At 44.5% G+C, this 144,179-nt stretch overlaps 1 protein-coding gene across 7 annotated transcripts; it reads right to left on the minus strand.

The window, feature by feature from the left end:
* Nucleotides 1-23,714: 23,714 nt before the first annotated feature.
* On the minus strand, nucleotides 23,715-117,980 carry LOC134949265 (cytochrome P450 2A13-like). 7 transcript variants are annotated; one of them, XM_063937754.1, is made up of 12 exons: nucleotides 117,937-117,980; nucleotides 117,545-117,617; nucleotides 117,392-117,463; nucleotides 117,192-117,292; nucleotides 79,346-79,508; nucleotides 56,104-56,253; nucleotides 53,904-54,064; nucleotides 51,393-51,569; nucleotides 38,550-38,691; nucleotides 35,129-35,316; nucleotides 25,905-26,046; nucleotides 23,715-24,394 (listed from the first exon to the last, which is right to left on the minus strand). In XM_063937754.1, exons 5-12 carry the CDS (start codon nucleotides 79,506-79,508, stop codon nucleotides 24,213-24,215), a joined length of 1,305 nt encoding a protein of 434 aa, XP_063793824.1. In that variant the 5' UTR covers nucleotides 117,192-117,292; nucleotides 117,392-117,463; nucleotides 117,545-117,617; nucleotides 117,937-117,980; the 3' UTR covers nucleotides 23,715-24,212. The 7 variants fall into 7 exon arrangements, with proteins under 7 accessions (XP_063793824.1, XP_063793829.1, XP_063793825.1 ...); XM_063937759.1 differs by lacking the exon at nucleotides 79,346-79,508; XM_063937755.1 differs by lacking the exon at nucleotides 117,545-117,617 and having other exon boundaries at nucleotides 117,937-117,965.
* Between the last annotated feature and the right edge of the window lie 26,199 nt (nucleotides 117,981-144,179).

The raw sequence follows: 144,179 nt of genomic DNA on the forward strand, positions 1-144,179 counted from the left end.
GAAGGGAAGCCCTTCAACGGCCTTTTTTAGAAAGGGGCAGGAATGTTTGGCCACCCAGATAAACTACAAAACCAAAAGAGGTAAAAGAGGAGGAGTTAAAAAACATCAGAAAAAAATTAAGAAACATAAAGATAAGATCATTGGAATTACAAATAAGGAAATTGAAAAAGGAACCGCTAACTAGAATATGCAAAAACAAATTTTTTTAATTTAAGCACACATTTACTTACTCAGCATGAGAGATCAGTGCTAGAAAAGGGCTTAAAGTACACACCTTCTGTAAAAATAGATGATTTTGATTTTTACATTGATGTACAGAAGTACATAAGGAAATTGACCATTAAGAAATTCTTCTTGAATAAAGATGAAAATGGAGAATCAGTCATAATGGAGGAGGTGTCCACCACCCCATTTAGATCAAAGTCAGTTTTTTTCCCCTCCCATGTTAAAGGCAGTTTTTTAGAAACTTTTTCAGCACAGATACTAGAAGATATTAAGGAAATTAGTAAGAAAAAGATTAAATTCAACCTTACAGCGAAGGAAAGAATAGCTTTGAAAGAGTAAAAAAGAATGATACCATCATTATAAAACCCACAGACAAGGGGGGAGGGGTTGTACTCATGGATGTGGAGAAGTATGAACAGGAAGTAATGAGACAGTTAAATGACACGACAGTTTATAGAAAATTAAAGAAGGACCCCACAGATACTTTTCAAACACAACTTAGAACTATTGTAGACATGTACCGTTCAAATGGGACCATAAGTGAGAAAGAGGCGAAAATTCATTATTGTTGAAAAACCACAGGTACCGGTAATATATGTCTTACCTAAAGTTCATAAGGACCCTGTGTGTCCACCAGGGAGGCCGATAGTCACTGGAGTGGACTCTATAACTGCAAAAATTTGTCCCAATTAATTGATTATCATCTCCAACCTTTGGTACTCACCAATAGGTCCCATTTAAAAGATACGAGAGACATTCTGAACTTGTTAAATTCTATCTCATGGGAAGAAGGTTATTTTCTGGTGAGCGCAGATGTTAGGTCGCTTTACACTATTATTTCACATTCTCATGGGATTGAGGCAATAAAAACTTTTGGATCATAACTATTTTCTCTTTAAGGGAATTTTTTACATTCAGAGTACAGGTACGGCCATGGGCACCAGGTTTGCCCCCAGTTATGCAAACATATTTATGGGACTCTGGGAAGAGACATATGTTTGGCAGAATGAGAGCCTGGGGGCGAACCTGGTGTCATGGTCACGGTACATAGATGACATATTGTTCATTTGGAGAGGTACTAGGGAAAGTCTGGAGACTTTCTGTTCATATTTAAATACTAATACTCAAAATATTAAACTTACTTTTGACATTAGTGACTCTTGTCTAAATTTCCTAGATATCACTATTTTTATCAAAGAAGGTAAATTGGAAACAAAAACATATCACAAGCCCACTGACTCTGCTACATATATTCATATGGACAGTTGTCATCACAAGAGTTGGCTTGACTCAATCCCTAGCGGGCAATTTAAGTGCCTGTGATGGAATTGCACGAATTATATCATATTTAAAGATCAAGCACAAAATATGAAAGTCTTTTTTGGCCTGTGGTTATGATCAAGAAAAAATAGAATATAGTATCATAAAAGCACAGAACACAGACAGGAGGGACCTTTTACAGAATACAGGAAGTATGAATAAGGAGGATAAATATCAATGGGCGTTCATCACTGATTTTAATTCACAACATAGGGACATAGAGAGAGTTTTTAGGAAAAATTGGTGCATTTTGCGAAGGGATCCAGTAATAGTAAAATTGCTTCCAGACAGACCAGTACATATATACAGAAAAGCAAGAAATATTAAGACCCAATTAGTGAGAAGTATATACCCGAAGAAAGAGGAACGCATCAGCTACAACAGGTCAAAGGGTTTTTATAGATGTAGTTCTTGTATCAGTTGTAGATATATCAACGGAACAACCACTTCTAAAATTGATAAAATTGTTATAAATGGTTTTGAACATAGAATAGACGAGTTCATAACATGCAATACAGCAAATGTGGTTTATGCAATGGAATGCACATGTGACAGATTTTACATTGGTCGTACTACAAGACCACTAAAAGTACGAATAGCTGAACATTGCAGAAATATTAAAAAAGGCCTTGACACTCATGCCTTGTCGAATCATTTTAAAGAAAAAAACATAAATGTTCTTTACATGAGGTGAAAAATTTTTATGGTTTGAAATTAGTTAAAACGACAGAGAGATCAAAAGATATCATGAGCACTTTAGCTAAAATGGAGATGACCTATATCTATAAGTATAAAACTTTGTTACCTTTGGGCCTGAACAGCGACTTTGAGATGCAGTGGTTTTTATGAAATATGAATTTCACAAAATATCAGTTTTCTTAAGTTAAGACATTTTTTCATTTTGTATTATTTTTCTGGTTCAGGTGGATTTTAATAGGACCATTTTTATTATAAAACTAACTAGGTCAGAAAGTCTATGAATATGCATTGTGTTTTTAAATGTATTCTTTAGCGTTTTGCAAAGATTACATGTATGTTACTTTTTCTCTGCACTTAAGGCACTTTAAAGATTACGGTCACAGAGGTTACTATGGCAACGTGTAACAGGAAGTCCCCACAAGAATATATGAACTCTGGAAAACGTACATCGTGTGGAACTAGAGGTCCGGACTGAAGGGGGTGAGAGATCGTGGGACGCACTTCCGGTGGGAACGGAACTGTCGTCATCCATAGACACACTGTGGAGCAACATACATAAAGACACAGGGGACTGTGCGATATGCCGCCGGCGGAAGTGGGGCAGGCGCCATATTGGAGAAGACGGAAGTGACCCGATGGCCATATTGGGATGGGAAATGTATGGGTTTGAGACCGGGACTATGTATTTTTCATAGAACTACAACTAATGGAAGTATAATTTATTATAGATATACAGAGGGAAGGGTGGGATTGCCAATTCTGCACACCTGTACCGCATTACTTATTGCACTGGGTATAAATTGCACATGACACAGGTTACCCCATACACCTTGACAAAGATCCCTAGAGGATTGAAACGCGTAGGTGGGGGTACCTGTGCCAACGGAAGGGACGTTAGCTGGCGAGGAGAGGATTCTGGGATTGCTTAGACGGGGCCCCGTTTCTATGCATGTACCATCATATTCCTGGACAATTCTCCAATCCGGGTACGCTCTCTAAAGTTTTTAAATATTTCTTTTAAATAAAAAGTGTTTTTATGCTGTCCAAAACCGGTATATTATTTCACTTTACCTTAAAGATTTATCCTGGAAGCTGAATGTGAATTTCAAAAGATAATAAAGACTCACCTGTTCTGCATTATATACAAGGTTTAGTCTGTGAGTGTTTTGGTGAAGGGGGCATTCCCTGCCTCTATTTTTCTTTGTGATGGAGTCATGAGAATGAATTGGTTTACACGCCTCACACAAGTTATTATTTTGTGAGTTTACTGCTGAAGGGGGTATCCCCTGAGATCTATGGTGACGGTTCCTTTACCAATGAAGGATTATTTATGCCTTTCTCTTTCCTCACTATTGTGAGTGGTTGGATTTAGGGGGGTTAAAACCCCGACACATATTTATATATCATTATTGGTGTGGTGACATATTGTCCATCTTTGAATGTGCAATTATACCTAAACAGTATTACACAAGGACCTTTTAGTTTCTTTTTCTTCCCTTTTATGTTCAAACGTCGCTCTCGAAGAAAAATGAAATTTTGAAGAGAAGTGTGTTAATCCAGGGGAGTACATCTTATTCACATTATTTGTCATATTTTTATTTGGGCGCACATATAAACTAGAGATAAATTGTTGTTTTTGTGGATTATTGTTGGGGATCTTGGGTGTGATCTCATATCTTCTAGTTCATTAGAGCTGCCCATTTGTGCACAAGAATAAAACAGCACCAATATTCACTTGTTTGGAATCTAGATGGGATTTGATACCGGAGACACAATACCTCCATCAATTGTTGTTATGCACACCAGTGCCTGCAGGAATGTACTGGTGTCAGAACTGTTATGCACTCCAGTGCCTGCAGGAATGTACTGGTGTTTGAACTGTTATGCACACCAGTGCCTGCAGGAATGTACTGGTGTCTGAACGGATAGGTATGCAAAGCAAATGAACTCACAGACAGACACAGAAGGTGACAAAATACACACAAAGTGAACAGAGAAGCCCAGAGGCTAAGGAACTGGGTGTCTCCCTAGTATTAGTAATGCTCAGATGGGAAAAGCAAGATGTTGTGTTTTAATACGTAGAGAACCCGAAATGCTGTTGCTAAGGGCAACATCAAAACCCTAAAGGGTTACCAACGGGTGTGGCAGTAAACTCCTTAGTCAGAGATGGAATGATAGACACAAGGAGAGTCTCCACAATCCTAATTCTCACTTGCAGTGCACAGGTTCAGCTTACTGCCACTAAACTGACACCTGACACCTTGCACAGTGAGACAGGATTTAGGCAGGCAAGTCTTAGAATACAGCCGCAAACTTGCTAAGTTCACAGAGTAGTAAAAGAACCCCAGCAAGCTAAACGACTGACTCCAGTCTTACTGCTAGGTCTGGATTGGCAGAGTGTAGTACCAAATCCCCAGGCCTATTTGCAGTAAGCAACAACAAATACAAAGCTACACAGTAACTGACTAACCAACAAAGATTCAGCAGCATCTGCTTAACCTGAGAAGAGGCCTTATAAAGCAGGTGCTGTCCACGCCCCACTCAGACCTCACAGACTGTGGGCACAAAAACCAGCACCGGATCCCCTGCCGTGCACAGAGCCTGTAACCACTGCACAGCAAAAGACCCGAACCGGAGTATCAGCTGCGCTCAGGTTACTCCGCTAGCACTTGTCTCCCGGTTGCCATGACGACGTGGCAGCACAGGGCAGGAGACCCTAACAGTACCCCCCCTCTGACGAGGGGTCAAAGAACCCCTACCACCGGGTTTATCGGGGAACTGCGAGAAGAAAGAGCGTATCAGTCTGGGGGCATGAAGATCACAACTGCGCACCCACGACCGCTCCTCCGGGCCATACCCCTTCCAGTGCACCAAAAATGACAGCCGACCCCGAACCATCTTGGAGTCAAGAATCCTTTCAACAACAAACTCCCTCTGGCCACGTATCAGAAGAGGGGAAGGTCTTCCACTGGAAGAAGGATTACTAATCGCCCGTTTTAAAAGGGAACAATGAAATGTTTTATTGATACCCAAAGAACGGGGCAAATCTAACTGAAATGCCACCGGATTGATAAACCTGGTGATCTTATAAGGGCCGATGAACCGGGGGCCTAACTTATGAGATGGCTGTCTCAACTTCAAATTCTTGGTAGACAACCAGACGAAGTCTCCTAATTTGAAGCTGCAGGGTCTTTTCCGCTTATCAAAAACCCTTTTGGTCACTAATGACACAGACACAAGGGCTTTCTTCACTTTCCGCCAAATACCTCTAAGGACCGAAACCACAGAGGAACCACCAGGCGTGGAGTCCAGGGGGTCAAAAGAATTGGCCTTAGGATGATGCCCATACACACAAAGGAAGGGAGAGATCCCTGTAGCAGAGTGAGCCGCGTTGTTATAGGCAAACTCCGCCATGGACAGATGAGCAACCCAGTCAGTCTGACACTTGGAGACATAACACCTGAGGAACTGCTCCAAGGACTGGTTCACCCTTTCAGTCTGCCCATTAGACTGCGGATGGTAGCCTGACGACAAGCTGACAGAAATCTGGAGATCGGAACAAAATGCCCTCCAGAATTTGGCCACAAACTGGGATCCGCGGTCAGAGACCACATCAAGTGGCAACCCGTGGAGACGCACAACATGCAGCATAAATAATTCAGACAGGCGTCTGGCCGATGGCAGCCCAACCAGTGGAACGAAGTGCGCCATCTTCGAAAACCTGTCAACGACAACCCAGATGGCTGTCATCCCCGAGGATTTGGGCAAGTCCACCACAAAATCCATTGAAATGTGGGTCCATGGCTTAGATGGGATAGAGAGTGGATGTAATGGGCCAACAGGAACCCCTCTAGGAGTCTTATTTCGGGCACAGATGTCACATGCCCGAACCCACTGATCCACATCCTTAGCCACCGAGGGCCACCACACCGCCCTAGATAGCAACTCCCGAGTTCTGGCAATACCCGGGTGACCTGCCAACTTCTTGGCATGGAATTCCAGGAACACTCGCTGTCTTAACCTAGGAGGCACAAACAAAAGACCTACCGGAAGGTCTGGAGGAGCCTGCTCCTGTGCTCTAAGGACTAATGATAAGAGGTCCTGGGTAATGCCCACTTTAATACATGATGGGGACACAATGGGCAACGGCTCCTCGGTGGTCTCCTGGATTGGAGCAAAACTCAGCGAGAGCGCATCAGCCTTGATGTTTTTTGACCCAGGGCGATATGTTATCAAAAAATTAAAGCGAGCAAAAAACAAAGCCCATCGTGCCTGCCTGGCATTGAGACGCTTCGCTGACTCTAAATATGCCAGATTCTTATGGTCGGTGAGAATTGAGACCACAAACTTAGCCCCCTCAAGCCAGTGTCTCCACTCCTCGAGTGCATCCTTAATAGCCAACAATTCCCGGTTACCCACGTCATAATTCATCTTGGCAGGCGAAAATTTACGGGAAAAGTAAGCACAGGGATGAAGGCGATTATCAGACACTCCCATCTGAGAAAGCACTGCCCCAATACCCATCTCAGAGGCATCCACCTCCACCACAAAAGGACGCTCTGGATCTGGGTGTCGCAGCACCTTGGCCGATACAAATGCCCTTTTGAGACGGGCAAAAGCCGCTTTAGCCTCACAAGACCAGTGAGCAACATCCGCCCCTTTCTTAGTGAGTGCCACCAAAGGCACCACTATAGACGAAAATCCAGCGATAAATCGTCTATAAAAATTCGCAAAGCCCAGGAAACGCTGAAGCGCCTTCAAACTAGTGGGCTGCACCCAATCCAGGACTGCCTGTACCTTGGAACCCTTCATTTGGAAACCTTCTGGGGAGATAATATATCCTAGAAATGCGATTTGCTGAACTTCAAATTCGCACTTCTACAGCTTCGCCCCAAGCCGGTGGTCTCTGAGTTTCTGGAGGACTAAGCGTACATGCTTCCGATGTTCCTCCAGGGAATGGGAGAAGATTAGGATGTCATCTAAGTATACAACTAAGAATCTATCCAAATATTCCCTGAGCACATCATTCATGAAATCCTGGAAGACTGCCGGGGCATTACAGAGCCCAAAAGGCATCACCAAATATTCATAATGCCCTGAGTGGGTATTAAAGGCAGTCTTCCATTCATCCCCCTCTCTTATTCGGATTAGATTGTACGCACCGCGTAGGTCAATCTTAGAAAAAATGGTGGCAGTACGAAGCTGGTCAAACAAGACCGAAATGAGAGGCAGTGGGTATGAGTTTTTAATCGTGATACGGTTCAATTCCCTGAAGTCGATGCAGGGTCGCAACGAACCGTCCTTTTTACCCACGAAGAAGAACCCCGACCCAACTGGAGACTGTGAAGGTCTGATTAATCCCTTAGCCAAGTTCTCCTGAATGTACTCTGCCATAGCCTGAGTCTCAGGACGTGACAGGGAGTACAACCTGCTCTTGGGAAGCTTAGCATTTGGCAACAAATCAATGGCACAGTCATAGGGGCGATGGGGAGGTAGTACCTCTGCAACTTTTTTGGAGAACACGTCCGCAAAATCTGCATAACACCCTGGCAATCCTGGCAAACTTAGCTGCGAGAGCCTGACTGGAAGGCTCAAGCAACTCCTGAAACAATCAGTACCCCAACTAAGAATCTCCCCAGAGACCCAGTCAAATTGAGGATTGTGGGCCCTTAACCAGGGTAACCCCAACACCAATGGGGCAAAGTACAGACAGTCACATAAAAGGACAATTTTTCAGAGTGTGTGGCTCCAATAAACAAAGAAATCTGGCTAGTGCTAGAGGTAATTTTACCTTGGGACAATGGTTCCCCGTTTAACCCACAAATCTCAATTTCCGATGCCAAGGGTACTAAGGGAACAGAGTGTTTCAGGGCGAATTGGCGGGTCATAAAAACCCCGTCGGCCCCACTGTCCACAAAGGCCTCAGTCTTGACAGTTTGACCGAGGATCTTAAGGGTCACCGGAATGATAAAAGTCTTCTTGGGAAATTCTGACTTCTGGCCTGACAGGATATTTACCATCACCCTCAGGCCCTGAAGTTTTCCGGCTTTTCTGGGCATGATACTACCACATGACCTTTATTCCCACAGTACAAACACAACCCCTGCTGTCTCCTCCGCGTCTTCTCACGCGAGGAGAGGCGGGTAGCCCCAATCTGCATAGGCTCCTCGGAAAATTCCTCAGAGTCTGAGGTTCCCTTGGGAAAGAAGGAAACCTCAGTCTCCCTTTCAAGCCTACGCTCTCTCAGCCGTCTATCCACCCGGATGGATAACTGCATGAGATGATCCAAGCTATCAGGCAAGGGATATTGTACCAGTTGGTCCTTTATCTGGTTAGAAAGACCTCTTCGGTACTGGTGTCTCAGGGCTGGGTCATTCCACTGGGTATCATGGGCCAACCTCCGAAACTCCGTACAGTAAACCTCAACTGGCCTTCGCCCTTGCTTAAGGATCGAAATCTGAGCCTCGGCTGCGGCCGTCTTGTCAGGGTCATCATACAACATGCCCAGTGCCGTAAAAAAAGCATCAACACTTTTAAGCGACGGACAGTCAGGCTGCAACCCATATGCCCAGACCTGTGGGTCTCCTTGTAGCAAGAAAATCACTATGCCCACCCGCTGAATCTCCGACCCAGAAGACTGAGGCCTAAGCCAGAAGTATAGCTTGCAGCTCTCCTTGAAACAAAAGAACTGCGAGCGATCTCCAGAAAAACGATCCGGGAGATTTACTTTCGGCTCCTTAACCCCTGAAGGTGCTGCTGCTGCGGGAGCTCCGCCAGTGGCCTGGGAGGTGTGCATTTTAATGGACAAATCATTAAATTGTCGAGTCAGGACCTGCACCTGATCGACCACCTGTTGCAACGTATTTTGAGGGGTATGCTCCATATTCCCACAAAATTTCAACAGGAGTATTAGGCTGCTGAATATGTTATGCACACCAGTGCCTGCAGGAATGTACTGGTGTCAGAACTGTTATGCACTCCAGTGCCTGCCGGAATGTACTGGTGTTTGAACTGTTATGCACACCAGTGCCTGCAGGAATGTACTGGTGTCTGAACAGATAGGTATGCAAAGCAAATGAACTCACAGACAGACACAGAAGGTGACAAAATACACACAAAGTGAACAGAGAAGCCCAGAGGCTAAGGAACTGGGTGTCTCCCTAGTATTAGTAATGCTCAGATGGGAAAAGCAAGATGTTGTGTTTTAATACGTAGAGAACCCGAAATGCTGTTGCTAAGGGCAACAGCAAAACCCTAAAGGGTTACCAACGGGTGTGGCAGTAAACTCCTTGGTCAGAGATGGAATGATAGACACAAGGAGAGTCTCCACAATCCTAATTCTCACTTGCAGTGCACAGGTTCAGCTTACTGCCACTAAACTGACACCTGACACCTTGCACAGTGAGACAGGATTTAGGCAGGCAAGTCTTAGAATACAGCCGCAAACTTGCTAAGTTCACAGAGTAGTAAAAGAACCCCAGCAAGCTAAACGACCGACTCCAGTCTTACTGCTAGGTCTGGATTGGCAGAGTGTAGTACCAAATCCCCAGGCCTATTTGCAGTAAGCAACAACAAATACAAAGCTACACAGTACTGGCTAACTTTCAGGAACTGACTAACCAACAAAGATTCAGCAGCATCTGCTTAACCTGAGAAGAGGCCTTATAAAGCAGGTGCTGTCCACGCCCCACTCAGACCTCACAGACTGTGGGCACAAAAACCAGCACCGGATCCCCTGCCGTGCACAGAGCCTGTAACCACTGCACAGCAAAAGACCCGAACCGGAGTATCAGCTGCGCTCAGGTTACTCCGCAAGCACTTGTCTCCCGGTTGCCATGACGACGTGGCAGCACAGGGCAGGAGACCCTAACAATTGTCTAATCTCACTGCACTAATGGCGGATACCAGATGCACTTCTAACACTAACATAAGTTTCAAAGCCTCAGTTATGAGGGCTTCCATCATCATGGGAAGCTGAACCACTAGTCATGAACATAGGCCAAGGCCTCAGCCGTTCCTTGCCACTCCTTGTTGTAAATGGCACATTGGCAAGTTTATGTTTCTCCTCAGACGATTTAAATTTCTTTTTTGGTTCTTTTTACTGAACTTTGGCTTTTTGGATTTTACATGCCCTCTACTATCACATTGGGCATCGGCCTTGGCAGACGACGTTGATGGCGTTTCATCTTCTATGTCATGGCTAGTGGAAGCAGCTCCAGCACTAGGAAGAAGTGGTTCTTCTTGATCTTTCCCTATTTTATCCTCAAAATTTTTGTTCTCCATTCTATTTTGGGAGTTATATGAGACAATATGCGTCACAGGTATGACTGGAATTACTGATGACCCAGGACACTACCACTGGTTTGATGCAGCACAACAGGTTGTTGTTGTTATAATTGTTATGTCACAACTGAGGGCTGGGGCTGACGAGAGGAAGCCTCAGTTGTAGGGGCTGAGATGTATTTAAACTTAGAGGGTTGGATCAGACCCTTAGACATGCAGGTGGGATGCAGTACAAAAGCCGAAGGCGTGACCATGACCACTGAAGTAAAAGTCTATGATCTTTATTAAGCACAGTTCTTATTAAACAACAGCAGTACTTTTCAGGAATGATTTGAGCAAGAGAAACAGTAACAGTTCCTTATAAAGCTGCAGAATAGCGGATGCCTCAGGGTACCGGTAATAACAGGTACAGTTCTTATTGACCAGGAGTTAAAATGTCCTTAACCAGAAACCCGTATGCAGAGTATTGGAATAAAGATGAGGAACTGGCCAGCAGGTGTTCACTGGAAGCTGGCAATACTGTACAATATGGTAGACTACTGAGTATGCCAGATGGAATGGCCAGGTGATGAACCATAGAATACTGTGCTTGAATGATGCTAGAGTTCGATGAATATGGAGATCGATGGTTTGTAAATAATCGATTGCGTAGCACCGATAATGCCTAGAAGCAGAACACCACTGGAAGCTAGGAGCAGCTGGTATAATAATAGCCAGGAGTAAGATGTAATCACAGAGCACTGTGGAGTCAGGCTGCACCGCGAGGTGGTAGGCTGGTGTGGGTCTCTAGTGGAGTTTGGAAGCAGGAGCTGGAAACCTGATTCAGAAACGACCACAGGAAGGAGAGACTGGTAACACAAGGTTTGACAAGCAAAGCACTGAAAATTTCCTGGTACAGGCACAGGATATTTAGACCTGCATGGAGGCAGGTATTGGCCAAGCAATTAAGCAGATTCCAGTGGCGCAGCGTATTGGTATAAACTAAGACATGTGATTGAAACCAACATGGCTGCGCCCATGTAGTACTTGGAGGAAAAGTTAGTTTGAGAAAACCATGTAGGAATTCAGTAGTAATGGCAGCGGATGCCGCAGAGGACAGGAGACGCCACACAGACAACTTGCACACTGGAAACACATAAATGACATCAGAAGCCGCAGCAGGCAGGAGACGTTACTCTGAAGAATCTGTGAACTGGAAACATAGGAGCAACGACGGAGGCCGCGGCGGGCCGGAGATGCCAATCTGAGGTTAACATGAGGCCGCTGTAACAGCGCTGCTGGATGACAGGAGGGAAATGTAGTGTGTGGATCTCAGCAACACCGCTGAGATCCAGCCCTGGAACGCTGATCCAGCCTCAGGAGACATCTGGATGGTAAGTAATGGTGTCCAGTTACCCAGATCGTGACATGTTATACTGCAGCAGTGGACATATAGCAGCAGCGTATATCGTCACTGGAATTACTGATGACATAGGACACTACCACTGGTCTGATGCAGCCCAACAGGTTGTTATAATTGTTATACTGCAGCAGTGGATATATAGCAGCAGCGTATATCGTCACTAGCATTACTGATGACACAGGACACTACAACTGGTCTGATGCAGTCCAACGGGTTGTTATAATTGTTATACAACAGCAGTGGATATATAAAGCAGCAGCATATATCGTCACTGGAATTACTGATGACACAGGACACTACCACTGCTCTGATGCAGGCCTACAGGTTGTTATAATTGTTATACTGCAGCAGTGGATATATAGCAGCAGCGTATATATCGTCACCGGAATTACTGATGAGACAGGACACTACCACTGCTCTAATGCAGCCCAACAGGTTGTTATAATTGTTATACAGCAGCTGTGGATATATAAAGCAGAAGCGTATATCATCACTGGAATTACTGATGACACAGGACACTACCACTGCTCTGATGCAGCCCAACAGGTTGTTATAATTGTTATACTGCAGCAGTGGATATATATAGCAGCAGCGTATATATCGTCACTGGAATTACTGATGACACAGTACACTACCACTGCTCTGATGCAGCCCAATAGGTTGTTCTAATTGTTATACTGCATCAGTGGATATATACAGCAGCAGCGTATATCATCACTGGAATTACTGATGACACAGGACACTACCACTGCTCTGATGCATAACAACAGGTTGTTCTAATTTTTATACTGCATATATAGCAGCAGCGTATATATCGTCACTGGAATTACTGATGACACAGGACACTACCACTGCTCTAATGCAGCCCAACAGGTTGTTATAATTGTTATACGGCAGCAGTGGATATATACAGCAGCAGCGTATATCGTCACTGGAATTACTGATGACACAGGACAATACCACTGGTCTGATGCAGCCCAACAGGTTGTTATAATTGTTATACTGCAGCAGTGGATATATAGCAGCAGCGTATATCATCACTGAAATTACTGATGACTAGTGATGAGCGGGTTCGGTTCATCGGGATCCAAACCCCCTCAAACTTCACCCATTTTACACGGTTCCGAGGCAGCCTCGGACCTTCCCACCTTGCTCGGTTAACCCAAGCGCGCCCGAACGTCATCATCCCGCTGTCGGATTCTCGCGAGATTCGTATTCTATATAAGGAGCCGCGCGTCACCGCCATTTTCACTCGTGCTTTGGAGATGATAGCGAGAGGATGTGGCTGCGTTCTATCAGTTTCTGTGCTCAGTGTGCTGCAAATATCTGTGCTCAGTGTGCTTGCAAATATCTGTGCTCTGTGTGCTGAAAATATCTACATTATCTGCCTGAAAAACGCTCCATATCTGTGCTGCATTGTAGAATATAGTAGGAGGACAGTGCAGAATTTTGCTGTGACCACCAATATATATATAGCAGTACGGTACAGTAGTCCACTGCTCTACCTCTGTGTCATCAAGTATACTATGCATCCATACCTGTGCTGCATTTTAGTTGTACACAGTTTATAGTAGGAGGACAGTGCAGAATTTTGCTGACCACCAGTATATATATAGCAGTACGGTACAGTAGTCCACTGCTCTACCTCTGTGTCGTCAAGTATACTATGCATCCATACCTGTGCAGCATTTTAGTTGTGCGCAGTATATAGTAGGAGGACAGTGCAGAATTTTGCTGACCAGCAGTATATATATATATATATAGCAGTACGGTACAGTAGTCCACTGCTCTACCTCTGTATCGTCAAGTATACTATGCATCCATACCTATGCTGCATTTTAGTTGTGCGCAGTACATAGGAGGACAGTGCAGAATTTTGCTGACCAACAGAATATATATATATATATATATATATAGACGACAGGTGGGGATCCGGCACAACCACTGAAGGTAAATATAAGACTGGGTGCCCTCACAAAAAATTGTATACACGTGGGGACGGTGCGGCACTCCAATAAATCAGACGTGAAACCTCCGTAAATATCAACGTTTCAATGCCGTTTATTCCATAGGCATTTTCATCAGGATCCTGATGAAAATGCCTATGGAATAAACGGCATTGAAACGTTGATATTTACGGAGGTTTCACGTCTGATTTATTGGAGTGCCGCACCGTCCCCACGTGTATATATATATATATATATATATATATATAGCAGTACGGTACAGTAGTCCACTGCTCTACCTCTGTGTCGTCAAGTATACTATGCATTCATACCTGTGCTGCATTTTAGTTGTGCGCAGTATATAGTAGGAGGACAGTGCAGAATTTTGCTGACCACCAGTATATATATAGCAGTACGGTACAGAAGTCCATTGCTCTACCTCTGTGTCGTCAAGTATACTATGCATCCATACAGTACCTGTGCTGCATTTTAGTTGTGCACAGTATATAGTAGGAGGACAGTGCAGAATTTTGCTGACCACCAGCATATATATATATAGCAGTACGGTACAGTAGTCCACTGCTCTACCTCTGTGTCGTCAAGTATACTATGCATCCATACCTGTGCTGCATTTTAGTTGTGCGCAATATATAGTAGGAGGAGAGTGCAGAATTTTGCTGACCACCAGTATATATATATATATATATATATATATATACATAGCAGTACGGTACAGTAGTCCACTGCTCTACCTCTGTGTCGTCAAGTATACTATCATCCATACCTGTGCTGCATTTTAGTTGTGCGCAGTATATAGTATGAGGACAGTGCAGATTTTTTCTGACCACCAGTATATATTAAGCAGTACGGTACAGTAGTCCACTGCTCTACCTCTGTGTCGTCAAGTATACTATGCATTCATACCTGTGCTGCATTTTAGTTGTGCGCAGTATATAGTAGGAGGACAGTGCAGAATTTTGCTGACCACCAGTATATATATAGCAGTACGGTACAGAAGTCCATTGCTCTACCTCTGTGTCGTCAAGTATACTATGCATCCATACAGTACCTGTGCTGCATTTTAGTTGTGCACAGTATATAGTAGGAGGACAGTGCAGAATTTTGCTGACCACCAGCATATATATATATAGCAGTACGGTACAGTAGTCCACTGCTCTACCTCTGTGTCGTCAAGTATACAATGCATCCATACCTGTGCTGCATTTTAGTTGTGCGCAATATATAGTAGGAGGACAATGCAGAATTTTGCTGACCACCAGTATATATATATATATATATATATATATATATAGCAGTACGGTACAGTAGTCCACTGCTCTAACTCTGTGTCGTCAAGTATACTATCATCCATACCTGTGCTGCATTTTAGTTGTGCACAGTATATAGTATGAGGACAGTGCAGAATTTTTCTGACCACCAGTATATATTAAGCAGTACGGTACAGTAGTCCACTGCTCTACCTCTGTGTCGTCAAGTATACTATGCATTCATACCTGTGCTGCATTTTAGTTGTGCGCAGTATATAGTAGGTGAACAGTGCAGAATTTTGCTGACCACCAGCATATATATATATATATATATATGTATATATATATATATATATAGCAGTACGGTACAGTAGTCCACTGCTCTACCTCTGTGTCGTCAAATATACAATGCATCCATACCTGTGCTGCATTTTAGTTGTGAGCAATATATAGTAGGAGGACAGTGCAGAATTTTGCTGACCACTAGTGTATATATATATATATATATATATAGCAGTACAGTACAGTAGTCCACTGCTCTACCTCTGTGTCGTCAAGTATACTATCATCCATACCTGTGCTGCATTTTAGTTGTGCGCAGTATATAGTATGAGGACAGTGCAGAATTTTTCTGACCACCAGTATATATTAAGCAGTACGGTACAGTAGTCCACTGCTCTACCTCTGTGTCGTCAAGTATACAATGCATCCATACCTGTGCTGCATTTTAGTTGTGAGCAATATATAGTAGGAGGACAGTGCAGAATTTTGCTGACCACTAGTGTATATATATATATATATATATATATATATAGCAGTACAGTACAGTAGTCCACTGCTCTACCTCTGTGTCGTCAAGTATACTATCATCCATACCTGTGCTGCATTTTAGTTGTGTGCAGTATATAGTATGAGGACAGTGCAGAATTTTTCTGACCACCAGTATATATTAAGCAGTACGGTACAGTAGTCCACTGCTCTACCTCTGTGTCGTCAAGTATACTATGCATTCATACCTGTGCTGCATTTTAGTTGTGAGCAGTATATAGTAGGAGGACAGTGCAGAATTTTGCTGACCACCAGTATATATATAGCAGTACGGTACAGAAGTCCATTGCTCTACCTCTGTGTCGTCAAGTATACTATGCATCCATACAGTACCTGTGCTGCATTTTAGTTGTGCACAGTATATAGTAGGAGGACAGTGCAGAATTTTGCTGACCACCAGCATATATATATAGCAGTACGATACAGTAGTCCACTGCTCTACCTCTGTATTGTCAAGTATACAATGCATCCATACCTGTGCTGCATTTTAGTTGTGCGCAATATATAGTAGGAGGACAGTGCAGAATTTTGCTGACCACCAGTAAATATATATATATATATATATATATATAGCAGTACGGTACAGTAGTCCACTGCTCTACCTCTGTGTCGTCAAGTATACTATCATCCATACCTGTGCTGCATTTTAGTTGTGCGCAGTATATAGTATGAGGACAGTGCAGAATTTTGCTGACCACCAGTATATATTAAGCAGTACGGTACAGTAGTCCACTGCTCTACCTCTGTGTCATCAAGTATACTATGCATTTATACCTGTGCTGCATTTTAGTTGTGCGCAGTATATTGTAGGAGGACAGTGCAGAATTTTGCTGACCACCAGTATATATATAGAAGTACGGTACAGTAGTCCACTGCTCTACCTCTGTGTCGTCAAATATACTATGCATCCATACCTGTGCTGCATATTAGTTGTGCGCAGTATATAGTAGGAGGACAGTGCAGAATTTTGCTGACCACCAGTATATATATATATATAGCAGTACGGTAAAGTAGTCCACTGCTCTACTTCTGTGTCGTCAAGTATACTATGCATCCATACCTGTGCTGCATTTTAGTTGTGCGCAGTATATAGTAGGAGGACAGTGCAGAATTTTGCTGACCACCAGTATATATATATAGCAGTAAGGTACAGTAGTCCACTGCTCTACCTCTGTGTCGTCAAGTATACTACAAAAGTTCAGTAAAATGACCCAAAAATCAAAATTAAAAGTGTCTGATGCGAAGCGTAAACTTGCCAATATGCCATTTACGACAAGGAGTGGCAAGGAATGGCTGAGGCCCTGGCCTATGTTCATGGCTAGTGGTTCAGATTCACATGAGGATGGAAGCACTCATCCTCTCGCTAGAAAACTGCAGTGCCACTCCTAGATGGGCCAGGTGTTTGTGTCGGCCACTTGGGTCGCTTAGCTTAGTCACACAGCTACCTCATTGCACCTCTTTTTTTCTCTGCATCATGTGCTGTTTGGGGACTATTTTTTAAATCTGCCATCCTGTTTGACACTGCAGTGCCACTACTAGATGGGCCAGGTGTTTGTGTCGCCCACTTGGGTCGCTTAGCTTAGCCATCCAGCAACCTCGGTGCAAATTTTAGGACTAAAAATAATATTGTGAGGTGTGAGGTGTTCAGAATAGACTGGAAATGAGTGGAAATGATGGTTATTGAGGTTAATAATACTATGGGATCAAAATGACCCCCAAATTCTATGATTCAAGCTGTTTTTTAGTGTTTTTTGTAAAAAAACACCCGAATCCGACAATAAAATTTCAGGGAGGATTTACCAAAACGCGTCCAAATCCAAAACACAGCCGCGGAACCGAATCCAAAACCAAAACACAAAACCCGAAAAATTTCCAGTGCACATCACTACTGATGACACAAGACACCACCACTGGTCTACACAACACAGCACCACTTCATACAGCTACACTGGATATATGGCAGCAGAGAACACCAACACTGTGAATGGCTGGACTGACACAGCACAATACACTGACTACATGGACTGGTCTGCACAACACAGCACCACTTTACAGCTACACTGGATATATCTGCCTTGACTGATACAGTACAATACACTGACTACACTGGACTGGTCTGCACAACACAGCACCACTTTACAGCTACACTGGATATATGGACTGGACTGAGCAGCACAACACTTGCCACCCCACTTTCCCGCCCCAATAAACAGACACTGAGCACACTGAATACACGTTCTCTCCCTCTCCTAGACCTAAGTGAAAATGGCCGCGACGTGCGGCTCCTTATATGGAATCCAAATCCCGCGAGAATCTGACAGCTGGATGATGACGTTTTGCCACGTTCGGGTTTCTGAGGCAGGAGGGAAAATCCGAGCCTGGCTCGGATCCGGACTCGGAAAGGCAAAGTTCAGGGGGGTTCGCTTCTCTGAGAACCGAACCAGCTCATCTCTACTATGGAGCCTATGTGAAACGGATTTGAGTAAATCCGACCTGTGCTCCTTGCCCTGGTTGATATAGCGGGGTCCCTGCACGGCCACAGTGTCCACGCCAGCGGCGCGGTCTGTCTCCGGAGACCGCATCCAGATTGCGATTTCGTTGGGTCCCGCCTGGGGGACCCTCTTAAGTCCTCCCTAGATGTGCGGCCATGCGATCCAGGAGAGCAGCAGAGGTATGTGTGTGCCTGATGAAACCGGAGCGTAAGTACCCAGCAACCAGGGAGCAGGAGTATACAGCGCTGCTTGGGGAGGTTAGGGAGCCGCAGCATGATGTGTCAGCATGACATATAGCAAACAGTGCCTGTGCTGCGGCCCTTGAAGTCTTCTTTCTTCTCAGAAAAGCTCTTTTTAGGGCTGCTTAGAGCAGCCCATCCTGTTAGCTGCCTGCACTGCAGGCACCAACTTGCAAACTGAGCCCCAGTGCCAGGATATAGAGGAGGCGGTGCAGTGCATCCTGGGAACAGTCAAAGCTTTAGCCTGTTGGTGCCTCAGATTAAGATCCAACTCTACACCTCAATGTTATTCCCTGTGGACTACCAGTGTACCCCGCTGCAGAAAATAGTAAGCTACTATGGACCTAAATCAGTCCTGATCGCTCCTCTGCATTTTTGCAGTGGTCTGCAATCAGATAGCAGCTGACCATAGAGTGAAAACCAGGGATGAGCAGGTTCGGGGGTGATCCAAGCCACAGCACAGATTTCCAATCGAGCCAAAACCTCAGGATCCCATTGTCGGATCCTGAGGTTTTGCCTTGGACAATAGTCTTCATAGTAACCTTTGGAAGACCACTGATTGGTTGAGAGAGCAGTCTGTCACGGCTCTCAGCCAATCAGCCTGTACCCACAGGTTATAATGGCCAAGACGGTTCCCCCCACAGCGCTATTAGTGCCGCCGCCCAACCTGCCGAAAACCTCCTCCCGCGCTGCCGACTCCGCCGCCTGCACAGCCGACACTCCTTCACTGCCTGCACAACGACCCTGGGGACACTGCCAGCACTCCTCCACTGAGGACACCTTCCACACTGACGACACTGCCGGCACCCCTGCACTGAGGACACTTCCGGCACTACCACATTGCCGACACCCCTGCACTGAGTACACCTCCAGAACTCCCGCACTGCTGACACCTCTGCACTGAGGGCATTGCCGGCACTCCTACACTGAGGACACCTTCTACACTGCCAGCACCCCATGCAATGAGGACACTTTCGTCACTCCCACACTGCTGGCACTTCTGCACTGAGTTCACCTCCAGAACTCCCGCAATTGCCGACCCTGCAGGCACCCCTGCACTGCCAACAATGCTGGCACCACCGCAGTGAGGACACTGCTGGCACCACTGCACTGCCGAGACTACCGCACTGAGGACACTGCTGGCACCCTTGCAATGCTGACACTGTCGGCACCACCGCACTGAGGACACTGCAGGCACCCTTGCCCTGCTGACACTATCAGCACCACAGCACTTAGGACAACGCTGGCACCCTGCACTGCCAACGCTACTGCACTGAGGACACCGCTGTCACCCCTGCACTGCCAACACTACCGCTTTAATTATATTACTGGCACCACCACACTAAAGACACCGCTGACAACCCTGCACTTAGGACCCTCTGTCACAGTAAGTGAACTATTGGTGTATCTAACCTGCACTGTATCTGACCTGCAATGTAACCCGTGCTGTAGCCGACCCACATTTTTTTTGACCTGCATTGAAACTCTGGGCTGTATCCGCTTTGTATTTGACCCACACTGTATCCAACCCACGCTGTGTCCAACCTACGCTGTATTCAACCCACAGTGTATTTGTTCGGCACTGTACAGTAGCCCGCACTTTATCCGGCAGATGCTGTATCTGACCCACAATATATACAACTCACAGTGTATGCGACCCGTACTGTATCTTACCTGCACTGTATATGACGGGCACTGTATCTGACCTTGCACTGTAGCCAACCCTCACTGTATGCGACACGCACTGTATCCAACCTGCCTTGTAGACTACACTGTATCCAACCAACACTCTGACCTGCACTGTATCCGACCCGAATTGTATCCCACATTGTATCCGACCTTGCGCAGTAGCCATCACACACTATATCCTACCCACACTTTATCTGACTTGCACTGTGTGCGATCTCCACTATATACAACCCGCAATAAATTCCACCTACACTGTATCCGACCTGCGTTCTATCCATCTGCACTGTATCTGACCCACACTGTACCCTGCATTGTATCCAACCCGCTTTGTATCCATCTTGCACTGTAACTCGCACTGTGTCTGACCCACATTTTTCTGCGGCCAAAATATTTTGCACTGTACTACGCAGATACAGAATGCTGTTTTTTTGTGATTGGGGAGAATTTGGGGAGCTGCTCAACAAAATGGCTTATTGATCGGGGCTTTACATGGGCACAGAGTGCCAGTCATCAGTGACCCAGGGCCCCCAGAAGGGAGATACAGACTGGGCACTGAGAATAGGCTTGTACTGGGGACATGTGCACTTTTGTAGGGGGCATCAATGTCTGTTGTTGCTATTTTACACATGGTTTTGTTTTGTTTTGTTCTTTGCTGTTTCGTAACTACTTTAGAGCAATGATATTGTACACACGATTCGCAGGAAATTTCTGTGTTGGATTGTTTTCTATTAATAGTACATATGAGTTGGTGTGATTGGTTATTGCTAATACAGAACTAATTTGTAAAACATTTTTAAAGATAAATAACTGCCGTGTGTTTGTGCTGCTGCTCTGTTGCTTAGTTTAGCCAGCCAGGCTTTGGCCAATGTTGGTGAACAATATTGTGAGGTGGTCAAAATTGACTGGAAATGAGTGGATATGAATGTTATTGAGGTTAAAAATACTGTAGGAACAAAAATACCCTCAAATTCTGTTATTTTAGCTGTTTGATGATTTTTTCGAAAAAATCCAGATCCAAAACCGAAAGAGTGGTTTTGGCAAAACCAATACAGATCCAAAACACGAAAGTAGATCCAGATACAAAACCAAAACTCAAAATCCGAAAAGTGTCCGGTGCACATCTGTAAGAAAACCCGCCCCTTGCAAAGTGTACGAATGCATGCCGTGAGAAAACTTAGCCAGACAGCGGACATCTGCAAATCCATTCACAACTCACTCACCAACAAATTATTTTTCCAGTCTGTGTGTAGCCGAGGACTTACTTCTACAGTGCAAAAGAAACAGGCTGATCGGGGCCAGAGTTGACATCATACACTTGACCTGAAAATGCCTGCGTTTATTATGACACTCCCAGAAATCGCCCAGTTACCACCCCCAAACTCCTGCTTCCTGTCAATAAGCCTGCGTTCGCCTAGCAATAAAAAAATTCAGAATTTTTTTTGCTGTTTGGCGTCACGCTTGCACATTACGATCTGTACGCATGCACAGTCATTCAATAAGGACTACTGTGCAAAATCGCAAAACAATGATCACGTCTGAATTAGGCCCTATGTACCTTTCCAAAAACATGTCGTTCTGCCGGTGGGGGTGATTTCAAATATGTTGACAGATTTAGATTTTAAATGTGTGTGTCCAAAATCATATCTAAATTACAGTGTAAAAATCTAGTTGGCGATTATTTGTGGGCTTCATACGAAATTAGGGGTGTACTACGTTATGCCGGCTGTCTGGATCCCGGCGCCAGGATCCCGACAATAGAGCCCCGCGCAGGCACAGTGGCGCGCTACGCTATTTATTCTCCCTCCAGGGAGGTAGAATCGTTGTCGGTATGCCGGCTGTGGGGATCCTGGCCCCGGTATGCGGAGTGCCGGGATCCTGACAGCCGGCATATTGAATGCCTCCCCAAAATTAGCCAGTATTTACACTGCTTGCAAAAAAAGAGAAAAAAAGAAAAATGGATTTGCACCTCTTGCATTGCATTGTCTAAGTGCATAATTACTTAGCTTTATTACCACCTCAAAATTAGGGATGGTCATCGGTGTGTTCGCCATCGATGGTGAAACTGTGAGTGGCCATTGATGGTCACTAACTATGCTATGGGAGACCATCGATGGTTTCACTCATCGATGGCCATCCCTGTTATTTCTGTGAATGACCCACGGGCCAATCTCAGACCAGGGTGGGGCTTCACAGGTGCTGGGGGCGGAGCTATGCTCAATGTCCCAGCATCTTTAAAAATAATAAATAAATAGTAGTTTAGGCTAAGCCATCGATGGAGAGAAACCATCTGGTTCTCTCCCATCGTTGGCAAAACTATTTGACATTAGGAATCATCAATGGTCGATGGCCATCCCTAATCAAAATTACTCCCATAGTCGGACAAGGGCCCTTATTCTGAGTTGATTGCTCACTAGCTACTTTTAGCATCTGTGAAAATGCATAGTCACCGCCCATGGGGGAGTGTATTTTTGCTTTGCAAGTGTGCGATCGCATGTGCAGCAGAGCGGTACAAAAACATTTTGTGCAAAACAAAAACAGCCCTGTAGTTACTTATCCTGTGCGATGATTCTAGCGTCGGTGGTCCCGAAATTGACATCAGATACCCGCCCTGCAACTGCCTGGTCACACCAGCGTTTTCCCTACCACTCCCATAAATCGGTCAGTTGACACCCATAAACGCGCTCTTCCTGTCAATCTCCTTGCGATCGGATGTGCGAATGGAATCGTCGCTAGAAGCATTGCACAGCAACTATGCCATTTGTACCCGTACGACGCGCGTGCGCATTGCGGTGCATACACATGCACAGTTTTGCCATTTTTTTACCTGATCGCTGCGAAAATCGGCAGCGTACGATCAACTCGGACTGACCCCCAATGAGCAATGAAATGTCAATTGTAGAGCATATACTGTATCTTGTCTTGCTCTGGATGTATTTGCTGTCCAAATCTTGATGAGAAGAAGAAAATTCATTGTCTATGTGAAATAGGTATGCAGTCAATTAACCGGCTGTTGGGATCTTGGCGTTCCACCCGGGTGTTTGTGGAGGAGCTGAGCAAGGCTGGGCCCTAGCTACTGTAGCAATAGGAAAATAATAGGCAGAAAGGGGCTGCTCACCACGGCGAGCAGGGGGTGGGGTGTCAGAGTGGCTGGTCACCATGGATGGTGAATGCATATACACTGCATTTATGTCTTCAGATTTATTTGGACATCACAACCACCAACACTGCCGATAATTTCCCCCCTCCCCTGGCTAGAGGATGAGTAGGGGCCCCAGTGCATTGCTGTGCCCAGGGGCCTACACTGCTATTGAGATGGCCCTGCATGCAGAAAAAGGTAATTTTTATTTTACAAGCTACAATAATAATATTTTATCATAGGGAGAAACATATACAGTAAGAAAGGCACACCCTACTGGAAACATGGGGTATTACACAGCTTTAAATAAAAACAAAAAACTAACATAAAATTATATTTCTGATGCATTGTGTATATGAGTGCTACAGTACAGGCATGTAAAAGTGATTGTGTATAGGGAACTATCGAGTAAATAATTAAGTGGGTGTGCATAGGTTCTAGTATAATGTATTTCCCAACTCTTGTTTTGGAAACAAGATAATATTAGATTAAGGCTGTTCAAACTTCAATGTCAAAAATTACAAAAACAATTATTAAAGGGTAACTTAAGTTTCTTACAGTATACGGGTCAGGCAACATATGACTGGTACAAAGTACTGATACAGTCATTTGCTTCACCCAATCAATTACTGTAAAACTAGTTTATAATAAATGTCTGACATCTCATTTTCTTGATGCTTTTTATTCAGCGTGGGATGAAGCTGATCTGGTAAGGCCGTGGAACATTAGAGAAGCCAACCATTTGTGGTGTGATGTCCAAGTCTTTGAGATCTATGGGGGACTTTATATCAAAATTCTGCAAAAGTTTGGTAAGGAAGATGAACATTTCAAGTCGGGCCATTCCTTCGCCAATGCAGACTCGCTTTCCTGTTAAAAAAAGAACAGAAATAAAATTCTATAAACTTTACTTTCAGCATTATCCTTTTTTCTTACAGATGATCATTTTACAAAAAGTAAGGACAAGTTTGCCACAAACCCATCAGCTAGTTGGGCATCTTAAACCAAAGTGTATCTACACAATATGTTGTTTGGCACCAAAACCATAGCTCTAACCACTGGCGGATTTTACCTATGGGCTGCATGACTGCAGCCCTGCCCCCCAACCAGTTAAAATCCACCACTTCAGCTCAGAATCAGTGTGCCAGATGCAGGCTGTGAAACTACACTGGCTTCATTGTGACTGCCAGTGACTTCCTATTGGAAGCCTTACCTGCCAGTCAGAGACACTACAGGCAGTCCCATTGGGAGGAGTTTCCTCCCTCTGGGATTGCCAGTCCAGGCTGCGAATAGCAGAGAGCTGGCGTCCTGTAGTGGATGTCACTCTCTGCCTTCAGGCAGCCAAAGCCAGCTTCTATGGGCTGTGGCAGTCCATAGAACCCGGGGGTTTGCGGATGCCCAGTACTTTCACCACTACTGCTGTGAACAACATTGTACAGATGCTGGGACCTGGTTGGCAGCGGAGACAAGGGAATAAAGGACCCGGCAGCAGGGAGATGGGGCACAGCATCATGGCCAGTGGCAGCCCCCCTCCTCCACCGAGGTAGGAGCTGCCCTGGTTCTAACTGATCATATATTAGCTCTATTTGTTCAGGATGTCCTTTTACAACTATAATGTGTGGGGTCTGGTACAATCTGCAGTACCCAATGACCTGCTGGAAAACCAATCTGTAGTGAAGTCAGCCATAGATCTGGTAAGATCATGGTTTTTTATGGCATTAACTAGAGGTTCTCAAACGTGGTCCTCAAGGCACCTCCATGGTCCAAGTTTTACGTTTTTCCATGTTTGAATAAAATAACAGGGTCAATAGTGCATTGCTTCCTTTACAGGTCAAATAAAATACAGGTTGAGTATCCCTTATCCAAAATGCTTGGGACCAGAGGTATTTTGGATATGGGATTTTTCCGTATTTTGGAATAATTGCATACCACCATGAGATATCATGAAGATGGGACCTAAATCTAAGCACAGGATGCATTTATGTTACATATACACCATATACACACAGCCTGAAGGTCATTTTGCCCAATATTTTTAATAACTTTGTGCATTAAACAAAGTGTGTGTACATTCACACAATTCATTTATGTTTCATATACACCTTATACACACAGCCTGAAGGTCATATAATACAATATTTTTAATAACTTTGTGTATTAAACAAAGTTTGTGTATATTGAGCCATCAAAAAACAAAGGTTTCACTATCTCACTCTCCCTCAAAAAAGTCCGTATTTCGGAATATTCCGTATTTCGGAATATTTGGATATGGGATACTCAACCTGTATCTTCCCTTTCTTCAAGATCCTGAGGCAGTTACATACAACTGTCATTAATCCACAAGCTGTTGCACATAATGAAATGTAGGTTCAGTTTGTACCTGCAGAAAATACCAGGAAGGCATCATTCTTCTTAAAACGTCCATTTTGATCTAAGAACCGATCAGGGTTAAAGGTAAATGGATCAGGAAAGTATTTTGGATCTTGGAGAACAAATGCCAGGATAGGGAATACATCTGTACCCTATGAAACAGAGGGGACAAGAGGAGACAATATTAATAAACAGTATACAAGGCAGAGTTATTGAACTGATATTCCTGTTATAGCTACAGTAGATCTTTTAGAGTCGCAAAATGTTCTGTATATGTTTAAATGCAGCCACATTTAGCAAACCATGCAAGTTCTGTAGAGAACATTAGCATCTTTCTTTATCTTCAGGCGATTCCCTGTTGGATGTATAGTGGCATTTATTAATGCCGTATGAAATGTGCAATTGTGATTAAAAATGCCAATTTCAGCAAGCCTCGCTGTGGTGGGGGGTTGAATAAATCCCGCCATTGGTATGATAAATGTTTCTCAGGGTTCCAGCCTTTTTTAATATGAATAGAGATTGGTCATTTATTCATTGTTTGATTGTTGCCTATATTTAAGGATGACCTTGAACTGGAAAAGAAGATTGAAAGTTAACGGTAGGGAAAGATAAAATATTTAAATAAAAGATTAGATGCATTAATCAGAAAGGGAACCCTCATCAATCCATTTTAAATATAAAATAAACTGAAAAACAACTAACTGGGTTTCTAACTTTTCCGAATTATGACGCTACACCTTGCTCCACCCAGGTAGGAGATTATGATGTACAGTATAAACACTTTCACTAAGTGCAGATGTTATGATAGGACTTCTGACTACATTTGAAGACTCATTAATACCCCTTTCACACCGCACAAATAACCCGGTATCAACCTGGTATATTTCCGGGTCGACACGGGTCGCTGTGCGGTGTGAAAGGGTCAGTCCTGAATTCCCAGGTCACCTGACCCTGTAATTCAACCTGGGAATAAAGAAGCTAAACAAGGGGCGTGGCTTGGACGCTGGCCTGAACAGTCACGCTGGGCTGGAGCTCCTGAATATAAATCCCTAAAACAGCCAAAATCTCCCTATATTAGCCTCTGCTGGCTCCTGATCCCCCCCAGTGAGCTGCTACCTGCTGAGGGCTGCCCGGAGTGACCTCCGGTAACGTTGGGAGCTGAATTCTGCAGTTCCGAGATCGGGGCCTACACATCCTCCAGAAGCCGGGGCCTCGATTTTGGAGACAGCCCGGCGCCGAGCTCCGGGACCCGTTCGCGGCCGCGGCGGGACCCGGCGGACCTCTTGTGGGCTCACAACACCCAGCCTGAGCGGCGGAGACCCTCCCCAGACCCTCAGGTACCTTCCAAATACCGTTGGCTCCCTCCCTGTGCACGTTGGAGCCAGGGGTGGTGAGGTCTCTGGCCTGTTGATTCTGGCGGCGGCCATCTTGGATTTCTCCTAACAGCTCCTGAGATCACAGGCAGTACAACACAGAGGTATACATAGCTGCTCTGTGACATCCTCTGAGCCCACTTATCCTGCATGCTGTATAGCTGTATTCAACTCTACCTATTGAAGACATATAATAAGCTGCTGATTGCAGCCTCTGCAATACGCTCTGCAAATTAATTGTGCCTTACCATACTAATCTGTCACTACTCTCAGCCCTGCCTGGAGACTTTCTACCATCATTACCGAGCTTGAAGCAACCCTCGTCTCTATACTCAGACAGCCCGGCAAGATGTGACCCCTAATATGCGCTACCTCCGCCCAGAGTCTTACCGTTTAACATGGGAATACGTCTGAAAAACAGCATCATGTCTACTTTATAACACATCAACCTAGAGGGACCCAGCTGCTGTATTATCCTCAGAACACTTATTTTTCTCAATTATTTTTTCCTTTTCCCTTTATCTCACTATGGCACCTAAAAAAGCAAAGGGTACGCTACCTCCTAAGGTATCTCTCCCGATTCGGAAACAGCATCAGGCGTCCCCGCCACCTCGAAGAGTGTCGGCCCCCTCCACGAAAAGTCCGAACACATCCGAACTGCCCAGTTCGCTCTCAATGTCGGGAGTAGACCCGAGCTCTGACGCTCCCCTTACCGTGAAGACCCTTTGCCAAGTCCTGTCGGCCTTCAAATCGGACTTAACTCGCGACCTCACAGCTGCCATACGGGAAGTTAAGGAGGAGCTGACAGCCATTGGTGATAGAACCGACACTCTAGAACGTAAACTGGAAGAATTGGTGACGTCACATAATGAGCTCATAACAGCTCACGACCAACAACAAAACGAGCTGGACATGGTTAAAAACAAAATGGCAGATATGGAAGACCGTTCCAGACGGAACAATATTAAAATACGTGGAATACCCGATTCGGTAGATAACTCAGACCTGACGAAATACGCGATGGCCCTGTTCCGTAAACTACTACCTGAAGCATCTGATGCGGAGCTGCTTATTGACAGAATTCATCGCCTTCCTAGGCCTCGGTTTCTCTCCAGCTCCTTACCTAGAGATACACTACTCCGGGTGCACTTCTTTACCGTTAAGGAACGTATTCTCCAAGCTACCCGAGATGCAGAGAACTCTGATACCCTAGGAGGCTTGCAACTGTTTCCGGATTTTTCCGCAATCACCCTTTCTAAAAGACGCAGTCTAGCCCCGATTACCACCGCCCTCCGAGCCCAAGATATCCGTTATCGGTGGGGCTTCCCAGTGAAGCTGATTGTATTTTATGACAGCTCTACGTTTGTTATATCAGAACTGGAAGCCGGAGTGAAGCTGCTTGAAGACTGGGACATCTCGGTGAAACTACCAGCCTCACATGAGAGACGTCCTCCTCCTCGCTCAGAATGGTCCACTGAGTGACCACATTACGTAATTAATGTATTGTTCTAACATGCCTTGTCGTATTTCGTTAGACTTACCGTCTAGATTATATTCTGTCTATTGTAGCCCTTAAGGCTCTCGAACCCCTCTAGGTGAGATACACCATGTTCCCACTAATTCATATAGCGCATACTCTTCTACTTAAATGTGGTCGCTCAACTCTCGCCCCAGTTTACTTGTTTACCTGTTTTCTGGCCTATCTTTCTAGTATTCGCTAAATGTAGCAGACGGCGGTCTTCCCGCTGGCAAGATACGCCAGTACACTTGTGCTATATTTGTGTTTTTCTGATATGTAGTTATACCCCTCGTACCACATGTGTTTAGATGAAGATGTGCAGTTATTCCCCTTATATATTAGCTGTTTGATCTCTTAATGACTCTGGGCGGATTGAAGAGTCCGCCTACCCCTCGTTTTTCTACTGCATTCATTTTCCCCCTGCAGTAGCTATGCAGACCCGATATACTGGGTCGATTTACTTTTCTTCCCCTTTTGCTTTCCTATATCTATGCATATCGCCCCGTTTCCTTGATTTTTGTATCCCCCCCCTCCCCCCCCCATCCGGATGGGATGCCGTCACTTGCATGATATTTTAACTGAATAAGTATGGTTGGTATTCTCTCATTGAACGTTAAGGGCTTAAACTCCCCTAATAAACGTAGATTAGCTTTATCCTCCTTCCATAAGTATAAAGCCGATATAGTCGCCCTACAAGAAACTCACTTTTCCTCACATAACCCCCCTGTATTGAAGGATCATAGGTTCACTACTGGTTTCTTCGCTAATGGACCCTTTAAAAGAAATGGAGTAGCTCTGTTGTTTAGAGAGGGTGTCCCCTTTACTCTCCACTCACAAATTGCAGACAAAGCAGGCCGGTACTTAATTCTCACGGGTATTTTGGAGGGTAGATCCGTCACAATAGTATCTCTGTATGCACCGAACTCGAATCAAGTGGCCTTTATTCGGAAGCTATGCTTACTTATCCAGAAGGTCCGGGTCGGCTCCCTAATCCTCCTAGGAGACTTTAACTTAGTACCAGACCCCAAACTAGATAAATCGTCCCAGCCCTCTTCAACAACACCTAAAACCCGCTCTGGCCCCTCACTAGCGCTGCGCAATGTGATAGCGGAATTTGACCTATATGACATTTGGCGAATCAGCAACCCCTCAGGCAGAGACTACACGTTCTTTTCACCAGTTCACAATTCATACTCACGAATTGACCTCGTGTTATGCGATAAGTGGACCTTGCAGGAATCTGGTGGGGTGGATATCCTACCTATTACCTGGTCCGACCATGCTCCGTTATTTTGGAAGTGGCACATTGGACCTGCCCCCGCCCCCCCCAGACCATGGCGACTATCTCCCCATTTGTTGCATGACGCGTTGGCCAAAAAGATTATCTCAGACAGCCTATCCCTATATACAGATACCAATTCCCCTTCGGACACATCATTACCAAATTACTGGTGTGCGCTAAAAGCGGTTGTCCGTGGCTCTGCTATTCAGGCTGGAGCAACGCTTAAAAAGCAAGCCAAAAGACTCCAACTAGACTTGGAACAAATACTTAAAATAGCTGAAGACAAGAATAAGTTACGCCCCTCTCGTCTTTTACGTAAGGAACTAGCTGACATCCGCAGCCAATTACAAAAACTCTTGGTTTTTAGAACCCAAATAGCTCTCAATAGACTACGGCAGAAATTCTATTTAGTAGGTAACAGACCCGGTAAAATGCTAGCACGCAGACTTCGTGCCCAACAAGCTCGTAACAGAATTAAATTCATCCTTTCCCCTACAGGCGCTAAGCTTGCTAACCCATTAGATATCGCTAACCAATTTGCAGACTATTATACTAAACTGTATAACTTACATTCTGACCCCCTTACATCCCAACCTACCCCCGACACTATTCAAACGTTCCTTTCTTCTATCAATCTCCCTACCCTAACCCATGACCAACTAGACGCCTTAAATGCTCCTTGGACCGTAACGGAGGTCGAATCCACTATTAAAGCTCTCCCTAAGAATAAAGCCCCAGGCCCCGATGGGTTTATTAACGACTTCTACGCTTCCTTTGCAGACCGCCTCTCCCCCACTTTGACCGCTCTGTTTAATGAGATAACTAATACTGCTACATTCCCTAAAGAAATGCTGGAGGCCCAGGTAGTAGCTATCCCCAAGCCTGGGAAAGACCCTGCCCACTGTCAAAACTACAGACCAATCGCATTACTTAATAGTGATGTTAAGATATATGCTAAATTGATAGCATCCCGACTTAGTGTTTATCTACCGCTATTGATCCACCCGATCAAGCTGGGTTTATGCCTGGCAGACAGGCCTCTGACAATACCCGCAGAGTTTTTAATCTGATAGATAGGGCCCCTGGCACAGAGGGATTTTTATTACTCTCATTGGATGCTGAGAAGGCGTTCGACAGACTGAATTGGCTATATATGCGTACTATTTTGGTTAAATTTGGTTTCTCGGCCCAGATTCTGGCGTCAATCTTAGCATTATATACCCTACCGTCAGCTAGAGTCTTTAGTAATGGATTTCTGTCGGACGCCTTCCCAATCACTAATGGTACCCGCCAGGGCTGCCCTCTCTCACCGTTGATATATGCTCTGGGTATTGAACCCCTGGCAGCTAAAATTAGAGCAGATGCTGCATTCCCAGGCCTGACCCATGGCGGACTCTCCCATAAATTGTGCCTCTTTGCCGACGACGTTCTCCTCTTTGTATCTCATCCCTCCTCCTCTCTCCCGAAATTACATTCCATACTACACGACTTCAGTGAGGCATCATACTACAAACTGAATACAACAAAAACCGAAGCATTGCCGGTCCAATTACCCGATACACTCACGGCCACTTTACGATCTCAATATCCATACAATTGGAAACTCAACTCACTTACATACCTCGGGATTCATATCCCTCCTACCTCCTCGGCTGTGTTCGATTTAAATCTCCCCCCCTGATACTCACTCTCCAGATCCTGACATCCTCATGGTTGCTGTATGAGATATCCTGGCTGGGACGTTTATCCGCCTTTAAAATGTCCTTACTACCCAAACTCATGTATTTATTTCGCACTATACCTTACTCTTTTCCCAAACCGTACCTCGATAAATGCAAAATAGTTCTGACGAAATACCTATGGAAATCGCACCCCCCAAAACTGGCACACGCTAGAATGATTCTTCCCCGACATAGAGGAGGCCTCGCATTGCCTGACCTAAGTATGTACCAGGAAGCATGTGTGCTTGCCCAATTGAAATCTTGGAACATATCCAATCCCGCTCCCCTCTGGGCCCACATTGAGAAGGTCGGGTGCATAGGATACCCCTTAGCAGATTTGCTATGGACCCCTAAGGTCCTCCGTCCAAATGGTTTGAATGTTCTTCCCTCTACGGCTTCTTCCTTACGAATATGGGATAATTTGATGAGTAAGCTTCCTAGCATTACTACCCCCCACACAACCCTTTCACTTAAAGCAGTGAGTAAGTTAATTCCCAACTTACATATCTCTACGTGGACTGCTTGTAATATTCATACCCTTGGAGACTTGTTGGACGGGTCTGCCCTCCTTACATTTGCCCAATTGCACGATAAATTCTCCCTCCAAAGTGCTGAACTGTTTCACTACTTCCAGATCAGACACTGGTTTCAAAGCCTACCTACAGTACAAACTCCCCCCAGCTCTTTGGCTCAGTCTATCCGATCCCGCATAGTATTATCTTCATCAACTAAAGATATAACTTATTGGTACAACACACTCATCTCATTAGTCCCATACCAAAAGTCTAACGCTCAGAGGCGCTGGGAGGGAGACTTGGGTATTCCCATAGCAGAGGCACAATGGGAGAAATTATACCGTTTAACATTTTGCATGTCTCGCTGTTTAAATCATTCGGAAATGCATGTTAAACTACTGAATAGATTATATCTGACCCCAGACAGACTGCACACCTTTTGGCCCTCCTGCTCACCACTATGCTGGAGAAATTGCGGAGAGATAGGGCATGTATACCATATTTTCTGGTCATGTCCCCTTCTCCAAACTTTCTGGGCAGAAGTATTTACGCTAATAAATAAAGTTCTAGGCCTATCTTTAAGCCCATCCCCAGATCTGGCTCTCCTACATATGTATCCCCTGGAGGTATCATCCTCTCAGAGGTACTTGTTGGGACACATCTGTATCGCAGCAAGGGCAACCCTGGCCCAAGCCTGGAAGCAGGTGGCGGTCCCACCTGTTATAAAGGTGTTCCATAAAGTTAATTTTCATTATTCTATGGAAACCGAATGTATGCCTTACTCCTCCTCTGCTTCCTCTCCCATGGTGAAATGGTTCCATTGGCATGAATTTGTCACGGAGGGGGAGGGCTCCACCTACATATCACACCCGGGGCAGTCGTCCCCTATACAATTCAGTCTGAATGAGGAACCTTCTACTTCCTGAGTGCTCTTTCTCCCATACTTTCCCCTCTGGTCCTTCTTACTAGACACTACATTTATGATGTTATCAACCGATGCCCACCGGTTTCTAGAGTTGGAGTAGAGAATCCATATTGAAACACCTATGCGCATTTCAAACTGTTAACATGTCTAGGATACCTGTATACCTACTTAGTGTTATGCTATCTGTTTTATATGTCAGTTGCATTTTATTGACGTGTACATCCCTCCCCACCCTGGTTTTTTTCTGTACCCCCCCTCCCTTTTTTTTCTTTATCCCCTTTTTGCTTTTTGCATTCAATATAAAATTCAATAAAAACTATTGATGTTAAAAGAAGCTAAACAAAAAAAAGAATGTAAGGCGCTGACTAATTAGGGAGAATCCCCCAAATAAATGTCCCACTCTATTCTGGGTGTACTGCAGCTTCAAAACAAAGGAGATCACTGATTCTCCCAAAAAGTACCACCAAACAAGAAATGATTGAAGCGCTGTACAACCAGAGTAAAGTTTTTATAAATTTAATATCACAATACAGACAAAACACATAAAACATACAACACTAAACACACAGCCGGTGTGAAATTTTAAAATACCAAGCAACCTCAGAAATTCATTAGTACTAGACAACCTAACTATTGGAAATACATCATATAATCCTCTCAATTCTCTAGAGAATTCCGGAATGATCAGTCCTTAATTTATAATTGTTAGATGCAAAGTTGGCAATTAATTAATCACAGTTCTTAATGATTATCAGATTTGTCTTACTGGTCATCCGTTCATTAAAGCCACAGTCCAGATAAAACGTGCAAACAGTCAGTAATGATTTATGTTAAACTCTGTCCACAGCTGTTAGTTGAATTATTACTGCATGCATAGCTATATATTAGCCTTTAGCAAAGCCCAAAGCAGAATTGAAATTAATTAATAGATGAGTGGACAAACATCCGTAGCAGAAGTGTAAAGCCACAATTGATGAGTTTCACAATTAGTGCAATTCGATCACTCAAGATTGTTAGTAGTTAGCAAGCACTCATAACTTGATGCACACCCCGTAACAATGGGTTAACACATGGACACTGGTCTCTTGGTCGGCTTACTGTGCAATGATCGCCCCCAGCGACTGCAGAAGATGCTGGAAGACGATATCCCCCTGCAACTGCAGAAAGTGCTGTGTGCAGATATAACTTGTCCGGGGTCCCGCCGCATCAAGTCCGTTTAAAATTTCACACCGGCCGTGTGTTTAGTGTTGTATGTTTAATGCGTTTTGTCTGTATTGTGATATTAAATTGATAAAATCTATACTCTGGTTGTACAGCACTTCAATCATTTCTTGTTTGGTAATAAAGAAGGGTTATTACTGGGTTATTATCGGGTCAGATGCAGTGTGAACGGGTTTCCCGGGTCGATGCGACCCAGTACCCATTCACAGCATAGGGAGAAGCAGCGCAGAGATGATCTCATCTCCTAGCACCACCTCCGCACCCACCCCCGATGATGCCGCAGTCCCCGCCCCCAATGGCAACCCGACCCTGCAATATGCTGGGTGGGGAAGCCCATTCTCAGGGTCCAATGCTGGGTCGCACCCAGAAACGACCCGTTTCCAATTCCTGGGTGCAACCCGGCATTAGCGATCTGAAAGTGGTATCAGTAAGTTATTTGTCACTATACTCATTGGGGGAATATTTATTTAGTGGCAATGGTTATAAGGTGATGAGGTTCTGGCCATTTCTGCAGCACATTGCGACACAATACATAGTGACGAGTAGGGAAATCTGCAATGTTGGATGTCATAATAGTGGTGAAGCATACAGCTTCACATCACTGCTTATTAAATTGCGCACGTTAAATAGTTAAAATAATTATAAGGACATGCATAATCACCGGTGCAAATTATGTACCTGAGGAAGGGTAAATCCACGGAATTTAAAATCCCTAGAGACTGCATGTGGAAGGTTCATGGGCAGCACATTGGCATAACGTTGGATCTCATGGATGACGGCAACTGTGTATGGCATAGACTCACGATCTTCCTGCTCAGGGGCTCGCTGCCTGCCAATCACTTGGTCAATTTCCTTTTGTACTTTAACTTTCAAGAAGAATTCATAGTAAAATTGTTATGATCATGAAATATTTCGTCTTCCAACGAACAAAGAAAGAATTGTCATTGAGAATATGTCCAGGCTTTATAATTGCAATGGTGGCAGATGGAGGTGTACACATTTCATGGATAATAATTGGAAATATTCAAAATATTTGACAAAATGCCACCAAAATTTTGGACTTGAAAAAATAGACATTGTGATCGGATTGCAGACATATCTCCACTTACTCTACAGGAAATCTCATGTTAAGGAAAGATTGGATACAAGCCACACAAGTATAAGAGCACAGGGACACTGAATGGAATGTCACATCACCCACATCTCAATCATGGGAGTATTTTTATTAACTGTCAGTATTGTGTATGGGGTAGATTTTCCGTCTGTTTTACAAACTGACCAAAACTGCAGATTTACTAAAGTCAAATCGAACTAGAATCTAAAAAAAAAAAGATGGACTTTAGCACACTTTAGAACACCGGACAAACAATTGATACCATTATATAGATAATGTAGATTTACTGATAATCAGTTTTAAAACCGACCTACAACCGACAGGAAAACAACACCAATCCCACCCAAACAATAGATCTACCCGTGACAGGCGAGTTTTAGATAAGGTTTCATTAAGTTAGAAAATTAAGAAAGTGTAAAAGTTGAGAAAATAATGGCATGGGGTCCCCCCATTTCAGTAACCAGCCCTGGATCTTTCAGCCTGGTCTGGTACTGGGAAATCGGGGTGAAAACCAGAATAGGGTCCCCCAAGGGTGACACACATCGTGGGGTTCCCTTGCCATACCATAATCTAGCACCAAACTGGTCAACCCAGGCCTGGAATTTTTTGTAAAGTGAGGACTCCCCCCAAAAAAGGGTTCCCCTTCCCAAGGAACTCCCAGGCCTACTCTTACAACCCATGGCTAATCCCTGCACCACTGGTGACAATGGGTGTGGGGTTATTGGTGTAAAAAATAGATTGTAATATTGTTCTTACAGTGGGAATACAGATCCTAGCAAGCCTGCCCTGGAATGCCTCTCCACTTTCATGTCTCTCCACTTTATCTGTCTTCAAACCTTAATATATTTCTCCCCCTACATTTTTTTTTTTAGACACTAACATGATGGCGATAATCGTCGATGTTGGTTGGTTTGGTTTAGAACCAAATCTGACCTTTAATAAATTTACTCCATGGTCTCACTTACTGGTCTGCAAGTCTATCTCATTCTCACTCACAAGAAGAGCACAAGGAGGCAGAGGGTTGTATTAGGTGGGCGCACAAACTAATTAATAAAACTTCACTTTTTTTGTTATTATACTTGTAAAATATTTGTTGGGTACAAGACAGTGAAAAATAGAGGTTAAAATTAATGACAGGTGGATGCATACATATAAATTGTGATAGAAAAATAAAGTGAATTCACATTATTGTAATGTAGCTGTTATATTAAATTGAATAAATATCCAGCTTCAACTTGTATAATTAATTATGATGGGGTGTTGGAAGTACAGATATCATATCTTGCTCATCAATAAATGAAATCATAGATAAGCATTGACAATGGAAGTAAAGCCTCCTGTGCTTGGGCTATAGGGTCATATATTTATACTATTAGCAGCCTTAGGGCCTGATTCTGCATGCATCGTAGATATGCAAAAAATTGCACAGCTACAATCCATTAACCTGACATGCAGGGGGACGCCCAGCACAGGGCAACTCCGCCCCGCACACTGGATCCCCCCCCCCCCCCCCACAAACACACACATACGAAAGCATTGCATGGTGGTGATGCTCTCGCATGTTTAGGGTATCCCTCTGCCTACGCAGTGTAGCTACGAAGGCAGGCAAGCTACTAAGCTACTTGCCATGTTTCGGATTGCAGCAGCTGCGTGTGATGTCACGCAGCCACCGCGGCCTGCCCTGCAAATGGTCCGGACATGCCTGCATTGTCTGGACCACGCCCCCCCCCCCCAACACCGCCATGATGCCCACTGCTGCCCCAAGAACAGCTCTGCCTGTTAATCAGTCAGTTGGCTTAGGGGTGCTGTGAATTTTTTTTTGATACTGTAGGGCGCCATGATTTAAAAAAAGTGTGGGTTATATAGTGTAATTCTTAATGGTGGTGATATGCAAATGTGTTATTATAATTTTCCCAACAGTCGCAGAGCATGACAATGTTTGTTCTAGCTCCCGTCTTTAATAGGGCATTTCAATAACAGTCTACTAAAGGATATTATGGCTCAATCAGCAGCACATTGTATTGATGATTAATTTATTTAAAGAATTAAGATGAACAAGCTGCCTAATTCTAATAGTAGTGATTGACAAGTGCAATGCTACTAATCACTGCGTCACTTTAAAATAGATTTCATACTGAATATTTATTCATTAGATAAAAATCCTTCAACTATGCATCAGTGTATTAATGGTGAATCTATTAAGAACACAGAACATATGCGCAGTTTAAATGTGCTGCAGATAAAATGCCGGCTGTCAGAATTCCGGCGTTCATTATACTGATGCCGAAATCCTAACAGCTGTAATCCCAGCGCACCAAGGCTATTCCCACTCGTGGGGATCCACAACACCCATAGAGTGAGAATAGATCCTGCAAGGGGACTCTTAGTGCTTGCCACGCTGCAGGCATTTTGACGGGTGGGATGCCGCTGTTTGGCTATTGACAGCCGGCATCCCATCTGCCGGTAAAACATATGCAATCTGTTTAAACAAATGTTTTTATTCATAGTGGCTAACAATTCCACACACTGACAGAGCATTTGTATTAACACACAGTTACAGGTATCAGTGTGTGTAATACAAAATCTTGTCAGCTATTAATTCAGCTGTTATATAATTTGTGGTATAGCAATTGTTTAATGAAATTACTAACAGCAGTAATCATATATGGTGTAATTCTTAATGATAATGAGATGCAGGTACTGTATTACGGTTTCCCACAACAATTGCCAAGCATGGCTGTATTTGATCCAGCTCCATCCTAAATAGAACACTTCCTAGCAATCTATTAAAGGATAGTTCAGATTGATTAGCAGCACATTAATTAATAATACATTTGTTTGAAACCTAAGGTAGACACGGTGCCAACGCACGTTTCTCTGTAAAACCAGCTTTCTCAAGGCTGACCCTTCATTCTCACTCACACCAGGCAAACCAATAATTGGCAACATCTGTAAAATGTCACATCCTTAGACTCCATATCTTACTTCTGATGTTGGGGTACTTCAGTAGCAGTAGAAATGCATGTCTCAGCGTTGTACTTATTGTTTCTGTCCCAGCAATAAACAAAACTGTAGTGTTTGTATAAAAATTCTTCATGTTGAATTGTGTAGATGGATTTTGCTTTTCCTGGAAATACATAAAACAAGAGAGAGAGAGAGAGAGAGTTAGAGGGAGAGGGGATGAAATAGTGAACTGCTTTAAGCGTTCATACAAAAGACAATGTAGTGCTTGTTTATGATAAACCATATTGGAAAGGTAAGGAACATACATTTCCTCACTGATCCAGATGGGATAAAATGTAGCAATGTGAAAATCAGAGTTACATTTTTGTTAGTCAATATCAATATTAATTTCATACATATTCACCTGTTCATATCCAGTTTAAAAGTGGGCAAAAATCCATCAATCTGTACACAGTACAATTAGAATTTTCACATCAGTAATATGATTATGTACAGGAAGTGTAAACTGCATTGCATGTAACAGTGTAAAGCTGGCCATACACTAGGTTGATATCATGTACGAATACACAATATCGACCCAACATTCGACCCATCACATGTTTTGGGCAGGAATATGATGAAATGTGCGGCCCTGGGGGTTGTACATCGCATCAACTGATCATAGGTGCTGCACATATGATCAGTCGATCCCGGCCGCCAGCAGTTGCAGTGGTATGATAGATCATAAGGTGCTAAAGCACCGTACAATCTATCACACGCCGCTTAGCTGGCGGGGTAGGGTGGTTCTAGGGCAGCCCGCATCTAATGTGAGACATCCTAATGTACAGTATGGCCGACATTAGAAGGAGAATAGAGTCAAGTATACAGCATTATTCAGTATGCTCAATGCAGCAAGATACTGTACACCAGCCACAATAATAGTAAAACATACTTCTGTTTGGAATGAAAATCATATATCTGACTTATTAGCCATGTCTTTCCCATATATTTTGAACTTGTGAAGTGTTTGGCTTGGTTGTACAGATTGTCTTTTTGGTCATTCTGGCACACCAAATAAAATGTTGTTAAAATGGCCACAAAAATTATTTTTATTGAAACTTCGAGGTTACAGTTAGGCAGTGGACATTATTCTACATGTACTGTTGCTAGCATTTGCATAGAGTGCTACCTAGGACATAGAGTATTTTTATACCAATTTTAATACAATGCACTTTGCACCCTCCCCCATACTGTACCCCAACTTTTTGAAACAGGCACTAGAAGGGGGTGTGGACTCACTACTTGGGGCATGGCCTTACGGGAAAAAGTGCCTGCGAGCTACATGCTCCATTTCATCACCCTCATTTCATCCAGTGGCACCGAGAGGGGGGGGAGTGGGTACAAATTACCCAGGCCTAGGCAGCTAACCCCCCCTTCCCAAGTATACCTGTACTGTGGCCGTCCGGTGGCTGCGATATCTTCCCAGTGATATCTTCAGGACGATGGAACCTCATATAGAAAGCAAAGACTCTGGCACTGTGCTTTATACTGGCCCACATCATCTTCCCAAATATCTGGGAAGAAGGCTCTGGCTGGGGAGGATTGTCCTGCTTCTGGATCAAGTAAGGTAGGAAGCAGATGCCCTCCCTCTTGCCTCCCCAATCTCCCTATGTTAAAACAACACCCCCCCTTGTGGAGCATGAGGGGCCGCAGCAATTATTTTAATATTGTTTTTAAGATGTACATATTTGACAGGGGTCAGAGACTTTTTATAATAATTCTGCTGTTGAAAGAAGAGAGAGCTAGTGCCCAGACTCCAGTCTTACTGTCCTCCTGGGAGACTTAATGCCCTATCCCAAGATGGCCACAAGATCATTAATGCAAGTGCAGGGGCCATCTTTTTCATTACTGTTTTTATAGCATCAAAAAGGCACATAACTGTACCTGTACCACACATGAGACTTATCTACAAGCTACAAGAAACAGGGCTAGGAAGCACAATATGCACTTGGGTCAAAAACTGGTTAGATAATAGGGAGCAGCGCATTGTGGTTAATGGATCTTTTTCAACTTGGACTGAAGTGCTAAGTGGTGTGCCGCAAGGCTCAGTATTAGGACCGATATTGTTCAATATTTTCATTAACGACCTAACAGAAAGTCTAGAGAGCATGGTGTCAATTTTTGCAGATGATACCAAATTGTGTAAAGTTATAAATGCGGAGGGGGATGCTGAGTCGCTTCAGAATGACTTAGTTAAATTAGAAGCTTGGGCAGCGAAATGGAGAATGCGCTTCAATACAGACAAGTGTAAGGTAATGCACTGTGGTAACAAGAACAAAAATAACACCTACCTACTAAATGGGGTAAGATTAAGGGATTCTGTACTGGAAAAGGACTTAGGTGTCATCATAGATAGCAAACTAAGCAGTAGTACCCAAAGTAGACTGCAGCAAAGAAGGCTAATAAGATATTAGCATGCATAAAATGGGGAATTGATGCTAGGGACAAGAGTATTATACTCCCGTTATATAAATCACTTGTGAGGCCACACCTTGAATACTGTGTACAATTCTGGGCACCTTACTACAAAAAGGATATCCTGGAGCTAGAAAAGGTTCAAAGGCGGGCGACCAAACTAATTAAGGGTATGGAGACGCTGGAGTACGAGGAAAGGCTTGCAAGACTAGGCATGTTTACACTGGAAAAGAGGAGATTAAGAGGGGACATGATCAACATTTACAAATATATAAGGGGACAATATACAGATCTTGCACAGGACCTGTTTTTGGTTAGATCAACACAGAGAACTCGTGGACACTCGCTCTGGTTAGAGGAGAGGAGATTCCGCACAATACGGCGTAAAGGCTTTTTTACGGTAAGGACGATACGTGTTTGGAATTCCCTGCCTGAGGGAGTTGTAATGGCCGACTCAGCCAACACCTTTAAGAATGGGTTAGATAAATTCCTAATGGATAAGGATATCAAGGGTTACGGGGCATAGTCACGCACTATGGTTATTATAAAAAAGAGGGGTGAAACGTAACGGCAGTCATCAACTTCAGTCAAAATTTTATACAAAATAATCGTGCATAGGAGACCTCAAATAGGTTGAACTCGATGGACAATTGTCTTTTTTCAACCTTAGATACTATGTTACTATGTTACTATATCTCCATTTGTGTATCTCCAAAGAGACATACAATTATCTGCAATCCACAATGATTCAAGTCTTCCTTGGGGTCCCATTTTATTAGTTTTTACCAAAATGCATTGGAAATTCTTTGGCACTGAACTTGCATATAAACTGTGTCTGCATTTAGAGCTTAGCACAGTGGTTCCCAAAGGTGGTCCCCAACAGTCTAGGTTTTAGGGATATCCCTGCTTGTGCACAGATGTACTCAAGCTGACTGAGGTACTATTAAGTCACCTGTGCCTGAGCATGGATATCCTTAGAACCTGGACTGCTAGGGTGCCTTGTGGACAGCGTTTGGAAACCACTGGTTTAGCATATTGTATATTTACTTGTGGAGGTGGGTATGGGCTTAGAGTCAACCAATTGTGTCTTACACCTGTCAAATACAGGTGGTCTCACATACTGTATGTACAGTAATGTACCTGAAAATAAACATGCATTTACATATATTTTCTGTTTGTTAGTTTAACTTTATGAGATCATAATGATAACATACACCCATGAGATGGTTGTTAATGCATAATCTTGTGATAAATGTCTACTTCATATATGTCCAGACTTCTAATGAAAAATAAACTGGTATCTGTATTGAATACGCTCAGCATCCCAACAGTGTAACTGCCAGTGGTCAGGTGACCAACGCCAGAATCCCAACACTACTTCAGAATGCCAGCGCCGGAACACCCACCACCAGCATACGAAACGAAAGTATTGGGGTGAGGGTTAGGACCCAGGGGGGAAGTAAGGGTTAGGTACTATGGGGAGGGGGAAGTAGCTGTACCCCATACCCTCCCCGAGTCTTAGCCATAGCCGCCACCTCCTGTGAATAGCCATAGCCCCCCCACTATGTTAGCCCTAGCCGCCACCCCAGGCGGGTTTTAATTATGGTCAGGAGGGGGCTAAATTACCTATCACACCCATCTGTATTGCACTGTAGTAATTATCCTGTATTTTCTAACACTTCACCCAGTGGTGTAACTAGAAATTTTTCTCCCCCAAGCCAAAAACTTCTCTGGCGCCCCCCCCCACTCCCATAATTGGCACTAGTAAAGCAATGAATCTGCATGAGCCGCAAAAGGGGCATGGCCTTGCTGAAATGGGCATGGCTTTGCATAAAGGGGCATGGTTTTGCAGGAAAAGACTACCTTATACCACAGTTTTGCAACCTGCACGCCCAGACGTTGGCCACCACAGGAAAGAAAAATAATCCTGATTCATGCCCCTTACATTATTTGTCATTTTTCCTCCGTATAGTAATGCCCAGTATACATTATGCCACATACTACAATGGCCCTTAGACATTATGCCACACACAATAATGCCCATGACATTATATGCCACACACCATAATGCCCCTGACACATTATGCCACACCGTAATGCCTGTGACACATTATAACAGGCATCGTAATGCCCATTATTCATTATACTACACACTGCAATGCCCCTGATACATTATAGCACATACAATGCCTGTGACACATTATGACACACACTGCAATGTCCGTGATACATTATGCCACACACTGCAATGATCCTGAGACTTTATATCACATACCACAGTGCCCGTGATATAGTATACCACACACCGTAATGCCTGTGACACATACTGCAATGCCCATTATAGCCTATGCCACATACCGCAATGCCCGTTAAACATTATGCCACACACTGCAATGCCCCTGAGACATTATACCACGTACCACAATGCCCGTGATATAGTATACCACACACACCGTAATGCCTGTGACACATAAAGCAATGCCCGTTACACCCTATGCCACACACCGCAATGCCCATTATACATTATGCCACACACTGCAATGCCCCTGATACATTATACCCCATACCACAATGCCTGTGATATAGTATACCAGACACACCGTAATGCCTGTGACAGATACCGCAATGCCCGTTATACCCTATGCCACACACCACAATGCCTGTTATACATTATGCCACATACTGCAATGTCCCTGAGACATTATACCACAATGCCCGTGATATAGTATGCCACACACCGTAATGCCTGTGACACATTATGACACACACCGTAATGTCCGTGATACATTATGCCACACACCGCAATGCCCATTACACATTGAGTCCTACAGTAAGGTTTCTAATTACTTTTAAATTACCTGCTCGTTGCCAGCGGTTTCATGCGGTAGGTGTTATGCTTGTTGCCAGAGGTATCATGTGCTGGGTTTCAAGCTTGTTGCCAGTTGGTAATATTCGTTGCCAGAGCACTGGGTGTCATGCTCATTGCTAGGGGGTAATGCTTGCTGCCAGGGATTTCATGAGTTGGGTGTTGTGCTTGTAACCAGGGGGTAATGCTTGTTGCTAGGGCTGTGCTCCCAGTGTCAGATATTCGCCCAAAGTGCCAGGTACACATATTCCTGCAGTGCCAAATATGCCCCCCAGGGCCAAATATGCTCCCCCAGGGCAAAACATACCCCCCAAGTGCCAAATATGTTCTCCCAGTGCCAAATATGCCCCCAAGTGCCAAATATGTTCCCCCAGTGCCAAATATGCCCCCCCCCAGTGCCAAACATGCTCCCCCAGTGCCAAACATGCCCCAAGTGCCAAATATGTTCCCCCAGTGCCAAATATGCCCCCCGTGCCAAATATGCTCCCCCAGTGCCAATCATACCCCCCCAAGTGCCAAATATGTTCCCCCAGTGCCAAATATGCCCCCCCCCCTTGCCAAATATGCTCCCCCAGTGCCAGGTACACCCTCCCCCCACCCCCATGCTCCCCCGCTGCTGTGCTGTTTTAGGAAGGAGGGACACGGAGGGCACAGCGCACGCCTCTCCTGTGTGTCCTTCCTGTGTCTCCGGCGGCAGCGTGTCTATCAAATAAAGTGTCGGTTCCTGAGCCAATCAGAGCTCACGAATGGACACTTCATTAAACAGACACGCTGCTGCCGCCAGAGACCCAGGAGGGACACACAGGAGAGGCTTGCGCTGTGCCCTCCGTGTCCCTCCTTCCCAAAACAGAATCAGTGGCGGTGGCTAGGGCGCCCCGCGGCCCTGCGTGCCTCCAAGTGCTCGCAGTGGCTGCGGACCCCTAGTTACGCCACTGACTTCACCTTAAAGTGAATGCTATTTTAAACAAAACTTAAGTAATTCTTCCTTTGTGATTTAAATTAATTTGTAGCCTTGGTATTGCACCCAAGCAATTAAAACTTTCGGAAGCATGCACAGTATACTAGTTATTTGTGTCTTTAACTGTTTCAGTCCATTAAAAATCTTGGTAATAGAGTCAAATGAAGTAAAACTCCTCTGATCTTATCCCGTGTATACATCAGGCAATATATCTAACAAATTATCTTTCTGAGCCATATCAAAATGATATATCGTCCATATCGTCTAATGTGTCCAATCTGATGTGCTGCACATAAGATGGAATGACCCTGCTGACGATGGCATACAGCTGAAACGGGGATGAAAGGATATATCACATGGCCGTACACCAGATCGTGCAGTGTGCAATCACCCGATATAGCCTTCGATCAGACGTTGGACCGGCTCAGATACACACTGGGGATGATGTATTAACCTGGAGAAGGCATAAGGAAGTGATAAACCAGTGATATGTGCAAGGTGATAAACGAACCAGCCAATCAGCTCCAATATGTACATTAACAGTTAGGAGCTGATTGTCTGGTGCATTTATCACCTTGCACATATCACTGGTTTATCACTTCTTTATGCCTTCTCTAGGTTAATACATCTGCCCCATTGTTCTTATGTGAACAAGGCCTTACATTGGCAAGCAGATACAAATAAAGGGATCCTGGCCTATTACATTTTAATTTAATGATTGAGCTTATAATAATTGTATGGACATATTAAAAATAATAAATTACAATATCCGCTGATTGTGGTAGAGCAAGTTACCTAAACAGAGGAGATTAACAGGAAGTCTTTGATGGAATCCTGGAATATGCCATTTTCTTCTTCAAAAATTTGATCCAAAGCACAGTTACTGACATTTCAATCTTCTGGTCTTCTTTAAGGCAGTGAAGAATTGGTGTAATGCCTCACCCCAGTTTTTCATCCCACTGAATAATCATTAATTGACTAAATAGACCCACGTAATTCTTATTCTACTCAAGGGGGGTATGCAATTAAGTCCGTTTTTTTCACCTAGGCGGAAAAACTGAACTTTTAGCCATGTTTAGGGCGAATGGGGACTTGCCCTATTCAATAGCAGGGCCGTTTTTTTCGCCTAGACAAAAAATTCAGCAGGAGCAAGAAACGTGGATTGGCGAATCCACGTGCTCTCATCTGCGCTGGCGAAAACACCTGCCGTTTTTGCAGATTTTGAGACATTTTTCACCCATTTTTCACTGGGAAAAAAAAAAAGGTGAAAAGGCATTGGTGTGAAAATTTCCCTAAAAAACGGGTGAAAACGTCCTCAATTGAATGTGCAGTGGGGTGAAATCAATAGCTTCGAGGTTACCAGAGCAAACTGCATACCCCCCTAAATCTTTATTATAACATTCTATAATAAATCCATTTCATATTCCATAATATTCCTGCTTAGTGAACCCAACTGTAGAATATTTTCTATACCAAACTGTCGATTTATTACAAGTTAAAAGCTATGGCCAGCATGTGATTCACCTGCGCCCTGTAGAGGAACTCACACCAGCAGGGGATGAGGTATTCTTTTTAGTATATCACTGACATTTTAATAATTTAAAATCATTAATTTTTCCCCAATTGTCTCTGTGAAATCAATATCTGAGGAGAGGTGATCCAAGGGCCTAATTCAGACCTGTGCTGCAAATTACACTGTCCTGTGATCAGATAGTCGCTGCCCGGAGGGGGTGAAAATTTGCCCCGTGCAGGTGTGCGATTGCATGTGTACGCTGTACGAAAATTCCCCTCAGTTAGCGGACAGCTGCAAATACGTTCGCATCACACTCACCATCTAATGTTTTTCCCATTCTGTGCAGTGTGTGCAGTCTGTGTGTAGCTAAATACTTACTCCTCCAGTGCAAAGCAATCAGGCTGATTAGGTCCGGAGCTCACATCACATGCCCTGAAAACAGGAACTCCTGCATTTTTCCAGACACTACCAGAAAACGGCCAGTTATACCACCCACAAACAGCAAAATTGCAGTGCACAGAGACAGCATAAATCAATTTAAAAAAAGTTTAATTTATTAAAACAGTTTATTATAACGTTTAAGCAGATGTGTAAAAATTAAAACACATCACCAACTGATGATATTTTTTGCACTAAACAATCCAACAAATTTAATGCTGTAGTCTACAACCAGACATGTACTAAACTTCTGTAGAAGCCGCTGAGACCATAAGGAGGCGGAGAAACACGTAAAGTTTTACCCTACTGCTTCACATCACCCGATTAGACTGCAGTTGTCTTTTGCACTTGGAGACCATTCCATGCTTGGATCATTCAACCCCAGCCTCCCGGAAAAGACTGCCACGTAAGGTTAATAGCACCAAGCAGCCGGGGAGGAGGCGGTTTTGGCACATGATGTGTGGAAAGTGTGCATTTTAGTCCACCAGAAAAGACTGCCATAAAAAGGTATGGCACCAGCAGCCGGGGAAGACTTTTGCATGTTTTACAGCTTATAACTGCATCAGGGATATACAAAATAGCTGGCCAGCTTACTAAATACAATTGTACAATTGTGCACAATGGACTTTTAAATACAGGAGTTAAATATTCATAACAATATAACTCCTTGGTCGTTACCAGCTTTATCAGGAGGAAGTCCATTAACCAATTGGTTTTTATTTATATACCTGAATGTAGTTCTTTTGATCCTTGTGGAGTGTTGGAATTAGCTCTATAAATGCAACATTGTTGATACATTATTAGATAAGTTACAAGGTAACATTAAATGTATAAAAAGAGCTTTTCTTTTTAGTACATGTCTGGCTGTAGACTACAGCATTAAATTTGTTGGATTGTTTAGTGCAAAAAATATCATCAGTTGGTGATGTGTTTTAATTTTTACACATATCTGCTTAAAGGTTATAATAAACTGTTTTAATAAATTAAACTTTTTTTAAATTGATTTATGCTGTCTCTGTGCGCTGCAATTTTGCTGTTTTTCTTTTAGATTTCTTTTATGCAGGGTTGAGTGACCCCTGCTTTTTGTCAGCTGCACAGAAATCGCAACTGATTAGCGCTGGGTCAACCCTTTTTTTATTTATTCAGTTTTTTTTACCACCCACAAACGTCCTCTCCCTGTCAATCACCTTGCGAACAGCCATGCGATCGAAATTTTTCGCACCATTGTGTTGCTGTTTGGCGACGTGTGTGCGCAGTGCGGTGCATACGCCTGCGCAGTAGTTCGATAATCATCCGTTGTGCGAAAATGCACAGTAGCAATCACGTCTGACTTGGGCCCCAAGTGAATCCATATTCAAAATATTTTGTAAGTGAGACAATGTGAGATCTGGAAAACCAGTATATATAGATTACCCAAAGTCTGCAAGTAAATGCAATAACAAGTTGGGTTAATTAATTTTCACATGTAACCAGGATTAATTTTCACATGTACTAAGCCTTGAAAAGTGATAAAGTGGAGGGAGATAAAGAGTGTGAATCAGAAAGTGAGAGATTTTGAACAGTTTTCCTGTTTTTTTTAAAAGTGGCAATCATCTACCTGACAAAACCAGGTTGATTTTGCCAGAGTATCCCCCCATAGTATCAGCCAATCAGCTCCCAACTCCCATGTTACATGCTGTGTTTATTAAAATTACAGTTTGGAGCTGACTGGATGGCAGTTTCTCTCTCTTCACTTTATCACTGTCCAAAGCTTAGTACACTGCCCCTTAGTCTTAAGGCCCGTATTCACGGGCAGATGTGGGAGAGATAGGTGCTGAGTGAAGCACAGCGAGATATGTGCTGAGCGTGCGGGTGGGTGGGGATGGGGGGGCTGCTCATTTCACCCAGCGGGTGAAGTGAGCGACCTGCTAGATTGAGCCTGCATGCAGGTCAATCTAGCACCAGCGATAGCGATGCGTGGGCCGTGCATTGCTATCGCTGTGGGGGGGTACACACGGAGCGATCATGCTTAAAATCTAAGCATTCTAGTCAGATTGCTTAGATTATCGCTCCGTAATTACCCCCCTTTAGGTTTAAAGAATTTTGGGTTTTGCTCATAAACATTGAAAAGCTGTGTTAACTTTATGCTTAAGACTTACAAAATACATGATAATTACTAATTTAGCATATACTGTACAGTGGGGATTGAAAGTTTGGGCACCACAGGCAAAAATTCATTTTAATGTGCAAACAGAAGCCAAGGAAAGATGGAAAAATCTCCAAAAGGCATCAAATTACAGATTAGACATTCTTGTAACATGTCAAAAAAAGTTTGATTTTATTTCCATCATCTACACTTTCAAAAGAACAGAAAACAAAAAATGGCGTCTTCAAAAGTTTGGCCACCCTCACAGCTTGTAAATGCTTTTTGTAGCCAGCCAAGAGTCTTTCAATTCTTCTTTGAGGTATCTTCGCCCATTCTTCCTTACAAAAGTCTTCCAGTTCTTTGAGATTCCTGGGCTGTCTGTGACGCACTGCTCTTTTAAGGTCTATCCATAGATTTTCAATTATGTTGAGGTCAGGAGATTGTGAAGGCCATGCAAAACCTTCAGTTTACGCCTCTTGATGTAATCCACCGTGGATTTTGAGGTGTGTTTAGGATCATTATCCATTTGTAGAAGCCAGCCTCTCTTTAACTTCAGCTTTTTCACAGATGGCATCAAGTTAGTGTCCAAAATTTGCTGGAATCTTATTGAATCCATTTTTCCTTCTACTCGTGAAATGTTCCCTGTGCCACTGGCTGCAATACAACCCCAAAGCATGATTGATCCACCCCCATGCTTAACAGTTGGACAGAGGTTCTTTTCATTAAATTCTGTGCACTTCCTTCTCCAAACGTACCTTTGCTCATTCCGGCCAAAAAGTTCGATTTTAACCTCATCGGTCCACAGAACTTTATTCCAAAAAGCATCAGGATTGTCTATATGTTCATTTGCAAACTTCAAACACTGATTTTTGTGGTGAGGACGTAGAAGAGGTTTTCTTCTGATGACTCTTCCATGAAGACCATATTTGTACAAGTATCTCTTTATAGTGGAATAGTGTACCACAACTCCAGTGTCTGCCAGATCTTCCTGGAGGGATTGTGCAGTCAAACGTGGATTTTGAATTGCTTTTCTCACAATCCTGCGAGCTGTTCTGTCTGATATTTTTCTTGGTCTTCCAGATCTTGCTTTAACTTCCACTGTTCCTGATGACTGCCATTTCTTAATTACATTCCGAACAGAGGATATGGGCATCTGATAACGCTTTGCTATCTTCTTATAGCCTTCTCCTGCTTTGTGAGCGTCAATTATTCTCAGTTTCAGTGTTCTACACAACTGCTTAGAGGAACCCATGGTGCTGATTGTTGGAGCAAGGTGAGATGAGTCTGTGCTTTTAAAACCTTTGAGATTGACATCACCTGGTCTTTCCAGATGATGATTGAGAACAATCCATGACACTGCCAGGTCTCAGCTGTCCAAAGGGGGCAGTAAAATGTATTTACTCTGCAGGGTGCCCAAACTTTTGCAGACGCCATTTTTTGTTTTCTGTTCTTTTGAAAGTGTAAATGATGGAAATAAAATTAAACTTTTTTTGACATATAAGAATGTCTAATCTGTTTAATTTAATTTAATTTAATCTAATTTAATGAAAAGAACCTCTGTCCAACTGTTAAGCATGGGGGTGGATCAATCATGCTTTGGGGTTGTATTGCAGCCAGTGGCACAGGGAACATTTCACGAGTAGAAGGAAAAATGGATTCAATAAGATTCCAGCAAATTTTGGACACTAACTTGATGCCATCTGTGAAAAAGCTGAAGTTAAAGAGAGGCTGGCTTCTACAAATGGATAATGATCCTAAACACACCTCAAAATCCACGGTGGATTACATCAAGAGGCGTAAACTGAAGGTTTTGCATGGCCTTCACAATCTCCTGACCTCAACATAATTGAAAATCTATGGATAGACCTTAAAAGAGCAGTCTGTCACAGACAGCCCAGGAATCTCAAAGAACTGGAAGACTTTTGTAAGGAAGAATGGGCGAAGATACCTCAAAGAAGAATTGAAAGACTCTTGGCTGGCTACAAAAAGCATTTACAAGCTGTGAGGGTGGCCAAACTTTTGAAGACGCCATTTTTTGTTTTCTGTTCTTTTGAAAGTGTAGATGATGGAAATAAAATCAAACTTTTTTTGACATGTTACAAGAATGTCTAATCTGTAATATGATGCCTTTTGGAGATTTTTCCATCTTTCCTTGGCTTTTTTTTGCACATTAAAATGAATTTTTGCCTGGGGTGCCCAAACTTTCAATCCCCACTGTACATGCAAAGCGCTATTTACTTGCCTAGTTTTTTAATTTTCATTTTTTTTGCAATATTAATTGCATATTTTTAAACACCGTGCAATGGATTAAAAAAAAAAAAAAAAGTGTTTTCAATCCCATAGCATAACTGCAAAAAACTGCCTTTTGGTAAATAGAGTCTTCCCATATTCATTAAACTGTACTGGGGGGGGGGGAAAGTTAAAAATAAATGTATATATTTTATGTGTATAACAAAATAACAGACTGCTAAAACCTTTCACATCAGTGTAATGAAGAATAATGACCGTACCTCTTCCATTCTGATAAGAAAACTATCGATTAAGTGTCGTGGACTACTTGGATCCAATGTCTTTCGATCAATCTCCATCCTCACTTTGACGAACTCATCCAGTTGGTATATATACTTAGTTATTTTGTGATGGGGTCCTGGTATATGCCTCATCAGCATGTCAAACATATCATACAGCTACAGTACATGGCAGAAAAGAAGTGCATTAACAGAATGGAAATCCAAGATTTCTAAGATTTTATCTCGCTATTCAGTAGAGGTGCCATTGTTCCACTTCTTTTCTCTATTTCTCACAGCCTCATGTATCAATCTTAAATTCTGTACACACGGTGAGATGATTGCAAGGCCTGATTTTGACTATGTGATTTCCATAGAACTCCCGCAGAGCCCAGATAGCACAGATAGTTCAGATTTTGACTATCTGTGCTTGAGATTTTCTCTATGTATGACTTTGACTAAGTGCCACTTTTGACTATACTTTGTACTAGATAAGCAGTGGCCAACCAACGGCACTCGAGCCGCATGCGCCTCGATCCGCTCTCGGACACTGCTGCCCGACACAGCGCACTCCCAACAGGTCTCCAGCAGCGGTGTCTATCTAAAATTTGGCATCAAATTTGGGAGCCAATCAGAGCTCGCGGACCGGCAGCTAAGGCTCCTGATTGGCTGCCGGACCACGAGCTCCGATTTGCTCACTGGCCGGCGCCGGATTGAAGATAGATACCGCCGCCAGAGACTGAGGAGTAGGAGAGGCGCATGCTGCGCTCTCCTTCCCCTCACAGCAGCACTTTTTTTTTGGGGGGGGGGGGAGTTAGGCACTGTGGGGGCATGTGTATCAGCACTGGGGGCATATTTGGCACTGTTGTAGGCATTGTGGGGGCATGTGTATCAGCACTGGGGGCATATCTGGCACTGTGTGAGGCACTGTGGGGGCATGTGTATCAGCACTGGGGGCATATCTGGCACTGTGTGAGACACTTTGGGGGCATGTGTATCAGCACTGGGGGCATATCTGGCACTGTTGTCGACATTGTGGGGGCATGTGTATCAGCACTGGGGGCATATCTGGCACTGTGTGAGACACTGTGGGGGCATGTGTATCAGCACTGGGGGCATATATTTATCTGGCACTGTGGTGGCACCCATTTTTTGCCATTTTTATATGTATGTGGGACTGTACAACATGACTAAACGGGGTTATGACATAAGATCACACTCCTACAAACGTCATACCAAAAGGTGTGTGCACAAACATGGGGCATGGCTTTGTGACAACTAGGCCACACACCCATTTTTGCGCGCGCGCCTTCGCCGCGCGCATGATAGTAGCTCTTGCCCTTGCCTATGGATCTTTTCTGGCTCTTTGCCTCTGACTGGTTGGCCACCCCTGTACTAGATAGTCAAGATTGACTTGCGTGCACAGTCTATCTAGCCTTACGATACCGACCCCACAAGAACGTGCATCGGGATCGAAATGGTATCGCAAGCTGCCTAACACCTTCAGATATGCACTAACTTTCCTTAAGATTTTGACTATATAGTCAAAATATTACAGATTTATTTCACTGTGTGTACACACCTTTACTGAGATAAGATATTTATCTCATACTACAACCAATTGATGTAGCTTGTGTGCCAGTGCTACTGTAGGCATGATTACATGTTACGGTACTAGTGATGCGATAGATACTTTATGCCTTTATTACACTGTTCATTCCGGTTTACATTTCCATCTCCAGAGAAGAGGCGGTTTATAAAAATCACTGCACTGTAAATATAGCCCATGGTTTCTTTAACCAGTTAACTAACTAGTATTTTTTCCAAAAACCGCTCAGAAATTGTAATTTTTTTGTAGGATTGAATAGGTTAAAAACATTAAAAGTATGTCCAATATAATTCTTTTAAAAACACACATTTTAAAAAAGAAAAAAGCATGCAAGCATGCACTGGGTGGGGTTGAAGGGGAAACAGAATGCAGAGTGATCTCCAGGAAGCGGAGGGACCTCCAGGAAGTGGAGGGACCTCCAGGAAGCGGAGGGATCTCCAGGAAGCGGAGGGATCTCCAGGAAGCGGAGGGACCTCCAGGAAGCGGAGGGACCTCCAGGAAGTGTAGGGACCTCCAGCTGAGAGTGGCAGCTGCAGGAAGATTCTCCAAGTGCTGCATCTGAGGACGTAGCACCAGATCATCACCGCAATCATCAGTCACGATTTATGATGGTTTTAGGCACAGATCAGTCGACATAAGATGAAGATTACCCTGGTGGCTAAATACAGTGTTCTGCAGAAATTACTAATTCTCCGTTCTGCAGAAATTATTCATTAACCCCAAAAAATTAACCAATAAATCAATTAAAATAGTGTATACAGACGCGAGCGACCGTGTAAAACAAAGGTTCTTATGACGTTAGGGTCTGGGGTTTCATAATTCCCGTAGAATGTTTCTGTGTGATGTGTAATTTTGATTATTGTTTGGTTTATATGAAAATCTATTGAGCAATGTTTCATAAATACCTGGCCCCAGAATGAGGTCATGGCCCGAAATATGTCATCGATGATGTGCATGAGCCTGCGGAACTCAGGATCTCCATAGCTGTACCTGTTCCCAAATATTATGGAGCAGATAACGTTGGCAGCCACCTGACTAAAGTAGTAAGTTGGGTTGAAGGGAGTTCCTAAAGATGAAGGCAAAAAATACTACATGTCTGCCAAGAAAAATGCTAAACAAATAAATTATACTTATACTATTGAATATCCTAAAACATAAACCTAGCTGTATAACATAATATTAGAAGAACATTGAATTCATATTTCTACTTAATACACATTAACGGCATCATATAGCATATGTCTGTTTTATTTACATATAATATACATATTGCATAAAACTATTTAGGTTGTAACCTAAAAGATCTCATACTTATGACAATTACTGTATATTATGGTAATGTTTGGACAGCCTGTGCATATGTACATGTGACCTCACTTACTGGTTGTCCATATGCCATATGACGTAAAACCCCCCATGTGACAGATGTTCCGAGGTCTTCATTCAGCATGGATTGCAGTTGCGACTGAATGCACACTGATTGTGATTGCAATCACAAATCTGCGAAGACCTCTAACCAAACCCACAATCTCATCTGAGATTATGCAACCCCATTGCAAATATATCCCACTGCCATTGCACGCATAGCTACAAACGCAACATTGCGTACAGTCCCTCAAAGTGACAAGTAAAAATGCAGCTCTTATACATCAATGTCAGCACAAAACTGGGATGGTTTGTTTCTCGGGAATTCAGTCGGGATCCCGGCAGTCAGAATACCGACACTGTTCACAATGCCGACACCAGCATTCCGAATAGAGGATGACATATTTGCTGTAAATCGACTACTCTGTCAATGGGATGTAATGCGATTCGAGATTGCCATAGTGTGGGATGCCGTACGGCCTTGAACTTTTGTTTTTAAAGGGGCAATTACTGACAAGGCATGGCATCCCGCACCTCTGGTGATCTTAGACTCCATTACATCCCGCCACTTAGTGGAAATTTCCACAATAATCTTAGTTTTAATCCCTCATAATGTTTTGAATATGGAAAATATAATAGAGAAATCACCCTGGGCATAGAGAAAGTGGTATGTAAAGGATAGGGCATACGGTGCACATAGGTTACAGCTATGGACTGAATGTTTCAGCTGCGAACTGAAAAACAGTGGGCAGTGTGACCATATGAAGGCGATGGTCCGATACTAGCATAAATGGCTGTATTCTCGCATTAGCAAAGGCAACAAATATGGCTGCCTTGGAAGCCCACACTTGCATCCAAGCCCGAAACAGAACCATGATTTGTACATATGAACAAAATCCTGTTTAGGTGGGCTACAGAGGACCCAATCTGAAATGTACCCTCAACCTATATGCACCATATGCACCCTTTAACCCTCCTGCCTTTTATTCATTTCCATGTCACTTTCTCTATGCCCAGGGTGATTTCTCTAAACCCTACTTTCAGAATGTTCCCACTCTTAATTATACCACTCAACAATTAGATGGTGCTAAATATTCTCTCCATTAATGTAATCAGGTTGAATTCATCCTAGAAAACCTTACCACCAGACTAAGTGCATGCAGAAGAGAGAAAGGAAATGTTATCACCTACTGTAGCTGGTAATCATTTATAACTGCAGGTTAAACTATTATCTCAAACGGGTTGGGCACTGGATGCCGGCGGTCAGTACTGTAAGTATCCCTAATCCTAACCCTCCCTCCCTGCAGCCTAAACCCCAACCTCCCCCAGCCCCCTGATACTAACCCTCCCCCTGTAGCCTAATCCTAACTTCCCTGGTATACTTGCGCTCGGAATTCCAGCTGTCAGGATTCAGGCATCAGCATTCTAACAGTTGTCGGGATTCTGTCACCAGTATTGTGACTGCTGGGATCCCTAAATGCAGGGATCCCAACTACATCCCATCTTAATCCTTGTTCTCCTAAGACTGTGATAAATGAGGACTGGTCATTCTTTTTCCAAGCAACGGCCCCTTCTACCGTTATTTGCTTAAACATTGATGCAAAGTGCTGATTTAGATATATGATGTAAGGTCTGATAGGTGTGAGATCCATTTTAAAGGCTATCTTCACTTTTCAGTCTATAGAGCAGTGGAACTTCTATCCACTTATAATATATTTTGATACATTAGGGACTACATACCATTCATCTCTTTCAATTTTTCCACAAGGCAATGAGCCTCCTCTTTTATCCTTTCTTCAATGCCCCTTTTCCCCATGCCAAAATTCCGGAGGGTCGTAATTGAGAAGCGACGGAGCTGTTTCCAGCACTCTCCATTGCTGAATATCACTCCTGAGGAATACACACATGTACTATTAAGGGGTAAGAAAGATGCATCACTCAACACCAAGTCTTGGCAAAGAAGGTAACAAACATATATTCATGTACAGTGGGCAATATCTAAGACTGAAGAAGAGACTCAGTGCAGCACTGTTTTGGAGACACTGAGGTAAATTTACTAAAGCTTCTATAACAGAGAATTGGTGATGTTGGCTATAGCAACCAATCAGATGCGGTCTGTCATTTCTCTATTGCCTTTTGAAAAAGGATAGACAGCATCTCCGTTTTAGAAGCTCACTGAGTGTAACACACATGACTTGAGTAAGGATATATATACTCAGTATCTACATCTATAAGTATGTTGACAATAAAGAAAGCATCCTGAAAGTTGCAGTTTTGATCCAGAGCCATAACTAGACATTTTGGTGCCCCGTGCCAGAATCAACACTGGTGCTCTTCATAAGAATAGGAATAGTCTGCACTGGGGTTGCATGTGCAAAAAAAAGGGCATGGTCTCGCGGGGAAGGGGCATGGTCACACAACAGAACCCCCAATTCAAATTACAAACACAGTAGTGCAACCTTATTACCATTCCACCACACAGTAGAGCCCCTTATACATATTACGCCACACGGTACCCATTATACACATTGTGCCACACACTAGGGCCCCTTATTCACATTATACTGCACTTTTACCCCTTATACACATTACGCCACAAAGTACTACCCCTTATCCATATTACACCACACAGTACTACAATCACCTGTATTAGCACTTCAATCACACTTTGCAGCAGTACGCCTCCATAAATTTAGTGCAGAGCGGACAGGCGCTCTCTCGGAGTATGAGAACTAACAAACCACTGTGAATCACTGGATTAAAAAGAGGGTGTACTGGCACTTCAGGATTTCACTTGCCACCCCATATGCGAGTAATGCCTTGCCGACAAAAGCTCTCACACTGAAGTATAGCAATTACAGCTCCTGTAAAGCCAGTGCATCACAGCGTTCTCTGTCAGGCTTCACTATCTTATGAGTCCTGAACAGAGAGTGGGAAGTGCTTTCTGAGCTACTGGACATAAAGCAGAGATATAGGGCTGTATTCAATTCTTTTCAGCCCCTTCCACACCTGTTTCTGCTGACGGGCATTGTATCATCATTAGAGATGAGCGGGTTCGGTTTCTCTGAATCCGAACCCGCACGAACTTCATGTTTTTTTTCACGGGTCCGAGCGACTCGGATCTTCCCGCCTTGCTCGGTTAACCCGAGCGCGCCCGAACGTCATCATGACGCTGTCGGATTCTCACGAGGCTCGGATTCTATCGCGAGACTCGGATTCTATATAAGGAGCCGCGCGTCGCCGCCATTTTCACACGTGCATTGAGATTGATAGGGAGAGGACGTGGCTGGCGTCCTCTCCATTTAGATTAGAAGAGAGAGAGAGATTGACCTGATTTACTGGAGATTAGGAGTACTGTAGAACTGTGTAGAGAGTGCAGAGTTTACTAGTGACTGACCACAGTGACCACCAGACAGTGCAGTTTTATTTAATATATCCGTTCTCTGCCTGAAAAAAACGATACACAGTGACTCAGTCACATACCATATCTGTGTGCACTGCTCAGCCCAGTGTGCTGCATCATCTATGTATATATCTGACTGTGCTCAGCTCACACATCTTATAATTGTGGGGGAGACTGGGGAGCACTGCAGTGCCAGTTATAGGTTATAGCAGGAGCCAGGAGTACATATTATTATTAAAATTAAACAGTGCACACTTTTGCTGCAGGAGTGCCACTGCCAGTGTGACTGACCAGTGACCTGACCACACTGACCACCAGTATAGTTAGTAGTATAGTATACTATATTGTGATTGCCTGAAAAAGTTAAACACTCGTATCTGACTGTGCTCAGCTCACACATCTTATAATTGTGGGGGAGACTGGGGAGCACTGCAGTGCCAGTTATAGGTTATAGCAGGAGCCAGGAGTACATATTATTATTAAAATTAAACAGTGCACACTTTTGCTGCAGGAGTGCCACTGCCAGTGTGACTGACCAGTGACCTGACCACACTGACCACCAGTATAGTTAGTAGTATAGTATACTATATTGTGATTGCCTGAAAAAGTTAAACACTCGTCGTGTGACTTCACTTGTGTGGTGTTTTTTTTTTATTCTATAAAAAACTCATTCTGCTGACAGACAGTGTCCAGCAGGTCCGTCATTATATAATATATACCTGTCCGGCTGCAGTAGTGATATATATATATTTTTTATATCATTATTTATCATCCAGTCGCAGCAGACACAGTACGGTAGTTCACGGCTGTAGCTACCTCTGTGTCGGCACTCGGCAGTCCGTCCATAATTGTATACCACCTACCCGTGGTTTTTTTTTTCTTTCTTCTTTATACATACATACTACTACTACTACTACATCTCTTTATCAACCAGTCTATATTAGCAGCAGACACAGTACAGTACGGTAGTCCACGGCTGTAGCTACCTCTGTGTCGGCACTGGGCAGTCCGTCCATAATTGTATACCACCTACCCGTGGTTTTTTTTTCTTTCTTCTTTATACATGCATACTACTACTACTACATCTCTTTATCAACCAGTCTATATTAGCAGCAGACACAGTACAGTACGGTAGTCCACGGCTGTAGCTACCTCTGTGTCGGCACTGGGCAGTCCGTCCATAATTGTATACCACCTACCCGTGGTTTTTTTTTCTTTCTTCTTTATACATACATACTACTACTACTACTACATCTCTTTATCAACCAGTCTATATTAGCAGCAGACACAGTACAGTACGGTAGTCCACGGCTGTAGCTACCTCTGTGTCGGCACTGGGCAGTCCGTCCATAATTGTATACCACCTACCCGTGGTTTTTTTTTCTTTCTTCTTTATACATACATACTACTACTACTACATCTCTTTATCAACCAGTCTATATTAGCAGCAGACACAGTACAGTACGGTAGTCCACGGCTGTAGCTACCTCTGTGTTGGCACTGGGCAGTCCGTCCATAATTGTATACCACCTACCCGTGGTTTTTTTTTCTTTCTTCTTTATACATACATACTACTACTACTACATCTCTTTATCAACCAGTCTATATTAGCAGCAGACACAGTACAGTACGGTAGTCCACGGCTGTAGCTACCTCTGTGTCGGCACTCAGCAGTCCATCCATAATTGTATACTAGTATCCATCCATCTCCATTGTTTACCTGAGGTGCCTTTTAGTTGTGCCTATTAAAATATGGAGAACAAAAATGTTGAGGTTCCAAAATTAGGGAAAGATCAAGATCCACTTCCACCTCGTGCTGAAGCTGCTGCCACTAGTCATGGCCGAGACGATGAAATGCCAGCAACGTCGTCTGCCAAGGCCGATGCCCAATGTCATAGTACAGAGCATGTCAAATCCAAAACACCAAATATCAGTAAAAAAAGGACTCCAAAACCTAAAATAAAATTGTCGGAGGAGAAGCGTAAACTTGCCAATATGCCATTTACCACACGGAGTGGCAAGGAACGGCTGAGGCCCTGGCCTATGTTCATGGCTAGTGGTTCAGCTTCACATGAGGATGGAGGCACTCAGCCTCTCGCTAGAAAAATGAAAAGACTCAAGCTGGCAAAAGCAGTAGCACCGCAAAGAACTGTGCGTTCTTCGAAATCCCAAATCCACAAGGAGAGTCCAATTGTGTCGGTTGCGATGCCTGATCTTCCCAACACTGGACGTGAAGAGCATGCGCCTTCCACCATTTGCACGCCCCCTGCAAGTGCTGGAAGGAGCACCCGCAGTCCAGTTCCTGATAGTCAGATTGAAGATGTCAGTGTTGAAGTACACCAGGATGAGGAGGATATGGGTGTTGCTGGCGCTGGGGAGGAAATTGACCAGGAGGATTCTGATGGTGAGGTGGTTTGTTTAAGTCAGGCACCCGGGGAGACACCTGTTGTCCGTGGGAGGAATAGGGCCGTTGACATGCCTGGTGAAAATACCAAAAAAATCAGCTCTTCGGTGTGGAAGTATTTCACCAGAAATGCGGACAACAGGTGTCAAGCCGTGTGTTCCCTTTGTCAAGCTGTAATAAGTAGGGGTAAGGACGTTAACCACCTCGGAACATCCTCCCTTATACGTCACCTGCAGCGCATTCATAATAAGTCAGTGACAAGTTCAAAAACTTGGGCCGACAGCGGAAGCAGTCCACTGACCAGTAAATCCCTTCCTCTTGTAACCAAGCTCACGCAAACCACCCCACCAACTCCCTCAGTGTCAATTTCCTCCTTCCCCAGGAATGCCAATAGTCCTGCAGGCCATGTCACTGGCAATTCTGACGAGTCCTCTCCTGCCTGGGATTCCTCCGATGCATCCTTGCGTGTAACGCCTACTGCTGCTGGCGCTGCTGTTGTTGCTGCTGGGAGTCGATGGTCATCCCAGAGGGGAAGTCGTAAGCCCACTTGTACTACTTCCAGTAAGCAATTGACTGTCCAACAGTCCTTTGCGAGGAAGATGAAATATCACAGCAGTCATCCTGTTGCAAAGCGGATAACTGAGTCCTTGACAACTATGTTGGTGTTAGACGTGCGTCCGGTATCCGCCGTTAGTTCACAGGGAACTAGACAATTTATTGAGGCAGTGTGCCCCCGTTACCAAATACCATCTAGGTTCCACTTCTGTAGGCAGGCGATACCGAGAATGTACACGGACGTCAGAAAAAGACTCACCAGTGTCCTAAAAAATGCAGTTGTACCCAATGTCCACTTAACCACGGACATGTGGACAAGTGGAGCAGGGCAGGGTCAGGACTATATGACTGTGACAGCCCACTGGGTAGATGTATGGACTCCCGCCGCAAGAACAGCAGCGGCGGCACCAGTAGCAGCATCTCGCAAACGCCAACTCTTTCCTAGGCAGGCTACGCTTTGTATCACCGCTTTCCAGAATACGCACACAGCTGAAAACCTCTTACGGCAACTGAGGAAGATCATCGCAGAATGGCTTACCCCAATTGGACTCTCCTGTGGATTTGTGGCATCGGACAACGCCAGCAATATTGTGTGTGCATTAAATATGGGCAAATTCCAGCACGTCCCATGTTTTGCACATACCTTGAATTTGGTGGTGCAGAATTTTTTAAAAAACGACAGGGGCGTGCAAGAGATGCTGTCGGTGGCCAGAAGAATTGCGGGACACTTTCGGCATACAGGCACCACGTACAGAAGACTGGAGCACCACCAAAAACTACTGAACCTGCCCTGCCATCATCTGAAGCAAGAAGTGGTAACGAGGTGGAATTCAACCCTCTATATGCTTCAGAGGTTGGAGGAGCAGCAAAAGGCCATTCAAGCCTATACAATTGAGCACGATATAGGAGGTGGAATGCACCTGTCTCAAGTGCAGTGGAGAATGATTTCAACGTTGTGCAAGGTTCTGATGCCCTTTGAACTTGCCACACGTGAAGTCAGTTCAGACACTGCCAGCCTGAGTCAGGTCATTCCCCTCATCAGGCTTTTGCAGAAGAAGCTGGAGACATTGAAGGAGGAGCTAACACGGAGCGATTCCGCTAGGCATGTGGGACTTGTGGATGGAGCCCTTAATTCGCTTAACAAGGATTCACGGGTGGTCAATCTGTTGAAATCAGAGCACTACATTTTGGCCACCGTGCTCGATCCTAGATTTAAAACCTACCTTGGATCTCTCTTTCCGGCAGACACAAGTCTGCTGGGGTTGAAAGACCTGCTGGTGAGAAAATTGTCAAGTCAAGCGGAACGCGACCTGTCAACATCTCCTCCTTCACATTCTCCCGCAACTGGGGGTGCGAGGAAAAGGCTCAGAATTCCGAGCCCACCCGCTGGCGGTGATGCAGGGCAGTCTGGAGCGACTGCTGATGCTGACATCTGGTCCGGACTGAAGGACCTGACAACGATTACGGACATGTCGTCTACTGTCACTGCATATGATTCTCTCAACATTGAAAGAATGGTGGAGGATTATATGAGTGACCGCATCCAAGTAGGCACGTCACACAGTCCGTACTTATACTGGCAGGAAAAAAAGGCAATTTGGAGGCCCTTGCACAAACTGGCTTTATTCTACCTAAGTTGCCCTCCCACAAGTGTGTACTCCGAAAGAGTGTTTAGTGCCGCCGCTCACCTTGTCAGCAATCGGCGTACGAGGTTACATCCAGAAAATGTGGAGAAGATGATGTTCATTAAAATGAATTATAATCAATTCCTCCGCGGAGACATTGACCAGCAGCAATTGCCTCCACAAAGTAGTACACAGGGAGCTGAGATGGTGGATTCCAGTGGGGACGAATTGATAATCTGTGAGGAGGGGGATGTACACGGTGATATATCAGAGGATGATGATGAGGTGGACATCTTGCCTCTGTAGAGCCAGTTTGTGCAAGGAGAGATTAATTGCTTCTTTTTTGGGGGGGGTCCAAACCAACCCGTCATATCAGTCACAGTCGTGTGGCAGACCCTGTCACTGAAATGATGTGTTGGTTAAAGTGTGCATGTCCTGTTTTGTTTATACAACATAAGGGTGGGTGGGAGGGCCCAAGGACAATTCCATCTTGCACCTCTTTTTTCTTTTATTTTTCTTTGCGTCATGTGCTGTTTGGGGAGGGTTTTTTGGAAGGGACATCCTGCGTGACACTGCAGTGCCACTCCTAAATGGGCCCGGTGTTTGTGTCGGCCACTAGGGTCGCTTATCTTACTCACACAGTCAGCTACCTCATTGCGCCTCTTTTTTTCTTTGCGTCATGTGCTGTTTGGGGAGGGTTTTTTGGAAGGGACATCCTGCGTGACACTGCAGTGCCACTCCTAAATGGGCCCGGTGTTTGTGTCGGCCACTAGGGTCGCTAATCTTACTCACACAGCTACCTCATTGCGCCTCTTTTTTTCTTTGCGTCATGTGCTGTTTGGGGAGGGTTTTTTGGAAGGGACATCCTGCGTGACACTGCAGTGCCACTCCTAAATGGGCCCGGTGTTTGTGTCAGCCACTAGGGTCGCTTATCTTACTCACACAGTCAGCTACCTCATTGCGCCTCTTTTTTTCTTTGCGTCATGTGCTGTTTGGGGAGTGTTTTTTGGAAGGGCCATCCTGCGTGACACTGCAGTGCCACTCCTAGATGGGCCCGGTGTTTGTGTCGGCCACTAGGGTCGCTAATCTTACTCACACAGCTACCTCATTGCGCCTCTTTTTTTCTTTGCGTCATGTGCTGTTTGGGGAGGGTTTTTTGGAAGGGACATCCTGCGTGACACTGCAGTGCCACTCCTAAATGGGCCCGGTGTTTGTGTCGGCCACTAGGGTCGCTTAGCTTAGTCATCCAGCGACCTCGGTGCAAATTTTAGGACTAAAAATAATATTGTGAGGTGTGAGGTATTCAGAACAGACTGAAAATGAGTGGAAATTATGGTTTTTGAGGTTAATAATAATATGGGATCAAAATGACCCCCAAATTCTATGATTTAAGCTGTTTTTTAGGGTTTTTTGAAAAAAACACCCGAATCCAAAACACACCCGAATCCGACAAAAAAAATTCGGTGAGGTTTTGCCAAAACGCGGTCGAACCCAAAACACGGCCGCGGAACCGAACCCAAAACCAAAACACAAAACCCGAAAAATTTCAGGCGCTCATCTCTAATCATCATTTCAGCTCACTACCCCCACTGGGGTAGCGAGGCGCCCACCCCTTTATGCAGCTAAACCTGATTGCTATCGGCGCGATATGCACAATGATGGGGATCACTTTACAAATTAGATTGGCCGTGATATATAATTTGAATACCACCCATAACATAGCATTATCATCCCTAGTCAGTAGGGGTAGTGGAATAGATGAACCAAACTTTTAAGATGTGATTGAGCAATGCATTGCTTGGGAAGGCTCTTCATGGGTACCTACCCTACAAGCAATATATACATCATGGGTGATTGGCCGACAGAAGCATCTAATGCAGAAATCACTTCATTTGATGAAGTCAATTTTCATGTGGAAGAACAAAATATCAGGACTAAGAAATTACTAAAGATTAACTATTAGGGGAAGTAGGAGACATGGAATAGTGTAGGTTATCTACTGTATATATCTATCTATACTCCAGACATACAGAAGGAGCCTTGCTCATCTATGCTGTCTATGGCATTAGTCACGATCACTAGTCGTAGGGAGGTGCACAGTGCTTAGCATGGCATTTGGGGTTACCGGTGAGTGTAATACCTGCGATCATCCACCAGATGTCATTTTTAAAATCACCATTGCGCATGCATGTGGTCTCCATTGAAATACAGTACTGTACAATACAGCGCAAGAACTACTTTACTGAAGCGTCTCATTACGCTACAGTATTTCAAATACTCTGCGGCACTGAGGTCCCATAGACAGGGCCTAATTCAGAGATTTAAGCTAACCTGACTTTTTTTTGAAGTTGAGAGATTATTGGCAGTCAATAAAGTTATGATGAGTAAAGAATATTTCGGGACTTGATAATCTTAATAATATTACTTGTAAGAACATATTAGGCAGAAAATTAAAATAGTAAGTTTATGAAAGTTTTTGCCTTTAATACTTCTGAGCCTGGATTGCAGCTACTGTACACAGAGGAAGAGGCAGAAGTATATCAATGGGGTGTGCCAACCCTTGTTTCAGGGCAGGTTCCATTTACTGTTGTCAGATGGAACCACTGCATTTCTATAATGTGTGCCGTGCACACGGGCCACTGGGTTCAGAGGGGCCCACATCGCACACACTGCTCCTATGTTTTAATACTTAACCTTTCAGAGTCCCACGTCGGGCCCTGCAGCCGCAGCAATAATCACCTCCAAAATGGCCACTTGCACATGTGCAGCAATAATTAGTCTCTGGGACATGGTGGGTACCATGTTTTTGGAAACCTGCGCATGAGCAGTAGAGTCCGGCCTACTGCGCCTCCACTGTTAAAAACGCCCCTGGCTGGAATGTTGACCGTTTGTGTATCTTTACTGCAGTCAGCAGGACACATGACCATACAGTGTACACAAAGTATTGGCATGATAAACATAAACAACCAGATGGCAAAACCTGTTCAACACGCATACTTGGAGTGCTAATTATGTTGAAAAGCCTCACCCTTCTACGTATCAGCAGTGTAACTGATTGCAGAAAGTACATGCAGTAATTATTGAGGCCATAGCTCACACTTTATCATTATAAATTTATTTTTGTCACCAAAGATAACAAATAAAACAAAGTATCACGGGGTCATACAGATGCTGAAAAACCATCAACAAATATTAGGGGTCAAGCAGATTGAGGTGTAGAAACAGGGCTGGTGCAACACGCTCAGCAGTCTGCAAAGCAGGGAGGCAGCAGGATGGAGATGTGCTCTCCCCGCTCTGCTATCCGGATGCTGTCCACTGTTGCTGCCGGCTGCCGCTATGCCTGTCATACTGTATGATAGGCAGCAGTGTTGGCAGCATGAAGATGGCCGCACATGTGCATTAGGACTCCTGGGTTATAAACCTGGTAGTTAATTCTTCACTGGGACAGCTCTGTATTAGAAGAGCTGTTCAGGCAGGTAAGTATGCATACAAATAGAGCACTTATGCATCACAATGTATTTTCAATACATGATACAGCCCAATCCAAGAACACATGTTCAAAGAATACTGTATGTGTGGGATATCAGGTGTTTTGTACCCACAAACATTAAGGATTTCTGAATGTATCTAAGAGGGAAAGTAGCAGATATCAGATATCTGCTCTAACCCCCCTGTTTTTGATCTCAAATGCAGCCCCCACAAGTTTATGCAAATCATTCTGGAGCTTGGCCCTGGTAGCTAACACTATTTTATTTTATTTATTAACAGTTACTTATAGGGAAAAAAACAGTAGCAAAACAAGACAAACATAAAGGTAGGAGGGTCCTGCTCACAAGCTTACAATCTATAGGGAAATAGGCAGTGATACACAATGATGAGTGCTACCTACTGCAAATTAGTCCAGCCAGACTGCAAAGGATCTTGGTGTGCTGTATGATCTAGTCACACTGGAATTTTAACTTAGGGTCAGGATGCAGTGGCAGCTCCAGAGGTGGGGCTTCAGGTAAGTTCAAATTTCAAGTAGGGGAGATAGCCACACCCAATATCACCAACTGCCATTTCAAACTGAGCTGCAACCCAACCTCAGGAGCCGTCCCTGGTCAGGAGGATGTGAAAATGAAGAAAGAGAAAATATGTAAAGTTATGTGTGGACTGTACAGAGAGGATGTTATTGGGAAGGATATGTGGGTAATTGTGGAAATTGATAAACTGCCTGAAGAGGTGAGTTTTCAGGACACGCTTGCAAGTTTGAAGATTAGAGGAAAGTCTTATGTGTGAGAAGGCATTCCACAGAGTTTCTCTATCCCAAAGAAAGTCCTGTAACTGTGCACGGGAGCAGGTATTGTGTGTGAATGACAGATGCAGATTTTCAGAAAAACAGAGGACGAGTTGGGAGAAATTTTTAAATAAGTGACAAAATTTATGTTAGTGTAAATTGGCTAATAGCCTTATGTGTAAGTATTTTATACTGAATACAGCAGAATACAGGTAACCAAAGGAGGAACTGACAGAGCAGAGCATCAGACAAACATTTTGATAGGAAGATCAGCCTCACAGCTGTATTTAGAATGGATTGTCGTGATGAGTTTGTTTTGGGGGAAGTCCAGCAAGGAGACTACTACAATAATCAATGTGGGAGATAATAAGTGCATAGATTAGAGTTCATGCAGTGTCTTAATGTGTTTTCAGTACCGGTTCAGGCACTGTACTTAAAAAAATAAAAATAATGTTCAGTACAGGTGCCACCAATACTTACTGTACTGTTTAATAAAATTAAAAATGGATCAGTCGATAGAAGAGCAGGAGCAGCAACTCAGTACTAGTGCTATGACTGCTGCCAGGTACGATAGTATTTCAACATTTACTAAAGGTGGTCCAGGTGGCAGAAATTTTAATAAAGTGCACGTGAAATCTAAACAATATTTCATAATGTTAATGAAACATCAACTCTAAAAGGGAAAATCTATTTTGAAAAAACTTAAAATTGACAACATGCTATATACCACATGCGGTGGCAAGATATGGCTCAGGCCATGGTCTTTATTCATGTGTGGTAGTTCTGCTAGTGCTACTGCTGTTTCTTGCTCTAGAATGTCTATTTCGGAAGCTGGGGCCAAACATGGGGTAATTCAGATCAGATTGCTTGGCTGCATTTTTTGCTGTCCTGATCAGATAGTCACCACCTACAGGGGGAGTGTATTTTCCCTGGGCAAGTGTGTGTTCCTATGTGTTATCAGAGCTGCTAAAAAAATCAGTTTGTCTCTGCGCAGCCCAGGACTTACTCTTCCAGTGTGATTGAATCCTGCTGATCGGGGCCGGAGCGGATGTCCAACACCCTCCTTCAAAACGCTTGGGCACGCCTGCGTTTTTACAGACACTTTCTGTAAACGGTCAGTTGCCACCCACAAATTGCATCTTCCTGTCAATCACCTTGCGAATGTCCATGCAAATGGATCCTTTGCACCATCCCGTCTCTGACCGGCATTGCCCAAAGTAGTTGTCCGACGCGCCTGCGCATTGCGGTGCATACGCATGCGAATTTTGGACCTGATCGCCTGCTGTGCGAAAATGCACAGCAGCGTTCAGATCTGAATTTCCATCACAGTCAGGAATTTTCTTCTGTAACCTCATATGAGGATGATGTTGCTGCAACACCTTCTTGCTCTGTGTCTACTAAACATGTCACCTTTAACACTAAAAAATGAGTGGGGGAAAAAAGTATATTAAGGCTAAAGAACAAACTGAGGAGAGTCTACGGATGTCCATGTTAAGTATGTGTGAGCATGATATTTCTGAGTCTGTATTTGTAGAGAAGCCTACTTCCACCATCTCTGCACCCTCTGTGGGAAGAAGCAGTACAAGTAAAGATGGTACCACAAAAATTGAGGAAGCTAGTGTGGAAGTGCAACAGGATAATGGGGGATATTTGTGCATTGATGCTAATGAGGATGTTGATGATGAGGATGTAGTTTGTGTAAGTCAGCCACCAGTGGCAGCAGTTCTTGCTCATGATAAAAAGAAGGCCATTGCCATGCATGGTAGTGACGGATTACCAAATAGGCAGAGTGGGCTCTGGCCTATGGGCCCCGCACCTTTTAGGGGCCCATACTTTTCTTAAATTGTTTCCGAAAGATAAAAAAAATGAATCAACTCAAAGAAATTTAAACTTTACATTAAAGTCTCCGTAAAGAAAATACTGTATTAATTTAATGTACCCATTAACAACTTAAAGTACATAAGTCATTATTATTATTATCATCATCCTTTATTTTTTATGGTGCCACAAGGGACCCACAGTGCCTAATTATAGAGTACATACAGTAAATGAAGATCAAAACAGGACAATAGTGAATTACAGTTGAATATAGGACAACTACAGAGTAAATAAACACTGACCTAAGTATCAGGGTGGCAGAAAACCGTGGCATTAGGTTCCGTTGAGGATGGGTTAAGTAAAAGAAGGATAAGCACATGATGGTTGAGGGCTCTGCTTGTGAGAACTTACATTCTACAGGGGAGGGTCAGACAGACAGGGCCGACACAAATGGGGCAGACATCAGAATCATATTACAGTTTCTAGCTCCTAGACTGTTGGTTGGTAAAATGTAAAATGTATTAGGGGATAATTTATGAGGGTGTCCTGAGGTTTTGACTGCTTAGGGGCCTCCATAGTGTTTAATCCGGCACTGATGCCTGGGCACACGATCAAAAATGCCACTTCTTGTGTGTGGAGTTATTTTTACCCAAATCCTGACAACATATGTGAAGGCTCCCGTAATATTTTTGAACACAAAGTTAGTAGTTATAGGGACATTGGCCCTCATTCCGAGATGATCGTAGCGGTGCTAAATTTAGGTGGACTCCGGACACCCATCTTAAATCTTAGAGGAACTTGAGAAATTCATACAGAAGAATTTAGGACCTTCGTTGATGCCTCTTCTTCTTACGGGAACGTTTGGTTTTGACCAAGGACAGCGGGATCTCCTATAAAGAAAAACCTTCCTTAGAAAACATGGGGCCTCCCAAGAAAGGAGTAGCATCATGAACTGGATCAAATTCTCTGTCTAATGGAAGATATGAATCTCCCATAGATACACAGTTTGCAGATGAAAAGGAGGTGCACTGGAGTTTTAAATTCTCTGGGCTAGGAGAGACTCCAACATGAGCAATTTTAATGGTCGGATTCTTACCGAAGGAGATTCTTAGATTATCCCTGGGAGTACAGCACAAACTTCCTTCTGCATTCCCTTTAGAGCAGGATATCTTTACCGAGTCAGATTCCATAGGTTTAGGACCAAATTCTTTAACCACAGCATTACTAAAAGTCTGTAAGTCATGGAACACAGGATCATTACTCTCAAAAAGCATGTTGGCCCACTCCAAAGCTCTTCCTCTGAATGCCAGGAACAGATATCGAGTAACGTTGGAAGGAGTTACTGCACCTGAAGGATCAGACTCCATCCGAGAGAGAAATTGTTCAACCAGAGCGGCGTATTGCAGTAAATCTTCATCGAAGTAAATAGGTGGTAAACCATCAGACGAAAGCTTAGAGGCTGAAACTGGAGAAATCTTTGACTGGACGAGTAGGACTGGATTGGAACCGAGGATACTTGAATTGGCCGGAACCAAAGGAGACTGACCAGGCTGGTCCTGGAGTAACACTGGACCGGCTGGAACCAGAACGAACTGACTGTTATGAGCCACGGCTGTGGCTCATTCCTGTTTTGCAGTTTTGTTCTGTATTTCATGTTATACTTCTGTTTATGTTCCCCGTGGGTGTCATGGGGTGCTCGGAGCTCACCCTTAATGAGGGGATACTGTTATGAACCACAGGTAGTGGTTCATTCCTATTTTATGTTTATAAAATTGTCTTGCATGCCAGGATTTCCTGTTGCTCTGTTTTAGAATACTCTTGTCTGCTGCCGCTGGTGAGTCTGTGTAAATGCAGCTTGTTCCCTTGTGTTCAGCCTCACCTGGCTGCTAATTGCATCTGGTCAGTTTGGAATCATGCAACAAGGCAGCTGCATGGGATTATTAATTAGGCCTCTCTGTTATATGCTGGCTGTTTGCAATTCACAGATGCTGGTGATATTCCTGGGTTTTCAGTCTGCTTGAGTTCTGAGCTTGGTTCCTGCTAGTTCCTGAGCTTCCTGTGTCGATTCCTGTGTCAGTCCCTGTGTCGATTCCTATGTCTGATCCCGTGTCCTGCCGTGAGGCGTTCCTGTCCTGAGGTCCAGTACCTTTGCCTGTGCAAGTTTCTGGCTTCTTGGTGTCCACCGGTCTGTCGTTTGGGATTCTGCCTGTCCTCCAGTTCTGAGAGTCTGTGTCAGCAGCATTGGGAGTTCCTGTCCGTTTGCCAGTATTCGTACCGGTTCCGTGAGTAGCGGCACGGCCGCGTCCGTTGGCTTAGGCCGCTGTATTCCCTTATTATTTCTGTCACTGGTGTTTTGCAGAGGGTTCTGCTTATGCTGTCACCGCCGGTACACAAAAGTATTGTGTCGGCGTGTGGTCAGCATTTCCTTTGTTGTTCTTTTCCTTTGGCGGCAAGCCGCACATACTTTGGTTTTAGGTTTGTTAGTAGCCCCTGGCCTTGTTGTTTAGTCAGAGGGCCCCTTGTTATCACCCTGTCTCGGTTCACTCTTTGTCTCTCATTAAGACCTGAGGGGGCATCGAAGTTGGGCAGACGTAATCCGCCCTTCAAACGCGGCTGCCATGGGCTCAAGCAACCATAGTCTCGCAAGAGTGTACTGACAGCACGGGTGAGACAACGGAGATAGGGCGCCAGGGGCTATTCCCTTTCCATTCCCCTTTCCCAGCATTCCGTCCTGGTGCTCTGGACTTGCTTCATAACATCTCCCTTGTTCTGAGCACCAGGAACCTAACACTGACCAGGCGGAGCCTGGAGTATTGCTGGACCGGCTGGAACCGGGACGGACTGACCAAGCTGGGCCTGGAGTATTGCTGGACCGGCTGGAACCGGGACGGACTGAGCCCTTTCTTCACGGGGCTGAACTAAGGCAGGAGCCCCCTCTTCACGGGGCTGGGCTGAGGCAAAAGCCCCCACTTCACGGGCTGGGCTGAGGCAAGAGCCCCCACTTCACGGGGCTGGGCTGAGGCAAGAGCCCCCACTTCACGGGGCTGGGCTGAGGCAAGAGCCCCCACTTCACGGGGCTGGGCTGAGGCAAGAGCCCCCACTTCACGGGGCTGGGCTGAGGCAAGAGCCCCCTCTTCGCGGGGCTGGGCAGCACTCTGTAGACTCTCTGGCTGGGCAACACTCTGTAGACTATCTGGCTGGGCAGCACTCTGAAGACTCTCTGGCTGGGCAGCACTCTGAAGACTCTCTGGCTGGGCAGCACTCTGAAGACTCTCTGGCTGGGCAGCACTCTGAAGACTCTCTGGCTGGGCAGCACTCTGAAGACTCTCTGTCTGGGCAGCACTCTGCAGACACTCTGGCTGGGCAGCACTCTGTAGACTCTCTGGCTGGGCAGCACTCTGTAGACTCTCTGGCTGGGCAGCGCTCTGTAGACTCTCTGGCAGGGCAGCGCTCTGTAGTCTCACTGGCTGGACAGCGCTCTGTAGTCTCACTGGCTGGGCAGCGCTCTGAAGTCTCTCTGGCTGGGCAGCGCTCTGAAGTCTCTCTGGCTGGGCAGCGCTCTGAAGTCTCTCTGGCTGGGCAGCGCTCTGAAGTCTCTCTGGCTGGGCAGCGCTCTGAAGTCTCTCTGGCTGGGCAGCGCTCTGAAGTCTCTCTGGCTGGGCAGCGCTCTGAAGTCTCTCTGGCTGGGCAGCGCTCTGAAGTTTCTCTGGCTGGGCAGCGCTCTGAAGTCTCTTTGGCTGGGCAGCGCTCTGAAGTCTCTCTGTACCCCTCACTGGGGCTGAAGACACGGACGCCCCCCCTGGGGCTGGACACTCTGAAGACGCCCCTCCTGGGGCTAGACACTTTGAAGACGCCCCTCCTGGGGCTGGACACTCTGAAGACGCCCCTCCTGGGGCTGGACACTCTGAAGACGCCCCTCCTGGGGCTGAAGACACGGACGCCCCCCCTGGGGCTGGACACTTTGAAGACGCCCCTCCTGGGGCTAGACACTTTGAAGACGCCCCTCCTGGGGCTGGACACTCTGAAGACGCCCCTCCTGGGGCTGGACACCCGGACTCCTCTGTGACTCTAAATGGCTTGAATATTCTTCTCTGGACACCCAACTTGGGATAAGGTCTTTTAATCACCGGACCCCAGTCATAAATTTGAGTCTCTTTCCGAGTAGCCATCTTGATACCCCTGTCAGCAGTAGCAGGATCGGCTACTGTGGATGACTTGTAGACATGAGCACTGTGATACTGAGATTTGTCACCATTCCCTGGCTTGCGAAGAATGCAGTCTTTAACAAAATGACCGGAATTTCCACAGTAAAGACAGAGGTGTAGCTCCCTACGCCGCTGACGTTCAGCTTCAGAGAGCTTGGGCCGTGGATAGCTCTGATGAACAACTTTTCCTTGCACAGAGGAAGAGACTCTATTAACTGGTTGGGACAAAACAGGATCAACAACGTTGGTAGTATTCCTGAGGAGATCAGGCATCACAGAGAGAATACTAGGCAAAAGTTCTTGTAACTGTAGTAACATCTGGTAGAAAATCTGCAGTTGGTCAGGAGTCTTAGAGCAGAAGGTCAGAGAATCTCTGGAGAAAGAATTCCGCTGCAGACACTGTGCCAATTGATGCTGAGTCGACTCCAGACCTTCCAAGCGTCCTGCAATATTGCTTAGGAGGTCCTGCGTCAGACAAACACTTTCGGCCGGGTCCATGTGGCCAGTTCCTACTGTCATGACTGAGGTTTTGTGAACCCGGTGCTAGCGAAGTCTGCGCGGGCGACTGGAGGACTACATGAATACCACCACTGACCTGGTTTGGAAGTGTTGTGGACTCGGGGTCTCTTCCGGTGACTGGGAAGAGGAACCGCGGCAGAGATGGCCGAATCCAGGTTCTCCTCATGCAGGATGAGGTCGGCAGACAGGAAGCATGTGTGGGCGCTGAAGGTCTCCTGAAAGACAGAACTGGAAAGGCGCTGATGAATCAGTGAAGAATAACAGGTACAACTGTGCTAAAGGGCACGGGGTGCTTGGGGACACTGAGATGCTTGGAGACACTGAGGTGCTTGGAGACACTAAGGTGCTTGGAGACACTAAGGTGCTTGGAGACACTGAGGTGCTTGGAGACATTGAGGTGCTTGGAGACACTGAGGTACTTGGAGACACTGAGGTGCGTGGAGGCACTGAGGTGCGTAGAGGCAGTGGGGTGCGTAGAGACACTGGGGTGCTGAGGCACGGAGGTGCTGGAAGCACGGAGATGCTGAGGCACGGAGGTGCTGTGGCACGGAGGTGCTGGAAGCACGGAGGTGCTGGAAGCACGGAGGTACTAAGGCACGGAGGTACTAAGGCACGGAGGTACTGAGGCACGGAGGTACTGAGGCACGGAGGTGCTGAGGCACGGAGATGCTGAGTCACGGAGGTACTGAGGCACGGAGGTGCTGAAAGCACGGAGATGCTGAGGCACTGAGGTACTGAGGCACTGAGGTACTGAGGCATGGAGGTACTGAGGCACGGAGGTACTGAGGCACGGAGGTGCTGGAAGCACGGAGGTGCTGAGGCACGGAGATGCTGAGGCACGGAGGTACTGAGGCATGGAGGTGCTGGAAGCACGGAGGTACTGAGGTGCTGAGGCACGGAGATGCTGAGTCACGGAGGTGCTGGAAGCACGGAGATGTTGAGGCACGGAGGTACTGAGGCACGGAGGTACTGAGGCACGGAGGTGCTGTGGCACGGAGGTACTGAGGCACGGAGGTGCTGGAAGCACGGAGGTGCTGAGGCACGGAGGTACTGAGGCACGGAGGTACTGAGCTCTGGAGATACCAACTACAACAGTAGTAAAACTGAAACACGACAGCTGTGGTTTTCAGTGGAGGACATGGAATTCAGTACTGTGCCTTTAAGACGAAACATTGCAGCTGTGCCTTTACATTGAGACTCAGGGAAATGGTGAAATCAAATGGCAACACACAAGTAAACCAAACGGTAACAAGGGAACAGAGTTTCCACAGGAACTTAGGTACAAAGGTTACCTTAAGGGAGCTCAGCATAAAGACTCACACAAGGCTGTATGTGACACGAGGAACTGGCCCAGATTCTAACTCAGCCTCCTGATTTATACTTCCTGGTCCTTGATGATTGGTGAGCAGGATTAGGTGATGCAGACAGTCTCAGGCTGGCAGAGGATTGGACAACTCTGGGTCAGGTGAACAGACACTGTCATGTGACTACTCTAGCCAAGGCTGTGATGTAGAATGAGGCCTAGCAGGCCGAGAGAACACTGAAGCCTGGACTTCTGCAAAACACAGGATGCTGGCTTTTAGACCTAAAGTTCAGATTACTGAATTCAGACTCACACAGGAGATTACCACAGGTGGAGCTAATTAACTATTACCTCTCAGGCAGAGAACTCAGGAAAACTCATAGTGCTGACAAGCTGTTTAACTCCGTGAGTGAAAGGACACAGGATCCAGGACAGATGGCAGGGGTAAGTCACCAAATATAAAACCTACAGTCAGGATTGTGACAATAAATACATTTAAATAACTCCGTAGATTTATTTTTCATTGCAAAGATTTTTTGGTCATGATACTGTGCACAGATGAATCTAAGTGGTAAAAAGTATAAATCGGAGGGGAGTTTGTACCCCTCTGATTTACTAAGCGCAAAACCACACATTTAACAGGATTTGTTTTTTCATGAATATATATATATATATAAACAAGACAGTTCTGCACTCTCATCAAGATTCCAGTGGTGGGTGCTCCCAACAGACAAAGGTCCGCGAATGTAAACGAGAATTCCACGTGGTGGAGAGTGCACTCTCACTAAATACAAAGACCAAACTTTCTTCACGACAAAATTTTTATTGTAGCCTCATGGGTTTTGACGTTTCGATCCAAAACCAGGATCTTTTTCAAGAAAGGCCATACATACTGTACACCGCATGTACATTCTAGCATATAGATGGGTGTAGTATGGTATGCCGGCGCTCAGGCTCCCGGCGACCAGCATACCGGCGCCGGGAGCCTGACCACCGGCATACCGACAGCGTGGTGAGCGCAAAGGAGCCCCTTGCGGGCACGGTGGCGCGCTATGCGCGCCACACTATTTTATTCTCTCTCCAGGGGGGTCGTGGACCCCCACGAGGGAGAATAGTTGTCGGTATGCCGGGTGTCGGGATTCCGGCGCCGGTATACTGTGCGCCGGGATCCCGACATTCGGCATACAGAAGACCACCCATATAGATAACTGAGGACGCCTTACAGTTAATCATACCTTTAATATCCCACGATTGGGATTTATCTGTCTTCCATACTTTTTCCCTGTCCTTATCCATATATTAACATACTTTACAGTGATTGCATGGGTAGCATCCATTAATTTTAGTTCTACTTAACCATTTATCATCTGTTACTTTACTAAAATTACTCGGAGCTAAAGAGTTTTTAAGGGATCTAGCTTTTTTTAAAACAACTTGGGGACCATTTGGTAAATGACCTTTAAGGATCGGGTCCAAAGATAATATATCCCAATGTTTTCTCAAAATATTCCTAATCTCTCTGCTTCTTGTATTGTAACCTGTAATGAATGGAATGAAGGACCCTTCTCGCGTTTTCTTCCTCTCTTTATAGACCAGTAGATCATTCCTATTAAGGCGATCTGCTTTTTCCTTACAGCTATCAACCAATTCCACAGGATACTTTTTCTCTAAAAATCTATCCTTATATAATACCGCCTGTTTTTCATACACATCATTATCTACACAATTCCATTTTAATCTTAAAAATTGTGAGTAAGGTATATTGGTAACCCAATTTTTGAGATGGCAGCTGTTAAAATGAACATAATTATTACTATCTACTTGTTTCACATATGTACAGTAAATCATCAAATCCAATCTTGATAAAGTAATTCACAATGGTTAAAAATATATATCTAGAAAAAATGAAACAAAACATGACTAGGCCTCCCAGGTCTCAATATGTAACAATAATAGTAACACTGATTGTTACAAAAATTACTACTACTTATGCAGCAAATTATAAAAAATATATAGAAGAAAGACCAATATACCAGAGCAGGTGGCTGAGGGTGGATGTTCAGGAGGATGTACTATAATATATATATATATATATATATATATATATATATATATATATATATATCTATATATATATATATATATATATATATATATATATATATATATATATATTTATTTATTTTATATTTGGTTGCGGGGGTCCCCCATCTGGAACCAACACTAGGCTTTTAAGTCCAGGTTGGCAGTGGTAGAATTATGGGGAAAGAGTGTGGAGTCCCCAAGTTTTCCATTACCATTACTAAATTTTACTTGCCAGACAAGGAGCAGGTGTAACACTCACTGTGGAACGCCCTTGCTATAGTGCCAACCAGCTCTAGCACAGTCAGTACAGGGCTATATTTCCTTAGGAAAATAGGCCAACAAACAAAATTCAGGCCCATCACCAAGGAAAAAATGACCAGATGCTGAATGGGCATCAGCATGGGAACATCCATGCTTTGACCAAAGTTCACCTATTCATTTCAATGGGAATATCCTGCTCTAAGCACATAATTAACAATGGTGTCCCTTAGGTAATTTAGAAAACCACCCTTTAGCAAATTCAGCAATGAAGGTACTATATGGAGCTCCCTAACCAAATTCCCTCTTCAATGTCGACCTTTTGCACCCCGACGATCTTTTGACCCTGTCGACTTAATGCACGTCTATCATTAGTGGTAGACCTACTGAGTGTAAATTATTGGATGCCTGGTTGGGGGCGGTCTTTTCTCATGCCTGGACTCCATAATATTTCTGTAATACAGGGAGTACTGTGATAAACGCACTGATCAACAGATATTAGCTTTAATGAAGGTACCTCATTTGAGAGAGGGGTCCCTCTTCTATTTTAGGTGCCAAGGCTGGGAAGATAGAGGGACTTATCACTCCCTCACACTTGATTTATTTGTATTGGTTTTTTTCCACAAGAGAGACAACTACAGCAAGTCCCCAACAGTTTTCAGGACAAGTGGGTCCTGAAGTCATTTTTGTTTAACAAGCAAATTGGGCTCATACTCCCCAGCAAAGGGGTTAATGAATTATTGGAGCAGAATGGATAAATGGCTGCCAGGGTGATTGTGTAAATTATTATTTACAGTAACAGGTCAATGAGTTCTAGGGGTAGGCATGGATTAATGGATTCTTTATGGGAATTAACTAATGAAAACAAAAGGGGGAGGCGGAATAGTAGATGCCAGTGGCGTCACAAGGGGGGTGCGGGGGGTGCGGCCCGCTCCCGGGTGTCACCCGCCGAGGGGTGACACCAAAATGCCAGCTCCTGCTTAGAGACAGGAGGTGGGTGCTGCACTGTTACATTATGTGCAGCACTCGGCTCCTGTCACTCTGTAGGACCCAGCACTGCAAGCACAGCACTCCCCGGGAGTGAGCCTACACCTCCTAAACCCCCCTAGTGACAAAAAAAACGGGTGTCGGGACGCGAAGCTCCGCCCCTTCTCAGAAAGCACCGCCCCTTTCCAGTCATTCAAGCCGTGAAAACGGATGCCAGTCCGTGAAGCCCCGCCCCTTCTTGCGAAGCCCCGCCCCCTTTTTGCCGCCGCACCGGGTGTCCAAGAGGTGAGTGACGCCTCTGGTAGATGCTAAGTGTGTGTGTGTGGGGGGGTAGTACAAGTGGATTAAGAGGAAGCGGGTGGGTAAAAGTGGGTGCTGGAGGACAAAGGATTAACCTTATTGCCCCTAACTTGCTGAATATATTTCTGGCTCTAAAGCTGGGTACACATGGAAAGACCGAAAGATAAAATCTTTCACTTTCAGCTCCCTGCTCCTGAGTCAACGATCTAGTATACACATGGACAGGCTCGGACTGGCCCACAGGGGTACAGGGGAAACCACCGGTAGGCCCCACTGCCTGTGGGCCCCTCCTCCTCTAGGGATCAGGTTCTAGACTGTGCACTTGAATTATATATTATACATATGTTACCTTATACTGCACAGGATTATGATGTATTTTTTACAGTACATTGCTGTTATTAATCTGGCACATTATCATGCATGCACTAGCATTAATTACTATATAAGTTATCAAGGAGTCCAGACCAGTTACTCTTTAATGGTTAGCCAAACCTCTGTGGTAGCTGGCCACACCCCCTTTGGAGGCTAGCCACACCTCTGATCATGGGCCCCTACCACTGCATACAACACTGCACATGGAAAGATCTAGCACATTCAAAGATCTTGGCTAGATGTTTTTTTGCTCCAAATGTAAATATTTTCTTGGTGGCTAGATGTCATCTTTTAGCCAAAATCATTCATCGTTCATACACACGGTGTAGACAGTGAATGATCATGAACGATCTAGCCAAAATCGACCTTGCTGCACAATCTATCAACTATTTTGTTGTTTACCTGCGGGAGCGCACCTAGTGATCTAGCCTGTACACATGGAATGATATTATCGTTCAACGACCTATCTAGCTAAAATAGTTGGCTAGATCGCCCAGTGTGTACCCAGCTTAAGTTTGATAGCATTTTCTTATTTTGCTTTTAGTGCTACAGCCATCATGTTTTAGAATGAGGTTAGTGGTTCATTTTCCATATGGAAGCCATACTAAATGAGTAGGCTAATAACCACTACTTGTGATTTACCAATAATCAATATACAGCTAAGGCTTTTAAGGAATACTTGCATACAGGATGGACCTAGCCATGAAAATAACTGTGACAAATATCTTGCTGTCTTCCTACTGATGTTTTTAAGAAGAACATATAAAATACATTTTAATTCACATTACAGTGGCCTACTGTTGATGGGTACTGCCAACATCACACTGCATAGTAGATTCCAATATTGTACAAATTAGATGGGGTCTACTTACCATGACCTTTAAAATACAAGTCTACACATGGCAGTAGACCTCTGATCCCAAAAATCTCTCCATGATCCACCAGAGCTTCTTTAACTGCATCATATCCACAAAGGACAATCACCCGCCGCGGTCCTAGGTATAGTGTATACACGTCTCCATATCTCTCTCTCATCTAAACATGGGAGGCAATTATATTATTGGTATGTGTTACACAGTGAGTCATAAACGTGTTTACTATACAACTAATTATATATTATAATTATATAATTTATGCCCAGATTTATCAAGCCTTGGAGGGTGATAAATAGCACAGAGATAAAGTACTCGCCAACCAGCTCCTAATTGTCATTTTTCAAACACAGCCTATGACATGGAAGTTAGGAGCTGATAGCATGGTGATAAAGCACCAGCCTATTTATCACTCTCCAAGGCTTGGTAAATCTGGGCCTAAATTCTATAATATTCTAAGGGTACTCCCTACACTAAAACAATAGGGTCTAACATCCTACACAGCGTATAAAGCAGAGCAAGCCCTTCTGAAGCCTTGGAGAGTGATAAAGTGCAGAGAGAAAAACTACCAGCCAATCAGCTCCTAGCTGCCATGTTACAGGCTGTGTTTGAAAATTTGTTGGCTGGTACTTTGTCTCTCTCCACTCTACCACTCTCCAAGGCTTATTACAGATGTGTCCTCATACATCTAGCCTCAGTATGACACACAGCAGGATATGCCTGTTGTCAGTGAGCTTACAGGTCCAGTGTAACTCTGGGTGTCTTTTTTTACTCCAAAAATGTGTCTTAGACGCAACACGATGTACTTTCAAATAGGGGTTGGGTATTGGTGACTGGCGCTTGGAATCCCGCTGATCACCATACAGATGCAGGGACCCCGGGGTTAAGAATACCGGGAGGGAGGGGGGTAGGATTGCAAGTGCAATGAAGACTCTTGCGGGCTCGGTAGCGAGCCATGCTCACCACAGGTTCTATTCCCGCTGTATGGGTGTCGTGGACACCCATGGGTGGGATTAGTCCCTGTTTGTCGGTATGTCGACTGTCAGTATTTTTGGGTGCCATGATGCAGGTGTAGTATTGTGACCAGCGGTCTCCTGACAGCTGGTCACATAACTACATCCCGTAAATAGGATGCACCAGGAGTCTGTGCTGATTAATTTGATATGCGACACTGTGTGTGACTGAGTCTGTATATGAAGCACAAAGTAACTTGACATGTTAAAATCTGCAGCCGCTTATTCATAATCATAATTCATATGCAGATTCAGAGACTCATTTGCACATGGACATACAAGCGTTTCATATTAAATTAATCAGCAGAGTCTCCTGGTGCACCGCAGTCACATCACATTTTGAACCAGCAGCATTTTCGTCAAAGACACGGCCGGTGCTAGCAGAGTCTCACAGGAACTGACGTGCCAAGAGGGGCTGTTTGACGCAACTGTTGCAAAGAACTGTTGCAAAGATGTACGAGGACACATCTGTAAATCTCCCTCAAGTGCCTGTCCTAACTTTCCACTTGCTGTACAATACCAGACGAACATGATTTCTTCCCACACTGTATATGACTCCCTCTACTGTACGACAAAATGGTCTGCCCCACACTACCATATACTGTAGAGCCTCCTTACTGTACAATCTGCCCTCCTCTGACACTGTATAATACACGGCTCCCTCAACTGTACAAAACAGGGTTTCCCCACCCTGCTCCACACTGTACAATGTAGAGCCACTTACTGTACAAAACAAGGCCTGCCCTCCTCTGACACTGTACCAAACATTGTATAGAGGAAAGAGTATTCCCGCACCAGTAAGGATTTTTCAAAATAGTTGTTCTCTTTCCCTTATGACAAGTTTATATTGTGATATCCACACCTTATTTCTGTCCGGGAGTGCTACCCCTGGCCTGGGAGAATACAGAACAAACACACAGAGAAAGAAGCCGTTTTTTGGGGTGCACCGAGATTCTAATAATTATAAATTAATATATAACTTTTATTGTTTTCATAAAAAAAAAATTCAGCCATATGAAATATAAAAAAGATAGGTGAAAATAGAATTAGAAATTGTGAAATTAAAAATAATTATTTTCCACGGAGACTGCTGCTGCTGTGATGAAGATTTCTCTTCTAATAAATGCTTAATAGCACCTGCTGTTATTAAAATGCTTAATTTTAGTTGTCTTGCTGAATCTCTCAGCCTGAACGTCCCTGCACCCGCACCTGATCCCGCTGCTGAGTGCCTTGTAGTTGTTATCTGAGCACTCTCACTGCCCTGACCATCACCCAGTCTGGCAGGGATCAGTTAATCATAAAGGAGCATTATATAAATTACATTATATTTTCATTAAAATAGCAGCAGTAAAGTCACAGTTTGCAGCAGTTCTCTGAAAAATGCCAACGCACGTTTCACAGAGGCTGCTTCGTGTTTTGATGCCCTAACGAAGCAGCCTCTATGAAACGTGCGTTGGCGTTTTTCAGAGAACTGCTGCAAACTGTGACTTTACTGCTGCTATTTTAATGAAAATATGTCATTTATCTAATGCTCCTTTATGATTAACTGATCCCTGCAAGACTGAGTGACGGTCAGGGCAGTGAGAGTGCTCGGATAACAACTACCCAGCACTCAGCGGCGGGATCAGGAGTGGGTGCAGGGACGTGCAGGCTGAGAGATTGAGTCGGCCGCACGCGGCGGGTATCCGGAGCCGCTGCACGCGGTCTGAGCTACAAACAGTATAATCATTGCATAAGCACCAGTCTGGCTATATATGAATTTACAACATACACACCGCACTACAATAGCATTAATGTGTTGTGGCTTAAAACTTACTACATAGACAGGTGCAGTGTATGTAGCCTAGCACCCGGTTAAAAAGATAGAGAGCAGTGCTGGTATCGGGAATTAACATAATACACACACACTTCCATTTACACACTGTTGCCATAAAAAGATGAATCTGTATATGTGGTGGGCACAGTATACTATGTTATGTCACTAGTGGCTTGCAGGACACAGGCATAGCCAATTAAATTTATTGATAAACCACATAGACACATTGGATGAATAAGAGCAACAGTGTGATTATATTATATGTGAAACAAGTGAGTGTTTGTTCCACCCAGTGTCTATCCAAAGTCATTTATTCAATGCTCCTCTAAAATTAACTGACCCCCGTTAGACCGAGTGACGGCCAGGACAGTAAGAGTGCTCGGTTATTATCCATCCGGCACTCGGCAACGGGGTCAGGACCAGGAGCAGGTGAAGGGATGTGCAGGCTAAGAGTATCAGTCGGCAGAACGCAGCGGGCACCCGGAGCCGCTATATGCAGCTCAAGTTATATACAGTTATAATCACTGCACTAGTGCCAGTTCGGCTATAGACAAATGCACAATATACATATTATATTGCATTAATATTATGTGTTGTGACTGAAAATTAATTATATAGCCAGGCGCAGTGAATATAGCCCAGCACCCGGGTTAAAAGAGATTGAGAACATTGCTGGTATTTGGAACTAACTGTTACATTCCTGATGCTCAGAACTAGAAAGATGTTGCGAAGTGAGTCCAGAGCACCAGGACGTGACGCTGAAATAGGGAGGGAACGGGAATAGCCCCTAGCACCCTACCTCCGATGTTTTACCCGTGTGGTCAGTTCACGCCTGAGTGACTATGGTTTCTTGGGCCCACGGCAGCCGCGTTTGAAGGGCGGATTAGGTCTGCCCAACTCCGATGCCCCCAGGTCTTAGAGTGAGAAAAAGCGTGAACCGAGACAGGATAATAACAAGGGGACCTCTAACTAAAGCAAACAGAAGCTAGGGGCTACTAACTACCCTAAAACGAAATATATGTGCGGCACGCCGCCAAAGGAAAAAAACAACAAAAGATATCACTGTCCACTCCCCCACACAGCACCGCTGAGTTCCGGGGAGGACAGTGAAAAGCGGAAACCTCCGCAAAAACCACCAATACAAAAAGTACCAAAAGGACTAAGCGGCCTAGGCCGCAACACGCGGCAGGAGCCGCTACTCACGAAACCGGGAGAGAACCCCAACAAACGAGAACCCCCAGATGACTGCAGCAGGTTCACTTGAACAGGAAGGATTCCCAGGACCGGCTTCAGAACTCCAGGACTCAGGAGCACAGGGAGCAGGATCGACCAGATACAGCTGACCAGGAACAGACGTTACAAGGCAGGAACAGCATACAGGAAGCTATCACCGGCGTCTGTGCCAGGTAGTGAGGGAGAATATAACAGGGAGCCCTCCAATAGCTGCAGCGAAGCTTAAATAGTAATGTCGTGCAGCTGCCCTGCTGCACGACCAGAGCTAATAGGTGTATTGATTGACAGGAAGAAACGGGGAACGCGGTTCGTCTGTGGCGTCCCCGTTGCTAAGGGTCTGGCGGCTACTCGCGCACGGCATCCCAGCGTTGCCAGGGACCCGGCGGCTCAGCGCGCACGGTGTCCTGGCGTTGCCAGGGACCCGGTGGCTCAGCGCGCACGGCGTCCTGGCGTTGCTAGGCGCCGGGCGGGCAGGAAGAGAGGTGCGGCGGCCGTGAGAGTCGCTCGGAAGCAGACCGAGCGGCGCCGCGGACCACGGCACCTAACAGTACCCTCCCCCTTGAGGATGGGTTAAAGAACCCCTAAAGCCAGGTTTCTGAGGAAATTCCTGAAAGAATAATCTCTTAAATTTAGGGGCATGTAGTTACTTATCCAGGACCCAAGACCTTTCTTCCGGGCCATAGCCTTTCCAGTGCACCAAAAAATAAAGCCGGCCCCGAGAAACTTTGGAATCTAAAACCTTCTCCACCAAGAACTCTTGTTCCCCCTGAACATCCACCGGAGGTCTACCCTGGGAAGTCTTCCGAGGGAATCTCCTGGAAGAAAAATACTGCTTCAGAAGGGAACAGTGAAAAGTATTGCCAATTTTGAGTGATTTAGGCAAGCGTAGCCGAAAAGCAACTGGGTTGACCTTCTTAATGATAAGGAACGGTCCTATAAATTTGGGTCCCAATCTAGCCGAGGGTTGTCGGAGCTTGATGTTGCGGGTTGACAACCACACCTTATCTCCCACCTTAAAAGTGCATGGGCGTCGGAACCTATCAGAATTTTTTTTTTCTCGGAAGGCAGCCTTCTTAAGGGCAAGGTGCACCTTTTTCCAAATCATTCTGAGACGGGAATTTAAGGTCAACGAGGAGACTGGAAAATGAGGGTAAAAAGAATTGGCTCTAGGATGAAAGCCCAAGACCGAAAAGAATGGGGACTCCTTGGTGGAAGAATGACAAGAGTTATTATAGGCAAACTCGGCCAAAGGAAGAAATTCAGACCAATCATTCTGAAGTTTGGCCGCATATAGCCGTAAATACTGTTTTAACGACTGATTAACACGTTCAGTTTGTCCGTTAGACTGTGGATGGTACCCAAATGTTAAAGAGAGTTTCATATTTAATGAGTCACAAAAACGTTTCCAGAAACGGGCGATGAATTGCGGTCCCCGATCAGAGACAATATCCCTGGGTAAACCATGGAGCCTGAACACATGGCGGAGAAATAAAACTGCCAACCCTTGAGCAGAGGGTAATCGGGGGAGAGCAATGAAGTGGGCCATCTTACTAAAACAGTCTACTACCACCCAAATGACCCGAAATCCAGCTGAAAGAGGAAGGTCCACCACGAAATCCATGGATATATGTGACCATGGCCTGAGAGGAAAGGCTAAAGGTATGAGTAGCCCGACCGGCAACGATCGAGATACCTTGTACTGAGCACAAACCTGACAGGAACGGACAAATTACCTTGCATCTTTAGAAAGATTAGGCCACCACACTGAGCGAGAGATTAACTCCAAGGTCTTAGTGATACCCGGATGACCAGAAACCTTATTATCATGAAACTCAGCTAGAACAGTGCCTCTCAGAAATTCAGGGACGAAGAGACGATCTGCAGGAGTGACTTTGGGAGCCTGCTGCTGAAGCTGGACTAGCTGTGTAAATAAATCCTGTGTGAGGCCAGCCCGGATGACAGACGATGGAACTATGGGGGTAGTAGCCGGGTGGTTGTTGTGAACCGGAAGAAAACAATGTGACAGGGCATCGGCTTTTGTATTCTTGGAACCGGGCCTGAAGGTGATAATAAACCTGAGACGAGTAAAAAACAGCGCCCAACGTGCCTGTCGAGCATTAAGCCGTTTAGCTGACTCAATATACTGCAGGTTCTTGTGGTCAGTAAACACCGTAATGGTATGCCTAGCTCCTTCCAGCCAATGCCTCCACTCCTCGAAAGCCCATTTAACTGCCAACAATTCTCGATTACCAACATCATAGTCGGATTCTGCGGAGGAGAATTTCCTGGACATGAAGGCACATGGGTGTAATTCCTGAGACTCCGGGTCTTCCTGAGAAAGGATAGCCCCCACTCCAACCTCTGAGGCATCTACCTCGACAATAAAGGGGAGCTCCGGGTTAGGGTGTCTGAGCACTGGAGCTGAGACAAAGGCCTGCTTTAAGGCCAGAAAGGCAAACTTGGCTTCAGGCGCCCAATTGGAAGGGTCCGCTCCTTTTTTAGTCAATGCTACTATAGGAGCAACCAAATCAGAGAAGGTATGAATAAAACGCCTATAGTAATTTGCAAACCCTAAAAAGCGCTGAATTGCTTTTAAGTTCGTGGGTTGTGCCCAATTTAGGATGGCCTGGAGTTTTTTTGGTTCCATGAAAAACCCCTTAGGAGAAATAATATACCCCAGGAAGGACACTTCTGTGATGTGGAAATCACATTTCTCCAGTTTGGCGTATAAATGATTTTCCCGTAACTTCTGAAGGACCAGTCACACATGGGTAATATGTTGTTCTAAAGACTCGGAGTAAATCAAAATGTCATCTAAATAAACGACCACGAACTTTCCTAGAAAGTCGCGAAGGACGTCGTTAATGAGATCTTGAAATACAGCAGGAGCATTTGACAGCCCAAACGGCATCACCAGGTATTCATAATGTCCCGACTGTGTGCTGAAAGCCGTCTTCCACTCATCCCCAGATTTAATTCGGATGAGATTGAAAGCCCCTCTAAGATCGATCTTGGAAAAGATAACGGCAGTCCGGAGCTGATCAAAGAGTACTGAAATCAGTGGCAAGGGGTAGGTGTTTTTAACAGAGATTTTATTCATAGCCCGAAAATCAATACATGGTCTGAGCGACCCATCTTTTTTCTCAACAAAAAAGAACCCTGCACTCAATGGAGATTTCGAGGGCCTAATGAAGCCTTTTTTTAGGCTCTCCTGTACATAATCATTCATTGCCGTAGTTTCCGGCCCAGACAGGGCATATAGTCTCCCCTTAGGTAAAGAGGCACTGGGAACTAAGTCAATAGCACAGTCATAGGACCGATGAGGAGGCAGAATATCCGCATTACCCTTGGAGAAAACGTTGGCAAAGTCCTGATATTCCAAAGGAATAAGTTCTGGGGTGACTGCCGCAACCCGGACTGGACGGGAAATACATTCCTTAACACAAAAGGGACCCCATCTGGAAATCTCCCCAGACTGCCAATCTATGGTGGGATTATGAAAGGCAAGCCAGGGGTGACCCAGAACTACGGGGACAGCCGGACAATGGGTAAGGTAAAATTAGATTTTCTCTGAATGTAGGGCCCCCACTGTCAGTTGTACTGGAGGTGTGCGGTGAGTGATTACCCCGTTAGAAAGCGGACCACCATCCATGCCGTGCATGGTGATACGTTTATCCATAGGTATCTGTGGAACGCCCAAAGCCTGAGCCCAACCAAGATCCATGAAATTTCTCGCAGCTCCACTGTCGACGAAGGCCGACACCAACGAACTGAGGCTACCAAAGGAAATTTTTACAGGAACTAATAAGGAATCATTAGAGGAGATTAACTGCAGACCCAAGTGAACCCCCTCACTATTCACTTGGTCAGAGCGTTTCCCTGCTTATTCGGGCAATTACGTGCGATATGTCCCTTGCCACCACAATACAAGCAAAGACCAGAATTTAGCCTTCTGGTTCTTTCCTCTGGGGACAGCCGGGAGAGACCCATTTGCATGGGCTCCTCGACGTCCTCAGGGAAAGTATACACACATGGACTAGGCCTGAAACTAGCTCCTCTTTCAGCCCTCCGCTCCCGGAGACGATGATCAATTTTAATAGCAAGCTCCATGAGTTTGTCTAGAGTCTCTGGAGTGGGGTACTGAAGGAGACTGTCTTTAATAACTTCAGACAAACCGAGGCGAAACTGACTGCGCAGGGCCGGGTCATTCCAGCCACAGTCGTTCGACCAACGGCAAAACTCGGTACAATACGCCTCTGCTGGATTTTTCCCTTGCTTATGTGCACGCAGGTGGCTCTCAGCCGACGCTTCTCTATCAGGGTCATCATACAAAAGGCCTAAGGACTTAAAAAAGGCATCTACAGATAGCAAGGCAACATCATCGGCTTTTAGACCAAAAGCCCAGGTTTGTGGATCGCCTTGTAGTAATGACATCACAATCCCGACCCGTTGAGACTCAGTACCAGAGGATCGGGGCCTTAAATGAAAATAAAGCTTACAAGCTTCCTTGAAATTAAAAAAATCCTTTCGGTTACCTGAAAAACGGTCAGGTAGATGCATCTTTGGTTCTGGAATCATACTCGGGGAGGCTCGCAAAAGATCTTCCTGCGATCTCACCCGAAGAGTAAGATCCTGAACCATCTGAGTTAGTTCCTGAATCTGGTTGGCCAAAAGCTGGCTGGGATTCGGTCCTAATACTGCCGGATTCATGAGGCCGAATTTCAAAGCCCACCAAATACAAATAACTTTTTTTTTGTGTGTTTTTTGGGCCGGTTATAATGTTACGTTCCTGATGCTCAGAACTAGAAAGATGTTGCGAAGTGAGTCCAGAGCACCAGGACGTGACGCTGAAATAGGGAGGGAACGGGAATAGCCCCTAGCACCCTACCTCCTTTGTTTTATCCGTGTGGTCAGTTCACGCCTGAGTGACTATGGTTTCTTGGGACCACGGCAGCCGCGTTTGAAGGGCGGATTAGGTCTGCCCAACTCCGATGCCCCCAGGTCTTAGAGTGAGAAAAAGCGTGAACCGAGACAGGATAATAACAAGGGGACCTCTAACTAAAGCAAACAGAAGCTAGGGGCTACTAACTACCCTAAAACTAAATATATGTGTGGCACGCCGCCAAAGGAAAAGAACAACAAAAGATATCACTGTCCACTCCCCCACACAGCACCGCTGAGTTCCGGGGAGGACAGTGAAAAGCGGAAACCTCCGCAAAAACCACCAATACAAAAAGTACCAAAAGGACTAAGCGGCCTAGGCCGCAACACGCGGCAGAAGCCGCTACTCACGAAACCGGAAGAGAACCCCAACAAACGAGAACCCCCAGATGACTGCAGCAGGTTCACTTGAACAGGAAAGATTCCCAGGACCGGCTTCAGAACTCCAGGACTCAGGAGCACAGGGAGCAGGATCGACCAGATACAGCTGACCAGGAACAGATGTTACAAGGCAGGAACAGCATACAGGAAGCTATCACCGGCGTCTGTGCCAGGTAGTGAGGGAGAATATAACAGGGAGCCCTCCAATAGCTACAGCGAAGCTTGATTAGTAATGTCGTGCAGCTGCCCTGCTGCACGACCAGAGTTAACAGGTGTATTGATTGACAGGAAGCAACGGGGAACGCGGTTCGTCTGTGGCGTCCCCGTTGCTAAGGGTCTGGCGGCTACGCGCGCACGGCGTCCCAGCGTTGCCAGGGACCCGGCGGCTCAGCGCGCACGGTGTCCTGGCGTTGCCAGGGACCCGGCGGCTCAGCGCGCACGGCGTCCTGGCGTTGCAAGGCGCCGGGCGGGCAGGAAGGGAGGTGTGGCGGCCGTGAGCGTCGCTCGGAAGCAGACCGAGCAGCGCCGCGGACAGCGGCACCTAACACTAACATTATAAATACACATTCTTATTTTTCAACTGTTGCTACAATTCTGTTAATAAATCACGTAGACACATTGGTTAAATGAGAGCAACAGTGTAACTAATATATGTGAAACAAATGAAGGTTTATTACATCCAGTGTGTTTATAAGGGCTATAGATAAGACATATATTTCTACGAACAAGAAAGCTTTATTATAATAGAACACCAGTTAGAATTTATTTCCATCAACAGATATTTGGTATAAATAGATTGTATTAATTACTGGTGATTGCTGAACAGAAATATTGAATATCAGCAAGACAACTGAAATTAAGCATTTTAATAACAGCAGGGGCTATTAAGCCTTTATTAGAAGAGAAATCTTCATCACAGCAGCAGCAGTCTCCGTGGAAAATAATTATTTTTAAATTTACAATTTCTAATTCTATTTTCACCTATCTTTTTTATATTTCATATGGCTGAATTTTTTTTTTTTTAATGAAAACAATAAAAGTGATATATTAATTTATAATTGTTAGAATCTCGGTGCACCCCAAAAAACGGCTTCTTTCTCTGTGTCTGTACTGTACCAAACATGGCTTCCTTAACGGTCTACAGGTTCTGCCATCAGGGCTGTAGAGAGGCTAATTGGGCCCAGGTACTGATTTTGGGTGCTTCGTATAATCAGAACATCACCATAATCCCCCCATAGTAAAAAAATATATATATGGGGGGGGGGGGTGAAGGTGGCGACATTTGCCTCTCAGCCAAGGGCAGATTTTCGGAGGTGGGGGAAACCATTTTCTTACCTGGCTCCGGCAAGCTGGATTTCCTCATCCGCGGCACCATCTTCCCAATGACATTCAGAAGATGGAGCATGTGCACTAGAGAGCAAAGTCTCTGGCACAGTGCGGGGCCATCTTCCTGCAGATGTCACTGGGAAAATGGCACCGTGGAGGAGATATGCTTGTCGGAGCCAGATAAGTATATTCAAGGGGCGTGTAGTATGGGTGGCCGGCAAGCGGGATCCCGGCGGCCAGCATACCGGCGCCGAGATCCCGAACGCCGGCATGCCGGCAGCGGGGCAAGCACAAAGGAGCCCCTTGCGTGCTCGCTGCACTCGCCACGCTGCGGGCATGGTGGTGCAGCTATTTATTCTCCCTCTAGGGGGGTTGTGGACCCCCCAAGAGGGAGAACAGTTGTCGATATGCCGGGTGTTGGGATTCCGGCGTCGGTATACTGAGCGCCAGGATCCCAACAGCTGGCATACTTAATACCACCCATTCAAGGGGGTGGACCTGGGTCCCTCTAACAAGCCCAGAGAATTAGTACCCACTCCCCCCTCCTCTTAGTTGCACTTTTTGCCCACCCTACCCACACTGTACAATATAGAGCTTCTTACACTTGCTGTACAACACAGGGCCTGCCTTTCCCACACTGTACAATACAGGGACTGTCCCACCTAGCCCCTTATACTACAATAAAGAGCATAGGCGTGCGCACGAAGGGTGCCTAGTGCGCACAGGCACCCCCTACTGTCCGGCACTTCCTGCACATCACGTCTGCGATGTCTATGTGCTGCTGTTGTAGCAACGCTACTATAGTAGCACACAGACAGCGATGATCGGATCACCTGCTGCGCATCGCTGCAATGGCTGTTAGTTACACCCCCTCCCGCTGCGTCGGTCAGACTCACAGATTGTGGGTGGGTTGGTGGCCGGCCGCACAACCCACCTGCCGTCATGCTCCAACATCACACCACGCGGGAGCGGCCTCCCTCTCTTCCTCCCCGCCCGCCCTGCGCAGTCCTCCTGCCCACGTTCTCAGTCAGTATCTCCACTCCGTGTGTGACCTGCCATTGCTGACACACCCCAAACGCCGACATACGGGTGCCGCTCCGGAATTCTCCCACTCCGCGACATTATAGTTTACTCTCACTTCCCCTGTCCTGGATATAGACTGCTTACCTGGGCGGCCCAGGTGAGCAGTCTTATGTCCCAGTGGAAGGGGTGGAGGACGTAGTCAGTTTCGTGGCGGAGGGGGGGGAGTCCGGAGAGGCACCCGTACCATATGTCGGCATCTGCGCATGCCTATGACACGCACACATCTCGGAGTGGGCCAATATGCAGCGTTATTTTTTATTACATAAAATTTTGTATGTCCTGACAAAATTTTATGTAATATAATGAAACTTTGACCTGTATATGGATTGGAGTGTCCTGCTAAAATGAGGTGGACCAGTATATAACCTGCATACAGATTACAAGACCTGTGAGTGCCGCAGCCTTTCATTGACTATCTCTATATTACTGAAGCCCAGCAGGTGGTGCTAAACATAGAAAAAAAGGTACAAAACTGCTGAATATCGCCTCAGATCATGAATATAATTTATATATTTGTACAATTGTTCTGTCACCTGCACTGCCGTGAAACACTGTGTGTGTGTTTATAATAAATGGATAATAATAAGAAGAAACGGCTGCGCAAAAGTGGAAGAACAACCACCAATGGCTAATGGGGAATAATTAATGATAAGAGCTGACGTAGAAAAAAAAAAGATTTATTATGTTAATAACATTAATTAAGACAATCGGAGTCTACATATAAAATGGAATAAAAAATACATGAAAATAAAATTAAATATGTCAACACCTAGATCATATGATGTATGAGCTGTAAATTCTCAATCTGCTTATTGAGAATGGGAACCACAGAGTCCAGAATTGATGTGATTGGAATGTCCACAGTTCCAGATATCTGCATACAGATTACAAGACCTGTGAGTGCCGCAGCCTTTCATTGACTATCTCTATATTACTGAAGCCCAGCAGGTGGTGCTAAACATGCCCATTAGGCAGTACGGGGCATGCTCAGTAGACGGTGCTAGACACGCCACTCCAGTCGTGCACCCCCTAATAAAATGTGCTGCGCACACCTATGATACACAGCTTGTCTTCTCACAACAGTGCACAAGTCCAATTTCCTTAACATTATACAATACAATTATTCTACATTATTTTATTATTATACATTATTCTAAACATACAATACAGGGTCTGGATTCCTCACATAAAGAATACCCAAAATACTGTATTATTCATACAGTATAATATGAAAGATGCACTAAACAGTAATTCTTAATAAATTGTAATTTGTTGGAACGCAAAACCTAACTGCAATAATATTGTTTGTAACAAAAAATGGTTTACTAGAAAACACCAGATTTATTAACCCCTTGGTGGACTCTGCTACTAACCTCTTTTAGAGATTCCAACAATTGCCCTGACTTCAGCTGGAGGAGATTGCCGATAACAGGTAGTGGGGTTGGTCCAGGAGGCAGGTTCTGTCTTTTCTTTATGTGGCCCCAGGTGTAAAGACTGAGGACACAGGAGACCAGAAATAGCAGGACCAGAGTCAGGGGTTCCATGCTGAGCTAATGCCGAGTTACTGTGATTTCTTTGCTGGAATAGAGGTGCTTTAAGTATTTTGTAATTAGATCCTTACTAGCTTCAAAAACTCCTGGCAGTGATTTCTGCAGAAGGAGTGGCTCATAGCTAAGATAATGTGATCCTTGGCAGGGAAGCTTATTTGTCTGTAACTTCATTACACTATGCAGTCTAAATATCTACAGTCAGAGCCGGCCATAGGCATAGGCAAACTAGGCAATTGCCTAGGGCATTTGATATGCCTAGGGGCATCAGCAGCTTCTGATGATTAAAATGATATGCGGCATGCCTATATTCTGTATGTAGCATTTCATATGCAGATACAGCCACAGTCTCACACAGTATATAGGCATGCTGCATATCAGTTTATTCAGCAGAAGCTGCTTGTGCATCCTAGCTACATAGAAATGCAAATAAGATGCATTTTCATTTTAAAAAAAAGGTGCCCGACGTTAGCATTGATGCAAGATTTGTGAGGACACATCTGTATCCAAGCAGAGGCAGAGGTCACAGTGTTAGTGGAAGTGTGAGTGCTGTGTGCATGTGAGTGGGTTGGTTGTGCAGTAGTGTTCGGAATATGTGTAAGGAGCATTATGTGTGTCATGTAAAAATGCATTAATAATGTGCAACATATGGTAAAGGGCCACTATGTGTGTCATTATGTGTATAAGGGCATTACTAATGTGCGGCATATGTGTAAGGGAAATTATGTGTAAAAGGGCATTAATAAAGGTTGTCATAATGTGTAAGGTGCATTATGTTTATAAGGACATTAATGTGTCTCATATGTGCAAGGGGCATTACTGTGTGGAATTTTGTATAAATGCATTACTAATGTGTGGCATTATGTGTATAAGGTGCTCTACTATGTGGCGTTGCATATAGAAAGGGCACTACTGTGTCGTCTAATGTGAATAAAGAGCAATAAGGTGTGGTGTAATGTGAATAAGGAGCAATTCAGTGTGATGTAATGTGAATAAGGGGCTCTACTGTGAGGCGTAACGTTTATAAGGTAAAATTATACTACTGTGGGATGTAATATGAATTATGGACACTATCGCAAGATAAAATGTGAATAAAGTTGCAGTACTGTGTGGCGTAATTGGAATTGGGGTTACTATTGTGTGGCCATGCCCTTTCCCAGCAAGAAGATGCCCCTTTTTGGGCTGTGCGTCAAATGTGCGAACTGTTCCTATTTAAAATATAGGGGGTACAAGGACTGCTATGGGTGATGGGTGATGGCGCTGGGAAAGAGGTGCAAGGTCAGATACAGAACCAGCGGTGGTGCTAGGGGGCACCAGCCAAAATCTTGCCTAGGGCATCATATTGGTTAGGGCCGGCTCTGTCTACAGTGTCTAGGTAGACTGTCAATAGGTCGACTTCAAATGGTCGACATACAGGTTGACATATAAATGTGTGAAAAACTTAAATAAATTGTGTACTATAAGTGAATAAATCGTGTACTGAATATTCATTAAAAACTGACTCACTGTGCTAAATCTCTGATTTTGCTCATTTTTATTTGCATTACTTAAATATCACTGGAATTGTGCAAATTGTTAGCTGTTATGTATTACATGTAGAATAAACATCAGCGAATATGAAACTAATGACAAGGGTAAGTAGCCAAATGTAACATAGGCACCAAGAGGTGAGCAATGAGCCCTGATATTAACTGAACACAATTGATCCTTTTGCATATATCAAATGTCATGGGAAAGGGCTCACGATTCAAAGAGTCATAAACTTGTTTAGCAGCTTGACTATGGGGAGAATTGGATCTTCCTTTTTAGGATTGATCAGCATAAACACCCATATATTAGTGGTTACTTTAATGGACTCTGTCGACATGTGACCCTGATATGTACGCTGTTAATTATTCTATATGCAGCAAGGTCAGGTCTATTTTACAGGTCTAGGCACAACATGCAGCATGACTCCGTTGACAGTGACCTCTGAATAATAAACTGTTCCAGCCTCTGTTTGTAATTTGGGTCCAGTCTTTTGTACAGATTAGTCCTTTCTGTTTAGTTCAGTAACGGATGGAACTAGTTAAGACCAGGGGTTGTTGTTATGAATATCCACGGCTACTTGCCGCACTTGAATCCCCTTCAATCAATCAACATGTTGTTATACACAGTTTGTGGATAATAGTTTCTCTAGCTCACTCAGTAGCTTATCTACTATATCCCACCAGATATTTAACTGTGTTTGGTGTTAAAAATTATCACCCCCAGTTGGGTCGACTTACAATATGTTTAGCTAAATATTAGAAATGTTAGAAAGGTATCTTACCCACTCACCACTACGTATTACCAAATTAAATAGCCTCTATTGCTATACTCTCATCAGTTTAAGATGCTGCAGAACGCATAGGAGCTAAAGGTTGGAAAAGCTTCTATATCGTTGCACATTTAAATTCTAATCCCTTGAAGGTAATGTCGTTGTTATATTACCACTACTGGTGGACATACCCACCCTCGTAATATGATAGCACCTATTATGTCAGGCATGCCTATTCTATACAGTATCTTGCCGCCTATAATTCCACATGGATTGCACTCATCCAAATTAATGATAATGAATGAGCCAAATAATTGCTAGTACATCTCACAGTTCTGATGTTATTGTGGAGTGATTTATAATGTTTCCAGTGTTGAAATGATTGCAGTGTGGGCAGCGATATTGGACCGTAGTGTTTATGTACACATTAGCGGCTTAAGCAAAAAGATTCTTTGTTATACCGTGTTATGGGACATCATGCGTATCCACCCTTGTATTGATTATTTCAAACATTATTGATATATTAAAATTTATATTTTCAAACGTGCCCACTGATGGCTGCTCGCTGCTGTCTATTCTAATTGTATGCCGCTCAGGGATCCGTGTTCCCTGTGTTTTGCTGAACTGGCAGCCGGTGCTCCGTGTTCCCTGTATTTAGTTTAACCGGCGGCTGTTCAAATAAAGGTTATTTCCTAACACCTTTGGCAATTCATATAGAGGTCGTTTACTAATACCTTTAGCAATCGTAGTATCCCTACATAACAGTAATCCAACACATTATATGTACATTTCTAGTATTTGAGCATGTTAGACACAGTGATCAGTGTGAGCGGGCTTGTCAGCACCGCTCAGAAACGCAGCCGTGCACGTTTCGCAGATGCATTAACGAGGCAATCCCAATTGCCCAATTCGGAATAGTTTTAACAAGACCTCCATCTTATCATGATCTGGCTATCTATCATGTGTTTCATATCACAGCTGTGTGGATTCAATGAACCGCACAGCACTCGTGGTCTCAACCTAGTGGAACGCATAGCTAATTATGAGTCACATGGTAATTCTAACCAATTGATTGGTACCCAAACAATACTAATGTTCATGTGTACATATATCTCTATTACTCCATTACGTTACTTTTCAAAGATGCATAAGAATTGGTTGTTACAATTGTAAATACCTGAGAATTGTTTGTTTATTACTTATAATCCCCACGATAGTGATACTGATGTAATTAAATCGGTATTTGTAATACCGTATCTTGGCACTATTATATTCATTAAATGATAGGAGTTAAAAGGTTGTCCCAAGTATAAGATTAGATGAATAAAATAAAATAATATAAATGTAAGAAAAGAGCATAAATAAAACAAGAATTAATTAATCTGTGAAAATCAGTGAGATCCAACGTGACGTGCTCTGTAACCGTGATATTATGGAATTCAAAATAGGTTATCCCGATTAGGGGTATCCCCATAATTGATTCAAAATAAAGTAAAGTGAACACACAATACTAATATCCAATGGTGCTTTATATATTTGCATGGGTTCTTGTGCAGCCGGAATAAATTACATATAATTTGTATATGAAGTGATAGAATATTAATAGTGAAAATATGTTGGTAGTGGAAAAATGTGACAAGATGTGAAAAAAACCAAAAATAAAAGTGAAAAAAATGTGAACAAAAAACTTTGGTCGACCTAACAACACTGAAGTTTGATATAATTTATGCTTGTGCAAATAATAGTTTGGTATTCCCTATGTGTACAAGTGAGTACTAACCTACAGTAAAATATCTCCTCCATGAATTATGTATTAGTATCAAATGATGGTTTTTATTCTGAATAAAAGGAATTGCCTTAAGACTTCTAGTATATGTAAAGATGTGATAGGTATTGGATTAATGAGCAAAAAAATTGTTCACCATTTATCAGGGTCACATTAAAAGGAGAGAAAAGATTATCTTCTATAGATATGGCCGTATTGATTTGGTCCAAGCCAGAAAAATAGCTTTGGAAAGGTCCAAAACAGAGAGATAGCTTTGGGCAAAACTGATTTTACAGGGTTCCCATTCATAATAACCTAGATATTCCCAATCCAAAAATACTGTATTTCAAAATTCAACAAGTATATAGGAGATTGGAAGATTAGTAGACATATATTAATAGATGCCTAATATATTCTGGTTCCCTTAGTGCAGATTGCCTCCTACTATTCTCTTAGCGAATCTCAGATGATACATTTTGTGTCCCCAGTAGACAAACCCACATACCAATAGATCCAGCTTACATGATAGGTGTGGATTTATATTCAACTCATAAGACACTAAGTCAATAGATTCATCGAAGGAGGTTATGAGCATCTTATATTTTTTGTATATAAACTGTACTTTATAATGTTGGAAAAATCCAACTGGACCAATGACAAAACATGAATGTTTACAATCTCGAATCCAGAATATTTGCACGCTATAGATGTTAACGTGCAAATGGTGGGCCGTTCCTTTTTTGCCAGGGAGTCGAATCCCAGACCACTAAATCCCAGCTACTTATCCTTTTTGTGATTTTCCGATTTCTGTCACCCGCTGTGGTGGATAAAACATACAAGGAATCCACACACATCATTGCAGATGGTGTGTGGATATTTTTCTGTTTCCCTGTTCTCAATGAGTTTAGTGGGGTTCCTAGAAGACAATAATAGGCCAGGGGGTTTAGGATCAAGCACCCAAAGCCTTAATTTTTAATGGGCTGGGATTTGACTCCCTGGCAAAAAAGGAACAGCCCACCATTGGCACGTTAACATCTATAGCGTGCAAATATTCTGGATTCGAGATTGTAAACTAGTGATGTGCACCGGAAATTTATCGGGTTTTGGTTTTGGATTCGGTTCCGCGGCCGTGTTTTGGATTCGGAAGCGTTTTGGCAAAACCCCCCTGACATTTTTTTTGTCAGATTTGGGTATGTTTTGGATTCGGATGTTTTTTTACAAAAAACCCTCAAAAACAGCTTAAATCATAGAATTTGGGGGTCATTTTGATCCCATAGTATTATTAACCTCAATAACCATAATTTCCACTCATTTCCAGTCTATTCTGAACACCTCACACCTCACAATATTACTTTTAGTCCTAAAATTTTCACCGAGGTCGCTGGATGGCTAAGCTAAGCGACCCAATTGGCCGACACAAACACCTGGCCCATCTAGGAGTGGCACTGCAGTGTCAGACAGGATGGCAGATTTAAAAAAAATAGTCCCCAAAGAGCACATGATGCAAAGAAAAAAAAGAGGTGCAACAAGGTCGCTGGATGGCTAAGCTAAGCGACCCAAGTGGCCGACACAAACACCTGGCCCATCTAGGAGTGGCACTGCAGTGTCACGCAGGATGGCAGATTTAAAAAATAGTCCCCAAACAACACATGATGCAAAGAAAAAAAGAGGTGCAATGAGGTAGCTGTGTGACTAAGCTAAGCGACACAAGTGGCCGACACAAACACCTGGTCCATCTAGGAGTGGCACTGCAGTTTTCTAGCGAGAGGATGAGTGCTTCCATCCTCATGTGAATCTGAACCACTAGCCATGAACATAGGCCAGGGCCTCAGCCGTTCCTTGCCACTCTGTGTCGTAAATGGCATATTGGCAAGTTTACGCTTCTCATCAGACGCTTTTAATTTTGATTTTTGGGTCATTTTACTGAACTTTTGTAGTATACTTGACGACACAGAGGTAGAACAGTGGACTGCCGTACCATACTGCTATATATTATATACTGGTGGTCAGTAAAATTCTGCACTGTCCTCCTACTATATATACTGCGCACAACTACTTGACGACACAGAGGTAGGTAGAGCAGTGGCCTACTGTACCGTACTGCTATATATTATATACTGGTGGTCAGCAAAATTCTGCATTGTCCTCCTACTATATATACAGCGCACAACTAAAATGCACCACAGGTCTGGATGGATAGTATACTTGATGACAAAGAGGTAGCTAGAACAGTCGCCTACTGTACCGTACTGCTATATATTATATACTGGTGGTCAGCAAAATTATGCACTGTCCTCCTACTATATAAACTGCGCACTACTAAAATGCACCACAGGTATGGATGGATAGTATACTTGATGACACAGAGGTAGGTAGAGCCGTGGACTACCGTACCGTACTGCTATATATTATATACTGGTGGTCAGCAAAATTCTGCACTGTCCTCCTACTATATATACTGCGCACAACTAAAATGCACCACAGGTATGGATGGATAGTATACTTGATGACACAGAGGTAGGTAGAGCCGTGGACTACTGTACCGTACTGCTATACATTATATACTGGTGGTCAGCAAAATTCTGCACTGTCCTCCTACTATATATACTGCGCACAACTAAAATGCACCACAGATATGGATGGATAGTATACTTGACGACACAGAGGTAGGTAGAGCCGTGGACTACTGTACCGTACTGCTATATATTATATACTGGTGGTCAGCAAAATTCTGCACTGTCCTCATACTATATATACTGTGCACAACTAAAATACAGCACAGGTATGGATGGATAGTATACTTGACGACACAGAGGTAGGTAGAGCACTGGACTACTGTACCGTACTGCTATATAATACTGGTTGTCACTGGTCAGCAAAATTCTGCACTGTCCTCCTACTATAGTATATACTACAATGCAGCACAGATATGGAGCGTTTTTCAGGCAGAGAACATAGATATTTTCAGCACACTGAGCACAGATATTTGCAGCACACTGAGCACAGATATTTGCAGCACACTGAACACAGAAACTGAGAGAACGCTGCACGTCCTCTCCCAATCATCTCCAATGCACGAGTGAAAATGGCGGCGACGCGCGGCTCCTTATATAGAATACGAATCTCGTGAGATTCCGACAGCGGGATGATGACGTTCGGGCGCGCTCGGGTTAACCGAGCAAGGCGGGAGGATTCGAGTCTGCCTCGGGACCGTGTAAAATGGGTGAAGTTCGGGGGGGTTTGGATCCCGAGGAACCGAACCCGCTCTTCACTAAATAAATATATATATATATATATATATATATATATATATATATACATATACATACATACATGTCTATAAAAGAGCTGCGCATTAGACACACTTTCCTTTTAACGTATCCAGCAGATTTTTTGAAAGTCCTGTGTCCCGTTTTTTATATGATGTATGCTGCCGCTTCCTCCGTTTAGGAATTAGAGCCACTAATTCCAATGCACATGTAACGAAAGAAGAATGGAGGGCGCAGGTGTAAGTAAAAGGTTTACAATTCCATTTATTAAAAACAAATGCTCACATACATCTCAGTTTAAAATGGTGCGTTCCGTCCTCCATATAGCAATCGAGCCCCGGAACCGCTCTCTCCCATATCCGATCCTCCGTCTCTTTGTTAGGAATCACGGGTAATTATTCGTTCTTTCACCGGGACCAAGACCAGGTAATGACAGTCTGTCACCAGCTCCACAGGCCACGCCCAACGCGTCATAAAGGCGGATCGATAGTGGTCCAGAACACCACTGATTACACAATGGAGTGCCTGAGGTTACTTGCCGATAGCGAGACATATTGTATTTTGGACAAAGATCCATCAACAGAGTACAAAGCAGAACTGACAGCACTGCTGGAAAAGGCAAAATCAGAAGACCTCATTTCAACAGACATGTTTCACAAGTTGTTGCCAGATAAACCGGTGGTTCCTATATTCAATACCATTCCTAAGGTCCACAAGGACGCACAGAGACCCCCGGGCAGACCCATTATATCTGCCCGTGGGTCTCTGTGTGAGCCGGTGGCCATCTTTCTGGACACTTACCTGCAGCCTTGCATTCAGGGTATTTGCACATATTTAAAAGACTCCAGCACTTTATTACAGACACTTAGCACTTTTGAAAATGTCCCCACCGATGTGGCTTTGGCCTCGGTGGACGTTACCAGCCTGTACACCTGCATTCCTCATCAGCAAGGTCTGCAGGCTGTGAGGCACTTGATAGTGGGGAATGCACTGTATATTGGGCCTGAAATTGAGTTTTTTCTTGAGTTATTGTGTTTTACGTTAACACACAATTTTTTCATTTTTGATGGGAGGTTCTACAGGCAGCGAACGGGGTGTGCCATGGGGTCTTCCGTGGCACCCTCGTTCGCCAATGCCTTTATGTGGGAGACTGAACGTGAATTATTTTTATCCAACAGGATCATTGCCGACAGATTGTTCATTTATTATAGATATATAGATGATGTGCTGATTTTTTGGTGAGGTGAGATACAGGAATTGGGCGCACTCATCGATTCACATAATCAGTCAGAACATCCAGCCAAACTAACCATGACCAGTAGTCCAGTTGAGATTTGTTTTTTAGACATTTCAATTAAAATTCAGGAGGGGAAAATCCTGACATGTCTCTACAGAAAACCTACTGATCGCAACACCATCTTGCGATACGACAGCTTCCATCCCAGATCCACTGTGAGAGGCCTTCCATACTCCCAGTTTTTGCGGGTGTGTAGGGCCAACAACAGTGATTCAATAAGGGCATGTCAGTTGAGAGAAATGGAGGACAGATTTTTGGCCAGAGGCTATCCTCGGTCACTAATACGATCAGCTCGCCAGAAAGCAGAGACAACACAGAGAGACGGTTTAGTGAAATCCAAACAGTCCAAGGATATGTCCCAAATTATCCCGTGGGTTTGTGAGTATGATGTGACAAGCAGGGAAAGGCAACGGCAAGTAAAGCAGCTGTGGCCTATGGTAACATCAGACCCGGAGTTAAAGATGCTACATGATAAACGCATTATGCCCAGTTATAAAAAAGGAAAAAGCATCAGGGACATATTAGTGAAAACTGACATGGCAAAATTGAGAGTAAACCCCACACATTTCCTCACCAGGCGCAACGGTTGCTTTAAGTGCACCGGTTGCACCACTTGTTCCCACATGTCACCAGGGACCACGATAGCCCATCCTTTTTCAGGCAAGTCATTTAAGATACAGTGGCCCCTCACATGTTGCACAAAGTTTGTTGTTTATGCCATTATCTGCCCATGTGGGCTATATTACATCGGCAAAACAGAGTGCCAGTTCAAAATCAGAATGGCACAGCACAGATTGGCCATTCGAAATGCTCTGGCATCTGGCAGTGGAGATCAACCTGTGGCCAAGCACTTCGTAACCTTTAGACATTCCATGGCCCCGTTTAAACACCGTATCATTGATCACGTCCCCGAGTCCATACGGGGGGGTAATCGAGGTCGCAAACTACTACAGCTGGAGTCCATGTGGATCCATAGGCTCAACACTTTGAAACCTGGGGGGTTGAATGAGAATTTAGGATTAATTAACTTTCTGTGAGGTTAGTTCAGCCCTGACACAATGATGCCGCACACAATGAGAGGCAAGTCTGGGGCGATTTCTGCCTATATTATTATCTGAGAAAAAATGTGTTCAGCAGAAGGTATCTACTTCAGAGTAAGCAGTCAGATATTTGTTGCCCGGTATGATTTTTCATTACAGTCAGCAGTCCTTTGTTATAATAACAAAAGGGGCTGTTTTATGTAAATTTTTCTGTGTGCACCTTCCGATGTTTTTAAATTGTTTTTAGCACTAGCACTTTATATTGTTGTACCATTGACGGCTATACGTCATCTTAAGCATCACTTCAGTCATTGTTTTGTTTATATGTAATTTGTCACACAGATTGCAGCCTGACCATGGCAACACCAAGGTCTTCCCAGCCAGGGTCAGTGATCTCGCGGGATCTGGAGACGCACTGGAGGTAACTCGAGCGACGCGGCCAGGGAGCGACAGCTGGGCGGTGAGTATGAGCGGTAGCCATGGCAACGCGGCTCGCACCCGTGACGTCACTTCCGGTCCCGCTGAGACCCACAGCCGGGCGGAAGCCATGAAGGGGCGGCCACACAGACACGCTGCAGCTGTGGAGTGAGTGGGGTCAGGGGGTAAGTGTTTTGTCTATTTAAATCTTCACTGTTTGGCACTTGTGTTATCCTGAAGAAGGGGACTAGGTCCCCGAAACGTTGATATGATTTGCACCATCTGCACTAATATATGATTGTAGTTACAAGCCTCTGAGTGCCGCCTCGTCTTTCCTTTTTATATATATATATATATATATATATATACATATATATATATATATATATATATATATATATAAAGGAGAAAAACGGCACTCAGGAACTACAAAGGTTTAGAAATGCGTGGTCTACGTTTCAGAGACCTTTAATCTCCTTCGTCAGGACATATAAAGACAATACAAATGACATACCTTTAAATACCTCACCCAGGTGCACTGTAAGCCCAGGCCGCATCCCGTCGCTGTGCCGCTGGCGTCGCCGGAAGTGACCTCATGCCCGCGTCACCAGCTGGCCGAGCCGGGCGGGGGGCCTGGGCGTTCCTCAAGTGTTTACCCGTCACCATAGTTACAAGGCTGCATGATACAAGAACAGAATACGGACAGTATAAGTTACACGGCATGGTTTCTTTAGATTGAAACCATGTATCAGCCACAATTTATGAATTAATATGGATTACACATGGACAGATATAGCTACGTGCTAAGCATACATGTGTAATGCTAATGTAATCGATTACGTACCCCAACACCAATTGCTAATATGCAGGAACCAAGGCATATCCTAAGATCCCAAAAAGCAAGTATAGGACAATTGCTCATTCAGCCCAAAAGGATACAGGGTTTGAAGCTTATAGATCCATTTTGTCTCTAGGCGTAATAACAGATTGTCCCTGTTCCCTCCTCTTTTAGAAGGTGGTACCCAATATATCATCTTGTACCTTAGTGTGGCTTTATTGTGATGAAAATCACGAAAATGCCTAGCAACTGGCTGATCATTCATTTTTGTTTTAGTGCTGGTACTTGTCTCTACACTCTCAATGGCCTTTCTAATGCTAGATCTGTGGGCAGCAATCCTTTCTTTGAAACATCGAATTGTTTTGCCCACATATAGTAAACCGCACGGGCATTTGATGTAATACACTACGTGAGTCCTAGAACATGTTAAGGGGTAATTTATTTTAAACCTTCTGCCCGAACGTGGATGTGAAAAGAAGGCACCTGTCTCTAGGTATTGGCAAGTAGTGCAATTAATGCACTTAAAATTCCCTGGTTTTCTGGACAAGAAGTGTGTCCATGGATTGACTACAAAGCCAGTGATATCATTATGTACTACGATATCTTTAATGTTACGGCCTCTACGGAACCCTGGAATTAGGGATTTATTGAGAAGACCTAGTAAAGCTGGATTGCTGACCACTGAGCAGAGGCACTGATCACTGCTTCAGGAATGGTATCTATAATGTACACTACCTATCACCGTTCTACATATATTATACTCTACAAGATCAGGGTCAAACTTGCCCACAGGGGCAGGGCCGGATTAAGCCTTCGGGGGCTCGGGTCTAACAGAGTGGGGCCTTCTCCCTCTGGTCAGTGTAGCCACCCTGGTGGTTCCTGCTGTGTGTGTGCCTCCTCCCCTTGCCCCTCATAAAGCAGCAGTAGCTCAGGTACTACCTGCACTCCTGCTGTAGGGGCAGACTCTGGGCATTGTGCAGGCCCAGCAGAAAAAAATCTAAAGGCCTAGTACACAATTTGTGTGCGTGTGTGTGTGTGTGTGTGTGTGTGTGTGTGTGTGTGAAACTGGTTTGCAGACCCTCCGTCTTGAACCCAAATATGCAGCCATTCATCATGAAGGAAATAAAGTTTGTGTGCATTACTATAATATATATATTCAAGTCCAGAACATGGGACCCCCTGGGTTAGCATAACTAAACTAGGGTGACCATATTATCCCTTTTACCTGGGGCGCTCATAGATTACACAAGTTCTGTCTGTGTCTGATTAAAACCAGCTGAAATGTAAGCTTGAAGTCAGCCAGCCACAGAACCTGTGTAATTCATGAGCGTCCCAGGTAAAAGGTATAATATGGTCACCCTAACTAAACATCATTTAACTTGTTACTATTCCCGATAGATGTCTAGCCCAGGGGGTCACACGTTCACAACTTGAGGAAAAAAAATAAAAATAAAAAAAAATATATATATATATATATATATAAAAACAATTTCCCAAGTGCGCTAAATAAAAATGTATCTACAAAGATTCTTCCAGTGTTGTTTCCGTAGGTAAGAATTGAGTACTGGAGAAGATGTATGTCTGGGAACCTGTAACGGACACCCCTCACCAAGATAGTCACCCAAACAAGAGGCCCAAGGTCAATTAGTAAAACATTGTTTTAATAACATGCATTTAGACAAATGCAATTTTTACATAAAAATCATCATGCAATGTTTACAGAGATATATTTTCAAAATAATAATAATAATAATAATAATAATAATAATAATAATAATAATAATAATAATAATGCCAGTAAAGGACAACCAGTGTGTTTTTTGTGTGGTCTTAACTCTAGATACTCCCTCACCTTTATCAAGGTGCGAGCTCGAGAGGGAGTATCTTCACAAACTAAGCTGGAAACTCCTGATGACACTCCAACGTGTTTCGTCTTATCGACTTCATCAGGGGTAACTTGTTTGGGTATGAATAAAAGTAAAATGAAAATATTTAATTAAAAGGACTGTTGTCCAAAATTTGAGAAGCAAAGAATATAAATGGTATGAGAATTTACAGAAAAGGTAAGTACCTACCGAATATAAAAAACAGGCTTGCTTGCCATTAATGGATTTATATGTGGAGAATCACAACCTAAAATTGTGAATGAAAAATACGTTGATCAGTGTGTTTTACAACTACTTAGGGAGTTTCTTAATGGGAATATCAAGGCATACCTTGGATATAGGAATAATAAAAAAAATCTCTAATACTGGCTCCTAATAAGAGCTTTCTTAGTGGTTCCTTAAAGGGATCCTGATGATCCTGGATAGAAGTTTCTACCTAATAGGGAGGAAACAAGGGGAGGAAACTGATATAAACCAATATTAGGAAGATTTAAAAAGTATATTATGTTTTGTAGGTAGGAAGAACATACTAGAGATGTGCACTTGAAATTTTTCGGGTTTTGTGTTTTGGTTTTGGGTTCGGTTCCGCGGCCGCGTTTTGGGTTCGACCGCGTTTTGGCAAAACCTCACCGAATTTTTTTGTCGGATTCGGGTGTGTTTTGGATTCTGGTGTTTTTTTCAAAAAACACTAAAAAACAGCTTAAATCATAGAATTTGGGGGTCATTTTGATCCCAAAGTATTATTAACCTCAAAAACCATAATTTCCACTCATTTTCAGTCTATTCTGAATACCTCACACCTCACAATATTATTTTTAGTCCTAAAATTTGCACCGAGGTCGCTGGATGACTAAGCTAAGCGACCCTAGTGGCCGACACAAACACCTGGCCCATCTAGGAGTGGCACTGCAGTGTCACGCAGGATGGCCCTTCCAAAAAACCCTCCCCAAACAGCACATGATGCAAAGAAAAAAAGAGGCGCAATGAGGTAGCTGTGTGAGTAAGATAAGCGACCCTAGTGGCCGACACAAACACCGGGCCCATCTAGGAGTGGCACTGCAGTGTCACGCAGGATGTCCCTTCCAAAAAACCCTCCCCAAACAGCACATGACGCAAAGAAAAAAAGAGGCGCAATGAGGTAGCTGTGTGAGTAAGATAAGCGACCCTAGTGGCCGACACAAACACCGGGCCCATCTAGGAGTGGCACTGCAGTGTCACGCAGGATGTCCCATCCAAAAAACCCTCCCCAAACAGCACATGACGCAAAGAAAAAAAGAGGCGCAATGAGGTAGCTGTGTGAGTAAGATAAGCGACCCTAGTGGCCGACACAAACACCTGGCCCATCTAGGAGTGGCACTGCAGTGTCACGCAGGATGGCCCTTCCAAAAAACCCTCCCCAAACAGCACATGACGCAAAGAAAAAAAGAGGCGCAATGAGGTAGCTGTGTGAGTAAGATAAGCGACCCTAGTGGCCGACACAAACACCGGGCCCATCTAGGAGTGGCACTGCAGTGTCACGCAGGATGTCCCTTCCAAAAAACCCTCCCCAAACAGCACATGACGCAAAGAAAAAAAGAGGCGCAATGAGGTAGCTGTGTGAGTAAGATAAGCGACCCTAGTGGCCGACACAAACACCTGGCCCATCTAGGAGTGGCACTGCAGTGTCACGTAGGATGGCCCTTCCAAAAAACACTCCCCAAACAGCACATGACGCAAATAAAAATGAAAGAAAAAAGAGGTGCAAGATGGAATTGTCCTTGGGCCCTCCCACCCACCCTTATGTTGTATAAACAGGACATGCACACTTTAACCAACCCATCATTTCAGTGACAGGGTCTGCCACACGACTGTGACTGAAATGACGGGTTGGTTTGGACCCCCACCTAAAAAGAAGCAATTAATCTCTCCTTGCACAAACTGGCTCTACAGAGGCAAGATGTCCACCTCATCATCATCCTCCGATATATCACCGTGTACATCCCCCTCCTCACAGATTATCAATTCGTCCCCACTGGAATCCACCATCTCAGCTCACTGTGTACTTTGTGAAGGCAATTGCTGCTGGTCAATGTCTCCACGGAGGAATTGATTATAATTAATTTTAATGAACATCATCTTCTCCACATTTTCTGGATGTAACCTCGTACGCCGATTGCTGACAAGGTGAGCGGCGGCACTAAACACTCTTTCGGAGTACACACTTGTGGGAGGGCAACTTAGGTAGAATAAAGCCAGTTTGTGCAAGGGCCTCCAAATTGCCTCTTTTTCCTGCCAGTATAAGTACGGACTGTGTGACGTGCCTACTTGGATGCGGTCACTCATATAATCCTCCACCATTCTTTCAATGGTGAGAGAATCATATGCAGTGACAGTAGACGACATGTCCGTAATCGTTGTCAGGTCCTTCAGTCCGGACCAGATGTCAGCATCAGCAGTCGCTCCAGACTGCCCTGCATCACCGCCAGCGGGTGGGCTCGGAATTCTGAGCCTTTTCCTCGCACCCCCAGTTGCGGGAGAATGTGAAGGAGGAGATGTTGACAGGTCGCGTTCCGCTTGACTTGACAATTTTCTCACCAGCAGGTCTTTGAACCCCAGCAGACTTGTGTCTGCCGGAAAGAGAGATCCAAGGTAGGCTTTAAATCTAGGATCGAGCATGGTGGCCAAAATGTAGTGCTCTGATTTCAACAGATTGACCACCCGTGAATCCTTGTTAAGCGAATTAAGGGCTCCATCCACAAGTCCCACATGCCTAGCGGAATCGCTCCGTGTTAGCTCCTCCTTCAATGTCTCCAGCTTCTTCTGCAAAAGCCTGATGAGGGGAATGACCTGACTCAGGCTGGCAGTGTCTGAACTGACTTCACGTGTGGCAAGTTCATAGGGCATCAGAACCTTGCACAATGTTGAAATCATTCTCCACTGCGCTTGAGACAGGTGCATTCCACCTCCTATATCGTGCTGAATTGTATAGGCTTGAATGGCCTTTTGCTGCTCCTCCAACCTCTGAAGCATATAGAGGGTTGAATTCCACCTCGTTACCACTTCTTGCTTCAGATGATGGCAGGGCAGGTTCAGTTGTTTTTGGTGGTGCTCCAGTCTTCTGTACGTGGTGCCTGTACGCCGAAAGTGTCCCGCAATTCTTCTGGCCACCGACAGCATCTCTTGCACACCCCTGTCGTTTTTTAAAAAATTCTGCACCACCAAATTCAAAGTATGTGCAAAACATGGGACGTGCTGGAATTTGCCCATATTTAATGCACACACAATATTGCTGGCGTTGTCCGATTCCACAAATCCACAGGAGAGTCCAATTGGGGTAAGCCATTCCGCGATGATCTTCCTCAGTTGCCGTAAGAGGTTTTCAGCTGTGTGCGTATTCTGGAAAGTGGTGATACAAAGCGTAGCCTGCCTAGGAAAGAGTTGGCGTTTGCGAGATGCTGCTACTGGTGCCGCCGCTGCTGTTCTTGCGGCGGGAGTCCATACATCTACCCAGTGGGCTGTCACAGTCATATAGTCCTGACCCTGCCCTGCTCCACTTGTCCACATGTCCGTGGTTAAGTGGACATTGGGTACAACTGCATTTTTTAGGACACTGGTGAGTCTTTTTCTGACGTCCGTGTACATTCTCGGTATCGCCTGCCTAGAGAAGTGGAACCTAGATGGTATTTGGTAACGGGGGCACACTGCCTCAATAAATTGTCTAGTTCCCTGTGAACTAACGGCGGATACCGGACGCACGTCTAACACCAACATAGTTGTCAAGGCCTCAGTTATCCGCTTTGCAGCAGGATGTTTGCTGTGATATTTCATCTTCCTCGCAAAGGACTGTTGGACAGTCAATTGCTTACTGGAAGTAGTACAAGTGGGCTTACGACTTCCCCTCTGGGATGACGATCGACTCCCAGCAGCAACAACAGCAGCGCCAGCAGCAGTAGGCATTACACTCAAGGATGCATCGGAGGAATTTCAGGCACGAGAGGACTCGTCAGAATTGCCAGTGACATGGCCTGCAGGACTATTGGCATTCCTGGGTAAGGAGGAAATTGACACTGAGGGAGTTGGTGGGGTGGTTTGTGTGAGCTTGGTTACAAGAGGAAGGGATTTACTGGTCAGTGGACTGCTTCCGCTGTCACCCAAAGTTTTTGAACTTGTCACTGACTTATTATGAATGCGCTGCAGGTGACGTATAAGGGAGGATGTTCCGAGGTGGTTAACGTCCTTACCCCTACTTATTACAGCTTGACAAAGGCAACACACGGCTTGACACCTGTTGTCCGCATTTCTGTTGAAATACTTCCACACCGAAGAGCTGATTTTTTTGGTATTTTCACCAGGCATGTCAATGGCCATATTCCTCCCACGGACAACAGGTGTCTCCCCGGGTGCCTGACTTAAACAAACCACCTCACCATCAGAATCCTCCTGGTCAATTTCCTCCCCAGCGCCAGCAACACCCATATCCTCCTCATCCTGGTGTACTTCAACACTGACATCTTCAATCTGACTATCAGGAACTGGACTGCGGGTGCTCCTTCCAGCACTTGCAGGGGGCGTGCAAATGGTGGAAGGCGCATGCTCTTCACGTCCAGTGTTGGGAAGGTCAGGCATCGCAACCGACACAATTGGACTCCCCTTGTGGATTTGGGATTTCGAAGAACGCACAGTTCTTTGCGGTGCTTTTGCCAGCTTGAGTCTTTTCATTTTTCTAGCGAGAGGCTGAGTGCTTCCATCCTCATGTGAAGCTGAACCACTAGCCATGAACATAGGCCAGGGCCTCAGCCGTTCCTTGCCACTCCGTGTGGTAAATGGCATATTGGCAAGTTTACGCTTCTCCTCCGACAATTTTATTTTAGGTTTTGGAGTCCTTTTTTTACTGATATTTGGTGTTTTGGATTTTACATGCTCTGTACTATGACATTGGGCATCAGCCTTGGCAGACGACGTTGCTGGCATTTCATCGTCTCGGCCATGACTAGTGGCAGCAGCTTCAGCACGAGGTGGAAGTGGATCTTGATCTTTCCCTAATTTTGGAACCTCAACATTTTTGTTCTCCATATTTTAATAGGCACAACTAAAAGGCACCTCAGGTAAACAATGGAGATGGATGGATACTAGTATACTTATGGATGGACTGCCGAGTGCCGACACAGAGGTAGCTACAGCCGTGGACTACCGTACTGTGTCTGCTGCTAATATAGACTGGATGATAATGAGATGAAATCAATATATATGTATATATAATATCACTAGTACTGCAGCCGGACAGGTATATATTATATATTTATTATGTAATGACTGATGACGGACCTGCTGGACACTGTCAGCTCAGCAGCACCGCAGACTGCTACAGTAAGCTACTATAGTAGTATGTATAAAGAAGAAAGAAAAAAAAAACAACCACGGGTAGGTGGTATACAATTATGGATGGACTGCCGAGTGCCGACACAGAGGTAGCTACAGCCGTGGACTACCGTACTGTGTCTGCTGATAATATAGACTGGATGATAATGAGATGAAATCAATATATATGTATATATAATATCACTAGTACTGCAGCCGGACAGGTATATATATTTATTATGTAATGACCGATGACGGACCTGCTGGACACTGTCAGCTCAGCAGCACCGCAGACTGCTACAGTAAGCTACTATAGTAGTATGTATAAAGAAGAAAGAAAAAAAAACAACCACGGGTAGGTGGTATACACTTATGGATGGACTGCCGAGTGCCGACACAGAGGTAGCTACAGCCGTGGACTACCGTACTGTGTCTACTGATAATATAGACTGGATGATAATGAGATGAAATCAATATATATGTATATATAATATCACTAGTACTGCAGCCGGACAGGTATATATATTTATTATGTAATGACTGATGACGGACCTGCTGGACACTGTCAGCTCAGCAGCACCGCAGACTGCTACAGTAAGCTACTATAGTAGTATGTTTTTTTTTTTCTTTCTTCTTTATACATACTACTATAGTAGCTTACTGTAGCAGTCTGCGGTGCTGCTGAGCTGACAGTGTCCAGCAGGTCCGTCATCAGTCATTACATAATAAATATATAATATATACCTATCCGGCTGCAGTACTAAAAAGAGAAAAAGAAAAAAAGAGGCGCAATGAGGTAGCTGTGTGAGTAAGATAAGCGACCCTAGTGGCCGACACAAACACCTGGCCCATCTAGGAGTGGCACTGCAGTGTCACGCAGGATGGCCCTTCCAAAAAACCCTCCCCAAACAGCACATGACGCAAAGAAAAAAAGAGGCGCAATGAGGTAGCTGTGTGAGTAAGATAAGCGACCCTAGTGGCCGACACAAACACCGGGCCCATCTAGGAGTGGCACTGCAGTGTCACGTAGGATGGCCCTTCCAAAAAACACTCCCCAAACAGCACATGACGCAAACAAAAATGAAAGAAAAAAGAGGTGCAAGATGGAATTGTCCTTGGGCCCTCCCACCCACCCTTATGTTGTATAAACAGGACATGCACACTTTAACCAACCCATCATTTCAGTGACAGGGTCTGCCACACGACTGTGACTGAAATGACGGGTTGGTTTGGACCCCCACCTAAAAAGAAGCAATTAATCTCTCCTTGCACAAACTGGCTCTACAGAGGCAAGATGTCCACCTCATCATCATCCTCCGATATATCACCGTGTACATCCCCCTCCTCACAGATTATCAATTCGTCCCCACTGGAATCCACCATCTCAGCTCACTGTGTACTTTGTGAAGGCAATTGCTGCTGGTCAATGTCTCCACGGAGGAATTGATTATAATTAATTTTAATGAACATCATCTTCTCCACATTTTCTGGATGTAACCTCGTACGCCGATTGCTGACAAGGTGAGCGGCGGCACTAAACACTCTTTCGGAGTACACACTTGTGGGAGGGCAACTTAGGTAGAATAAAGCCAGTTTGTGCAAGGGCCTCCAAATTGCCTCTTTTTCCTGCCAGTATAAGTACGGACTGTGTGACGTGCCTACTTGGATGCGGTCACTCATATAATCCTCCACCATTCTTTCAATGGTGAGAGAATCATATGCAGTGACAGTAGACGACATGTCCGTAATCGTTGTCAGGTCCTTCAGTCCGGACCAGATGTCAGCATCAGCAGTCGCTCCAGACTGCCCTGCATCACCGCCAGCGGGTGGGCTCGGAATTCTGAGCCTTTTCCTCGCACCCCCAGTTGCGGGAGAATGTGAAGGAGGAGATGTTGACAGGTCGCGTTCCGCTTGACTTGACAATTTTCTCACCAGCAGGTCTTTGAACCCCAGCAGACTTGTGTCTGCCGGAAAGAGAGATCCAAGGTAGGCTTTAAATCTAGGATCGAGCATGGTGGCCAAAATGTAGTGCTCTGATTTCAACAGATTGACCACCCGTGAATCCTTGTTAAGCGAATTAAGGGCTCCATCCACAAGTCCCACATGCCTAGCGGAATCGCTCCGTGTTAGCTCCTCCTTCAATGTCTCCAGCTTCTTCTGCAAAAGCCTGATGAGGGGAATGACCTGACTCAGGCTGGCAGTGTCTGAACTGACTTCACGTGTGGCAAGTTCATAGGGCATCAGAACCTTGCACAATGTTGAAATCATTCTCCACTGCGCTTGAGACAGGTGCATTCCACCTCCTATATCGTGCTGAATTGTATAGGCTTGAATGGCCTTTTGCTGCTCCTCCAACCTCTGAAGCATATAGAGGGTTGAATTCCACCTCGTTACCACTTCTTGCTTCAGATGATGGCAGGGCAGGTTCAGTTGTTTTTGGTGGTGCTCCAGTCTTCTGTACGTGGTGCCTGTACGCCGAAAGTGTCCCGCAATTCTTCTGGCCACCGACAGCATCTCTTGCACACCCCTGTCGTTTTTTAAAAAATTCTGCACCACCAAATTCAAAGTATGTGCAAAACATGGGACGTGCTGGAATTTGCCCATATTTAATGCACACACAATATTGCTGGCGTTGTCCGATTCCACAAATCCACAGGAGAGTCCAATTGGGGTAAGCCATTCCGCGATGATCTTCCTCAGTTGCCGTAAGAGGTTTTCAGCTGTGTGCGTATTCTGGAAAGCGGTGATACAAAGCGTAGCCTGCCTAGGAAAGAGTTGGCGTTTGCGAGATGCTGCTACTGGTGCCGCCGCTGCTGTTCTTGCGGCGGGAGTCCATACATCTACCCAGTGGGCTGTCACAGTCATATAGTCCTGACCCTGCCCTGCTCCACTTGTCCACATGTCCGTGGTTAAGTGGACATTGGGTACAACTGCATTTTTTAGGACACTGGTGAGTCTTTTTCTGACGTCCGTGTACATTCTCGGTATCGCCTGCCTAGAGAAGTGGAACCTAGATGGTATTTGGTAACGGGGGCACACTGCCTCAATAAATTGTCTAGTTCCCTGTGAACTAACGGCGGATACCGGACGCACGTCTAACACCAACATAGTTGTCAAGGCCTCAGTTATCCGCTTTGCAGCAGGATGTTTGCTGTGATATTTCATCTTCCTCGCAAAGGACTGTTGGACAGTCAATTGCTTACTGGAAGTAGTACAAGTGGGCTTACGACTTCCCCTCTGGGATGACGATCGACTCCCAGCAGCAACAACAGCAGCGCCAGCAGCAGTAGGCATTACACTCAAGGATGCATCGGAGGAATTTCAGGCACGAGAGGACTCGTCAGAATTGCCAGTGACATGGCCTGCAGGACTTTTGGCATTCCTGGGTAAGGAGGAAATTGACACTGAGGGAGTTGGTGGGGTGGTTTGTGTGAGCTTGGTTACAAGAGGAAGGGATTTACTGGTCAGTGGACTGCTTCCGCTGTCACCCAAAGTTTTTGAACTTGTCACTGACTTATTATGAATGCGCTGCAGGTGACGTATAAGGGAGGATGTTCCGAGGTGGTTAACGTCCTTACCCCTACTTATTACAGCTTGACAAAGGCAACACACGGCTTGACACCTGTTGTCCGCATTTCTGTTGAAATACTTCCACACCGAAGAGCTGATTTTTTTGGTATTTTCACCAGGCATGTCAATGGCCATATTCCTCCCACGGACAACAGGTGTCTCCCCGGGTGCCTGACTTAAACAAACCACCTCACCATCAGAATCCTCCTGGTCAATTTCCTCCCCAGCGCCAGCAACACCCATATCCTCCTCATCCTGGTGTACTTCAACACTGACATCTTCAATCTGACTATCAGGAACTGGACTGCGGGTGCTCCTTCCAGCACTTGCAGGGGGCGTGCAAATGGTGGAAGGCGCATGCTCTTCACGTCCAGTGTTGGGAAGGTCAGGCATCGCAACCGACACAATTGGACTCCCCTTGTGGATTTGGGATTTCGAAGAACGCACAGTTCTTTGCGGTGCTTTTGCCAGCTTGAGTCTTTTCATTTTTCTAGCGAGAGGCTGAGTGCTTCCATCCTCATGTGAAGCTGAACCACTAGCCATGAACATAGGCCAGGGCCTCAGCCGTTCCTTGCCACTCCGTGTGGTAAATGGCATATTGGCAAGTTTACGCTTCTCCTCCGACAATTTTATTTTAGGTTTTGGAGTCCTTTTTTTACTGATATTTGGTGTTTTGGATTTTACATGCTCTGTACTATGACATTGGGCATCAGCCTTGGCAGACGACGTTGCTGGCATTTCATCGTCTCGGCCATGACTAGTGGCAGCAGCTTCAGCACGAGGTGGAAGTGGATCTTGATCTTTCCCTAATTTTGGAACCTCAACATTTTTGTTCTCCATATTTTAATAGGCACAACTAAAAGGCACCTCAGGTAAACAATGGAGATGGATGGATACTAGTATACTTATGGATGGACTGCCGAGTGCCGACACAGAGGTAGCTACAGCCGTGGACTACCGTACTGTGTCTGCTGCTAATATAGACTGGATGATAATGAGATGAAATCAATATATATGTATATATAATATCACTAGTACTGCAGCCGGACAGGTATATATTATATATTTATTATGTAATGACTGATGACGGACCTGCTGGACACTGTCAGCTCAGCAGCACCGCAGACTGCTACAGTAAGCTACTATAGTAGTATGTATAAAGAAGAAAGAAAAAAAAAACAACCACGGGTAGGTGGTATACAATTATGGATGGACTGCCGAGTGCCGACACAGAGGTAGCTACAGCCGTGGACTACCGTACTGTGTCTGCTGATAATATAGACTGGATGATAATGAGATGAAATCAATATATATGTATATATAATATCACTAGTACTGCAGCCGGACAGGTATATATATTTATTATGTAATGACCGATGACGGACCTGCTGGACACTGTCAGCTCAGCAGCACCGCAGACTGCTACAGTAAGCTACTATAGTAGTATGTATAAAGAAGAAAGAAAAAAAAAACAACCACGGGTAGGTGGTATACACTTATGGATGGACTGCCGAGTGCCGACACAGAGGTAGCTACAGCCGTGGACTACCGTACTGTGTCTACTGATAATATAGACTGGATGATAATGAGATGAAATTAATATATATGTATATATAATATCACTAGTACTGCAGCCGGACAGGTATATATATTTATTATGTAATGACTGATGACGGACCTGCTGGACACTGTCAGCTCAGCAGCACCGCAGACTGCTACAGTAAGCTACTATAGTAGTATGTATAAAGAAGAAAGAAAAAAAAAACAACCACGGGTAGGTGGTATACAATTATGGATGGACTGCCGAGTGCCGACACAGAGGTAGCTACAGCCGTGGACTAACGTACTGTGTCTGCTGATAATATAGACTGGATGATAATGAGATGAAATCAATATATATATGTATATATAATATCACTAGTACTGCAGCCGGATAGGTATATATTATATATTTATTATGTAATGACTGATGACGGACCTGCTGGACACTGTCAGCTCAGCAGCACCGCAGACTGCTACAGTAAGCTACTGTAGTAGTATGTATAAAGAAGAAAGAAAAAAAAAAAACACGGGTAGGTGCTAGGTGGTATACAATATTATATATATATTATATACAATTATATATATATATATATAATATATATTAAACTCATAAACTGGTGGTGATTATTAAACTGGTGGTCAGGTCACTGGTCACACTATCAGCAACTTGCAAGTAGTACTCCTGAGTCCTAAGCAGACAATCACAATATATATTATACTGGTGGTCAGTGTGGTCACAAACAATGGCAGTGTGGCTGGCACTCTGGCAGCAAAAGTGTGCACTGTACGTTATATGTACTCCTGAGTCCTGAGTCTTGCTCTCAGACTCTAGCTGCTCCCCACTGTCAGTGTCTCCCCCACAAGTCAGATAATACAGTCACACTATCTCTCTCTATCACTTCAGCAAGTACTAGTAGTAGTAGTACTCCTCCTAATGCTCCCCAAATTACTACTGTGTCTCTCTCTGTCTCACTCTCTTCTCGAATCTCTATAAACGGAGAGGACGCCAGCCACGTCCTCTCCCTATGAATCTCAATGCACGTGTGAAAAATGGCGGCGACGCGCGGCTCCTTATATAGAATCCGAGTCTCGCGAGAATCCGACAGCGTGATGATGACGTTCGGGCGCGCTCGGGTTTACCGAGCAAGGCGGGAAGATCCGAGTCGCTCGGACCCGTGTAAAAAAACCTGAAGTTCGGGCGGGTTCGGATTCCGAGGAACCGAACCCGCTCATCTCTAGAACATACCTTAAAGATAGTTATTCGAGATTCCTTTGTGGAGCTCCTTATTCGAACTATTGATTGATGTTCCCTTTGGAGGTACTGGCAGTCAGGTTTTGACAAATTGCCTGGAGAAAGGAAAATTCATATATGTACCAGATGTCAGAGGAGAGGTCTATACTATTGGTTTTAATATTTACCAATGACCTAGTCCGTTAAGCACATACCTGAATAAGATATCCAGATCTTGTATTTAAGACTGTTTCTGATTCAGGTATTGGCCCGTATATAAAATACTTCTAAAAGGATCAGAATTTAATTAATTATTTGACTATTAGTCATTTAGAGATCATATTCAGAGCATAAATGGATGTACATACCCCAAAAATATATAGCTCATTTGACAATCACAACGCAATGTAACTTCCTCAGTAAAGCTCACAGAATGGATCTCTTAGAAAATAGAGACATTGTCACTGATTAAAGGGTGTACACTTTAAACAGAAAAAAATCTCAGTGGTAATTGCCTTCTAGAGATCATATAAATAAAGAAATTATAATCATAGTAATTAATTAAAGCTTCCAAGAAATAAAAATAATATACAGAGACATTAATACTGTTTGAAAGGGACACTATTCCATAATTGACAACATCAGTTATAATTAACTTCTGAAGATCAAATGAACAAGAAGATTCCATCCATAATGATTAAATGAAGCCTCCAAAAACAAAGCAAGCAGAGAAAATAAAAAAAATATAATGTGAACTCACCCTGAGAGATTTTGGCTGTGTGTGGAAGTGGCAGAGTGAAGCAGTAATTACTACAGCTGCTATTTAAGTTGCTCCCACAGTTACATCACTTCCTTTAATTAGGGACAACTTAGAAGTTAAACAACTTCAAATAAATGGTTAAACTTCGTGTATGTAGATGCACTAAACGTTACTTTAGTTATAATTAGAGATGTGCACTTGAAATTTTTCGGGTTTTGTGTTTTGGTTTTGGGTTCGGTTCCGCGGCCGTGTTTTGGGTTCGACCGCGTTTTGGCAAAACCTCACCGAATTTTTTTTGTCGGATTCCGGTGTGTTTTGGATTCGGGTGTTTTTTTCAAAAAACACTAAAAAACAGCTTAAATCATAGAATTTGGGGGTCATTTTGATCCCAAAGTATTATTAACCTCAAAAACCATAATTTCCACTCATTTTCAGTCTATTCTGAATACCTCACACCTCACAATATTATTTTTAGTCCTAAAATTTGCACCGAGGTCGCTGGATGACTAAGCTAAGCGACCCTAGTGGCCGACACAAACACCTGGCCCATCTAGGAGTGGCACTGCAGTGTCACGCAGGATGGCCCTTCCAAAAAACCCTCCCCAAACAGCACATGACGCAAAGAAAAAAAGAGGAGCAATGAGGTAGCTGTGTGAGTAAGATAAGCGACCTAGTGGCCGACACAAACACCTGGCCCATCTAGGAGTGGCACTGCAGTGTCACGCAGGATGGCCCTTCCAAAAAACCCTCCCCAAACAGCACATGACGCAAAGAAAAAAAGAGGCGCAATGAGGTAGCTGTGTGAGTAAGATAAGCGACCCTAGTGGCCGACACAAACACCGGGCCCATCTAGGAGTGGCACTGCAGTGTCACGCAGGATGGCCCTTCCAAAAAACCCTCCCCAAGCAGCACATGACGCAAAGAAAAAAAGAGGCGCAATGAGGTAGCTGTGTGAGTAAGATAAGCGACCCTAGTGGCCGACACAAACACCGGGCCCATCTAGGAGTGGCACTGCAGTGTCACGCAGGATGTCCCTTCCAAAAAACCCTCCCCAAACAGCACATGACGCAAAGAAAAAGAGGCGCAATGAGGTAGCTGTGTGAGTAAGATAAGCAACCCTAGTGGCCGACACAAACACCTGGCCCATCTAGGAGTGTCACTGCAGTGTCACGCAGGATGGCCCTTCCAAAAAACCCTCCCCAAACAGCACATGACGCAAAGAAAAAAAGAGGCGCAATGAGGTAGCTGTGTGAGTAAGATAAGCGACCCTAGTGGCCGACACAAACACCTGGCCCATCTAGGAGTGGCACTGCAGTGTCACGCAGGATGGCCCTTCAAAAAAACCCTCCCCAAACAGCACATGACGCAAAGAAAAAAAGAGGCGCAATGAGGTAGCTGTGTGAGTAAGATAAGCGACCCTAGTGGCCGACACAAACACCGCGCCCATCTAGGAGTGGCACTGCAGTGTCACGCAGGATGTCCCTTCCAAAAAACCCTCCCCAAACAGCACATGACGCAAAGAAAAAAAGAGGCGCAATGAGGTAGCTGTGTGAGTAAGATAAGCGACCCTAGTGGCCGACACAAACACCTGGCCCATCTAGGAGTGGCACTGCAGTGTCACGCAGGATGGCCCTTCCAAAAAACCCTCCCCAAACAGCACATGACGCAAAGAAAAAAAGAGGCGCAATGAGGTAGCTGTGTGAGTAAGATAAGCGACCCTAGTGGCCGACACAAACACCTGGCCCATCTAGGAGTGGCACTGCAGTGTCACGCAGGATGGCCCTTCAAAAAAACCCTCCCCAAACAGCACATGACGCAAAGAAAAAAAGAGGCGCAATGAGGTAGCTGTGTGAGTAAGATAAGCGACCCTAGTGGCCGACACAAACACCGGGCCCATCTAGGAGTGGCACTGCAGTGTCACGCAGGATGTCCCTTCCAAAAAACCCTCCCCAAACAGCACATGACGCAAAGAAAAAAAGAGGCGCAATGAGGTAGCTGTGTGAGTAAGATAAGCGACCCTAGTGGCCGACACAAACACCTGGCCCATCTAGGAGTGGCACTGCAGTGTCACGCAGGATGGCCCTTCCAAAAAACCCTCCCCAAACAGCACATGACGCAAAGAAAAAAAGAGGTGCAATGAGGTAGCTGTGTGAGTAAGATAAGCGACCCTAGTGGCCGACACAAACACCTGGCCCATCTAGGAGTGGCACTGCAGTGTCACGCAGGATGTCCCTTCCAAAAAACCCTCCCCAAACAGCACATGACGCAAAGAAAAAAAGAGGCGCAATGAGGTAGCTGTGTGAGTAAGATAAGCGACCCTAGTGGCCAACACAAACACCTGGCCCATCTAGGAGTGGCACTGCAGTGTCACGCAGGATGGCCCTTCCAAAAAACCCTCCCCAAACAGCACATGACGCAAAGAAAAAAAGAGGCGCAATGAGGTAGCTGTGTGAGTAAGATAAGCGACCCTAGTGGCCGACACAAACACCGGGCCCATCTAGGAGTGGCACTGCAGTGTCACGCAGGATGGCCCTTCCAAAAAACACTCCCCAAACAGCACATGACGCAAATAAAAATGAAAGAAAAAAGAGGTGCAAGATGGAATTGTCCTTGGGCCCTCCCACCCACCCTTATGTTGTATAAACAGGACATGCACACTTTAACCAACCCATCATTTCAGTGACAGGGTCTGCCACACGACTGTGACTGAAATGACGGGTTGGTTTGGACCCCCACCTAAAAAGAAGCAATTAATCTCTCCTTGCACAAACTGGCTCTACAGAGGCAAGATGTCCACCTCATCATCATCCTCCGATATATCACCGTGTACATCCCCCTCCTCACAGATTATCAATTCGTCCCCACTGGAATCCACCATCTCAGCTCCCTGTGTACTTTGTGGAGGCAATTGCTGCTGGTCAATGTCTCCACGGAGGAATTGATTATAATTCATTTTAATGAACATCATCTTCTCCACATTTTCTGGATGTAACCTCGTACGCCGATTGCTGACAAGGTGAGCGGCGGCACTAAACACTCTTTCGGAGTACACACTTGTGGGAGGGCAACTTAGGTAGAATAAAGCCAGTTTGTGCAAGGGCCTCCAAATTGCCTCTTTTTCCTGCCAGTATAAGTACGGACTGTGTGACGTGCCTACTTGGATGCGGTCACTCATATAATCCTCCACCATTCTTTCAATGGTGAGAGAATCATATGCAGTGACAGTAGACGACATGTCCGTAATCGTTGTCAGGTCCTTCAGTCCGGACCAGATGTCAGCATCAGCAGTCGCTCCAGACTGCCCTGCATCACCGCCAGCGGGTGGGCTCGGAATTCTGAGCCTTTTCCTCGCACCCCCAGTTGCGGGAGAATGTGAAGGAGGAGATGTTGACAGGTCGCGTTCCGCTTGACTTGACAATTTTGTCACCAGCAGTTCTTTGAACCCCAGCAGACTTGTGTCTGCCGGAAAGAGAGATCCAAGGTAGGTTTTAAATCTAGGATCGAGCACGGTGGCCAAAATGTAGTGCTCTGATTTCAACAGATTGACCACCCGTGAATCCTTGTTAAGCGAATTAAGGGCTCCATCCACAAGTCCCACATGCCTAGCGGAATCGCTCCGTGTTAGCTCCTCCTTCAATGTCTCCAGCTTCTTCTGCAAAAGCCTGATGAGGGGAATGACCTGACTCAGGCTGGCAGTGTCTGAACTGACTTCACGTGTGGCAAGTTCAAAGGGCATCAGAACCTTGCACAATGTTGAAATCATTCTCCACTGCGCTTGAGACAGGTGCATTCCACCTCCTATATTGTGCTGAATTGTATAGGCTTGAATGGCCTTTTGCTGCTCCTCCAACCTCTGAAGCATATAGAGGGTTGAATTCCACCTCGTTATCACTTCTTGCTTCAGATGATGGCAGGGCAGGTTCAGTTGTTTTTGGTGGTGCTCCAGTCTTCTGTACGTGGTGCCTGTACGCCGAAAGTGTCCCGCAATTCTTCTGGCCACCGACAGCATCTCTTGCACACCCCTGTCGTATTTTAAAAAATTCTGCACCACCAAATTCAAGGTATGTGCAAAACATGGGACGTGCTGGAATTTGCCCATATTTAATGCACACACAATATTGCTGGCGTTGTCCGATTCCACAAATCCACAGGAGAGTCCAATTGGGGTAAGCCATTCCGCGATGATCTTCCTCAGTTGCCGTAAGAGGTTTTCAGCTGTGTGCGTATTCTGGAAAGCGGTGATACAAAGCGTAGCCTGCCTAGGAAAGAGTTGGCGTTTGCGAGATGCTGCTACTGGTGCCGCCGCTGCTGTTCTTGCGGCGGGAGTCCATACATCTACCCAGTGGGCTGTCACAGTCATATAGTCCTGACCCTGCCCTGCTCCACTTGTCCACATGTCCGTGGTTAAGTGGACATTGGGTACAACTGCATTTTTTAGGACACTGGTGAGTCTTTTTCTGACGTCCGTGTACATTCTCGGTATCGCCTGCCTAGAGAAGTGGAACCTAGATGGTATTTGGTAACGGGGGCACACTGCCTCAATAAATTGTCTAGTTCCCTGTGAACTAACGGCAGATACCGGACGCACGTCTAACACCAACATAGTTGTCAAGGCCTCAGTTATCCGCTTTGCAGCAGGATGACTGCTGTGATATTTCATCTTCCTCGCAAAGGACTGTTGGACAGTCAATTGCTTACTGGAAGTAGTACAAGTGGGCTTACGACTTCCCCTCTGGGATGACGATCGACTCCCAGCAGCAACAACAGCAGCGCCAGCAGCAGTAGGCATTACACTCAAGGATGCATCGGAGGAATCCCAGGCAGGAGAGGACTCGTCAGACTTGCCAGTGACATGGCCTGCAGGACTATTGGCATTCCTGGGTAAGGAGGAAATTGACACTGAGGGAGTTGGTGGGGTGGTTTGCGTGAGCTTGGTTACAAGAGGAAGGGATTTACTGGTCAGTGGACTGCTTCCGCTGTCACCCAAAGTTTTTGAACTTGTCACTGACTTATTATGAATGCGCTGCAGGTGACGTATAAGGGAGGATGTTCCGAGGTGGTTAACGTCCTTACCCCTACTTATTACAGCTTGACAAAGGCAACACACGGCTTGACACCTGTTGTCCGCATTTCTGTTGAAATACTTCCACACCGAAAAGCTGATTTTTTTGGTATTTTCACCAGGCATGTCAACGGCCATATTCCTCCCACGGACAACAGGTGTCTCCCCGGGTGCCTGACTTAAACAAACCACCTCACCATCAGAATCCTCCTGGTCAATTTCCTCCCCAGCGCCAGCAACACCCATATCCTCCTCATCCTGGTGTACTTCAACACTGACATCTTCAATCTGACTATCAGGTACTGGACTGCGGGTGCTCCTTCCAGCACTTGCAGGGGGCGTGCAAATGGTGGAAGGCGCATGCTCTTCACGTCCAGTGTTGGGAAGGTCAGGCATCGCAACCGACACAATTGGACTCCCCTTGTGGATTTGGGATTTCGAAGAACGCACAGTTCTTTGCGGTGCTTTTGCCAGCTTGAGTCTTTTCATTTTTCTAGCGAGAGGCTGAGTGCTTCCATCCTCATGTGAAGCTGAACCACTAGCCATGAACATAGGCCAGGGCCTCAGCCGTTCCTTGCCACTCCGTGTGGTAAATGGCATATTGGCAAGTTTACGCTTCTCCTCCGACAATTTTATTTTAGGTTTTGGAGTCCTTTTTTTACTGATATTTGGTGTTTTGGATTTTACATGCTCTGTACTATGACATTGGGCATCGGTCTTGGCAGACGACGTTGCTGGCATTTCATCGTCTCGGCCATGACTAGTGGCAGCAGCTTCAGCACGAGGTGGAAGTGGATCTTGATCTTTCCCTAATTTTGGAACCTCAACATTTTTGTTCTCCATATTTTAATAGGCACAACTAAAAGGCACCTCAGGTAAACAATGGAGATGGATGGATACTAGTATACTTATGGATGGACTGCCGAGTGCCGACACAGAGGTAGCTACAGCCGTGGACTACCGTACTGTGTCTGCTGCTAATATAGACTGGATGATAATGAGATGAAATCAATATATATGTATATATAATATCACTAGTACTGCAGCCGGACAGGTATATATATTATATATTTATTATGTAATGACTGATGACGGACCTGCTGGACACTGTCAGCTCAGCAGCACCGCAGACTGCTACAGTAAGCTACTATAGTAGTATGTATAAAGAAGAAAGAAAAAAAAAACAACCACGGGTAGGTGGTATACAATTATGGATGGACTGCCGAGTGCCGACACAGAGGTAGCTACAGCCGTGGACTACCGTACTGTGTCTGCTGATAATATAGACTGGATGATAATGAGATGAAATCAATATATATGTATATATAATATCACTAGTACTGCAGCCGGACAGGTATATATATTTATTATGTAATGACTGATGACGGACCTGCTGGACACTGTCAGCTCAGCAGCACCGCAGACTGCTACAGTAAGCTACTATAGTAGTATGTATAAAGAAGAAAGAAAAAAAAAACAACCACGGGTAGGTGGTATACAATTATGGATGGACTGCCGAGTGCCGACACAGAGGTAGCTACAGCCGTGGACTAACGTACTGTGTCTGCTGATAATATAGACTGGATGATAATGAGATGAAATCAATATATATGTATATATAATATCACTAGTACTGCAGCCGGACAGGTATATATTATATATTTATTATGTAATGACTGATGATGGACCTGCTGGACACTGTCAGCTCAGCAGCACCGCAGACTGCTACAGTAAGCTACTATAGTAGTATGTATAAAGAAGAAAGAAAAAAAAAACAACCACGGGTAGGTGGTATACAATTATGGATGGACTGCCGAGTGCCGACACAGAGGTAGCTACAGCCGTGGACTAACGTACTGTGTCTGCTGATAATATAGACTGGATGATAATGAGATGAAATCAATATATATGTATATATAATATCACTAGTACTGCAGCCGGACAGGTATATATTATATATTTATTATGTAATGACTGATGACGGACCTGCTGGACACTGTCAGCTCAGCAGCACCGCAGACTGCTACAGTAAGCTACTATAGTAGTATGTATAAAGAAGAAAGAAAAAAAAACAACCACGGGTAGGTGGTATACAATTATGGATGGACTGCCGAGTGCCGACACAGAGGTAGCTACAGCCGTGGACTACCGTACTGTGTCTGCTGATAATATAGACTGGATGATAATGAGATGAAATCAATATATATGTATATATAATATCACTAGTACTGCAGCCGGACAGGTATATATATTTATTATGTAATGACTGATGACGGACCTGCTGGACACTGTCAGCTCAGCAGCACCGCAGACTGCTACAGTAAGCTACTATAGTAGTATGTATAAAGAAGAAAGAAAAAAACAACAACCACGGGTAGGTGGTATACAATTATGGATGGACTGCCGAGTGCCGACACAGAGGTAGCTACAGCCGTGGACTAACGTACTGTGTCTGCTGATAATACAGACTGGATGATAATGAGATGAAATCAATATATATGTATATATAATATCACTAGTACTGCAGCCGGACAGGTATATATTATATATTTATTATGTAATGACTGATGACGGACCTGCTGGACACTGTCAGCTCAGCAGCACCGCAGACTGCTACAGTAAGCTACTATAGTAGTATGTATAAAGAAGAAAGAAAAAAAAAACAACCACGGGTAGGTGGTATACAATTATGGATGGACTGCCGAGTGCCGACACAGAGGTAGCTACAGCCGTGGACTACCGTACTGTGTCTGCTGATAATATAGACTGGATGATAATGAGATGAAATCAATATATATGTATATATAATATCACTAGTACTGCAGCCGGACAGGTATATATATTTATTATGTAATGACTGATGACGGACCTGCTGGACACTGTCAGCTCAGCAGCACCGCAGACTGCTACAGTAAGCTACTATAGTAGTATGTATAAAGAAGAAAGAAAAAAAAACAACCACGGGTAGGTGGTATACAATTATGGATGGACTGCCGAGTGCCGACACAGAGGTAGCTACAGCCGTGGACTAACGTACTGTGTCTGCTGATAATATAGACTGGATGATAATGAGATGAAATCAATATATATGTATATATAATATCACTAGTACTGCAGCCGGACAGGTATATATTATATATTTATTATGTAATGACTGATGACGGACCTGCTGGACACTGTCAGCTCAGCAGCACCGCAGACTGCTACAGTAAGCTACTATAGTAGTATGTATAAAGAAGAAAGAAAAAAAAACAACCACGGGTAGGTGGTATACAATTATGGATGGACTGCCGAGTGCCGACACAGAGGTAGCTACAGCCGTGGACTAACGTACTGTGTCTGCTGATAATATAGACTGGATGATAATGAGATGAAATCAATATATATGTATATATAATATCACTAGTACTGCAGCCGGACAGGTATATATTATATATTTATTATGTAATGACTGATGACGGACCTGCTGGATACTGTCAGCTCAGCAGCACCGCAGACTGCTACAGTAAGCTACTATAGTAGTATGTATAAAGAAGAAAGAAAAAAAAAACAACCACGGGTAGGTGGTATACAATTATGGATGGACTGCCGAGTGCCGACACAGAGGTAGCTACAGCCGTGGACTAACGTACTGTGTCTGCTGATAATATAGACTGGATGATAATGAGATGAAATCAATATATATGTATATATATTATCACTAGTACTGCAGCCGGACAGGTATATATATTATATATTTATTATGTAATGACTGATGACGGACCTGCTGGACACTGTCAGCTCAGCAGCACCGCAGACTGCTACAGTAAGCTACTATAGTAGTATGTATAAAGAAGAAAGAAAAAAAAAAAAACACGGGTAGGTGCTAGGTGGTATACAATATTATATATATATTATATACAATTATATATATATATATAATATATATTAAACTCATAAACTGGTGGTGATTATTAAACTGGTGGTCAGGTCACTGGTCACACTATCAGCAACTTGCAAGTAGTACTCCTGAGTCCTAAGCAGACAATTACAATATAATATTATACTGGTGGTCATTGTGGTCACAAACAATGGCAGTGTGGCTGGCACTCTGGCAGCAAAAGTGTGCACTGTACGTTATATGTACTCCTGAGTCCTGAGTCCTGCTCTCAGACTCTAACTGCTCCCCACTGTCAGTGTCTCCCCCACAAGTCAGATAATACAGTCACACTATCTCTCTCTATCACTTCAGCAAGTACTAGTAGTAGTAGTACTCCTCCTAATGCTCCCCAAATTACTACTGTGTCTCTCTCTGTCTCACTCTCTTCTCGAATCTCTATAAACGGAGAGGACGCCAGCCACGTCCTCTCCCTATGAATCTCAATGCACGTGTGAAAAATGGCGGCGACGCGCGGCTCCTTATATAGAATCCGAGTCTCGCGATAGAATCCGAGCCTCGCGAGAATCCGACAGCGTGATGATGACGTTCGGGCGCGCTCGGGTTAACCGAGCAAGGCGGGAAGATCCGAGTCGCTCGGACCCGTGTAAAAAAACCTGAGTTCGGGCGGGTTCGGATTCCGAGGAACCGAACCCGCTCATCTCTAGTTATAATAGAACCTGCAGTATATAATTAAAAGACTTATAAATGTATTTAAACAGCCCACACCTGACTGGAGAGGCATACTTCCGCTATGCGTTCCAGTTAGCTACTATTGGGTGCATAGGTGCTCTGACATTAATAGCGTCAGAAAGGAGGGATGTCTTGTTATCGCCCTGGTTTCCACTAACCAAGGCAGTATCCATGGTGATCTTAATGCCGCCTATATCGGGGACATGATGTCTATTCCCCATCTGGCCGCACCTCCTATTTTGTATGCGGCAATTCACAGGTACATGACGCGTCCCGGACCCCTTACTCCTCGATACATGACGCGTCGTATGTCCGTGATGCGCCGCATACCCGCGACTCGTCACATACTGCTCTGACGCATAACACGTCACTGACATGTGATTGACCACGCCTGCCTTCTTCCTATGCAAGGCGCGTCAGCGACACCTCACTAGTTGGGCGTGGCAGGCTGTCAACTTGCACGCATCCCACGGCAGTTGGCAGTACCCCTGGATACGTTAGTCTATTGACAGCAAGACACGCCTCTACCTCAATCTGTCAGATTTATATCAGACAAAAATTATAATAAAAAATGAAGAAATAGTTTGGTGTCTGTTTGTTAGTCTTCCACAGGAATCATTTCAATAGAGACTACTCTGAGGATTTCTAAAGATATAACTGTAATCTATTCAAAGGTTATACATGTATATAAATTTGTTTCTAATGAATATAATCTACTATATGATAATCACTTTATGTTCAATCAATTATGATTTTAATGTAGAATCCCATGATGGGGACTGTAAATATATGTATGTGCTCCCATAACTGGGGTTATAAAGGGAGACTTATTGTTTAATAGAAAAACCTTCTACAGTATATGAATAAATTAGATTAAGTATATTTATGTGTTATAACCCCAACCCCAAAGCTGTGAGGAGTGAACTGCTAATTAAGACCTTTTATATGTACAGTCTTGATAAATTACTAGTGTAAAAATGGGTGATTTAGGTGTTGGATGATAGTTCTGAGCCCTTTATGATATGTAATCTAGATGAATCACTAATGTGTTACTGTGAAGTAAGTGACTTTAAAAATTGACTCCCTTAATAGGTGTTGGCTACTAATTTGGAGCCTTTTGTGATGTATAGTCTAGATAAATTACTGGTGTATTAGTATAAAGTGAGTGACTTTGAAAATATTAAATATTAACTCCCTTGGCAAGAAAAAAAAAAGGTTACAAAAAAATGATATGACACCTAGGAGTATATCTCAAAATTTATATTGAGTGTCAAATTAGTTTATATTAGATCTTAAAACAGGGACTGTAAGATAATAAGATAATCACTGTAGGCTCTCCTGCAGTGTAAGGATTCAATAGATTGTTGTATATTATGATGAGTATATTTCTATGTTCAATCCCGAAGCAAAAAATGTATAGAAAATGCCGCAGTGTATAATCTCCAAAGTAATGTGTATCCATATATTATACACCCCTAACGGAAACTATAAAAAATGTCTGCTTGGCTGCTTTGCTTTTAAGGGCTTCAGTTTTACATCGCTAATACATTTCAGTTAGTAGTCCACAAGTCGCAAAAAGATCTAAAAAACAATTGAAATCTAAACACACATTTCCTATAGAGACTATAAAAAATACATAACTGAGTGCTCTAAAGATATTATGAATATACATGAAGACATATTGATTAAAGAAATGACACAATATCTATATTTTCATTGAGGCCGTTTGGATGAAGGGTGTTAAGGGTGAAAATCCAAAAGGATTCTCTTCTAGAGAGTAAACGTTCTTTGTCACCTCCTCTAGGACCTAATTGAATCTGTTCTAATATAGGAAATTTCAGATCTTTAACGTTAGAGTTGAGTACTTCTGCAAAGTGACGTGGTAAATTATGATTAGTGACTTTATTTGTTATGCCTCGTAGATGTTCCTGAATCCTGAGTTTAACATTACGTTTTGTTTTTCCAATATACATCAAACTGCAACTGCAGGTTATTCTGTAGATGACAAATTCACTGTTGCAGTTGACTCTGTCTTTTAAAGTATAATCTATTCCATTTTCATGTTTCCAAGAAAAAGTGGACTTCTCCATGAACTTGCAACATATGCAATGATTACATGGGAAGCATCCTATGCTTTTCTCTATTAGGAAATTTGTTCTAGGTTGAATGGTAGATTTCATCGGTTTTATTGTACTTGGTGCTAAAATACTCTGTAGATTCTTGGCCCTTCTGAACACTACTTGTGGTTTAGGAGGAAGTGAGGGTCTGAGAATGGGATCTTTTAAAAGAATGGGCCAATGTTTATCTAGTATTTTAGTTATTAGTCGATTTTATTTGTTGTACTAAGTTATGAATGGCTTCGCTTTAATATCCCTTTTGTTTTTTTAAGCCAAATTTGTGGATAATAGGTTTACCCGATCTATGTTACTAGCTTTTTGCAGAGCTTCTTCAATCTCAATTGGATCATAACCTCGTATTAAGAAACTCTCCTTCAGTGTGTTAGCTTGCACCATAAAGTCACTGAGGGTACTACAATTCCTCATCAGTCTAAGAAACTGGGAATAGGGAACTCCTTCTATCCATTTGGGGTGATGGCAACTTGATGTTGGAATGTAGTTGTTTGCATCAACTTCCTTAAAAAAGGTCGATGTTTGAACTACCTCCGCTACTGTACCTTCTAATTTGAGGTCTAAATAATCTATTACATTTGTATTTGTTTTAAATGTAAATTTTAGATTAAATGGATTCACTTGGAGGTATTCAACAAATTGTTCTACACTTTCTTCATCTCCCCTCCATATGAAGATCAAATCATCTATGTATCTTCGGTATAGTTTGACATGATCTCTCTCAAATTTGGATCCATAGATAAAAGACTCCTCTTACACCCACATCAGCAGGTTTGCATACGAGGGGGCAAATTTTGTCCCCATCGCAGTTCCCTGCTGTTGGAGGTAGTGGTAGTCCTCGAATCGAAAATAGTTATGTTTTAGTATAAAATCTATACTATCCAAAATAAATTTAGTTTCTGCCTCTGATTTATCTGAGTCAGCTGTTAGGAAAGACTGTGTTGCTTCGATACCTTTTGTATGGAGAATGGAGGAATATAAGGCTTGAACATCAATTGTGAGCCATCTTTCCTCCATATTCCATATGTATCCATCCAATACTTGTAATAAGTTTGTAGAATCCCTCAGATAAGAAGGCAAGGTTTTCACATAGGGCTGTAGCTTTAGGTCGATAAAATGAGAGAGGTTAGCGGTTAGTGAATCTATTCCCGAGATGATAGGTCTTCCTGGGGGAAACTGTAGATTTTTGTGGACTTTGGGGAGGTGGCAAAAAGGTAACAATGATCGGGTATTCAACCCATAAATAATCAAATTCTTTTATGCATATTAAATTTTATTTTGTGTGTCATACAGGAGGACTCTAAGGTCTTCTTTGAAGGCCTTTGTAGGATCGTCCTCAAGTTTGACATAAGTTAATGTGTTGTCCAATATGTTATGTGCTTCTTTGAGGTAGTCAGTTCTGTCCTGCAGGACTACTGCTCCTTTGTCTGCACTTCTGATAATCAAGTCATCCTCTTTCTTAAGCTGGTTTAGAGCCTTTCTCTCCTCTGAGCTCAAATTAGAATTGAATTTATCACTCTTTATTTTTAATTCCTTAAAATCATCTTTAACTGACTCGTAGAAGATGTCTACATTGCTTCCCCTCGACTCCACTGGGTAAAATTTAGAAGGGGGAGCTACTAATGGTTTTCTAGATTTTTGTGTGGCTGATGGTATCAGGGGATGTTTCAAAAAATGTTGCTGTAAAGTGAGTGACCTGATGTATTTGTTCAAATCAATGAACAAATCAAACTTATCGGCATGTTGGTCAGGTGCAAATTTAAGTCCCTTATTTAGTAACGCTGTCTGTGTTGTACATCATTCTCTACTTGAGAGGTTGATGACCCCGATTTTTGTCCCACTTTCAAGTGAAATAGTGGGCGCCTTCTTTTTGGGGATTTTTCTCTCCCCTCTTTTACCTCTTTTATTCCAAGGCCTCTTTTTCTGCCTTGGGGAGTGGTTATATCTGTACCATCTCCTAAAAAATGGTCATTATGGTCATTTGGAGAAGGTGACCTAAAGACTTCATATTTGTTGGTGTGTGAAAAGGTGTCATATCTATTTGAAGATGGGCATCTTCTTCTTTGATCATGATAGGAATTAACTCTATTTCTATATCTATTGGGATATGGAGAGCGGTAAGTTGACCTTCTCCTATCTCCATATCCCTGATGATAGACATCTCTCCTCCTAGGATTGAACCTCTGATTGTCACAGCGTTTATGCCAATCCTGTTGGTATAGGTAATTACCACGTTTTTGTGTATGATATGCAACCGAATTGTCATTCTGTCTACCATCTTTTGCCCAATCAAAAATCAGTCCCTTTTGGTAGTCCTCTTTGTCTCTAAGAAATTTTGTCTTTTTTCTTGAGATAATGTCCTTTTTTACTGTGTCTAATTGAATTTGGAGTCTACTAACATCATGTTCGAATTCTTCACTAGTTTCAAACTTTGTAACAGAGGTCTCTAGTTTTATTAACTCCTCCTCTAGCTTGTTTGAATCCCTTTTCCTCTCTGCAACTAGTAATCCCATTAATTTCTTAGAGAAATCTCCTAGAATCTCATTCCAATTTTTCATAAAAGAATGACTTTGTGTGCCATATGTTGGCTTTTTCAATATACGAAGTCCCCTAGGGACCCACCCTACTTGAATATATTTTTCAAGCGTTAAAATCTCATACGAATTCTTCATTTCTTTTATAGATAATTTTTCAATCATATTTAATTGGGTGTAGTAATCCTCCTCATTACAGGTAGATGTCAAATTATCTACATCTTCTAGATATAAATTCTTACACTTATGTGTTCTTTATGTCCTATCTGTTACGTTCCTGATGCTCAGAACTAGAGAGATGTTGCGTAGTAAGTCCAGAGCACCAGGACGTGACGCTGAAATAAGGGATGGTACGGGAATAGTCCCTAGCACCCTACCTCCATTGTTTTACCCGTGTGGTCAGTTCACGCCTGAGTGACTATGGTTTCTTGGGCCCACAGCAGCCGCGTTTGAAGGGCGGATTAGGTCTGCCCAACTCCGATGCCCCCAGGTCTTAGAGTGAGACAAGGCGTGAGCCGAGACAGGATAATAACAAGGGGACCTCTAACTAAAGCAAACAGAAAGCTAGGGGCTACTAACTGCCCTAAAACTAAATATATGTGCTGCACACCGCCAAAGGAAAAGAACAACAAAAGACACCACTGTCCACACCCCCACACGGCACCGCCATGTACCGGGGAGAACAGTGAAAAGCGGAAACCTCCGCAAAAACCACCAATACAAAATTAACATAAGGACTTAAGCGGCCTAGGCCGCAACCCGCGGCAGAAGCCACTACTCACGAAACCGGGAGAGAACCCCAACAAGCAAGAACCCCCAGATGACTGCAACAGGTTCACTTGGACAGGAAGGATTCCCAGGACCGGCTTCAGAACTCCAGGACTCAGGAGCGCAGGGAGCAGGATCGAACAGATACAGCTGACCAGGAACAGACGTTGCAAGGCAGGAACAGCATACAGGAAGCTATCACCGGCGAGGCTGTAGTGTGCTGGCTCCCATAAAAAGGCCCTGCTGGCCAATGACAGGAGGGCCAGCAAGACCAGCCCCCAGACCCTAATTACTAGTTGCCGTGCAGCTGCCCTGCTGCACGAGCAACGAATCAATCTTTATCTGGCAACGGGGAACGCGGTCCGCCAATGGCGTCCCCGTTGCTATGGACCCAGCGGCTGTGGACGCCCGGCGTCCTAGCGTTGCCAGGGACCCGGCGGCTACAGTACGCACGGCGTCCTGGCGTTGCTAGGCGCGGGGCGGGTAGGGAGAGAGGTGCTGCGGCTGTGAGCGTCGCTCGGAAGCAGACCAAGCGGCGCCGCGGACCACGGCACCTAACACTATCTCTAAAAATAGGCATCTTGGCAGCAATTACAGATACACAACAGAAGAAATACAAAAAACACAACAGTATCCTTATCTTGCATCAAACTCAAAGCAGCACAATTGGTGAGGTCCCTGTTGAAAGACCTCAATGACATACAAAAAAAAAAACAATTTCCCAAGTGCGCTAAATAAAAATGTATCTACAAAGATTCTTCTAGTGTTGTTGATTTATATATATATACATATATATATATATATATATATATATATACTGTATATTTATATTTGTTGGTATATTGTAGAGATGTGCACCGGACATTTTTCGGGTTTTGTGTTTTGATTTTGGATTTGGTTCCGTGTCCGTGTTTTGGATGCGGACGCGTTTTGGCAAAACCTCCCTGAAATTTTTTTGTCGGATTCGGGTGTGTTTTGGATTCGGATGTTTTTTTTTTAAATACTAAAAAACAGCTTAAATCATGGAATTTGGGGGTCATTTTGATCCCATAGTATTATTAACCTCAATAACCATAATTTCCACTCATTTCCAGTATATTCTGAACACCTCACACCTCACAATATTAATTTTAGTCCTAAAATTTGCACCGAGGTCGCTGGATGACTAAGCTAAGCGACCCAAGTGGCTGACACAAACACCTGGCCCATCTAGGAGTGGCACTGCAGTGTCAGACAGGATGGCACTTTAAAAAATAGTCCCCAAACAGCACATGATGCAAAGAAAAAAAGGGGTGCACCAAGGTCGCTGTGTGACTAAGCTAAGCGACCCAAGTGGCCGACACAAACACCTGGCCCATCTAGGAGTGGCACTGCAGTGTCAGACAGGATGGCAGATTTAAAAAATAGTCCCCAATTAGCACATGATGCAAAGAAAAAAAGAGGTGCACCAAGGTCGCTGGATGGTTAAGCTAAGCGCCCCAAGTGGCCGACACAAACAACTGGCCCATCTAGGAGTGGCACTGCAGTGTCAGACAGGATGGCAGATTTAAAAAATAGTCCCCAAACAGCACATGATGCAAAGAAAAAGAGAGGTACACCAAGGTCGCTGGATGGTTAAGCTAAGCGACCCAAGTGGCCGACAAAAACAACTGGCCCATCAAGGAGTGGCACTGCAGTGTCAGACAGGATGGCACTTCAAAAAAATAGTTCCCAAACAGCACATGATGCAAAGATAAATTAAAGAAAAAAAGAGGTGCAAGATGGAATTGTACTTGGGCCCTCCCACCCACCCTTATGTTGTATAAACAGGACTTGCACACTTTAACAAACCCATCATTTCAGTGACAGGTTCTGCCACATGACTGTGACTGAAATGACTGGTTGGTTTGGGCCCCCACCAAAAAAGAAGCAATTAATCTCTCCTTGCACAAACTGGCTCTACAGAAGCAAGATGTCCACCTCCTCCTCATCGTCCGATTCCTCACCCCTTTCACTGTGTACATCCCCCTCCTCACAGATTATTAATTTGTCCCCACTGGAATCCACCATCTCAGGTCCCTGTGTACTTTCTGGAGGCAATTGCTGGTAAATGTCTCCACGGAGGAATTGATTATAATTCATTTTGATGAACATCATCTTCTCCACATTTTGTGGAAGTAACCTCGTATGCCAATCGCTGACAAGTTGACCGGCTGCACTAAACACTCTTTCGGAGTACACACTGGAGGGGGGGCAACTTAGGTAAAATAAAGCCAGTTTGTGCAAGGGCCTCCAAATTGCCTCTTTTTCCTGCCAGTATACGTACGGACTGTCTTACGTGCCTACTTGGATGCTGTCACTCATATAATCCTCCACCATTCTTTCAATGGTGACAGAATCATATGCAGTGACAGTAGATGACATGTCAGTAATCGTTGGCAGGTCCTTCAGTCCGGGACAGATGTCAGCAATCACTCTAGACTGCCCTGCCCAGCGGGTTGGCTCAGAATTCTTAGCCTTTTCCTTGCAGCTCCAGTTGCGGGAGAATGTGAAGGAGGAGCTGTTGACGGGTCACGTTCCGATTGAGTTGACAAGTTTCTCACCAGCAGGTCTTTGAACCTCTGCAGACTTGTGTCTGCCGGAAAGAGAGATACAATGTAGGCTTTAAACCTAGGATTGAGCATGGTGGCCAAAATGTAGTGCTCTGATTTCAACAGACCATCCTTGAATCCTGGTTAAGCAAATTAAGGGCTGCATCCACAAGTCCCACATGCCTAGCGGAATCGCTCCGTTTTAGCTCCTCATTCAATCTCTCCAGCTGCTTCTGCAAAAGCCTGATGAGGGGAATGACCTGACTCAGGCTGGCAGTGTCTGAACTGACTTCACGTGTGACAAGTTCAAAGGGTTGCAGAACCTTGCACAACATTGAAATCATTATCCACTGCGCTTGAGTCAGGTGCATTCCCCCTCCTTTGCCTATAACATAGGCAGATGTATAGGCTTGAATGACTTTTTGCTGCTCCTCCATCCTCTGAAGCATATAGAGGGTTGAATTCCACCTCGTTACCACCTCTTGCTTAAGATGATGGCGGGGCAGGTTCAGGAGTGTTTGCTGGTGCTCCAGTCTTCAGCACGCGGTGGCTGAATGCCGAAAGTGGTCCGCAATTCTTCGGGTCATCCACAGGATCTCTTGCACGCCCCTGTCATTTTTACAAAATTCTGCACCACCAAATTCAATGTATGTGCAATACATAGGACGTGCTGGAATTTGCCTACATGTAATGCACGCACAATATTGGTGGCGTTGTCCGATGCCACAAATCCCCAGGAGAGTCCAATTGGGGTAAGCCAATCTGCGATGATGTTCCTCAGTTTCCGTAAGAGGTTGTCAGCATTGTGCCTCTTATGGAAAGCGGTGATTCAAAGCGTAGCCTGCCTAGGAACGAGTTGGCGTTTGCGAGATGCTGCTACTGGTGCCGCCGCTGCTGTTCTTGCTGCGGGAGGCAATACATCTACCCAGTGGGCTGTCACAGTCATATAGTCCTGAGTCTGCCCTGCTCCACTTGTCCACATGACCGTGGTTAAGTGGACATTGGGTACAACTGCATTTTTTAGGACACTGGTGAGTCTTTTTCTGACGTCTGTGTACATTCTTGGTATCGCCTGCCTAGAGAAGTAGAACCTAAATGGTATTTGGTACCGGGGACACACTACCTCAAGAAATTCTCTAAGTCCCTGTGAACTAACGGCGGATAACAGATGCACGTCTAACACCAATACAGCTGCCAAGGCCTGTGTTATCCGCTTTGCAACAGGATGACTGCTGTGATATTTCATATTCCTCGCAAAGGACTGTTGGACAGTCAATTGCTTACTGGAAGTAGTACAAGTGGTCTTCCGACTTCCCCTCTGGGATGATGATCGACTCCCAGCAATAACAGCAGCGCCAGCAGCAGTAGGCATTACACTGAAGGATCCATTGGAGGAATCCCAGTCAGGAGAGGACTCGTCAGACTTGCCAGTGACATCGCCTGCAGGACTATTGGCATTCCTGACTAAGAAGGAAATTGACAGTGAAGGATTTGGTGGTGTGGTTTGCACTGGGAGCTTGGGTACAAGAGGAAGAAGGAATTTAGTTGTCAGTGCACTGCTTCCGCTGTCACCCAAAGTTTTTGAACTTGTCAATGACTTCTGATGAATGCGCTCCAGGTCCTTACCCCTACTTATTAAAGCTTGACAAAGGCAACACATGTCTTGACACCAGTTGTCCGCATTTCTGTTGAAATAATTCCACACCGAAGAGGTGATTTTTTTTGGTACTTTGATCAGGCATGTCAATGGCCTTATTAATCCCACGGACAAAAGGTGTCTCCCCGGGTGCCTGACTTAAACAAACCACCTCACCATCAGAATCCTCCTTGTCAATTTCCTCCTCAGCGCCAGCAACACCCATATCCTCATCCTGGTGTACTTCAACAGTGACATCTTCAATTTGACTATCAGGAACTGGACTGCGGGTGCTCCTTCCAGCACTTGCAGGGGGCGTGCAAATGGTGGAAGGAGCCACCTCTTCCCATCCAGTGTTGGGAAGGTCAGGCATCGCAACCGACACAATTGGACTCTCCTTGGGGATTTGTGATTTAGAAGAACGCACAGTTCTTTGCTGTGCTTTTGCCATCTTAACTCTTTTCAGTTTTCTAGCATGAGGATGAGTGCCTCCATCCTCATGTGAAGCTGAACCACTAGCCATGAACATAGGCCACGGCCTCAGCCGTTCCTTGCCACTCCGTGTCGTAAATGGCATATTGGCAAGTTTACGCTTCTTCTCAGATGCTTTTAATTTAGATTTTTGGGTCATTTTACTGAACTTTAGTTTTTTGGATTCTACATGCTCTCTACTATGACATTGGGCATCGGCCTTGGCAGACAACGTTGATGTCATTGAATCGTCTCTGCCATGACTAGTGGCAGCAGCTTCAGCACTAGGTGGAAGTGGATCTTGATCTTTCCCTATTTCACCCTCCACAGTTTTGTTCTCCATTTTTTAATGTGTGGAATTACATGCCAGTAATATTATTATATCAATAGCAATGACCTACTGTACTGTACTAATATATACTGTTGGTCACCAAAATGCTGCACTGTACTACTATATATACTGCTCACAAAAATGCAGCACAGATATGGAATGGATACTTGCAGTGACACAGAGCTGCAAGATACAGCAATGGCCTACTGTACTGTACAACTATATACTGTTGGTCAATAAAATGCAGCACACTGAGCACAGATATTTGCAGCACACTGAGCACAGATATGGAGCTTTTCAGGCACAGAATGTAGATATTTGCATTGCTCTTGTGCCTGAGGCAGTGATGCAAATAGAAATGTTTTCTTAATGGTACAGAGTGCACCAAAAATTGGTGTGGTCACGCGTCATGAGGGGGCATGACCTCATGACAATAGGGGGAGTGGTTACATTACACTAGGGGTGTGGCCACAAAGCACAGTCCCTTTACTTTGCACTTTGGAGGAAAGACTAGAAATATATAGTACTACCCCCAGTATAATAGAGATATATAGTAATAACCCAAGTATAATAGAAATATATTTTAATGCCACCAATTTAATAAAAATACATAGTAATGCCCCCATTATAACAGGAATATATACTGTAGTAGTGCCCCCATAATATATATATATATATATATATATATATATATATATATATATATATTGTGGTGTCCACATTACGAAAGGAATATATGTTAATGCCCCCATAATAGGAATATATAGTAATACCCCATAATAGAAATATATAATAATGTCCCCATAATAGAAATATATAGTAATGCCCCATAATAATAAAAATATATAGTTGTATCCACACTCTAGAGGGCTGCAGCTCAGTTATTACATAATCATGTATGATGTCACAACACTCTCACTGACAGCGGGCTGCAGCTCAGTTATGACATCATCATCTATGATGTCACAATACTCTCAGTGACAGTAATATGTGGTGTCCCACAGTAGCTGCAGTCATTATCAGTAACCTAGTGCAGAGCCCAGTACACCATGATGGGATACATCAGCATTGTCCTGTTTTTGATATTTGTGAATGTCGCCGGTGCACCACCTATCCCTGCACCTAACCCTGTGAGTGCGTATGTTTAAGATGGAGAAATAAGATTTCTTGATGCAAAAATATTTGTGCTTATTGCTTAATTGTAGGGACTGGGGAGCAGCTGTATTATATAGGGGGAGTACAGTGCAGAGTTTTGCTGACAGTGACCACCAGTATACGTTGTCTGCCTCAAAAACACTCCATATCTGTGCTCAGTGTGCTGCATATATCTGTGCTCACACTGCTTTATTGTGGGGACAGGGGACCAGCAGTATTATATAGGAGGAGTACAGTGCAGAGTTTTGCTGACCAGTGACCACCAGTATACGTTGTCTGCCTGAAAAACACTCCATATCTGTGCTCAGTGTGCTGCATATATCTGCTCACACTGCTTTATTGTGGGGACTGGGGACCAGCAGTATTATATAGGAGGAGCACAGTGCAGAGTTTTGCTGACAGTGACCACCAGTATATATAACAGTACGGTACGGAAGGCCACTGCTCTACCTACCTCTGTGTCGTCAAGTATACTATCCATTTAGATTCTATACCTGTGGTGCATTTTAGTTTTGCAGTTTGCTGACAGTGACCACCAGTATATATAGCAGTACGGTACGGAAGGCCACTGCTCTACCTACCTCTGTGTCATCAAGTATACTATCCATCCATACCTGTGGTGCATTTCAGTTGTGCGAAGTATATATAGTAGTAGGCCATTGCTATGGATTCTGGCATATAATTCCACACATTAAAAAATGGAGAACAAAAATGTGGAGGTTAAAATAGGGAAAGATCAAGATCCACTTCCACCTCATGCTGAAGCTGCTGCCACTAGTCATGGCCGAGACGATGAAATGCCATCAACGTCATCTGCCAAGGCCGATGCCCAATGTCATAGTAGAGAGCATGTAAATTCCAAAAAACAAACGTTCAGTAAAATGACCCAAAAATCAAAATTAAAAGCGTAATCTTGCCAATATGCCATTTACGACACGGAGTGGAAAGGAATGGCTGAGACCCTGGCCTATGTTCATGGCTAGTGGTTAAGATTCACATGAGGATGGAAGCACTCATCCTCTCGCTAGAAAAATGAAAAGACTTAAGCTGGCAAAAGCACAGCAAAGAACTGTGCGTTCTTCTAAATCACAAATCCCCAAGGAGAGTCCAATTGTGTCGGTTGCGATGCCTGACCTTCCCAACACTGGACGGGAAGAGCTTGCACCTTCCACCATTTGCACGCCCCCTGCAAGTGCTGGAAGGAGCACCCGCAGTCCAGTTCCTGATAGTCAAATTGAAGATGTCACTGTTGAAGTACACCAGGATGAGGATATGGGTGTTGCTGGCGCTGGGGAGGAAATTGACAAGGAGGATTCTGATGGTGAGGTGGTTTGTTTAAGTCAGGCACCCGGGGAGACACCTTTTGTCCGTGGGACAAATATGGCCATTGACATGCCTGGTCAAAATACAAAAAAAATCACCTCTTCGGTGTGGAATTATTTCAACACAAATGCGGACAACAGGTGTCAAGCCGTGTGTTGCCTTTGTCAAGCTGTAATAAGTAGGGGTAAGGATGTTAACCACCTAGGAACATCCTCCCTTATACGTCACCTGGACCGCATTCATCAGAAGTCAGTGACAAGTTCAAAAACTTTGGATGACAGCGGAAGCAGTCCACTGACCACTAAATCCCTTCCTCTTGTAACCAAGCTCCTGCAAACCACACCACCAACTCCCTAAGTGTCAATTTCCACCTTACACAGGAAAGCCAGTAGTCCTGCAGGCCATGTCACTGGCAAGTCTGACGAGTACTCTCCTGCCTGGGATTCCTCCGATGCATCCTTGAGTGTAACGCCTACTGCTGCTGGCGCTGCTGTTGTTGCTGCTGGGAGTCGATCGTCATCCCAGAGGGGAAGTCGGAAGACCACTTGTACTACTTCCAGTAAGCAATTGACTGTCCAACAGTCCTTTGCGAGGAAGATGAAATATCACAGCAGTCATCCTTGTCAGCCTGGGTGGTGAGAAACGTGGTTCCGGTATCCACCATTAATTCAGAGGCAACTAGAGACTTTTTTGAGGTACTGTGTCCCCGGTACCAAATACCATCTAGGTTCCATTTCTCTAGGCAGGCGATACCGAAAATGTACACAGACGTCAGAAAAAGAGTCACCAGTGTCCTAAAAAATGCAGTTGTACCCAATGTCCACTTAACCACGGACATGTGGACAAGTGGAGCAGGGCAGACTCAGGACTATATGACTGTGACAGCCCACTGGGTAGATGTATTGCCTCCCGCAGCAAGAACAGCAGCGGCGGCACCAGTAGCAGCATCTCGCAAATGCCAACTCGTTCCTAGGCAGGCTACGCTTTGTATCACCGCTTTCCATAAGAGGCACACAGTTGACAACCTCTTACGGAAACTGAGGAACATCATCGCAGAATGGCTTACCCCAATTGGACTCTCCTGGGGATTTGTGACATCAGACAACGCCACCAATATTGTGCGTGCATTACATCTGGGCAAATTCCAGTACGTCCCATGTTTTGCACATACATTGAATTTGGTGGTGCAGAATTATTTAAAAAACGACAGGGGCGTGCAAGAGATGCTGTCGGTGGCCCGAAGAATTGCGGGCCACTTTCGGCATTCACCCACCGCGTGCCGAAGACTGGAGCACCAGCAAATACTCCTGAACCTGCCCTGCCATCATCTGAAGCAAGAGGTGGTAACGAGGTGGAATTCAACCCTCTATATGCTTCAGAGGATGGAGGAGCAGCAAAAGGCCATTCAAGCCTATACATCTGCCCACGATATAGGCAAAGGAGGGGGAATGCACCTGACTCAAGCGCAGTGGAGAATGATTTCAAAGTTGTGCAAGGTTCTGCAACCCTTTGAACTTGCCACACATGAAGTCAGTTCAGACACTGCCAGCCTGAGTCAGGTCATTCCCCTCATCAGGCTTTTGCAGAAGAAGCTGGAGACATTGAAGGAGGAGCTAAAACAGAGCGATTCCGCTAGGCATGTGGGACTTGTGGATGGAGCCCTTAATTCGCTTAATCAGGATTCACGGGTGGTCAATCTGTTGAAATCAGAGCACTACATTTTGGCCACCGTGCTCGATCCTAGATTTAAAACCTACATTGTATCTCTCTTTCCGGCAGACACAAGTCTGCCGAGGTTCAAAGACCTGCTTTTGAGAAAATTGTCAAGTCAAGCGGAACGTGACCTGTCAACAGCTCCTCCTTCACATTCTCCCGCAACTGGGGGTGCGAGGAAAAGGCTAAGAATTCCGAGCCCACCCGCTGGCGGTGATGCAGGGCAGTCTGGAGCGAGTGCTGACATCTGGTCTGGACTGAAGGACCTGGCAACGATTACTGACATGTCGTCTACTGTCACTGCATATGATTCTGTCACCATTGAAAGAATGGTGGAGGATTATATGAGTGACCGCATCCAAGTAGGCATGTCAGACAGTCCGTACGTATACTGGCAGGAAAAAGAGGCAATTTGGAGGCCCTTGCACAAACTGGCTTTATTCTACCTAAGTTGCCCTCCCTCCAGTGTGTACTCCAAAAGAGTGTTTAGTGCAGCCGCTCACCTTGTCAGCAATCGGCGTACAAGGTTACTTCCAGAAAATGTGGAGAAGATTATGTTCATCAAAATTAATTATAATCAATACCTCCGTGGAGACATTCACTGGCAATTGCCTCCAGAAAGTACACAGGGATCTGCGATGGTGGATTCCAGTGGGGACGAATTAATAATCTGTGAGGAGGGGGATGTACACAGTGAAAGGGGTGAGGAATCGGAGGATGATGATGAGGTGGACATCTTGCCTCTGTAGAGCCAGTTTGTGCAAGGAGAGATTGATTGCTTCTTTTTTGGTGGGGGCCCAAACCAACCAGTCATTTAAGTCACAGTCGTGTGGCAGACCCTGTCGCTGAAATGATGGGTTCGTTAAAGTGTGCATGTCCTGTTTATACAACATAAGGGTGGGTGGGAGGGCCCAAGGACAATTCCATCTTGCACCTCTTTTTTCTTTCATTTTTCTTTGCATCATGTGCTGTTTGGGGACAATTTTTTTGAAGTGCCATCCTGCCTGACACTGCAGTGCCACTCCTAGATGAGCCAGGTGTTTGTGTCGGCCACTTGTGTCGCTTAGCTTAGTCACACAGCGACCTTGGTGCACCTCTTTTTTTCTTTGCATCATGTGCTGTTTGGGGACAATTTTTTTTAAGTGCCATCCTGTCTGACACTGCAGTGCCACTCCTAGATGAGCCAGGTGTTTGTGTCGGCCACTTGTGTCGCTTAGCTTAGTCACACAGCGACCTTGGTGCGCCTCTTTTTTTCTTTGCATCATGTGCTGTTTGGGGACAATTTTTTTGAAGTGCCATCCTGCCTGACACTGCAGTGCCACTCCTAGATGGGCCAGGTGTTTGTGTCGGCCACTTGTGTCGCTTAGCTTAGCCATCCAGCGACCTCGGTGCAAATTTTAGGACTAAAAATAATATTGTGAGGTGTGAGGTGTTCAGAATAGACTGAAAATGAGTGTAAATTATGGTTATTGAGGTTAATAATACTATGGGATCAAAATGACCCTCAAATTCTATGATTTAAGCTGTTTTTGAGGGTTTTTTGTAAAAAAACACCCGAATCCAAAACACACCCGAATCCGACAGAAAATTTTCAGGGAGGTTTTGCCAAAACGCGTCCGAATCCAAAACACGGCCGCGGAACCGAATCCAAAACCAAAACACAAAACCCGAAAAATTTCCGGTGCACATCACTACTTATAACTAGTGATGAGCGGGTTCGGTTTCTCGGAAACCGAACCCCCCCGAACTTCACCCTTTTTACACGGGTCCGAGACATACTCGGAATCTCCCGTATGGCTCGGGTAACCCGAGCGCGCCCGAACGTCATCATCCCGCTGTCGGATTCTCGCGAGATTCGGATTCTATATAAGCAGCCGCACGTTGCCTCCATTTTCACTCGTGCATTGGAAATGTTAGGGAGAGGACGTGGCTGGCGTCCTCT

This window comes from Pseudophryne corroboree, chromosome 8 (assembly GCF_028390025.1).
Source record: "Pseudophryne corroboree isolate aPseCor3 chromosome 8, aPseCor3.hap2, whole genome shotgun sequence".
Taxonomy (NCBI): Eukaryota; Metazoa; Chordata; class Amphibia; order Anura; family Myobatrachidae; genus Pseudophryne; species Pseudophryne corroboree.

Coding starts and splice junctions, on each gene's coding strand:
- LOC134949265 (XM_063937753.1), bottom strand. CDS start 92,682: ATGGAACCCCTGACTCTGGTCCTGCTATTTCTGGTCTCCTGTGTCCTC. Junction 54,065..56,103: donor AAAATTGAAAGAGATGAATG/GTATGTAGTCCC, acceptor CTTCATCTTTAG/GAACTCCCTTCAACCCAACT. Junction 26,047..35,128: donor GTGGATTTACCCTTCCTCAG/GTACATAATTTG, acceptor TCTGTTTCATAG/GGTACAGATGTATTCCCTAT.